At 48.8% G+C, this 143,253-nt stretch overlaps 2 protein-coding genes across 6 annotated transcripts; one reads left to right on the top strand and one right to left on the bottom strand.

Annotated features, from left to right (window-relative positions):
- Positions 1 to 25,715: 25,715 nt before the first annotated feature.
- SLCO2B1 (solute carrier organic anion transporter family member 2B1) lies at positions 25,716 to 80,794 on the bottom strand. 5 transcript variants are annotated; one of them, XM_058305953.1, is made up of 15 exons: positions 80,653 to 80,794; positions 76,189 to 79,799; positions 62,991 to 63,121; positions 61,749 to 61,886; positions 60,119 to 60,281; positions 56,468 to 56,695; positions 56,137 to 56,235; positions 53,728 to 53,918; positions 43,050 to 43,155; positions 36,784 to 37,141; positions 34,322 to 34,487; positions 30,209 to 30,372; positions 28,926 to 28,990; positions 28,496 to 28,616; positions 25,716 to 27,597 (listed from the first exon to the last, which is right to left on the bottom strand). In XM_058305953.1, exons 2-15 carry the CDS (start codon positions 76,202 to 76,204, stop codon positions 27,417 to 27,419), a joined length of 2,127 nt encoding a protein of 708 aa, XP_058161936.1. In that variant the 5' UTR covers positions 76,205 to 79,799; positions 80,653 to 80,794; the 3' UTR covers positions 25,716 to 27,416. The 5 variants fall into 5 exon arrangements, with proteins under 5 accessions (XP_058161936.1, XP_071074368.1, XP_071074370.1 ...); XM_071218267.1 differs by lacking the exon at positions 80,653 to 80,794 and adding an exon at positions 74,369 to 74,493 and having other exon boundaries at positions 34,322 to 34,490; positions 76,189 to 76,442; XM_071218269.1 differs by lacking the exon at positions 80,653 to 80,794 and adding an exon at positions 74,369 to 74,493 and having other exon boundaries at positions 76,189 to 76,442.
- An 11,960-nt stretch (positions 80,795 to 92,754) lies between these two features.
- On the top strand, positions 92,755 to 93,726 carry LOC101446590 (olfactory receptor 2AT4-like). The gene has a single exon (XM_023585817.1). It carries the CDS (start codon positions 92,755 to 92,757, stop codon positions 93,724 to 93,726), a length of 972 nt encoding a protein of 323 aa, XP_023441585.1.
- The last annotated feature ends 49,527 nt before the right edge of the window (positions 93,727 to 143,253 follow it).

Here is a 143,253-nt window from a genome sequence, read left to right as displayed (position 1 = left end):
AGGATGGTGTGTCAATAGAAGCTCAGACTCACTGAGCCATTAGCCTGGACCAGGGAATCCTGGGAGATGGGCCCAGTGACCATGAGCTGTCTGGAGCCTCAGAGCCTGCCCCAAGTCTCAAGAGAGTGGTTTCTGGCACCCCCACTGCTTTTCAGTCTATCAGCCACGAGTCTCCTGCTTTCTTGCATCTGAGTCACCCCCAAACAGAGCATGAATCAAATTCTCCCCCTCTCCCCCATTTAGGCTGAAAATAACTCTGTAATGAAAACTTAAGGCCCTAGGGAGGTAAAGCAGGAAAGGAAATATTGGACTTCTATTTATTGGACAATAAACACTGATGTAATTTGTCATTATAGTCAAGGAAAGCTTTGTTGTGTGATACACAGAGAAGCACATAGACTCAGAAATAGAGACAAATGGTTACCAAGATGGGCTCCCAGAGTTCCCAATAGGCAGAGAGAAACAGGCCCATAGTCACAGAGACCCACAGACACACATGCACTTAGTCTCACAAGGATTCTCCAGACCAACCCTTTTCCCAACCAAGATGCAAGCCACCTAGCCATCTTATTCCAAAGGAAAACTTGGTTCCTCGGGCACTGAAGGTACTGAGGAACGAGAAGTGATGGTGAGAGGGGTCTCAGAGCTCAGTAGCCAACCAGAGAAGGAGGCAGTCTGACCGTCTTACCTGGACTGAAGGCACACCTGTGCACTGCAGCCTGCCCCTGCCAGACGTCCCAGGCTCTGTGGCTGAAGGTGACCAGAGGGGCGGGGCTTGGGTCGGAGGGGATGTATCCTCCAGGATCTCTCTCCCCAGGGACCCAAGGACACACCTGGAAGCCATTAGCAGAGGGGCTCTCAAGCAGCAGGCTGTGGCTCCAGGTGAGAAGGCGTGATGAGAACATGTGGCAGCCTCCCGCCCGCTGGAGCTGGAGCACGGAGGACACCTTGGCGCTGAGTTCCAGCATCGGTCCCTCAGCAACCCCCGAAATGCAGAGCCGCACCACAGCGCAGGCCCTGGCGCTCACGGTCATTGGCGATGCCACTCATTTACCTCCCACACCTTTGACAGCAGGTTTCTGACCTTTAACGTGGCACTGCTCCTCCAGGGAGCTTTCCTGACGACGCTTCTGGCCCCCGTAGTCTCTCTCTTTCTCTGCTTCTGCTCAGAGCTCCTCCGTGACACCACCCTGACCTGCCTAGCCTGTCCTGCCTAGCCTTCCCATTGGGTTGCACTTCTTGGCAAGGAGCTGCCCTCCCGGGCTTCGGCCACTCCGGCCCTCCTCTCTGCCCAGCTGGCTCAGACAAACGTTTGGGTAGCACCTCGGGTGCAGCCCCCTTTGGTACTAAGCCTTAGCGCTTGGGGTAGTGACTGACTTTTTGTTTGGTGGTGCTCCCACCTCATGCTGCAGCCCCGCAGAGAGCCCTGCTCTTTGCAGACACGCCATCTGTTGCCTCCGGCCTGGGCTTCAGGAACTGGAGGGTCCCTGCCTCTCCCTTCTGAGTCCCCCAAGGGGGCTCCAGATCTCCGGATTTCCCCAGCTGTGTCTGAAAATGGTAGCGAAAGTATTCAGCCCCGGGTGGGGCTCGGATGTGCCTCCCCGTGCCCGTGAGGGCGCGGCATCCCCGGGGGTCTCCACGAGCACATCGCCTCCGACTGGCCCTGGCTTCAGGCAGCCCTCCAAGGCTGCTGGGGACATTGCTTATTGGCTGCTCCATGTACTCTGGGACTGAGGAGATGGACAGCAGGCCGAGTAGCCAAGAAACACGGACAGCTCTCAACACCGGGCTAGCACAGGGCCTGTGCCTTGCTCTGCCAGTGTGTCCCCACCCCTGCCCTGTGGAAGGAAAAAAAGAAGCCAGTGGGAAGTTCAGAAAAGGAAAGGCTAAAAAGGAGCCCACAATCGGCCCTAATTAGCCACTGGGAGAGAGGAAAAGGAGGTCAGAGGACCGAGTTACTTGGGAAAGAGAGCACCTGGCAGGCGGAGCCGTGCGTAGGTCCTCTCCCCCACGCTGCCGGCATGGGGTGGACCCCCATCTGACACTGGCTTTCAGGCCCCAGATGTGGGCAGCACCCCCATCTATCTGTGGACCCTGCCACGGCCCTCTCCTCTGGAAGAGGCAGTTGGCTACGGTGAAAGAGAGAAGGAGGAAGGAAAGAAAGAAGAAGGCAGGGAAGTGAGGAGACAGACTTAAGTACCCCCTGTAGACAGCGTGCTGAGCTGAGAGCTTTATGTGATTGCATTCCATTCCCGCAGTGGCCCCCAAATGGAGGGTCTTAGGCTCTAATTTTTATTTTTATTTTTCAATTGGTTCTCCCTTTTAGATAAAGACGTGGGCACTCAGGTTAAGTAGTTGACCCAAGCGCACACAGCGTGAAAGGGACCCCGTGGAGAATCCAGCTCAGGCCTGTGTGCTCCAGAGCCTGTGGCCCTGGGACTGTAAAATGAGCTCTTGGAGGGCAGAATCCGTGCCTGGGCATCCCTGTGCCCCCAGCGCGCAGCCCGTGGCGGGGCTGATGACCTGAATGGGCAGGAGGGACCGAGCCGGGGAAGGACATTGCGGAAGCAGCCGACGGAGGGATGGTGGGGGCATTGCGGAGACAGGGTGGTAGATTGCTCCCACTCCCCAGGACCCTGAAGGGGCTTTCCTGGGGCCGAAGGCAATGCCCGACTGAGTGCGGCCTTGTGCCCACCCAGGGGGTAGGAGGGGAGGAAGAAGTGTGGGAACAGTGCCCTGCATTGGCTCCCCCCATCCCCCCACCCCAGGTGGTGAGGCTGAAGCAGAAAATGAAATGGAGAACCTCTAGCCCCTGCTGGAGCCATGCCACGCCGCTGTAGCCTGCGCAGACCACCAGCAGACCAGCTGGGGAGGGCCAGGCTGTGGTCCCGGGTGGTGGCAGGGGTGGGGGTTGTCGAGGAGCAGAGGGCACGCCAGGCCTCAGGGCAGGGCTGCTGTGGGCACAATTCCCCTCCACCCAGCCTGGGTCCTCTGGCAGGGACAGGGTATCCCTAACAAAGGACAGAGGCAGCAGGCCAGGGAGGAGCAAGGGAGCCCCCTTTGGCCCTGCCTGTGAACATCCCAGTAACAAACAGGAGGAGAGGTACAGTGGGTCAGGCATGCATCACAGACCAGCTGATTCAGTCCTCACAGCCACCACCCCATCAATTGGAAGTGGTTCTCAGCTCTGATTTTAAAGATAAGGCAACTAATGGAGGCGCAGAGTGGCTAAGTAATGTGCCTAAGGTCACACAGCACGTAGGAGGAGGGCTGGAATTCCACCCTGCCTGTTTAGGTCCAGGCTCAGCTCTTAATCATTACAATCTCCTGAGAGGAACAGCAAGAAGCTTACCTGTCTGCACCCACCAGCAATTAGGGACCGCTCCCTATTGTGAAAAATGCTGGTGGAATGAGCCTGATTAAGGCTCATCAAGGCCCAGCATGGGACACATGTATTTTAGAGATGGATCACCATTCTCTTTGGCTGAAGAATTGCGTGGAGTTTTCTAATTACAAATTATTCCTGCTGGATTTTATTGCATTCTCTCTTGTACTGGCTTTTTGTGTTCTCAATAGTCTCACAAAACTCTGTAAAATTATGGTTGCCAAACTTATTTTCTAGGTCGTAAAATATACAGTCAAGCTTTTATATATATATATATATATATATATATATATATATATATATAAAATATACACACACACACTTTATTTTAGGAGGTACCAGGGATTTAACTTGAGACCTCATACAAATTAAACAGGCATTCATCCACTTAGCTACACCTGCTCCCCTATATTTTTAAAGTAAACATTTGACTCAAAATTGTAAGAAGACAATTTTTTTAACAAATCAACTTTATTGATACATATTAATAAAGCATAAACCCATCTGAAGTGTATAATCAGTGGTATCTGATATAATCACATAGTTGTGCATTCATCATGTCAATCATTATTAGAGCATTTCATTATTCCAATAATAATAATAAAAACCAAAGAAACAAAATTCATCACCTCTCATCTTTCTATGCTTCCCCTGCCGTACACAGCTGCTAGTCTGTTTCCATCTCTCTACTTTATTTGTATTTATATTTTGTAAAAACAGTCTTATATATGCAATATTCCCCATGTTTCATATTTCACATGAGGTTTCAGTATGCTATATGGGCCCATGTTACATTTTTTTGCTTTCCTTTTAGTAGTATACATGACCATAGACTTTCCTTTTCAACCACTGTCAAAGCCGTAATAACAGCTCTGTTTATTACAAATACTATAATGTTGCTTTCACTGTTTCTATTCATTTCCAAATATTTACAAACAACCTTTTTACCAGTTCAGACAGAATATTTTTTAATTTTACCATTTCACACTTACAATGAGTTAGAAGAGCAGGATGAAATTTTACCTTCCTATAGAAAACTTCTATTCTTCAGAAAGCAAACATCAGGTGATAAAGGGAGGTTCTCCTGCAAGTGTTTTAAATTGTTTGCAGCCAACTGTTTCAAACAATAACCCCATCATTTGTGAGCAAGTACAGTAGCAAAAAGAGTGGTTTATATCATTAAATAAAAGGATAAATTGTAGTGATCACCTGATCTAGCATAGGTTTACTTAAAAGAAGTCAGTCCCATGCATGCCTAAGACAAGACACAGGAGCCAAAAGGACCAGGGAGGCCCCTATGTTTTGGCCTTAAGCTACTCCCTAAACTCATTGTATGGATAAGCTCTGAAGCAGAGCACTAACACAGCTCCATCTACAAAGACAGTTTTCTTTTTTCCCTTCTATTTCTATTAGCTCCTGATGTTCAAGGAAAGCTCTGTCAACACTAGATGGATACAATCCTAAGTAAAAGATGCCTCAGAATCTAAATTCCAGCCCTAACACATTAAATTACCAAAACGTCCAGGTTTCAACAAAAGATCATAAAACATACAAAGAGAGAGGAAGCAATGGCCCAGGCAAAGGAGATTTAGAAACCATCATGAGGAGGGTCCAGACTTGGAACATACTAGACAGACTTTTAAAAAAATAGTCCTACATATGCTCAAAGAGTTCAAAGGAGACATGGACAAAGAATAAGAGGAAATCAGGAAAACAGTAGATGAACACAAAGAGAATATCAATAGAGAGATGGAAATGATGAAAAGGAAACAAACAGAGCCGAGGACCACAGTAACAGAAATTAAAAATTCCCTGGAGGAGTTCTACTGAAGATTGGAGCAGGCAGAAGAAAGACTCAATAATTTGAAGATAAAACAATAAATCATCCAGGCTGAGGGGCAGAAGGAAGAAAGAATGAAGAAAAGTGAACATAGCCTGAGGAACCTGTGGGGTACAATCAGGTGTATCAATATATACCTTGTGGGAATCCCAGAAGGAGAAGAAAGAAAGGACCAGAGAGAAGATGAAGAAATTATGGCAGAAAACATCCCAAATTTAATGAAAGACATGTACATTCATGTACATGTACATCCAAGATGCTAAATGAACTCCAAACAGGATAAACCCAAATAGACCCACACCACACCATGTTATAATTAAACTGTCAAATGCCAAAGAAAAAGAGAGAATTCTGAAAGCTGCATGACAGAAGCAACATGTCATATACAAGGGAGTCCTAATAAGATTAAGAATTGATTTCTCATTGGAAATTGTGGAGGCAAGAAGGCTGTGGGAAGACATATTCAAAGTGCTGAAAGCAAAACTGCCAACCAAGAATTCTATATTTGGCAAAACTGTCTTTCAAAATCAGGGAGGGATTAAGACATTTCCAGATTAACAAAAGCCGAGGGTGTTTGTCACCACTAGACTGGCCCTACAAGGGATGCTAAAAGGAGTTATGCAGGTTGAAACGACACTAGAGATAGACTGAAGCTGCATGAAGAAATCCAGATCTCTGATGAGGATAATGACAGGAATAAATATAAGTGCCAGTACTATTGTATTTTGGTTTGTAACTCCACTTTGTATTTCCTATAGAACTGAAAAGGCAAATGCATAAAATTTAATGAGAAATCACTGTTTTAGACTTACAATGTATAAATACGTAATTCGTGAGAACTACGTAAAGTTGGGGGGTGCAGAGTGGCCCAGGAACATAGTTCACATGTGCTCGTGAGGTTAGGTTGGTATTAAGGTAAGCAGGATTGTTATAGCTCTTGGGTTTTAAATTTAAGCCCTGTGGTAACCACAAAGAAAATATCAGAGAATATGCACATTCATAGAGTACTCATGAAATACAGGTTACCAGGGGTGGGGGGCAGAGGCAATGGGGAGTCAATGTAAAATGGGTGTCGACTTTCTGTTTGGGGTGCAAGGAAAGTTCTGGTAATGGATGGTGGTGAGGGTACTGCACCATTGTGAATGTGATTAATTCCACTGAATGGTATGCTTGGGAGGGGTTGGAATGGGAAGGTTTATGTTGTGTTATATGTTTCTGCAATTTAAAAAAGAGAAACTAAAGAGATGATAACAATTAAATGCAATACATGAATATGGGAAGCGTTTAAGAATCAAGGAGAAAAGGCTCAAAATGACATTGGGACATAGGAAAAAATTGGAATATAGAATGTTAGCTTTAAGTCAATGTTAAATTTCTTGAATTTGATAAGTACACTTAAGGTGAATATCCTTGTTTGTAGGAAATGTACATGGAAGTATTATGTGTTCAAGGATTATGATGTGTGCAACCTGCTCTCACATGTTCAGAAGATAGATAGATAGATAAATAGATAGAATGATATGGCAAAAGTGGCAAAATGCTAAAATTGATGGACCTGGTTACCTGGGGGTGGGTGGGGTATGCTGGAGTTTTCTGTATAGGGCTTAGTATGATTTTTACAACTGCCCATGTGTTTGAAATTATTTCAAAATAAAAAGTTAGAAAAAAAAAGGCCAATCTCCTTCCTCTCTCCCATTGGGAGGATATTTCTGGGGTCTGCTGGAGTCTTATGAATCTTGATTTCAAAAAAGCATTTGGAAAATGTCCCAGGGTATTCTAATGGCAAGACAGGATGGGGGTCGGAGAGTGGACCATTAGGGGGTTCCTGGCTGCCCGGACAACTGGTGCAAGAGGACTGATGAGTGGCCCAGTGGCAGCGGGAGGAAGGCCAGTGTCCTGCTCTGGGCGCTGTCCGCCATGCTGACCTGCTCAGTCTGATGTATTTTGGAAGGCCTTGGGTGAGGTCAAACAAAACACGCTTTCCAAGTCCGACCAAGAAGTTGTAAGTTCATGGCGGTAAATGCCAAGACCCCATCTGGGTCCAGGCTTGGGGTGGGGGAGAGGGGAAGGAATGACTGAGCACACGCTGGATGCCACAGCTCTTTAGGTAAGGTATCTCACTTATTAGAATGTTCTCATTTTAGAGGACAAAAAACAGAGGGCGAAATGAACAATTAGCTTCTAGGTCAGCCAGCCAGGAAGAGGTGGAGCTGAGATGAAAACTGAAGCTCTTCTCACAAAGAGTTCAGGACCAGGCGAGGGAGCTTAAACCGCAGTTGACGCAAAAAGACACCTTTGTGTGACATTAGTCCCGAATTCAAATGCTAAGCCATTCTGAGCCTCTCCTCCGGGACCACGTGTGAGCCATGCTTGGGGTGCAGGCAGGAAAACACACAGCCCTCGCAGGAGCAGAGCTTCCGGCCTGGGGAGGAGCACGGCACGGAGACAGGCTCCTCTGACAGTGCTGGGGCACACAGAACGCAGCCCGCGCGGGAGCAGAGGGACCCTCCCTCCTCACGGAGTTTAAGGCACAGAGGTGGCGTCGCCCGGCCTGAGGCTGGATGGTGGGTGGCTTGTCTGGCATCCCAGGGAGGGTGTGGGTGGCGGGTCGAGGCAGAGTGGAGCCAGCCTGGGCACCCCCGCCCTGTCCCTCAGCCCTGGGCCCCACGCTGAGGCCCGGGAAGGGGCAGTGCTGAGGAAGGGAGGTTTACCAAACTTCTGCTCACTCCCAGTCCCCAGCCCAGAAACGGAGGAGGAGAGCAGGAGGGGCGGGGGAGCTCGGGGGGCACCTTGGAATGGGAGCCCGAGTTAGGCACGTGCCTCTGGGACCACTGGGAGGTTCTGGGACCTTGGACCCACAACATGCTCACTACTTTGTAACTTGCTGGCTGTGTCCCACGGCTGTTCCTACGAAGGGGAAGGGCTGCAGGGACAGTGAGCATGGGAAGTACAGGTGTCCTGGGATTAACTTGGAAGAGGAAAGGTCCTCCTGCTCAAGGGGGAGACTGCGAATAACAAGTACCAAGGTCTCTAAGGGAGGGTGGGTTGGGTGGCAGGGAGTGGCCAGGTGGGCAGAAGGCCAGAGGTCAAGAGATGCTGAGAGGCAAGGGTTGCTAGGATACAACTCGTGCAGGGAGCAAAGGCCAGGCACACTGGGCCTGAGGGCCGGGGTGAGGACTTCAACCTTCATCCCAAAGGCAAGGGAAGCCACCGAAGGCTTTTAAGCAGAGAAGTGACATGCTTTTATTTGCATTTTGGAAAGGGCGCTCTCACCGCGTGCTTGAAGGGGGCCTAGTGTGAGAAGACAAATGAGGAACACAGGTGGACGATGATGGTGGCTTGGGCTGAGTGGGGGCACAGAGCTGGGGATGAGGGGGCGGGTTTGAGACACACGGGGCCTGGTTAGAGGGTGAGGAGGAGGGAGGAGTCCTGGGTTTCTGGCCTGAGGTTGGTGGGACCATTCGCTGGGAGAGGGAAGACCAGGCATGGGCTGGGCAGCCTTGGACCTGGTGAGTTAGAGACACACCAGCTGAGATGTTGAATCGACTGGAATTCAGGAGCTGGAGATGCAAAGCTGGGAGTTGGTGACATTTAGGTGGTAACTGAAGCTGTGGGACTGTGTTAGTCAGCCAAAGGGGTGCTGATATGTTGGCTTTTATAAAGGGTGTTTATTTGGGGTAAAAGCTTACAGTCACAAGGACGTAAAGCATAAGTTACTTCTCTAACCAAAGTCTGTTGCCACATGTTGGAGCAAGATGGCTGCTGGTCTCTGCGAGGGTTCAGCCTTCCTCTTCCTCCTAAGGCTCCGTGGCCCCAGCTCCTTTGTTCTCAGCTGTAGGCTGGCATAAGGCTTTATTTCTCTTCCCTGGGCTTGATGCTTTCCAGGCTCAGCTGCTCTGGTCTCTCCACAAGGTCAGCTGCAGCCTATTAGGCTTTCTCTTCCCGGGGCCTCTGTCATGTCCATAGAGCCAGCTCTGTTCCTCTGTCTTCTTCTTCTGTATGTTTCCTTCCCAGGGCTCTGGCATCAAAACTCCAACTCTCCTCTGTCATGTTGTTTTCTCTGTTTTCCCAGCTACTGACATGGCTGTGTCAAAGCCTTGATCATAATTTAATCAAGTGAAAGTGAAACCTCTGAATGAAATGCAATGCAATATGCCCAGAGGAACAGACCAGTTTACAAACGTAATCCAGTATCTATCTTGGAATTCATAAATAATACCAAACTGCTACAGGAACCATAGCAGCTGCTTAGCACTCAGGACCCTCCTTGGTTCATCGCCTGCTCTTTTCCTTTCCTGACCTCTGCCCCACCCTGAGGCTGGCTCAGGGTGCCTCTGGGCTCCCACAGCCCCACGCTTCCCCGTTCCAGTGTGTGACCAGCTTCTGCCTCCCCACTTAGATGGTGCGCTCCTTGAGGGCAGGGAACACGGTCATCTCTGTATCCCCAGAGCCCAGCACACAGAGGAGGCATCAGTGAAGGTCCGATAATTCATGCATGAACAAACTCGGAGTTCCCTAGAAGGGAATGAGATTCCTGCCACAGCGCAGATTCCTATATCCACAGATGTCCTCTGGGGGCCCTTTCAGTCCTGGATTCTAGCGCCTCCCCTAGGGAGGAAGAAGTGTCATTTCCACCCATCCCTGAGTCCAGAGTTTGGGCTTGGACTCTGTAGCCTCCTCCTCCTCTGCCTCCTCTGGAGAGGTTTCTGGAAGAGGTGCTGACCTCAGCAGACAACCACCCTTCCCCCACGAGTCTCTCCAGACCAGGTGTCGATGCCTTGCTAGAGTTGGCTGCCTGCCCTGACCAGCCTCCTCAACCTTGGCCTTGGTCTAGGTCCTCGGTTCCTAGCTGCCTCCAGTCTACTCCACTGCATCTCCTACTGCAGCAGCTTGGCTATAGGAGCTAAAGTGGGACTGCTAAAGTGGGAATGCTTCTTCTGGGAATGCTGGTAGGCTGGCAGGAAGGAGGAAGCGACTGTACCTTGGATGAGGAGAGGCGAGGGAGTGGGCCCAGGAAAGAAGCTGGGAAGGAAGGGAGAAGTAGAGGGGTCTGAGAAGGGGCTAAAGAAGCAGAGTGTCACCCCTGGGTTGGATGGCCTTAGAGATTCTCCAGCTCCCTAGCTTTGTCCACAATAAAACCAGAGATGGGGCGTGACTGCCAGGGGATGCATATGGCACCAAGAAATCTCCTTGCATTTGAGGGGAAGGAGAAGGGAAACAGAGGCCCTTGGTCATGCCAGTGACTCTTCCCACGTGGAGAAGAGAGTGGGGAGGGCTGGGAAGCACCTGGCCCATGTTGGGAGTCAAGGTTTGGCTGAGACTGATTCCTTCCTGCATGAACCGGCTACCCTCAGCTGCCTTGTCTCCCCACCACACTGGCTCTTCCAGCAGATTGGAAAACCCCTAGGGGCAGGGAATCCTTTCTATTAGCCCAGAGTCTCCCTAGTTCTGGAGGACTGGCTGCTCCCCCAGACTTGGGTCAGGACAGGACCCAATCTCCATCCTCTGTCCGTCCATGCCATGCTCAGTGCAGAGGCAGTGCAGGTGGGAAGGGCACTGGGGGCTGGTAGCGCTGCAAGAGCTGTGCAGAAGGCAGCTCAGTGGGGCCTGCTGACAGGCTGGTGATTGAGCAACCCTGCCCCATTCACAGAGGAGCTGGGAAAAATCCAGCAGAGAGGATTCCAGCCACAGGAGCACACTGTGCGCTGCCAAGGGGACTGGCGACCCTGACAACAGACACACTGTTACGAGAGTTGGGGACACAGGGCTATTCTGGTTCAGAGCGTTCGGGCTGAGATAACCGTGGTAACTGTGATTTGATGCCAGCTGAAACTGTCAGGGACTCCAGGCTGCCCCAGAAAACTCAGAACTCACTTTGCTTCCAAACCGCTATGGGAACTCAAAAAGACCAAGATGCTTCTGTACCATCTCTTAGTGAGGCTTGGTTTTAAAATAGAAATTCTTTTACTCCCCCCCCCCCCCCCCAAGATGGTTGTACTATAGGAAATTGGAAAGACAGAATTGAAATAAAATAAAATAAACTCACCCATAATCCCACCATCCATTGACAACCACGGTTGGCCTTTTTGATGAGTGTCCTTCCAGCCTTTTTTCTATGCATGTTTTCTTCATACTTGTGATAACATTGCTATAACCTTTAAAACTATTTTTATTTTTTATGAGCATGAAAGTAAAGCATGTTCTTTGTTTAAAAAGTCCAGAAAATATTTTAAAAGCAGGAAAAATTACTATAATCTTACTATTCTACTATCCCATCAGCCACTATGGAGAATTGGTATATTTACTTTTAGTCATTTTTCTAAGCCCCATACTTTTTTTTTTTAAACATAGCAGGACTCATATGTACAAATACTTTTTATTGATTTATTAACAAAAATCAACAATTGTATTTAACTCCTGACTCCATCACTCATTAGCTGAGTGACCTTAGAAAAGTTACTTAACCTCTATAGACCTCTGTCTCCTCAGTTATACTATAAAGCAGGATCAATCATTTTCTAGCTTGTAGAATTGCTTTGAAGATTTATGTGTATAAAATTCCTGGAAATGCATCTAATGCTTAGTGGGTACTCAGTAAAGGTGTGCAGGAAGCGGACTTGGCCCAATGGTTAGGGCGTCTGCCTACCACACGGGAGGTCCACGGTTCAAACCCTGGGCCTCCTTGACCCGTGTGGAGCTGGCCCACGTGCAGTGCTGATGTGCGCAAGGAGTGCCCTGCCATGCAGGGGTGTCCCCCGCATAGGGGAGCCCCACACGCAAGGAGTGCACCCCGTAAGGAGAGCCACCCAGAGCGAAAGAAAGTTCAGCCTGCCCAGGAATGGCGCCACACACACGGAGAACTGACACAGCAAGATGACACAACAAAAAGAAACAGATTCCCATGCCGCTGACAACAACAGAAGCGGACAAAGAAGAACACGCAGCAAATAGACACAAAGAACAGACAACTGGGTTGGGGGGTAGAGAAATTTAATAAATAAATCTAAGTCAAAGGTGACTGGACATTCTCCCACCTCCAGTCCTTGGCTGTTTGGCCAGTTGGATGCCTGGTTCAGGACTTGGATTTGAGAATTAGTGAGGCCAGGAGGAAGATTTGTTAGAATTCACTTATGCTCATGTACTTATGCTCATGTCCTACAGCATTGCCCCATCTGGGTGCACTGGGAAAGTGGGGGTGCTCAGAGGCTGAGGCAGTCCTAGTGGAGGTGCTGGAACCAGCTGTTCCTGTGGTATGACCTTGGTCTTGAATCCAGCCACCCAGGCATTTGTTTCTCTAGCCTTCTCATCCACTCTGAGCCGCCTGGCAGATCAGTCGATATTTTTTTCTGTTTTACTTAGCTTGCGTCAGTTTCTGTTGCTTGCAACCACAAAGGTTCCACAATGTTGGCCTTTTGGAAGAAGAACCTCAGATCCGTGCCTCCCTTCTTGGTCCAGAGACCTACTGGAAAGAGGAGCTACTCAGTTAGGGCTGCTGAAGGAAAGAAAGAAGGAAGAGGAGAGGGAGGGAGGGAGAGAAGCACTTCTGCATGGTGAAGTCTCCTGCTGGTGGCTTCTGCGTGGCCCACCTGAGTTTGTAAGGCTCCTGAGGCCTCCACCTGACGATTACTTTGATTTGAGCCACAGGAAACAGTTGCGACTCATCTTCTTCATCTCCCAATCTCACCCCCTCCTGGGTTTCCCATATCAGAGGATGGCACCACCCACACCAAAAACCTGGGTGCCATCCAAGACTTTCCTCACTCTCCTTTTCCAGGCACCCAATCAGTCCTGTTGAATCCACCTCCTCAACGCCTCTCAGTCTGCCTTGAGCCCATTCCCAGGAACCCAGCTTCACCTGTCCTTGTTGACTCCTTTGGTCACCACAGGACTGGTCCCCAGGAGGACAGCTCAGTGTGAGGAGGGGGCCTCCCAACGTCAGCTCACCTTTGTCCATTTCACCTTTGCCGAAGGACTGAGGAACTCTTTGCCTGGGCATTTCTCTCCTTGGGCAAAGGGGCTGCAGACAGGCCCTGTCCACAAGTGGAACATCAGAAACACCCAGGAGACAGACCCCCTTGGAGTCAAGCTGGGCCTTCTAGAAGTCCTAGAGGTGAAGGCGGGAGCCTGATTCAGCTCTGTTTCCCCCACCCCTGCCCCACCCCAGTTCCAGCACAGGGCCTGGCGGGCCATCGGTGTTCAGGGGTTGATCAGAGATCCTGCGATCATTGCTGCAGTCCCTTCTTGGCATGCCATCAACAGGCGAGACCTGATCCCAGCTACCTCTGCAGCCTCATCTCCCCGAGGCATGCTGCATGCTCTAGGCTCCCTCCACATGAACTGTCTGCAGTTCCCTGAGTTTGCCAAACTGTCTCACATGCCATCCCTTTGTACATGCTGTTCTCTCCACCCAAAGGCCCTCCCTCAACCCGTCAGCCTGGTGAACTCCTCCTAATCCATCCTTCCTTTAAGGCTCAGTGAGTGCTAGTACTGCCTTCTCTGGGAAGCAGCCCTCATTTATGCCCCCTCTGTGCCCTGCCCATGCAGGCCTCTATCATACCACCTGGCATGGACAGTTGCCCATATATGTCTCCACTCCCCTGCTAGGCAGCACTCCTTCAGGCATGGGTCTGTTTCTCTCTGCACCTCTAGTGCCTAGCTAGGACCTGGCACAGGGGGATAACAGAGCATGCATTTCCTCTCAACTACTCCTACCCCTTGGAAGATGCAGCTGGAGAGGTTGCAGGGCCTGGCTAAGGAGAGTGGCTTGGCCAGATTTGCATTGTTGAATGATCCCGGTGACTGGGACACCCATATTTGGGGACAGGATAGTACTTTTTCAATTTGGCGCTTGCCCAGCCCAGAGAATGGGTGAGGGGTTTTACTTCCCAGCAGGAAGATGGAAGATGGGCCTCTGCCTGGGGTCGCTGTTGCCCCCTCCCCTATACTCCCTTTCCCCTTCTGCATTCACTCCAAGATCCCCTCCAAAGGCTGGGGTCTGGACCTGCCCCACTACCGGAGGGCCAAGTTCAAACCTCAATCCCCGGTTATGTAAGTGAATTATCTGCTGTCCCCAACCAGCGCCAGCCAGATCTCCTCCTCTTAATTGATTTAATCTTTTCCTAACAGAGAGCTGGGCTGGAGTTGGGGAGATGGCGTTGATCAGAAGCCAACACGTCAGTGATGTGGGCTCATTAATTACAGGGAATCTAGGTCATGGATTGGCTTTGAGTGGCTCTGACCCTCCCCCTCCCCAGCCATCTGGGTCTCTGAGAAGTCAATTTCGGCTTCTCCTTGTTCCTCAAACTCCAGCCCTACATCTAGATAAAGTTGTGGGTTGCATGAGACCTTCCCTATCGTCCCTCAAAGGCCTGTCATCCTCCCCTGCTCCCTACCACCCCCACCACCCCCTTCTCAGCATCAAACTCTCAGCTCTGGGCACAAATTCCTTGCATTCCAATCTGAGCACAGGGCTGTGTGAACAATAGTTAAACCTAATTTGTTGAGGAATGAGATGAATGGAAACCTTAGAGTTGCCTCTATTTACTTTCCACTCAAGCAGATCTCTACTTTGCAACTTCCCTGAAAGAAGCTGTCCAGACCCTACTTGTGTCTCCTTAGGGATGGAGAGCTCCTGCTTCTCATATAGCCCTTCCCTGGTGGGATGGCTTCACTTGAGAGAAACCCCTTTCTCCCATAAAGCTGTGACAGCAGACTTGTGATTTTTCTGGGGACGAGTTCTCCCCAGGAGCCATAGGGCATGTCCCAGGAGAGCTAGCCAGATCTTAGGAGACGGTGATTGTTACCTCTAAATTTGTTCTTGTCCAGGCTGAACTCCTCTGGTTCTTTCATCAGCCTCTAGTTTGGTGGACTTTACCGATTACTCCCCACTGTATCTCTTGATACAGATAAGCCTTGTATGCCATCATTCCTCCAGATGCACAAAGGAAACCACAGACTCCAGAGTAGTGTAAACCACTTAGATCAGGGCAAGACTATCACCTCTCTTGGTCTTGATATTAGACTTTCATTGACACTGTCTGAAATTGCCTGAGATCTTTGGGGACCTTGACACATTTTTAACTCAGCTTGAGCACAGAGTCAGCTAAGCCTCATACTTATTTTTCCGGCATTAGCAATGGAAAGTCTCCATGAAAAAGACCTTCGTAATACTAGGAACATCTCTATGTATTCTTTCCTATAATTCTTCTCTCCACCTACCCTGATATTTATCTTTCCATACACTCATGCAGTTACCCATCTAATGATTCACTCATACAGCTATCCAACTATATATTCATACATCCATTCACCAGCTCCACTATCCACCTACACACCCTTTCATTCTTTTGTCCATCTATCACCCATGCATTTATTGACCTGTTCATCCATCCATTCATCTCTCTCATGACCCATTTACTCATTTATCCAGTTTTCTACCCACCTATCCAATCATACATTTACCTATCTACTATCCATCTATTCACCCACCTATCTACCCATACACCAACTCACCCATCTATACACCCATCCCTTAATCCCTTTCTCCCTGTCACCCAAACATCTATTTTCATCATCCATGCACCCAACCATCCATTCATCCATCCAATACTTACAAAGATTCTATTGCATATGAAATTTTGTGTTGAATATTCTGAGGAATTCAAAAGTGAATAGAATACAGCTTTCTCTCATTATCCCTGTCTCAGTATCTCCCATGAACTTAACTCTTCTTAGGGGAGGGATGGGAGCAGAAAGGGAAGATGGTGCCATAAAATAGTACCAAAAAAAAAAAAAAAAAAAAAAAAGCAGGAACAAAGAAAGTGCTTTGGAAATTCAGAGGAGGAAGAAGTGGCATTTAGATGGGGTCTTGGATACTTTCATGGCAGGGGGCAGATTTGAGTTGGGCCTTGATGGAGTAACAGTATCTGGACATACATAAATGTGTGGGAAATCATTCCAAGTAGAGAAACATTGAATCAAAAGTATGGTGACTGCAGAGCAGGATCCATGTCTTATTCTTTATACCCCTGCCAGTACAGAGCTGAGAACATGTTAGAAACCTAATACATAATTTCTGATTGATTTGTCCCTTCTCCTCTTCTCTAACAGGGGTATACCCAGGAGTGGATCAGAATAAGACTTTACTCTTTCTCTTTAAGGGGACTTTACAATCACCTTGCTGGATAACCTTAGGAAAGTCATACAAACTTCTGGCCTTCCCTGAGCTTGGGTTTGGATTTTTGTCTACCAGGTGGTTCTTTTCCCCTAATTTTGATTATTTCTGATATAGTTCCTGCTCCCCACAGAGAAATCATCATTTCCACATATCTTAAATTTTACTTCTTTTGTTGGCACTAATCAACCCAATCCCTCCTGCTTTCAACTTCCTCAGTCTTAACTGTAGGAAAGAAAGTCTCTGATGTGGATCAAGTGGGAAGTCCTATGCAGAGGAAATAACACTGGGATAGAAGCCAGGAACTATGATTCCAAATCTGGCTTTGTCATGAGCTTGCTGGATGATCTGGACAAGTGTTTTCCCCTATAGAGTCTTAGCACCTAGCACATCATTTGATATTGTCTAATCCAACCTCCTCATCTTACAAATGGAAAAATAGGCCCAGAAGTGGCATATGACTTGCTCCAGTTCACATTTAGATTAGTGGCAAAGCCAGGACTAAACGCCAAATTTCCTGACTTATAGTTTAGGGTTTTCTTTACTCAACCATCATATTTCAGGATCCAGTCACAGCCCCTGTGTAGCTCATGGAGAGCTTCCTCTCCCATCTCCATTCCCCAGGAAGTATCGTGTGAGTTCCAAGTATTCTGGCTGTGTGGGGCTGGGCAGACGGCATTTAAGAACAAGAATTCCCAGCCTGACGGAGTTAATTATGTTCATCAGGAAAGGAGAAGAGAAAGGAACAAGGCGCTCTGGTTATCTACTGGGCTTTAATCAAATTGAGAAACGAGGAAATCCATCACCCGGAGGCAGAGGGAGTTGGAGAGCTCGGCTTCCGCTGGCTGCGAGGCCTTTAATGGCTTGGGCGCTGTCCAAGGTGCTGACATCTTCACTTACGGCTCCGAGTTGCTGGGAGGAGCCTGGAGAGGCGCACTTTGGTCAGACCGGCACAGGCTTTACCGGATGTTCCGGGGTTGAGCAAGGGTGGGCTTCGGAGGAGGGTTGGAGTTCCTACTCGGCCTCCTGAATCTCCCTTTACCCGTTTATCTGTCTGTCTGCTCTAGGGAAAATATCCCCTCTTACGGCCAGAGTCCTGGGCCAGGCTACAGTAATATGCACAGAGGCAAGAGCCCTAGATCCCTTGCTCTCAGGGAAGGGGTCCCCAGATAGATGGTGGAGGCACAGACTCTGATGTTGGGCAGTTCTCTGTCTTAGGGAAAGATTTGGCTTCTACGTTTATGAAATCCTTAGTTCAATGTGGAGACATGAACTTGCCTTTGGGAATTCATTGATTGGTGGCAAAATATCACTCTACCTCTACCTCTAACTCAAGTATGATATAGAGGAGGCATGGCCCAGGTCTATATGGAACCTCGAGTCTTATAGGGAAGACATAATTTTCCTTTAGAAAACTCTCAGCCTAATTGAGGAGTTAGGGTTCTGATCTAGGCAGACCTCGCATACAATAAGAAGGTAGGATGGAAAGACTTGTTACAAATGTATACAATAACCAAAGAGCGCAGATCTTCACAGTTGTGACTGAGGTCATTGGTTCTAGATATTTAGTGTAAATCAAGGAAGGCTTCCTGGTAGAGGTGAGTTTGAGTTGAACTTAAAAGAAAGCAAAGTACATAGGTCCCTAGACCACAGACCCCTTGAGGGTCATGGCCATGTTTTCTCATTCCACTATGTCCCTTTGGAATTAACCCAAGCCTGGGCACAGAGAAGGGTTTGGTTTAATGAACAACCTCAATGAATATAGAATAAATGTATACATTGGGAGGGTTGGGAGAAAGAAGAGTGGGGAAGGGGTAGGAATGAAAAGCCTGAGGCTAAGGGGAGGATGGAGATGGAGGTGAGCAGGGTAAGCAGAGGGAGTGGCCTAATATGCGCCCAGGCCACTAAAGCACAGCATTTGGAGCAACTCCTTCATCTCTTCTGGAGCTGGTGAGAGGCACTTTATTGAAATTTGGATTGTTAAAGTCAGAGGCTATTAAATTACAAAACCATAAACCATTCAGCTTCCAGAGCCACACAATCAGAAAATCAGAGAATCTTAGTAAGGCAGAATCCCAGGATATTGAAATTATAGAATTCTAGTATATTAGATCCATAGAGAAAAAAAAAAAAACTATATTATCAAATCTTAGAATCCAAGAATCTCAGAGTCAAAAAGGGAAAAAAACACCAGTTTGTTGATCCCCTCTATTTGTACTGGTTCTGTTGTTGCTGGAAGTAGTCTCACATATTACCCAGTTTATTTCCTACCACAAATCGCAGGCTGCTCCATCAGTTCCTTGCCTACTCAATGCAGTACTTCTGGGAAAGGTTTATCAAACACAGGCTTGCATAACCTTTACGATAGGGCAGTCAGTACCTCTGTGCATAGCTCAACCCCTGCCAAAAGGCAGCTAGAAAGTTCTCCCTTATATGGGTTGCACTCCCTGTAGTGTCCCCACACTGGTCCAGTTTATGTCCTCTGAGCTACACTGAGTAAGTCTAATCTCCTCCTCACATGACAGCTTTTCAGATGGCTAAAGACAGTTCTTATTTCTTTCTTCTTCAGGCTAAGCTGGTCTGTTCATCATGTAGCTAGAAATGGGACAGCAAATCAAAGAATGTCTGAGCTGGAAAGGCCCTTAGAGGTCACCTTGACAAAGGCTTTGTTTTACCACCAGGCAATATAGCATATGATCAGGAGGGAGCCCAGGCCTTGGAGAGAGACAAGACAAGCCTGAGTTTAGAATCCAGAAATCCAGTGCTAACTTGCTGTGTAACCTTGGGCAAATTATTTAGTGTCTCTGTGCCTTAGTCTCCTTATCCACAAAATAAAGTGAATATTAATATTCACCTAGCAGACTTGATGTGAGGATTGAACAAGATAATGCAAGGGAAGCTCTTAGCAGAGTCTTTGGCCCCCAGTGAGCCATCAATAAATATTAGCTGTCATTATTGGAGGCCCAGCGATGGCAGTGATTTGCTCAAGATCACATAGGAACTCAGGCAGAGCTGGACTCAGGATGCCTGCCTCTCAGCCCAGGGCCCTTTCTCATTCCCTTCGTCCACTCTACCTGCCTTGGGAAAAAGGAAATATTAATAATCTCAGAGGGAACCAGTGTACTTTGCTCACTGAATCAGTTAAGATGCCACTAAGAGAAAACCTGGCCAAATGGCATAAACTTTTAGGACATTTATTACTTCCTTGACAAGAAGGCCAGAGGAAGGTGGTCCCAGGGTTGGTCTGGTGATTCAGCAGTGTCTCTTCTTATACGGGCCTTCCCTTCTAAGCCTTGTGGGAGACTCCCGTCAAGATAGTAAGGTGACTAAGGCAGCATTCAGCACGATGTCCTTCCAGGCAGGAGCAGACATGTAAGCAAAAAGTATCTCCTCCTCTCATGCCTCTCCCTTATCCAAGAGGGAAACTTTTCCAGCAGATATCCCCTTACATGTCATTGACCAACATGAGGTCAAATGCTCACTCTTAGACCACTCGCTGGCAAAGGAGAGGCATGTCCATGACTGGTTTAGATCATTCCTTTGCAGGACATCTTGCTGTGGAACCAAGAAGAGGGGATTGGCTGTGGGAAGGCAACCAGTGCTGAGCATTGCCCAATTCAAGCTTCATTCTGCTTTGCCAACTCTCATCTTTTTATGTCCTAATCTCACCTTCCCAGCCAGGCTGTGAGCAGTGGGAGAATAACAGCAGCTCCTAGTGAATAAGTACCTACCATGTGCAAGGCCCTGTCCTGCGCACTTGTATAGCCAGCTTCCATGGGGTCCCCCAGTGGTCCCTGACCCCTGGTTTCCCCCTCCCACATGGTACCAGTCTGTGTGACCAATAGAATATGGCAGACGTGATGGCATGCCACTTCCAAGATTAGGCTGTCAGACGCTGCGACTTCCATCTTGGTTGCACTCCTTCTCCCTCTTGGGTCATTCATTCTAGGGGCGGCCAGTTGCCATGTCCTGAGCAGTCTTATGGAGAGGCCCATGTGGAAACAGCCAGCAAGGAGTGGAGCCCTGCTAATAACCCCGGGAGTCCCCAGGGGAGCAGTTCCTCCAGCCCCACCAGAGCCTTCTGATGACCACAGCTGTCACTGACACTGAGCAGAACCACACAGTTAAGCCACTTCTGGGTTCTTGACCCTCAGAAATTGTATGAGATAATAAATATTTGCTGTTTTAAGATGCTAAATTTGGGGGTAATTTGTTAGAGAGCAATAATGAATATAGTGCTATGTTAATATTATCCCATTACATCCTCACAATAACCCTTAAAGAGTGGCTTTTATTTCCCCCATTTTATAGATGATAAAACCAAGGCTTCGATGAGTACAGTGATTTCCCACAGCTGACAAGTGGTAGGATTTGCCCTCACGTCTGTTTGATTCCAAAGCAGAGCAAATGTGGTTCTGTTTTCTCAGTTGGAATATCTCCAGCTCCTGTGTGAAAGCTCAGGAATTAGGGACATGAGAAGGAAGTCTCTTTCTCCAATGTGTTTTCTCTTCCTTCTTTCATCCTAAAAAGTACACAAGGCACTAGGATTCAGGGACAAGTAGGTTTATTAGAAAAAACATGGAGTTTGAGAGGGTGACACCTGGATTCTTGAGTGGCCTTAGGCAAGTTCTTGTATTTTTCTTGGCCTCCATTTCTTTACCCACTAAATGGGATTAATATAAACTTGCTCTGCCTTCCTTGCCAGAAAACCATACAAATCAAGAGTGAAGAAACTTGTAAAGTGCTATGACCACAGAAAGGTTTGCTTTGAGTAAGGACTGCCCCTGGCCTGGGGCTCTTGCACTGGCAGGGGAGGCAGCCTCCACAGCCCCTCTGTACAGGTGGTAAAAGCTTCTTTCTCCTCTCCTTCTTGGACTAGGTTCAGGAGATGGAGATACTGAGTGGCAGTGGTCAGAAGGCTCTGGTGGGGCTGGAGGAACTGCTCCCCTGGGGACTCCCGGGGTTGTTAGCAGGGCTCTGCTCCTTGCTGGCTGTTGGTCAAAAGCCCCAGTTCCTTTCCACATGGGCCTCTCCATAAGACTGCTCAGGACATGGCAACTGGCTGCCCCTATGAGTGACCCAAGAGGGAGAAGTTATGCAAACAAGATGGAAGTCGCAGCGTCTGACAGCCTAATCTCGGAAGTGGCATGCCATCACTGCTGCCATATTCTATTGGTCACACAGACTGGTACCATGTGGGAGGGGGAAACCAGGGGTCAGGGACCACTGGGGGACCCCATGGAAGCTGGCTATACAAGTGTGCAGGACAGGGCCTTGCACATGGTAGGTACTTATTCACTAGGAGCTGCTGTTATTCTCCCACTGCTCACAGCCTGGCTGGGAAGGTGAGATTAGGACATAAAAAGATGAGAGTTGGCAAAGCAATTGGGCAATGCTCATGGTTGCCTTCCCACAGCCAATCCCCTCTTCTTTTCCTCTCATGCTTCTCCTTTATCCAAGAGGGAAACTTTTCTGGCAGACATCCCATTACGTGTTATCGAGCACAATGAGATCACATGCTCACTCTTAGACCACTCACTGGCAAAGAAAGAGACATTTCCATGACTGGCTTAGATCATCCTTTGCTGGGCATCTTGCTGTGGAACCAAGAAGAAGAGGCCCGACCCACTTCTTCAGCCTCACCCCTCACCATGACTTCTCTCTTAGGCCATACTGCAGCCTTGCTGAACTAGTGGAAATTTACCAAGCTTGCCAGGAGCGTTCTGTATGCTGAGACTTTATCTGTGCAGCTTCTTCTGCATGGATACCCTCCCCAACTTCTCCATCTGGCACATTCCACTCATCCTATAAGACTCAGTTTAGATGCCACTCATGACCTGGTTCAAGTCCTCCTACCTCTCCTCTTGACTGCTGGACCAGCCTCCTGCCTGAGCTCCTGGCCTCCAGCCTCCCCTTTCCCCTCCAAATCCCCATGGAGCAGCCAGCCGTCCTTCTAAAACACAAATCTTGTCATGTCATTCTCTGCCTAAAATAGCCCATCAATGGAATAATCCATCAGTCAATGCTTCAAGGGCTCCTCCTTGCCCTCAGGAAGACATTCAAAGCTTTCTGCCTGGAACTCAAGGCTTGGTCTCTGCTGATCTCTCCAGCCTCATCTCTCTTCTCTCTCTCCTGACCGCTTTGCACTCGCATTTCACTCCAGCTCTATTGCTCTGTCACCCTATCTCAGACAAACCTTGCTCTCTCTTGCCTTCCTATCTTTGCTCTTCCTATTGTTTCTCACGGCCTTTCTCATCTTATCTACCCGGGGAGTTCCTGCCTGCTCTTTAAGACCAACTCTGATTTAACCTCCTCTAGGAGGCTTTCCCTGATGGCCCCAGGAGAAGTCTCTGGCTTCCTCTTTTTCCCTCAGGCATTTATTGATGCTGTTTGTCAACTTGTCTGCTTACGCTAGGAGTTTCCTGGGACCAAAGCCTGGGTCATGGCATGGCTGTGTCCTCAGCATTAGCACAGTGGCACAGAGTAGACATGGAAGATATGTTAGTTGGTTGGATGGTTGAATGAATGAATGAATGAATGAATGAATGAATGAATGGATCCATCCTTGGCCAGTGCCAGAACAGCTGCTTCCCAGGAATTTTTTTTTTTTTTTTGAGCTTCCTGGGGCCAGGGAATGAACCTGGGACCTCTTATGTGGGAAGCTGGTGCTCAACCGCTTGAGCCAAAAAACGCTCCCTAGAAAAGCCCATTTTGTAGCAAAAGGGGAAGCAGAAGGAAGGGGGACTGCTCTGGAAGGGAGAAAGAAAATCAATAAAAATGTAAATCTGGTTGAAAAAAACTGTCCCAGGCTGGCTGTGGGGAGAGATAAGACTAGGCTAGTTGAGCCCCGGCTGACAGTGTAAGAGAGATTAGGGGACAAGTGGAGCTGCGGCCAAAGCAGGGTGAAGCGAGTGTGTCTCCCGGCAGTAGAGCCTCCTGCCTCTGCCTTCCCCACCCATCCCCTGCCCACGTGCTTTTTGTGCTCCTTAACTTCTTCCAGGGACTAGAGAAGGGGAAGGAAACTTAGAATTGTTGATCCTCAGGTGCTATGCCTGTGAGTAGCATATTATCTTACTTGATCTTCCTAACTTTTGCAAGCTAGGAGATAGGTATGAGCAACCTCACTTTACAGGTAAAGAAACAAGATGCAGAGAAGTTAAATCATTTATTCAGGGTCACACCATGAATATATGACAATCAGGATTTGAATCCAGACCTGACTGATGCTAAAACTCTTCTTTCACTAAGGCTCTCTGACTTGGAATCCTCCAGGAGGCCCACAGCAGGGCTTCAGCTGGTCCTCTGCCTCTGAAATTGTACACACAGTTGTGCAAGTGCTTGTGTGCATTTTTTTTGGAAAGTCTATATTTTGTCAGGTTCCCAAAGGTAGTTGTCACCTCCCCCTCATTGCCTATACCATGCTTCTCCCTGGAAGTGGTGGCATTTGACCTGGGCCTGGAAAATTTGGTAGGACTTCATGAAGTGGGGATGGAGAGAAAAGCAACGGGGAGGAAAGAAGAAGGAAATATGGCTAGAGGGAATAGCACAAGCCAAAGCATGGTACTGGGAAGGAATCCAACATGCCCGGGGAATGGTGAGGGTGCTGTGGGTTCTCATTCCTCATTCTTTGGGGTCCAGTCATGGCTACGGACTCCCAGCTCCTGAGGGGCATCTGCCCACTTCCCACATCGACTAGAGGCAGGAGGAGCTTAGACTTTGGTGTCAGGGTTTGGTTCTAGTCCAGCACTGTAACCGAACCTTGTGGGATCTGGATTTTACCATCTGGAGAATCTAGCAGGTAGACTATGCCTTCTCTTCCAATTCCTTTGTATAGGGTGAGACTAAAAGGAGCTGAGATACACAAGCTCGTGGTCACTGACCAGGCCTATAATCAGGAGAAGGGGCTGCTTCCTGGACCTTCTTAGGGCCTGGGAACCCCTCTGGCTCTTACCTGTTGGACCCCTTAGCTCTTGGTCCCATGTCTCTCTTGTGGTGACTCTTGGAATCTCCTCACCCCAACCAGCCTGGGGGATTTTAACACAAGGACCCTATCTTCCTCAAATTTCAGCTCAGTTCAGAGGTGGATTCCCCATGCAGCTCATGCTGCTTGAGCATCAGGGCCCTTCTCCAGGACCAGGGAAGGGCCCCATTAATATATTCATATGGTGGTATTTTTTGGTGAAATTTGCAAAGGCAAGATACTTTAACCACAATCAGGAAAGACTGCCGTTACTTTCCACTCTTCCTCAAAATTCAGCTCAGTTCAGAGGTGGATTCCCCATGCAGCTCATGCTGCTTGAGCATCAGGGCCCTTCTCCAGGACCAGGGAAGGGCCCCATTAATATATTCATATGGTGGTATTTTTTGGTGAAATTTGCAAAGGCAAGATACTTTAACCACAATCAGGAAAGACTGCCGTTACTTTCCACTCAGTCTTCCCTAGTGTGACAGATTCCCTCTATTGAGGTAGCTGGAGTGGCCACAGGCATTTCTGAGATCTGTCTAAGGAGGTGTCAAACTGGGGGTAGATTTAACTTGGGTTCATCAGAACGTATTTATGTGGTTCTCAGTGTCTGTGTACAGGTAAATCATTGCTAGCCATCCCTGTGTAGGGATTGGCTTCCAGGAATGTTTCTACCCACACTCTGACTCACTGGCACTGTGACATTAAGGGGTCACATCCAGAGGTCATATCGTGACATGATTGGGTTTTATCCAGCCTGGACCCGGAGGCATATGGAAAGTGGGGGAGAAACAGGAGAAACGAGGTTAGAAATGTTCAGAGCCACAAGTAGTCTGTGGGAAATTCTTCTAGTCATCAGGGAACGAAAGTGTTTTCTAGGTGTCTAAGGCCGTTAATTAATAAACAATATTATGCTATTTTTCTGGATTGTGTTGTATTTGTTTTTTAAAATTTCTTTTCTCTTTCAAAGTAAATATTATTTTATTGCTTAATTTTATGCTCCTAATTTTGTACTTTTTTTCCTTAAAGAGTTCTCTCTAAATTGTATAAGCTTCAGTTCCCACAAAATCTGGATCTATTCCTGGCTCCACCGTCATTTTCTGTGTGATCTTGTGCAAGTCGTTCCTCTGTCCTGAACCCATTCCCTCTCGTGTAAAATGGGGGTGACTATCTGGACAGTGGAGGCCTCGGAAAGCCTTGTGGTCTTAATGCAGTTCTGAAACCATTACTGGAGGAAGTTGCCCCGCCAGAGGAAAATTAGAGCGGAACAGAAAGACAGGCAAAGCCGTAAGAGACAAGAAATAACGGCGAGCAATGAACCCACTAAAACTTAAATCTACATAACCAGAAATAATGCAGTTGTTGCAAACTCTAATATCATTTGTGAAAAAGGGTTTTTGTAATAGAAGAGACATTATGCAAGAGCAAATGTAATAATACGCAGTCTCTATAATTCCAGATTATTTCTGTGAAGCCTGGGAAACTGGAGGAAGGCCTCTTCCTTTGGAAAAGCATCGAAATTCCTGGCATTGATAAGGACAGGCTCAGATACAGGCTAAACATTTAAAGGCATCAATCAGTAGAAAAGAAAGGGTAGTAGAACTTCCCTGTACACCCCTCTTCTTTCAGCCTCAAACCCCCGCTCAGAGCAAGCGCCGGGCCTGCCGCCCTCCCCACCCAGCTCCCGATGGGCATCTGCTTCTCCCCCGCCCCCAGCCCAGGGCTCTGGAGGTCGTCGCCGATGGCCCTGTCTCCTGAACGGCAGGGCCTGGCCAGGTGGGGTACCTGCCAGGTGGGGTGTGGGGTGGCAACAGAATGTCCTGGGAACAGATCAGGAAATTCTCTTCCCCTCCCAGGGAAATAACGAGGCTGGATAGGGTGGGGTGTAAAATAAGACAAGGTCTGATGGACGTAGAAAACGATGGTGCTGCTCAGAATCCAGTGGTACCCAGACGTGCTCACTGCGCAGAGCTGAGCATCGCCGCGCCGGGAATTACAGGCCCCAGCCAGCCCTTACACCAGCCCAGAGCACCGGATGTCACCGATCCAGACACGACCTGGGCGACACAGACTCAGCCACAGGAAGTGACTGGGGACGTTAGGATGCTGTCCACAAAAGAGGTTGCAGTGACTTTGCTGGCACTCAGTCAGATGCGTGAAATCGTGGCAAGGCGTAGGTGCCGGCGAGTGCGTGCTGATGTGCAGTGGGTCTCTGAAGCTAGAAAATGACATGTGCGTGGGGGCTGGTCTCCCTCCTCAGGCCAGGACCCCTAAAGGCAGGGATGAGGCCTCCGCCCCACAGCATGGCTCCCTGAGAGCAGGGGCTGGACGGCCCGAGCCCAGAGACTGGGTCTCCCCGCTCAGTCAAGTCTCCTGGTGGGCAGGGCCGCTTGAGGACGGGCTGGAGCGCCAAGAGCTGGGCGTCCTGCGGCTCAGGCCACTTGGCGGCCCCCAGCGGGCAACCCGCGGAATCCAGTTCAGGGCTCTGCCTCCAGGGGGCGCCCGAGGGACACTTCTCGACAGAGGCTGCCTGGGAGTGGGGTTGGGAGGGAGTGTGGGTTCGTCCTGACCACACCGATGGCCACAGTGGGAACAATCCTGAATGCTGGGATGTCCATTGCCACCTTACGGAAGAGGTGGCCGAGGCTCAGAGAGGGTGAGCTAGGTCAGCGGCCGAGCCAGCCTGGGGCCTTTGTGGAGGGACAGCCTGGCCCACCACGGTCCACTGCCCTATCCCAGGGCCCCGGGGAGAGATGTGCAGCCCTTCCTGCTCAGGAAATCCTGGTCCCCAGTCAGCCTGTCCGGGTGGAGAAGTTATGGGGGAGACCCTCTTCCTCGGAACTGGTCAACACAGCAAGTCCCCAAATAATGCCGTGGTTCTGATGAGCAAATGAAAGCCCAGAGAGGGTCAACGACTTGCCTCAAGTCACACAGCAGGTTCGTGGAGGAGCCATAGTTGGAACACAGGGGCTCTTGACACCTTGTCTGGGGGAGGAGCCTAGAGGGGGTCTGTGCTGTGGCTGTCAGTCTTGGTCAGGGTGGGCCCTAGGACAGCTCACACTTTGGACTCCTTGGGCTTTTTCTCTGGCCCTGACACTAACTGCTGCTGCTCTTGGCCAAGGCTGGGTGGTGGTGTCTTGGTCCCTGCCTCTTTGTCCTGCTGCCTCAGGATGGCCAAAACCAAGGCGAAGCAGGCCAGGGAGCCCGTCTTGAAGAAGAACTGGATGCCGAGGAACCTGGGGGAAAGAGCAAAAGAACCTTGTGCACCTGCCAGGGCAGGGCTCAGGCGGGGAGGGGCCAGCAGCCATGGCCGTGGTGCATGTGGAGACTTGACGCCTTGGGGTAGGAAGCCTCCAGCCCCGGGGTAGAGGATGCTGTCCCCGTGGCTGTGGCTGGGAAGACAGGTGGACCCCTGGAGTGGACCCTCGTGGGAGCCCTTAGTTGGGACGAGAGCCAAGATGCTGCAGAAGGAGCCGGGCAGGGGGGCAGAGGCCTGTCCACCCCCTGCCTGTCGTCCCACCATGCCCTGCCTCTCCCTGGATGCTTTCCAAGGACTCCCAGGGCCTGGTGATCAGTCTTGGCTCTCCCCAAAGATTCCCTCTCCCCTATTTTTTTACCTCATCAAGGCTCTCGTGTGACTTTGCCTCCATTGAGAAGCTGTCTGCCCCCGGGAGCCTCCTTGGAGTTGGAAGTGACCAGCCCCGGCTGACAAACCTCCCCGCACCAGCGGCCTCTCTGCCCTCGGGTTCCTTTGAGCTCCCCATTGTACAGAGGGAAAGACTGAGCCCAGAGACGGGGCGAGGGTGGGCGGCAGGGCCAGGACTGGGATCCCGGAAGGGGCTTTGCGCTACGCCCCGGATTCTCCCCCAGACCCAACTGTGAACAACACGTGGTTCCAGAACAGACTCTGTTCAGACAGGGAGGCCCAGTTCGCCAGTGAGCTGTGACCTTGGCTGCGACTTTACCTCTCGCCCCCGCAGCTGTAAAGGCAGGAGGCGGCGTCTCCTGCCAGCCCGGGAGCGCGTCCGTCACGCAGCAGGTGGACGGAAACGACCCCCCCTCCCCTGTGGGCCGGGCTCCGGGCGCCTCTCCGGGCCCCTCCCCACAGCCCCCCCAGCCCCGCCCGGGCCTCACCGCTTCCGGAGCAGGTCGTGGTCATAGTAGCGGCACACCGCGCGCTGCCCGCAGCTCTGCGCCCAGTGCACGCACGTGGTGTCGATGGCGCTGCCGTGGACCACGGGGCTGGGCATCCAGGCTGGGGGGCGACACGGAGCATTGCCACCCCCACCCCCAGCACCAGGAGACCCGGCAGGGACGGGACCGCTCAGGACGTCGTCGACCCTCCAGCCCACCCCTCACCCCGGTGCCAGGTGCGGCCTCCCCCGCGGGGCTGCCTGGCCTCTGCTTGCCCCGGTACCTGCACCAGGTCCATCACCCCACGGGCCCGTGAGCCCTGAGGGCAGGGCCTGGGTCCTGCTCATCCCTGCGCCCCCTGGGCCTGGCCCACAGTGGGTGTCTGGACCGCCCCAAAACAACCACCAGCGGTCCCCCGCAGGCTTTTTACCCAGAACTCTCAGGATCATGAATTGGATTCCCACTGCCAAAGCCTTGTCTTCTTTCTTCACTCCCCTGACAAGCAAGGACATTGGCCACATGAGGTTGGAGAAGGTTCCAACCCCTGAGGAGCAGCAATCAAAGTTCCCTTTCGACCTGAAGGCCCGGCCTGGGGGCTCAGGCCTTGCCCCCCATCTTCCTTCAGCCTGCAGCGCCTGGTCCCCGGGTGCCAGGGACCAGTGACCACCAGGGTGCTGTTGTGCCCACGCTGTGGCCCCGGTCCCTCTCTCCCCTTAGCTGCTGGCCCTGCCACGCTCTCCCCCGCCTCCTAAGCGAGGCAGGCCCTGGAGCCAGGACTGCCAGACACTCCTTCCCGCTCGCCCAGCCCTGCCATGCCTCAGCCTGGGGTGCCCGCAATGGCTGGCCTTCACGGAGCGTGCCTGTGGCTCGGCCATCCTCCGTCACAGCCCTCGTGCCACCCCTGGGAGGCAGGGATGCCATTAGCCCCCTTCACGGATGAGGAGGCTGAGGCTCAGACCGGTCGAGGGAGGTAGCCAAGGCCCCGCGGCCAGCAGCGGGCAGGGCCAGGATTCGGGGCCAGACCCGCGTCCTCGCCCTTCTTAACCGGGCTGCCCCCTGCGGCTTCTGATTCCTGCACTTCCTCTCTGGGGCCAGCCTGCTTTATGCAGCCGCGTGTCCGCTGATATTTGCGAGGGACTCCATCCCCTTCTAATTCTCCTGAAAGGAGGTAGGGAATAAAACTATCCCAGTATAATGAAAACCTGAAATTCTCTTGCTCTGAGGTCCCCTTATCCTTTGGCCTCAGGCGACAGTTTCTTGGGCCCAGCAGGCATCATCCTCAGGACAAGGACCAGAAATGGCCGAGAGTGAGTGACCCAGCGTGCTTGCTGACTTGATGGGGCGTTTTAGGGAGGCACTGCCTCACCAGGTGAAGTCCTCTCGCTGTGACAGGGAGGCCAGGGCCGGCCCTCCAGGTGTAGCCTCCTCTCCCCCGGGGCAGGCAGGGGCCTGGGCTCTGAGCTGGGTGTCAGTACCATCCCACTCAACACCTGCTGTGTGACCGGGGGCCAGCTCCTGAATTCTCAGAGCCTCACTTTGCTGCCAGCTCAGCAGGAGCATGGACACAGGCCTGGGAGGGCCTGGCCTCTTGCGGGGGCCCAGGACGCCTGAGTGGCCCCCTCCGCAGATTCCCCGCTCAGTATTCCTCGTCCTGCCCGTGGACAAGGACCTCCGGCTGTCACCCACCCTGGCCTGCCTGGGCTGAGCGCTCACCGTAGGATGAGCATGAAGGAGGGCGTGTGGGTGACACTGGCCAGTGCCGCTGCCAGGCTGACCAGCACCACGAAGGGCAGCACCAGGTGGCTGCAGGCTGAGTCACAGGAGCCCGCCGGCACGGGGCCGCCCCCCGCCACGCAGCTGCAGTTGGTGTAGAAGACCTGGAGGGGGACGGGGAGGGAGAAGAGTTTTCAGGAACCTCCAAGGGCAAGCAGCTGGCCAAGGGCCTGAGGCCCGGGCAGGCTGGGACAGGCCCAAGGGCCCCCAGCCAGCTGGGGCAGAGCCAGCGGGACTCCTGGCCTTCTGACCCCACGGCGCGTTCGCACGGCTTAAGGAATCCAGCAGGGGCCTGGATACAGGCTGTGTGGGCCCAAATTGCGCTGAGCGTGGGCTGGGACTGTGGGAGTCTGGAAGAGTATCTCACACACACACACATACACACACACACGCAAGTTCCTGACTGTCCGAGAAACCAAAGCAACAAGGAATGCTTTGGGGAAAGGAACTCAGAGGTTTTCCAGACCCTTCCCACTTTACTGAGATCTTCAAGCATGCTGGACTCTGGAGAGGACATATAAACACATGATGGAGAGATGCAGAGAGAGTCAAAGAAGGCTTCAGCAAAAAAGGGTGTTGGATTTGGGTTTTAAGGTATGAATAGGAGTTTGCCAAGAGGAAAAATGGGAGGAGCAGAGGCAGGGTGGTAGGCAAGGCACAGTGGCGTGAAAGAACCCAGCTTAGTTGTCCTTCTACATGGAGCAGAGGGCTTGCAAGAAAGAGAGAGGGAAGGGGGGTGGAGAGATGTGCTGTGGCTAGATTGTGAAGAGCCTTGACGCTAAAGAGGAACATGGATTGCTGTTTCCAGAAGCAGGGTGGGCCAGATGCCCTGCCAATCATCCTGCTGACAGCAGCTTAAAATGCAGGGTAAAGGATTGAAAACACTGTCCTGAATGCAGCCCTGAAGGTAAAAATACTCAGGTCTAGCACTGAGTGAGGCAGGAATCCAAGGGAGTGAGTAAAGTTGTGAAACAAGTTTTTGCCTCGAGGACATTTGCAGAACCTGGTATAACTGGAGTGTAGTTTTGGATTTAGGGGTGGGTGGGTGGAGGGCTACAGGGCCAGAGAACAATCCTAACTCCTTCCCACGGGGAAAAAGTCTACTAGGAGCCCGCAGACATCTGAACTACGAATGTAAGGCTCCCCTAGGGATAAATGGCAGCCCCCTTTCCAAACTGCAAGGAAACCACCGCCCCCTCCCCTGGGCCGGGCCCGGCTGGGCTGTGGGTGTGCTGGACGGCCCTGAGTGCATGCCCCAGGCGGCCTCAAAGCCTCAGCCCCGGAGATTTTCAGAAGTGGGCTGGACTAGCAGGGCGCTCTGGTGCCTGCCAGGAGCACAGCTGAGCAGGAAGCCTGGGCTGTCCTCCCTGCCGAGCAGCTCCTCCACCAGCGAGGCCTTCCTGCTGCCCGGGGTTGGGGGCTGGGGCAGGGTCAGATCCCATCAGCTCTCCAGAGGCTGGGGAGCCCCGAGGTGGATGCAGAGAGCCCTGGAAGGATCTTAGGTGTTGAGAATTTAAAAAAAGAAAAAGAGAACCATACTGTGGTAAAATATATGAACATCAAATTTGTCATTTTACCTATTTTTCAGTGTACAATTCAGTGGCATTAATTGAATTCACCATTTTGTGCAAAGATCACCTCTATTTCCAAAACTTTTTCATCACCCCCCATCAGAAGCTCTGGACCCCTGCAGCAATAACTCCCCATTCCTCCCCTCATCCAGGCCCCTGGCAACGGCTTGTCTACACTCCGCCTCTGTGAATTTGTTCTAGATATTCCATGTAAGTGGAATCATACAACATTTGTCCTTTGGCGTCTGGCTTCTTTGACTTAGCATAATGTCTTCAAGGTCCCTCCATTGTTGCAGCAGCTATCGGAACTTCATTCCTTTTTACGGCTGAATGGTATTCATTATATAGAAATACCACATTTAATTTATCCCTCTGCGGAAGGACTTTCAGCTTGGGAGAGGCAAGAGCTGATATTGCAAAGGCCACTGTAGCGGCTGTGGGGGGGGAGGGGCTGGCTGGGGAGGGGCCAGCAGGGAGAGGGGGCGGGGCGGGGGCGGGGTTGGAGAAAGGGGTTCTGATTTGAGAGAGGTTTCCAAGGTGGAATTGGGGAAAGGCAGGAGAGAGAGGCAGTGGCAACGTCTAGGAGTCAAGCCTGCACCCCTGGGTGCTTGCCCTGCCAAGCTGCTGCGTGTGCCCGGCCGCCCCCACACCCCCCTGGTACGGCAGGAGCAGGACCTTGGGCTGCCCTCTGCTGTCTGAGCACCCCCCTGGGCTGGAGACACAGTGGAGGGGCAGGTGAGGGGAGAAATGTGACCGGGCAAGGTCCTGCTTTTCTGAGAGGTAGAAGGTGGCTGGGATGGACGGAAAGGCCGGAGACCGTGGGGAGGCAGGGGGTGAGTGGCACTGCGCTGGGTGCCGATGGGACCCGTCCCCACGCCAAGCTCACAGCCAGCCAGGGGGCAGACACGGGTGGTGGTTTGAAGCTGTGTGCACCCAGAAGCACGTGCTCTTAACGCCAGGCCACTCCTGTGGCCATGAACCCGTGGTAAGTAGGAGCTTTCGAGGAGGCCGCTGCCTGCACCGGGACCCACGGCAATCAGGGTGGGTCTTAATCCTGCTCCTGGATTTAAGGATGGGGAAACCGAGGCAGAGGAGTTCACTAATTTTCCAAAGGAAAGGCAGAAGGGGGATTGGAAGGACCTCAGCCCTCAGGGGCCCTCTCGGGAGTCACTGACTCCGCAGGGATCCTGCCCCACCCGCCGGGCCTTTGGAAGGGCTCTGGAGAGTTCCAGCGCAGGGGCAGTGAGCAGTAGGGGGCTGAAGGGGGGGACTGCAGCTATTCCACGTGCAGACAGTGTACACAGCCAGCGCCTGGGTGGCGCCTGGGGCACATCCTCAGGCAGCTCAGCAGGTCAGCCGGTGATTGGCTCTGAGGAGCCCCTGGGCTCAGATGCTCACTCCCCACACACCTGGTCACAGGTGACAGGGCGGAGAGGGAGGCGCTGGCCTCACACCCGACACCTGCGCACACACACTTTACTACAGCTTTCGGGCTTAAGAAAGGTGGGTGTGGCCTCCCTTTCCATTTAGGGAGGAGAAAGGGGAGGGGAGCCAGATGCTCTTGGCCGCCTTTCCTAGGAGTCATGGGTTAAACTGCACTCCTTTCCCTCCCGGGAGCTCCCTGAGGGTGGGCCCAGGGCTCTGTCTTCAGGCCCCAGCCCAGGCCTGGCCAGGGGAGGGGCTCAGTGGGTTTGTTGACTGCCTGCCTGACCTACTTGTCTCCTGTCCTGCCCTCTGCTCACCTGCTGTATGCACACACTAGGACCTCAAGCACAGGTGAACACAGGTCCAACCCCGTCAGTCCTCTTCGCAAGACCTGTCCATGGCTCCCCGTCGATCTCGGATAAAGTCGCCGCTCTTGGCCTGGCATTCAGTGCCTTTCCTTATCTGGGCCTCGCTTTCCTCCATGAGCCCTTAGGCGTCTGCCCCAATAAGTTCCTTGCAGTTTCGTGAAACCCCATGTTTTCTGTGCCTCCAGCTCTCTGCTTACGCTGCTGCGCCTGCCTGCACGGCCCGCCGTCCCCGTCCTAGCTTACCTACTCACCCGCGAAGATCCACTCAAGTGCCACCTCCCCGGGAAGCCTTCTGGGAGCCCCCTGGTGGGATCTATCTCCTCCCATCCTTGTGTGTAAGTCACAGGGACCACGTCTCACGCCTGTCAGCACCCTTGGACTTGCTGTGAGTCACCGCCTTTTGTGTCTTCCCTGCATGGACAGCTGGGGGCCCGGATCTGCCTCAGGCCTAGCCCCTGGGCCCTGGCACGTGGCTGGGCTCACGCTGGCAGTGAAAGCTTACAGACAGAGTGCTTTCCATCTGCCGACAGAAGGGGAGACAGACAGACAGGAGGAGGGCGGAGACAGGGCGGGGACTCCGGAGGCAGAGGGAGTGCCAGGCGGAGACAGAGGGCAGAGCCCTCCAGAGGTGGAGGGCATGCCAGGCAGTACAGACAGGGGAGGCAGAGGCTGGCAGAGGCCGGACTCACCAGGCTGCTGTCCGGAGCCTCCCGGACCACCCGGCCAGTGCAGCCGGCGTGGCAGGGCGTGACGTACTCCACATGGGTGCTAGGGTCGCAGACGGGGTTAAAGCCATCCGATGAGCAGGAGCAGGGCTCCATGCAGCCTGGAAACAGCCCGGGCCCAGGCAGGCCGCTGCTGGGAGAGAAGGCTGGTGGGCGCTTGGCCTGGCTTTCCCGCCCTCAGTCCTCCAGCCCGCTGCCCTCCCGCCAGAGCCAGGGCCTGCCATTTCAGCCCTGCCTCCCTTCCTGGTGTGTGGTGAGCTCCTTGCAGAGCGGGTGCGTGAGCAGATGCAAGGGCCCGAGGCTGCGGGGAAGCCTCCATGGGAGGAGCGGGGAGGGAGTTGGCCAGAAACTGCCAAGACCCCTCCAAGTCCCAAGATTCTAGAGTCCTGGAACTTCTGCAAAAATCTCTTCTCCTCGTGATGCATACAACATATTCCCAAATAGTTAGAAAATCCATAAATAAGAAGATAGATTGATGCATAGACAGAATGAGATAGCCACTGTGGCAAGATGTTGAAATTGGTGGATCTGGGTATGGGGGAGGCATATGATGAGATTCTCTGTATAGGTTTTGTCACTGTCCTCTAAGTGAAATTATTTCAAAATGAAAAGTTGAAAGAAAAAAAACCTCTGCTCCTCAATGATCCTTCCATAAGGAACATCCCAGAATTTAGTGTCAGATGAAACGTGACTTTCTTGGAGGAGCTGAAGTGCCTCCTTTTCTCAGAAAATTAGAGCTCTGAGTGCGGGATCCATCAGGAGCCCTGCCTGGCCGTGAGATCTCTGCGCATTCCTGCCTCTCTCCGGGCCTCAGTTTCCCCATCAGCTCAGTGGGGCTCCCCTCCTGCAGCCTCATGACCGCTGTTCTCACTCCTGCTACTCCGCTCCCTGGGCCCAGGGCAGGTTAGCCCCACCTGCCTCCCACCTGAGGCTTGCCCCCAGCTCCCATGGGCACCCCTGCTCTGGGCTGCCACTTGTTCCTGCCAGGGCAGGGAGTGGGGGCAGAAGGCCAGAAGGGGCAGGCCACCTGGGAGGGGACCAGCAGGAGCGCCCTTGGACTTGCAGCTAGGAGGGAGCACAGCAAGCCTCCCAGGGGGCAGAGGCCGGAGAGGCGGATGCTCTCTCGGGGTGACCAGGTGGCCAGGCTGCAGGGGGGGCCGGAGGGCAGAGCTGAGAGTGGTCTGGGCTCGAGGTCAGTGCGGGGCAGAGGCCCAGGCCAAGCGGGGAGCTGGGCAAGGCAAGCGACATCTCAGTTCCCTGGAGCAGGCAGCAGGGGCCAGGGAAGCTGTGGGTGGGCCGAGTGGAGACGGCCAGAGTTGGGGGTGGGGGGACTCCGGGCCAAGGTGCACCCCACTGCCTGCCTGCCTCAGGTGGGGCTGTGTGTCGGGGTGGGGAGGAGGATCGTTGGCCAGCACGGTCCTCTCCTTCTCCCCGCCCAGCAGGGCCCGTGTGTCCGGCACTGTCTTGGCGCCTCTCTGGAGGGAGCGAGAGCAGGCCGGCCCTGCCTGAGCTGAGGGCCTATCGGGAGGTCGGGTGGGGGGGCTGTGCCCAAAGCTGGCACCTGGGCGGAGGGCGGAGGTGCCAAGGGAGAGTCGGGGGCAGAGGAAGTTGGGGAATTCTAGCTAAGTGTTGGGCCAGTCTAAGCCTGGAGCAGTTCCCAGGGAAAATGAAATCATTCTGGAAAAGAGGCATGACTGTACCTTCCAACATCTTCTCCAAGACATCCTAGCTAGCTCCTGGGGGTGGGGTAGGGGGCGAGGGAGGCCCTGGGAGGGGGCGAGGCAGGAGGGCGAGGCTAGTGCTGCAGCAGACTTGAGCAGAGCATTCTGGAGTCTTAGGATCACCAAACAGCAGAGTTTTAACTCCTCAACTCTAGGAACCAAGAACCTCGGGGGCCTTCAGTCCAGCCGCTTCCCGTGGGCAAGCCGCCTCTGCCGCCTGCCACACAGGGGCCATCCCATCTCCCCCCACCTGCACATCACCCCCCAGAATGGAGAGCTTCCTTTTCTCTGCCTGGGAGCAAAATCCATCCTCAGGCTAAGCTAAGCCTCTTGCGGTGCACCCTCTGCCCACTTTGGCGGGGCCCACAGAGCTAGGCCACCCTGGTGAGGGTGCCATCACGGAGAGGGGTGGCTGCCCTGTCGCCGCCTCCAGCCTCTCCCCAGATCTGAGCCTCCCTGCACCCAGTTCCATCCCTGGCCCTGTTAGGGGTGCACTGGTGCCCTCACTGGGGCCTCCAAGAACGTCCCACTGCCTGCCCTTGGGCCAAGGGAGCCACTCTTGTACGAGGGCCTGGGAGGGGGCAGCGCTGAGGGGTGCGGCGAGGTATTGGTGGGGGTCCATCGACTCGGCCTCTGTCTGGGTCACTTCCTTCTCCTGGCCTGCCCTCCCCAGGCTCACACGCCCACGCTCGAGCACACACTCACCCAGGCTGGGGGCCGATGCCAGCGATCCGAGGGCTAGAGCAGCCGATGAAGAAGAGGGGCAGGCTGAGAAGCAGGCAGGACAGCGAGCCCAGCAGGCAGAGGGCGCTGCAGCGCCTGGAGCCCAGGCGGAGGCGCTTGACCAGCACGCCCCCCACCACGATGCCCACGATGGCCAGCGGGATGGTGAGGCAGCCGATGAGCAGGTTGGCGAAGGAGGCCGTGACGGAAAACTGGCGCTCCAGGAACTTGGGCAGGAAGGTGGCCGTGCCCGCCGCCATGGACGACAGGCACACCTGGGCCAGCACCACCAGCAGGAAGATGGGGTGGCGCAGGGTCCGCAGCAGCACCCTGGGGAACACTGACGGGGCGAGAGGGCAGGAGGGTGGAGAGGGCTGGCTGGGTGGGCAGGCCGGCCTCGCGGCGCAGTTTGGGTCCCATCCTCTCCCATTCAATCTGTTTCTTCTCAGTCAGGTCTATTGCGCTGCATTCCAGGCCTTTTCCTTTAATTCTGCTGGATTCCTTTCCATCCCACCGGACCCCACCCCACCCCACCCCATCCTATCCCATCCCATTTAATTCTATTGCATTCAATTCAATACCTTTATACTTGGCTCCATTCAATTCTATACCATTTTTGAAATTCTATTTCTTACCATTCCATTGACTTCTGATCCTTTTCACTCAGTCCTACTCCATGCCATCTTATTTCATTCTATTTCACTTATCCCACATCATTTCATTTCTTCCATTCCCTTCATCCATCCCGTTTTTGTTTTCAGGCAGCCCATTCTATCCCGTCCTGCTACAGCCCTTTCCAAGCCCTTTTTCTTCTCTTCTGTGTCCTCGGCGCAGGCCCAGGCGTGGAACTGGATAGATGAGAGCTTGTCGTGCTCTCGCTCCCCTCCTCCCTGCTCCTCATTTTGCTCCTGGTGGGGTGGCCAGCAGCCTGGGCAGTGCTCCCCGTGCTCCAGGCTGATCACTTCCCACCAACCCCTTCAAGGTTTGGCTCAATCTTCTCTCCTCCAGAAAGCTTCTCTGATGGCTCCGGTCTTACCAGACGCCCTCCTGCCTTACTTACTTGGCCCTCAAGCAGGCAGTGTCCCCCTTGCTGGGCAACCGCCCCTGGGGTGTGTTCTCCCTCTTCCCACCCCAGGCTACGGGGCACAACTTTTGTAGGTACAAGTCCTTGTTGAGTGCCCCAGGTGAACGGAGCCCGTTGTCCTCTAATCCGTTTGCTTGGGCTGAGCAGTGAGGGGGGAGTGTGGGCTGGCCACTGCCCCCTCGTTCTTCACATATCTATCTAGCACACACACCTGGGTGCCTAGTCTGTGCCAGCCCTGAACTGGGTACCTTGGTCACAGGAATGAGTCCCTCTAGGTCCCATTCCTCAGAGCTCACGTACTGATGGTGGAACCAGATCTGGAGACGCCCACGTTACAGCACGAGGATAAAGACCATGACCATAAACTGTAAAGCTGACCCTGACACTCTCCTGCTCAAAACATTCCATAGCTCCCTGATGACCAGGCTCAGTCCCCTTGGCCTGGCCTTCAAGCCTCTGTCTGCTCTAGCCCCTTCCCTCACTGAAGCCTCGTTCGTGTGCCTTTTCCTTTGCTCTGGACACTCTGAGTTCCTTGAATGACCCAGGACTTCCAGCCAAAGATCTTTGTACATGATGTTCCCTCTGCCCAGTGACACTTCCCTTCTCGCCTTCTTCCACTTTTGACTCATCCTTCAGAGTTCAGCTTAAATGTCACTTCTCTAGGAAGCCTGCCCCCCCCCCACTGCCCCCTCCACTTGCCTCTTCTAACACATGCCGCGTGTGAGATGGCCTGCTCAGAACTGGGCTTCTCCACTGGCCTGTGCATTCTGGGAGGGCAGGCAATGTGGCTCTCCTGTTCCCTGTTCTATCCCAGCTCCTATCTTACTGCCTGGCACGTGGTAGGTATTCAGTCAAATTCTCTGGGATGGATTGACAGAATTGAGCGACAGCACAGTAAATCCAGAGGGCTGTGGGTCAGAGGAGGCGCTCACCCTGTCTGGAGGGCCAGGGAGCTCCCTAGAGGACAGGATACTCGAGCCTTAGAGCACAGGACAGTCTGGCAGCTAAAGCAGGCGAGCAAAGAGATCGGGAGGAGAGTGCCGCTTTGGAGTCAGGGAGAGCTGGATTTTGAAGCCTTTCTCTGCCACTTACTAGGGGTGTGGCCTCGGGCAGTTTGTTCCCTGTCTCTGACCTTCTCTTTCATCCTGTTTTGTAGAATGAGAGAGGCTCTCCACCCTCACATGGCCACGGGGACTAACTGCGTTAACCCGTGCATAGCTTAGCGCAGTGCCCAGTGTACAGCACAGAGGCCTGGACGACCACCAGGCACCCAAGGAACTGAAAGTAATCACGCCGCGCTTGCGTGTGGAAGAGGGAGAGCAAGACTGAGGGGTCAGCAGGAACCAGGGCATGATGGGCTCAGACGCCCAGGGAACCAGGAGAGGGTTTTAAGCAGGGGCCAGGTAACTTTGCCAGATTTGCCAACCAAGGAGACGCTGGCTCGTGTTGTCCAAGTGCTCCCAGGAAAGGCTCCCCATCTCATGTTGAATGAAAGCCAAAGTCACCACCATGACACACAAAGCCCTGCTCGGCCTCCGTGTGGCCTCAGACCACTCTGATCTCCCGGCTCATTCAGCTTCCACCACAATCCTACCACACAACTACTGCCTCAGGGCCTTTGCACTTCCTTGCTATAACCTTTGCCTGGGAAGCTCTTCCTCCAGATAGCCACAGGGTCACTCTTCAAGTCTTTACTCAAATGTCACCTCCTCAGGGGGCCATTCCTGAGAGTCACGTGGCCTCCCGTGACCTCCCTGTCCTGTTATGTTTCTCCGTAGCACTTTAGGTAACATACTGTGCATTTTACTCATTTAGCCTAAATGAACGTAAACTTCATTTAGGGCAAGGATTTTTGTCTGTTTTGCTCACTGCTGTCTCTCCAGAGCCTGGGACATAGTGGGCACTCATTACATATTTGTGGAATGAATGAATGAATGGACGTACAGACTACTATGTGATCGACAAGAAAATGTCTAGGGCAAAATTTAAGGTTCCAGAGAGGCTTAGCACCAGAGGTTTCCTGGCGGAGGTAGGACTGACCTGGGACCTGCAGACTGGAAGGCTCTAGAGAAGTGGCGAGCAGAGGCAAAGATTTTTAGCAGGGGCAGAGGCGTGGAGACAGGGATAGGTGTGGCTGCTGTGGTGCTGATGACCCCTTGGGTCCCCTGCTGTGGCGCTGATGACCCCTCCGGGCCCCTGCGAGCTCCTAAGCCCCTGCCCCACCCGCAGGCTGCCCTCACCGGGACTCTGTTAAACTAAAGGGTGCAGCGCATCGGGTAAGTCCCTGTCCCTCTGGGCTTTAGTGCTCTTGTTGGTAAGGACAGCCAGAGTGAAGTCCAAGGATGCTTTCTGCTCCAATGTGGGCGTCTCTCTCTCCACTAACAACAAAAGAGGAAGAGATGTGGTTTTGCTTGCAGTAGCAAGATTGAAGTCCGACAGAAGGTGTGGGCGGAGCGGGAGGCCTTTCTAAGAAGGCCTTTATCAGAGCAGGAAGCCACCCTCCAGGCGGGGCTGGCAGCGAGAGATGGCCACAGGGCCTGCTGGGCAGGGGGTGGGTGGCCCCTTCCAGTCCCGCTGCAGCAGGACCAGAGCCTCTGTCATGGGAGAAGATTTCTGTCTGTCCTCAGAGCGTGGCCAAGCCATCTGGTTCCCCAAAACCCCCCAGCTGGGCCAGGAGCTGTTTCCCTGGGAGCCAGAAAATAAAAACAAACAGTCCAGGCAGGAGGTGGGGGCTGGGACTGGAAGTCCCCCTCCTTTCCCTCCCGGGCCTGCCTCCTGGCCACGCAGGCAGGGCATCCAGCCAGCATTGGGGTGGGGAAGTAGAACGCCCGGCCCTCGCCCAGGTAGCTGCTCTGGCCTCTGCCTCCCGATGAGCTGCCCTGGCAGAGCATCTGATGTCCTCTATGAGCTACAGGATTTTAACCTGGAGTTGGCTCCAGTTACACAGGCACAGTCCAGAGATGGGCAGGACTGGCCCAAGGTCATCCAAGCCAGAGAGGCCAGGGGAGGGCCAGGATCTGCCCAGGGTCTCCTGACAGGGGCCATTTCCTCTGCTCTCCCTCATCCCCATTCCTATGCCTCTCTGGCCACCTGACTCCAGAAGATTCCATCTTACTAACTGGTCCCCTCTTCTAGCTATTCTCCGATGCTAATCTCTGCAGTGTGTTTTATACCCGTCCTCCATCTCTCCTTAGCACCCAGAGCCTGTCTCCAGAACAGATGGAAAATTCCTGGAAGGCAGGGACAATGCTTTTCACTTAGACAGAGACAGCGGAAGGGGACCTCCAGGGTTCCCCTTAGACGGGAGCCTCCCTTATCTCGGGCACAGTATCTCCTCCATCAGACAGGTCAGGTCCTCCTTCACCTCGGAGCCTGTGTCTCCCCCATCAGACAGGGCCTTCCTCCAGCTCAGAGGCCAGGTATCTTCCCCCAGTTAGGACAGGTCCTCCCTCAGTTTAGAGACCATGCTTTGTTTTTGTTTTTTCCCCCCATTAGTCAAGGGCCTCTCTTAGCTCAGGGACAATGTCACCTTCCCCAGATGGACACCTCCTCCAGTTCAGGGACTGTTCTCCACTGGACCAGGCAGGCTCTCCCTCCATTCAGAGACTCTGCCTCTGCAGCTCAGGGACTGTTTCCCCCATTAGACAGATGCCTCCTGAGCTCAGGGGTCTAGGCTCCTCCAGCTGCAGGACCACAGCTCCTCCTCCCTCTGCCACCCTCTGCCCCATGGTTACAGGCATCAGGGCCAAGCCTCAGGGTCAGACCAGACCCTCTGGAGTGCAGCAGAATCCCAGAAGCCATTGGACTATGAGCCACAGGGCCTGCCTCAGTCTCCTATGTGCTCTTGTAGCTAAAACCACCAGAGACTATTTGGCCCAGGACACCTACTCCAGGATCCAGTTTCAGCAACTGGCCCCAGCTTCCCCCTGGGCAGGAGCCAAAGCAGTGATTAATAATCTCCTCCATGGTGCAGCGTGCCGAGGCCTTCCAGCAGCTGGGGGGCCTGAGGTCAGGGAACCCAAACCCCTGTCTCCAGGCCCAGCTCCACAGAGTCCAGGCCCTCCGTTTCCCTGGGGATGCTGGAGAGCCCGAGGTTGAATTACTGGGATCCCAACACCACATCTTGGAAAGCTCTTCCTAAGAACGGGGCCTGATTCCTTTGTTGCACAAGTCCTTGGTGAGAAGTTGAGCAAACCCTGTGATTATCACCCTCTTAAACCACAGGCAGCTCAATTTACTGTCCTGGGAATGGTTAGAATAATAACGGTAGGGTAGGAGTGATAATTGAAATAATAATTGTACCTTATGTAAGTACAGATTTTTTAATAAATGGAAAGGGTTTTCCATTTATCATCCCTTTTGACTCTTACAATTGTCCTTGAGAGAGGCAGAGCAAGAATTATTGATCCAATCTATCAGATGAGGATATGCAGGTTAAGGAAGAAAAGTAATGTCTCAAAGATTGTATATTGGTCAGTGTTAGGGGCAGGGTTCAAGTCCAGGTCTTCTGACTTGCTGTCCAGTGCCTGATGGCAGGCCCTCAAGCAGTGTTGGCCAGACGAGAATCTTTAGAAAGGATGGCTTAATCACATCATGTACCCAGGTTACTGACTGAGCGTTCATAGTCTCAGGATCAGAGCTGCAGGGACCTTAGATCACGGGCCCACCCCTCACTGTACAGATGGGAAGACCCTGGAGCAAAGACCCAAGACTAAGGCCCAGGTCTCTGGACTTCAGCCTAGAGCTTCCTCCATCAATGCCACAGGCAGGGAACTTAACCAAGACTTACTGAGGGCCTCCTGTTGGCAGGAGGGTGGGAAGAGAAGAGGAGTCGCAGATGAGCCAGCAGAGGCCCTGACCTCTAGGAAGTCAGGCAAGTACAAAGCACAGACAGGAGTTGATACAGAGGCCCAGAAGAGGGAGGGAAGTAGCCTTGGAAGAAGGAGTGGCACTTGAGCTTGACCTAGAGGGACAGGAAAGATTTTGATAGATAGCAACAAAAAATGTTCCAGGAGGAGCAAAGACTCACAAAGAATGTACAGGTGCTGATGAGGAGGGTGTCGGTGTGGAAGACGAATCAAGAAAGGCAGGGAGCAGTTGGATCCTGCCTAGCTTCAAAAGCCTCCTGGCCTGTCTGCCCTAGCACGGCCTGGAGCTCACTCACCTTTGATGAACTGGATCACACTCAGGTCAGGTGCAATCTGGGCTAGTCCATCCCGCTTCTCTGCGGACCCCAGAGCAGGGTTCTTCTCAGAGGGGGTGTCCTCACCCTGGGAAGACATACACCCAGGCGGTAGGTTGAATGCCAAAGATCCTGCTCAGAGAAGGCTGTGAACTAGGGAGGGAGCCCTAGGAGGGGAGAAGGTGGGGGCTGTCACTTCATTAGGAGTAATGGTGACCAGCAGTGATCTAGTCAGGAAGTTCCTGGCCTTTAGGAGCTCAACAGAGTTTTTGGTAAAAAAAAAAAAAAAAAAAAGAATGAAATTCCAGTAGCTGAATAGTGACACAACCATCACCAGAGTACACCGCTGATGATCGTCACCATCATTAGTGTCATAATAATCACCAACGTTACCCTATAAATGACCACCATAACCACTACCATCATCGTTATCACTATTCCCATCCCTTTAAACATCAAGTCCATTAACATCACCAGCTCATTATCAATAGGGCCATCAGTATCCCTGAATACCGCGATGACCAATATTGTCATTACCATTATCATCACCTCTGTCACGGTCACCACCACCAGGACCATCACTAGCATAATCATTATCATCACAGTCACCTGAAACTTCAGGATCGCCAAGGTCATCATGACTGTCAGCATCATAAAGATCATCTCACTGTCTCTATTACCACTGTTATCGCTACCATTGCCTCCACCAACATCAGCGTCACCATTATCTCCATCATCATCATCATCATCAATGCCATCACCACCACTACCATCAATTCACCAGGTCCATCATCACCACCACCACTGCCACCTACATTATCTCCACTACCAAGGAGGTCATTATCAATGATGTCACCTTCACCACCACTGCCCATGCCACCTATCCAAATGACCACCATCACTCAGTGTTACTCTCACCATCATTAAAATCTTCACCACAACCACTGTGATAAAGCAACGCAGTCATGAACACACTGCTATCTTCAGGCACCAGTGGCTGTTATCACCTCGAGAGTCATCGTGAGCAGGAGGCCTCCAGTGATTGGTGTCTGACATGAGGTTGGGGTGATTTGAGCCTACAGCTCATCCTGTTCTACACTATCTACTGTGGCAGGAGGGGAGTGGGGAAGAAAAGAGACAACAGTCCCCTCTCCTCCCCTTGGAGGAGTCAGGCCACAGCCAGAAGATGTGTTCAGCTCTGGGACCCACACTGAGAGGAAGGCGTGGACAACCTGGAGTGGGTGCAGATGCCCTACGTGCATCCTGAAGGAGAGGTCTTTTTTCTTGGGGAAGAGAAGACTTGGGAGGGGGGTGGGAGAATGACGTAATCTTGATCTTCTGATGGTCCAAAAGAAGAAGGAAATAATGATCCATAATGGTTAGTGTATACTAAACACTTCCTACATGGTAGGCAAGGTTCAAGGACTTTGGTGCATTAAATCACAGTTGAAACCTCGGAACCTTCTGAAGTTGTGTGATGGTTAGGCTAATGCGTCAACTCAGTCAGGTAATTGTGCCCAGTTCTTTGGTCAAGCAAGCACTGGGCTAACTGTAATACAAGGGCATTTATGGACTTTGTTACCATTGACTTTACTGCAGTGGTAAATCATAGATAGCTGGTTATAATTACATCAATCAGGGAGATTGCCATCAGCAATGAGTGACGATTTATCCAATCAGTTGAATACCTTAAAAGGGGAAGTGATTCCAGCATTGAGTGAGAATTTCCCAGCTTGTCTTTGGACAGCCAATATCTACCAGAACTCATCAAGAACCTTCACTGGACCTTCAGTGGAGCCCCTGGTTGCAGCCTGCCTGCAGAACCTGGACTTGTGCATCCCCACGGCCACGTGAGACTCTGATAAAATCTCTTACTATGTACAGGTTATCTCTTGTTGATTCTGTTTCCCTAGAGAACCCTGACTAATACAAGTAGGTACCATTAAAATCTCTATTTTTCCTATGATAAAACTGAGACACAGAAGGCACTAAAAAAATAACTTGCTCCAGGTGACACAACCAGTAAGTGGTCCTGCTAGGATCTGCACCCAGACGACGTGACTGCAGAGTCAGTGCACCTAGCTGGTGTACCCTGCGGTGAGGAGGGGCCCAAGGCAGGCTGAGTACCCGGGGTATTCTACCTGCACTGCCTCTAATACAAAAACCCTCGGAGACAGGTACTATTACCGTGCACATTTTTTAGATGAGAAACTGGAAACTAAGTCTTGAAGAAGTTGCTACTTGCATGGAGTCATTTGTATATAAGAGATGAAGTGGAATCTGATTAATACATTTTCTATGCAACCCAAGATCAGAATTAGGAGCAACAAGTTCCAGGGAGGAAGACTTAAGACCAGTGTAAAGAGCAATTTGGTAGAGGCTGTCCTGGGAAGAAGTGAGTTCCCCAAAACTAGGAGCATGCAAGCAGAGGTTGGCCCTTCTGGTCAGAGATGCTATATGCCCTGGTGGAGGGAAGGTTAGGCTGCAGAGTTCATCTGGGGTGCTCTGGTCCTGCCTCTTCCCTAGGGGTCTGACACTTCTTTCCTCTCATTTTCATAGGGAGTCTCATGAGGGAAATGCTGGGTTTTCCCACAACTCAGAGCCTCCAGGCCCGCCCCCACCTAGGGGGAGTCTGACATCCTGTTCCAAGCTCCCCTGCCCTCACTCCCTGTGGTGGCTGCCCAACACTGGCCTCACCGCAGCAGGAAAATTCATTCGAATATTAATTTGCGTGTGTCTGTTCCCTTGGGGGTTTTCCTTTCTCTCTTCTTTCATTCTAGGAGGAAGCAGGCTCTGGGTTTTGTGGCCTCAGGTTCGTGCAGAAAGCAGGGTTCAGCTGCAAGATTTTCCTTCCTAACTTTTGTTTCCAAAGCCCGAGTGCACTGGGAAGATGAAGCTGAGTGTCGTGAGGAGCGAGGGCAGCCTCCAAGGATGACGGAAGAGAAGGGGCTCCCACCTACAACTAACACTTCAAAATGGAGCGGGGCAGGGACCGAGAAGTCTGTGGCTTCCACGAGCAGCAGGGGGCCACATACAAGGCAGCAGTGGCCCTCCGAGGGGCAGGCTGCAGGCTGACTTGGGAGGCTGGGCCCACGCTGCCAGCCACAACAGGACCCCTGTGCCCCAAGCATGATAGGGGGACCACGTGGCCCCCACGGTGGCCAGGGTTTGCTGGCGCTGACGCCTCCTGGCAGGGCTGGGACTTCCCTGGTACCTGGGCACCAGGCAAGACCTCAGGGCCTTTGCCTCATCTTGGTGGGGCGAGCCTGGAAAAGGCTGGGGTTGAATTTCTTGCTGATCTGGCAGGAGGGGCATTCAGAGTAGAAGTTAAACTGACTTGTTAAGAAAATGAAAAAACATCTACTTTATGCCCACTTAGGTCCCAGTCAAGCTTCGTGTAATGCCCGTCTCCCCTGCTGGACTCTGAGCTCTGGAAGAGCACAGATGGTGCTTTATCCTCGCTCTGAAACCCCCTGGCATGTGGTGGGTACCCAATAAATATCTATGAAAAGAGTGAGTCCAAGAGATGGCTCCAACAGGCAGCGCTGCAGGCAACGCCAGGCTCTTGGAAGACAAATGAGTACATTTAAGGGAGGTGCTATTGTGCTAATGGTTCAGAAAGAGGCAGAGGGTCTGTACTGGATACTCTGGGGTCTAGCGGAACTGAGATTCCAGGACCTGCCAGGCCATTGGTATGTCGCCTGCACATCCACGACCGTGCTCCATCCCCCTTGGGACCTGCCAAGGAAGAAGTCTCATGCTCTTTTTCACACGAGGACACACGCTCTAGGATTAGGTAACTTGTCCAACATTATTCATCTAGAGATTTGCGCTCAACTGCCTGAGTAGAAAACTCACGCTTTATCCACTAAACCCTGTAAGCCCAGAAGCCCTGGGGCAGGGCCTACAGAATTAAAGGCAACTTTGTGGTATGCTCATCCAGGGACCAGAAATCCCCCCTTTTAAGCCTTGTTTCTTTGGGTGAGGCAGATTGGGTCTATTATTCATTTAAACTATATAACTTCATCGTCTCACATGGTAGCCACCAGCCACATGTGGCCACTGAGCACTTGCAATATGGCTGGTCTCATTTGATATGTCAGCATAAGATACATGCCACATTTCAAAGCCTTTGTTTGGGGACAGCAGATAAAATATCTCATTATTTTTTCTATTTATTATATGTTAAAGTGAGAATATTCTGGATATATCGGGTTAAATAAAATATATGATTAAAGTTAATTTCTTTTTACTTTTTAACGTGGTTTCTAGAACATATAGAATTCCAAATGTGGCTCACATTATCTCTCTTCTGGGCCGTCCTCCCTTGAAGAGAATTAGTAGACTTCCTTGCATCTTTCTCAGTCCTAGCCAAGCAATGGGGAGAGTGGTCTGGGAGGGACATTAGAGCATGGTGGGAGGGTCCTGGATAGCTGGGGGTGGTGGTGCTAGGAGTGGGGTGCTGCCTCAGGAAGGGAAGTAGGACAGGCTGGGGATAGACGGACAGCATCCCAGGGACAGGGGCAGACGCGGTCTTTGGAGACGGGCAGAATCTGTGCTTGCCCGGGGATCCTCGTCCTCTTGGGAGGAGTAAAATCAGCCAAGCCAATTCCATCTGCTCTCACATGTACAACCCGGTAAAGTCGACACTGCACTTTCACATCCACCACATCATTTAATCCCCACCACAGACTGGCTCAGGGATTATTACTGCACAGCTTTACAGAAGAGGAAACTGAGGTCAAGAAAGGGAAGTGCCTCCCCCGGAGTTTTCAGCAGAGCCAGCTCTCGAACTCAGGTCCTTTAGCGCCCCTGTGTCAGTCCTGTCTGTCTGAAAAGGGCATGGGATTTGGAGACAGGAGAGGAGGGACTGGTCTCCAGGGACCCGAGCAGTCAATTTGAGACTTTGGATAGACAGGAAGGGGGCAGCTGTGGGACACAGAGGCAGAGTATGAGCAAGAGTAGGTGGTGAGGACTCTGTCATATGGGGGAGTCGGGGAGACCCCAACCTGGCTACAGCCACTAGGCTCATGGGGGCAGGAGATGACTGGAGCTAGAACTGGGCAGTTGTGAAGGCCAGGCTCGGGGGTGTGGGCTTTATCCTGGGGGTGCCGGGAGCACTGCCTCTCCCTGGTCCCTCATGTTTTCCACAGGTTTCTGCCTCTCTCTTCCCTAATCTGTTTTGGGGACTCCTGACTAATTGTGGACTCCAGAAACAGGAAACATCATGCCACTGCTCAGAGCAGGGCTTAGGGCATGACCCAGCTGGGCTGCGGTTTGCCCAGATCAGCAGGCAACTGGTTATTGGGAACTGGTTAGTTTCCCTTCCAGGGCCAGTGCTGACTGCTGCAAGCCTGCAGGGCCACGCAGAGCCCCGAGGTCCAGGGCATGGAAGGCCCTGCTGTCTGCTGAGCCCCCCAGGGATCCAGGAGCTCTCCTCAGAGGAAACTGGTTCCCAGCGGGCTCTGTCCCAAGGCTGTGACTGCACAAGCTGACTCTGAGTGAGCGCTGTGGAACTCTCTGCAGCCCTCAGCTTCCATCACGTCACCACCGGAAGCAGCCCCAGGATGCAGTGATCTGTTACACATCTGTCCCTCCCGGAGCGAGGGGTTTCTAGCAGGATGCCTGGAGATTTGAGCTTCTTGGAGAACAAGACTTTCCTGTAATGAGATGCATGCAACTAGCCATACCTCTCGTTTCCCTTTGCCTACTGGAAATCTCAGAACCTCAGATGAGGCTCAACTGTATCACCCGAATCGATCTTTATGGTCTGTGAATCTGTTTTTCTCTTAGATTCTGTTAGCCTTTTGTGTGTATCTATGTTTTCTCCCTACTCCCTATTCTTCAATTATTTATTTATTTATTTTAGCAGAGGTTCCAGGAATGGGTCTTGCTGGATTTGAATCCCAGCTGTACCATTTCCTAGCCCTGTGACCCTGTCCAGGTTATTGGATCTCTCTGTGACTCAGTTTCCTAGGTTGTAAACATGGCAGTAATGACTGTCCCTACTTCTTAGGTGGCTTACGAGGGTTAACTGAAATTATCGACCCGAAGGGCTTAGAACAGGGCGGGGAACAGAGCCCTGGATTGCCGAGAATGGGGGAGGACACTGGAGGGCTCCCAGCTGGCTGGGAGGGGCTAGAGGCAGGCCTGCAAGGGAGAGGCACTGGGCGCAAGGAAGCCTGCGTCACCTCAGAACTCGCAGAGGCTGCAGAGAGGGACACGAAGGCCCAGGGAACGGGCAGCCTCCCAGCGGGCAGAGCTCAGAGGCCAGCCCCACGTCTTCCCACTCTTCCCGCCCCATCCCTGACTATTCTCCCAAAGTACGTTAAGGTCAACAACTGGGAGACAATGGATTTTATTGACTCACAGTCCCTTCGGCCAAAAGTGTAGCCATTTAGAAACATGAATTTGGAGAATTACAGACCACTTGAGGCTTAGAATCTTAGAATAATAGAACTCAAGAATCGAGATCCTCCAACTATTAGAGGCATCGAGCTTTAAAACCACACAATCTAGAACCCCAGTTTCACAGAGATATCCTAGAAATAACAGGTACATATAATTCTGGAAAACATGAACCAGAGGGAAGATCACAGAGTGCAATGGTGCTCAGAGGCTGGGCAGGGACAGGGGTTCTTGGTAGAGGAGAACTGTGTGCCAGGAAGTAGCTAGCTGGGCCTCTCCCTGCCGCTGGCCCAGGGCCAAGGACAGGTCCTCAGAACCATCTGAGAGCCCTGGAGGGCACAGGTGGGCTGCTGGCTGAACGGGGTCTCCCCCACCACACATGGGCCAGGTAACCTGCCAGGAAGCTCCCAAGAGACCACCTTTACTCCATGGGCTCTGCATGACCATCTGCCAGGAGTCTGGGACCTGACGGTACCTTTGAGACAGGTCCATTGTACAGATGGAGAGACTGAGACCTAGAGAGAGGCGAGGACCTGCCTGGGGTCACTGCTAGGCCTGGCCCCAAGATCCCAGGCAGAGACCTCATAGTCACGCCATGGGAGAAAGCGGAGTTGTCGGTCATCCCCTGCCTCTGGGCACCTGGCCTTCCTTCACCACCTCGGAGCTCCTTGAGGCTGGGGCTGTGGGGTTTGCCCCTTTGTTCTCCTGGGAAAATGCTCACGTACTATTCCAGAGACAGGGAACCCTCTAGAGCAGACAACATGGAATCTAGCAGAGCTGGCAGATCTTGTCTGGTCTAGTGCCCATCGTATAGGCAGGGAAACTGAGGCCAGAGATTAGATTATGCACCATCCCCTCCTGGGTAACTTTAAACATTGCGTTTACTTCTAGGAGGCTATGTGGGGGGACTGGGGAGCAGAGCACTGACCCTGGGATGGGATGCTTGAAGAGGTTTCAAAGAAATAGCTCAGCTTTCCTTTCTCCCCCTGCTCATTCCCTCTCCCACGTGCGCTTTCTGGACGCCGGTTTCCCCTGAGCAGGCCCTTCTCCCCGGCCCGCCCACCTTCCCGTCAGCCGTGGCTTTCGGCTGCCTCCAGGAGGCGGAGGAGCAATTCCTCCCACATCAATATTTATTGCCTGAGAGAGGCTGGAAGCAGATCGTCATGTTCTCAGCTTTCGGTTCTTTTTTAAGAACCTCTCACCCCTTCCCTCCTCGCTCCCCATCCCCAATATGCTGACAGAATGAATCTAAACAGCCAGACAGGTTCACAGCCAGGAAGCCAGGGTTTCAAGGCACCACAGAGGCATGGCCCTTAAATCAGAACCTCAGAATCAGCAGCTTCGGCCCAAGGAATGAGGCCTTCTCAGAATCCAAAGTGCACAGATTATAGCTCAGCATCTTACACGACAGACCAGAATGGGGAAGTGGCTTGCCCATGGTCACACAGCTGATGTGTGGCAAGACTCCCGCCCCCAAAGCTCTTGCTTCTTTCATCTATTCAAAAGTCAAGATTACCCTAATGCTCAATGGACTGTTCTCTCATCAAATTTAGGACCCAACTCGGAGATTTTCAGTAACCAGTAGGCCCTTCCTCTACGATCACCTCTATTTCCAAGAACTCTTCCCCAAGTTCAAGGAATTCTATACCATCCAAATTTTGTCCTGAGCTAGGCAGACCTGCGAAGGGTCATCTGTGGTTCCGAACTTGGTCTTCCCTGAAAGTGGTCCCTCCCAAGCAGGTGTTTTCCCAGGCCTCTGAGCCAGCTACGCCCAATCCCAGCAACCGCCCAGCCCTCCACTGTCTCTCGGGCGTCCCAAGGCAGAGCAGCACCCAAGACCGCACAGTCCACCTAAGGGCAGCTTCGGGACCCGTTCCTGTCCCCAGTGCACTGGTGCAGCTGCTGACAGCTCCTGTCCAGACGAACGCAATAACTGCTTCATCTTCCCTTACACCCCGCCTCAGCCTCCACACCCCGCCTCAGCCTCCACACACCGCCTCGGCCTCCACACACCACCTCGGCCTCCACACCCCGCCTCGGCCTCCACACACCGCCTCGGCCTCCACACCCCGCCTCGGCCTCCACACACCGCCTCGGCCTCCACACCCCGCCTCGGCCTCCACACACCGCCTCGGCCTCCACACACCGCCTCGGCCTCCACACCCCGCCTCGGCCTCCACACACTACCTCGGCCTCCACACCCCACCTCGGCCTCCACACACCGCCTCGGCCTCCATACACCGCCTCGGCCTCCACACACCGCCTCGGCCTCCACACACCACCTCGGCCTCCACACATCACCTCGGCCTCCACACCCCACCTCGGCCTCCATACACCACCTCGGCCTCCACACACCACCTCGGCCTCCACACACTACCTCAGCCTCCACACATCACCTCAGCCTCTCTTCACACAATGCCTTTCTCCCCTGCAATCCTTTCTCTGCCCAGCATTGGGTAAGTGAGCCAAGGCCTTCCCTATTCTGCCCTTGCTGGCTCCTCTAACATAATTTTTCTTTGGCACCTGCCATGGACACGCCGTTTGCTCCAGCCCACCAGCAGAGGGGGCCGAGGTTCAGGAGGGCACAGGTCTGGGAGTCAGACTTGGGCTTAAATCCCAGCTTTTCTAGGCAGAGCCGTTTTTAGCTCTTGTTAGGCCCAAACTCTCTTCCTCTAAGAAGGAGGCCGTATTTCACAGGACAGCAAACATACTCAAATGCACCAACCTGCCACATTAAGTCAAATTCTTCTTACTGCAAAATATTTGATGGATTTTATAGATTGTCCCTTTGGAATTGAAATAGCTTGGCAACAAGTAGCATAATTTATGTTTGTCTGTGATTTCTCAACCATCATCATTCATATTTGAGAAAAGAGAAGATATCTAATCTGCAGATTTCCAAACTGTAATGAAATGTGTATGCTTGTTAAATAAAAATTAATGAAGTTGACCTTAATGGTATGTGATTAAACTTTTAAAAGTGCTTCTAAGTGGATTGTACAATCATGGGACTGTATGACACAGGGAATCCAGTGGTAGAAGATGGACTGTGGTTAACAGAACAAATCTGAGAATGCTCTCTCATGAATTATAACAAATACACAGGGTGTTAATAATCGGGTGGGTTTGGGGAAAATACACCAAACGGGCTATAGTTAGTCAATAATATTTTGACAATGCTCTTTCATAGTTTATAACAAATGTTTCATAACAATGCAAGGTGTTGGTGGTGGGGTGATATATGGGAGCCCTGTATGATGATATGCACATTTGTTTTATAAGTTCATGGCTTTTACTATACACTTATCATTTATGTATGTTCATGCATGAAAATTAAATTTCAATAAAATTTTATTTAAAAAACTCTTTCACTTTGTCATTTGGAATCACCTATCCTGCCCAATGACTCCTGTGGCTCTGCCCTCTCCTACTTGACCTTGGGCAAACTCCTCCACCTGGTCGGGCCTCTTCTGAGGAAAGGTCCACCTGCCCCAAGAGGTGAGCAGGGGGATTCAATGAGACATTCCCGGGAGCATCACACCAGGTGGTTGGTTCTGGTCCATGAGTCATCGTCCTCCTGGACTGTGCCCCTTTAAGGGCCGAGACCATGTACTGATTTTCAAATGGCCAGCGTCCAGCCTGGCCTAGAGAAGGATCTCAATTAGAGCTTGTCCCCTTCACTGTCCCCAAAAAGGCCGGGTCATTTATTTGCCCCAAATCCTTTGCCCACGCTATTTCCGAGCCTAGGATGTCCCTCCTTCTCCTTGCTGGCCCTCCACACATCCTTCAAAATCCAGCTCAATGAATCCTCTCCAGGGAAGTCTTCCCGGACCCTTCCACTCATCTACTGCACCAACCGATGCCCCAAGTTCTTAACATTCCTATAGCACTTTCAGAATTTACCACAAACTTTAAGCAACAAGCAGAGAGGCAGTTAAGTATAGTGGTTAGAGCAAGGATATGGACTTAGACAGGTTTGGGCTGTCATCCCAGCTCTGCCCTTTCCTGGCTGCGTGATCTTGAATAAGTCACTTCAATTCTCCTGCCCTCGATCTCCTCAATCGTAAACAGGAGTAACGCTCATGGCGCAGGGCTGTTGGGAGGATGCAATGCATTCCAAACAGGGATGAGCTTGGTGAGCTGGGAAGTGCAGTGCCCAGGAGAGCTGGCATTCAATGTGACAAAGGAGGAGGGTGGGTGGGGGCTGGAGCTTGGGCTGGGGCAGGAGACGCGCTGAGCGGGGGATGCTTACTTTGCCGGCAGGTGAGGCAGAAACCGCCGAGCCCCTTCGCAGGAAGCAAAGCTCATACTTCTCCTTGGGCATCTCCCTGGGGAAGAAGAAGTAGGGGATGGCAGCCAGGGCCACCGTGCCAGCGGAGATGAGGAAGCCCAGCCACCAGGCGCCCACCCAGCGGGGGTCCTTCGAGGTCAAGCTGATGCCACCTGGAAAAGAAGACCATGGTGATGTTAGGCTCAGGGTGGGCCACTGCCACGATGCCACGACCCTGGGATGACCTTTGAGACAGGAGGCAGCCTGGAGCAGCAGAGCCTGGGCTGGGAGTTGTGGCTCTGCCCGCTACGGCCTATGTGACCTCACGCACGTCCCCAACACTGGCAGGGATCTGGCTTCTTTGCTAAGGTGATGTGGTGCAGTGGTCAAGGTCATGGACCATGGAAATGGTCTCTTGAGCCTGAACTCCATTGCTAGCTTAATGGGCAATTTACTTAACCTGTTTGCACCTTGTTCTCTATGAAATACAGACACTAATGGTACCTACATCACAGGGCCGTTGTGAGAATTATAGGAATGCATGCATGGAAAGCACTTAGAATAGGGCCTGGCACATAGTATGTCTTTGCTCTTCTAATTTTTATTATTACTATTATGGTTATTATTATTATTAAATATATGGTTAGGATTACTCTTTTGTTTCTCAGATCTGCATGATGATTAAAATCAACAGAGGTGATGTCAAAAATACATGGCCTTCCCCAAGGCCTACTTGGCTTTACTGCAGGATGGGGTGGAAAGGTGACCAAAAAAGCCTGCAGCTTTAACAAGGTCTCCCGGTGCTTTTGATCCCCACCTCCCTGGCAGGTTTAGTTGGGACTAGATTTGTCCTGGGTGTACCTACTGGCTGGCGCACAGAACTCTGTCATCAAACCTCTCAGACCCTAAGGCTGCGTTGGGCACATCTTTCTACCATCTCCATAGAACCTGCAAATACTTTATAAAAATACAAATACATGATAACCCCAATGTCACTGTGGGCCGAAGCCCCAGGCGTTTGATCCTGTGCAGGGCCCGAGTGCACAGTCAAGAGTCAGCAAATGCATCTGGACCCTAGGAATGGATTTGGCTCCTCTGCTGATTTTAACCCCTGTCTCTGTGCTGGGCTGGTGAGAGCTCACCTGTGCAGATACCCAACTCTTCTGCATCTCACATCCTGGTCTGTGCCCGTAGATGTGACCCCCCCCCCCCCATGAAATCCCCCATAAAGAAAGAAGGCCTAGGGAGGTGGGATGTCCGTCACAGATGCCACATCTGCCGGGATCACATCGACATGGTCAGAAAGCAGCAGGGTCATGTGCTGGGGAACCTGGAGAACCCCTGATTCCCAGGACCTTTCCTTCAGAGGAGAGGGGAGCTGCAGCCAGGGCCCAGACCTGGCTCCCAGGCCCAGCTTTCTAGAAGAAAGGGAGCTGGGGTCAGACTGTCCCTAGTGACTCTTGTGCAGACCTCTCCTGACTGGGGTCATCCTTGGGCAAAAGCCAGAGGACAAGAAGCGACATCTGCAGATCTATCCAGCCATACACGTGTCACCTGAGGCTTCTAGAGCCTGTCAGAAACTCCCCAGGTGAGGGATAGTACTTCTGAGTAGCAGGAGCCAGAAGGCAACCTGAGAGCCCAGAGTTGCTCGGTGTGACCAGCAGGCAGCTGAGATGCCACAGTGATGCCCTAGCAGGAATGTTCGAACAGGAATCCCCTTCCCGCCCCCCAGCAGGGCTTCAGGTCTAAAGCCCCTAACCCTCCTCTCCCTGGCTGCCTTCAGACCAAGCTCCAGTCCCTCTCCTTGACCTACTACCTGAACTTAAGGCCCCTGGACTCCAAATGGTGCTCCTGGCACAATTTCCCAGAATCTGAGATGCCGTGAACTAGAAGGGCTCTTAGCTTCTAGTTCCCATCTGAGAGAGGCCCAAGGTAGCACACTGAATCCCTGAGTCCTGCTCAGAAAGTTCTCTCCTATGTGCCATAGTCTTTGAGTCTAAAGCTGGGAGCTCCCACAGGCCAGGAGAGTGTGCTCATCCCCCACAGCGTATCTGAGCACGGGCCTGGGGTCGGGGGGAGCTTGGGTGTGGAATAAGGCAAAGACGGATAGTGGCCGTGGAGGGATGACAACCACCACACTTCATCTGGTGGCTCTTTACAGTTCATCTCTATCATCTCGTTGGCTCCTGACTGCAGCTTTGATTGACAGGGCAGAGATCACTGTCATTATCTCAAAGGCTCAGAGAGGTTAAGAGACTTGTCCCAAGTCAGCGGTGTTGCTGGAATTGAACCCAGGTGCCCCGGCTCAGTGTCCCCTCTGGGACCAGGGGTTGGTCTGCGCTAGCCCTGAGGACAGTCGTGTGCTGTGGGCGGACAGGAGACGAGGCTCACCTTCTGGCATTCGGTCAATGTCCACATAGAGGCGCAGCATGAGGCCGCCCAGCCCGTAGGCCACTCCTGGGCCCATCATGGTCACCGCAAACAGGATCCCTGCAACACGAGGCCCGGTTAGCGCCCGCTGGCCCCGCCTCCGTCAGCAGCCTCCGGACGGGCAAGGGCCACCCGCCTGCCCCCGGCAGGGCCAGGAAACCCTGCAGGCCTTCTCCAGACCTGCACTGGGCAGCTGGAGCAGAGCCAGGGGCTCCGCGCCCAGCCCCACCCCGGGCTTCTCTTCCCTCCCCCTGAGCCTGGCCTTCAGAACGGGGGCCGGGGCGGGTCTCACCGAGGTAGAGGGGCGAGTTGCTGTTGTGCGCAAAGTCGTCGATGAAGGAGATGCCGAAGGGCTGGATGGGCACGCTGCCCACCCCGAGCAGCGTCTGCGCTGCGAACATCAGCCCCACCACGGCCCGATGCTGGGCCCGCGTGTGGCTCCCGCAGCTGTCGTTGGAGGCGGCAGGTGCCGCGGTTGTGGGCAGGCACAGAGAAGCCCTGAAGTCCTGTGACAGATCCTCTGAGAGATGATAAAAAACACGATCACAGGAGCTAATCCTTGCACAGCACAGCCGGATGCCAGGTGCTGTTCTAACTGCTGTTTATTTAACCCCTTGGAGATAGCTGCTCTCGCTACCCCTAATCCCAGATGCTCCAACAGCAACGAGGAAGAGGCAGAGCCAGTGGGGAGCCCGGGCAGTCTGGCTTCCACGTCCACACTCTTAATCCACGCTCTACAACCTTGCTGAGCAGAAGCATGCAAGGGCCCCACGGCAATCGTGCTCCTTGGGCCTGGTGGGTGGTTACTGGAAGTTTGAGCTGGGTCCGGAAGAACAAACAAGATTTTCCGGACCGAGAAGGCAGTGGGTGTGTTCCAGGGAGAGGCACAGTTTGTGCAAACAAACCCAAGGGCTTGAAAGAGCGCGGTGCTGGGAGGGTGAGAGGCTGAGGACCCTGGCTCACACGGTGAAGGGCAAGGCCAGGGCCGAAGGCAGGGGCAGGCAGGGGAGGGAAGCTGGGCCGGGCTCGTGGAGGGCTCCGGTGCCCTCTGTGTTTGTTTTTGGGGAGGGTTTGGTGTCAGCTCAGGACACAGCCGCTGAGTGCAGTAAAAGTGGAGTTCTTAATTTATTACCAGACATTTGTTCCCTGCAGCTCACCAATATTTGGTGAGCAAACATGAGGGGACTCTCAGGCTATGATTATCCCAAGTGCGGCTGCAGAAGTGGCCTCCTCTCTGAGGAAGGGCCGGGGCGCCGAGCTGTGCCACCCAGCCCGGAGAGCCACTCCCCCAGCCTGGAAGGGGCAGCTGAACCAAGGCCAAGGACCTGTGCTTTGACCCCCAACCAAGGCTGTCCAGGCTTCGGTGTGACTTCGGCAGAGGCCTCTTAACCCCCTGGGCCTCAGTTTCCTCATCTCTCAAATGACTCTCTTAGAATGGCAGATCTACAGGGAAGGAATTCAGAAAGGAACTCAGCAGCTCGGAGCAGAGGCGCTAGGGCCGGGCGGCCTGGGTGGGCCAGAGTTGTACCTCCAACCAGCTGTGGCCTTGGGAAAGTTCCTGCCCTCTCTGAGCCTCGGTTTCCTCACATCGACGAGGACCGTGGCCATGAAGCGGGCGGCGCGGGGCACCGTGCACAGCCCCTGCTGGACGTTAGACAGGCTGATCTCGGGACAAATCTGCCTTTTCTCCTCCCACGTCTGCGGGGCCTCACAGAGGGCCTGGCACATGGCAGGGCTCAATGGAGGGTGGGTGAAGAGTGAATGGACGCAACAGCCGGGACTGTCAGCGCAGGCTGGTGCCTGGACATCCCCGGGGCGTGCACAGGGGCTGTGTGGAGGCTGCAGCCCGGGCGGGAGAAGGGCTTTCCTCGGGTTTCTTTCTGCCCACGGCAGAGTGGGGTCACGTGCAGGAGGGTGGAAGAAGAATGGGCGTGACCCTGCACAGAAAAAGCTGCACAGAAAGTGTACATTCTGCACAATTGAAGATGAGGAAGTGTTTTTTCAACGTTCTGACTAGTCCCCTTGACAACTTTCCACTCGGTCCTAAATAAACTACTCTGCCTTCCCCACGCACACCCTGTACTGCCCCACTGCCCGGCCCTTGTGGCTCCCTTCCTCTGAAATGCCCGCCTTCTTTCTTTCTTTTTAATACAATAAATTTTGTTTTTAAAGAGAATTTAGGTTACAGAAAAGTTACATCAAAAGTATAAGTGATTCCATATCTCCCTCTCCTCCTCCCACATTCTCCCATCCATAACTTCCTACAATTGTGTGCTACATTTGTTACAATTGATGAACGAACACTGAAGCATTACTACAAACCCAGGTCTATAGTTTTACACTGTGGGCTTACATTTAATTCCAATGTCCTAAAAATGCCTGTGTTCCACCTATTATTCCTTCCGCCTCCACTCAGAAGCCCTGGAAACCACTATCTTTATAACAATGCTACATGTTACTACAATATTAGTGGTAACAACATTACTACAATATTAGCACGTACATTTTGTCCACGGTTGCATTCCCCATTTATGTTTGCTCACTTTTCAACCTTGAGGATTTGGGGATAGTGACCACCACTCTGTCTCAGAGATTGAGAGGGGCCTTAGATGTTATGGGGCCAAGGGAAGGAACGATTTTGCTCGCAGTTGTATGTCCCTTGTTTCTTCAGATAAGGGGTGTCCATTACCATCACCCTGTTAGTTTTCCTGGGTGAGTCCAATGATCTGGAGAGTAGGTGTTTGCCCTCAGTGGGGAGGACGCTTGCGGCTTTCTAAACCACAGCTCAAGTGCTACCCTCTCCAGCTGCCCCCGCTGTCAGCGTCATCCCCCACTCAGGGCTCCGATGGCTCTTCTGGCCATCTCCTAAGGAGCTGGACTCTTTCTGCCTTGCAGCAGAGTTGCCCATGCTCGTGCCAACCCCGTACTCCACAGGGAGCTCCTCCAGGCTGGTCATATCTACTTCATCCCTCCACTGCTGGTCCTGGCACAGAGTGGGAGCTCCAGAGGGGTGAGCTGGTTGGAGGGGCAAGGGAAAAGGGTGCTCTCTGACAGCACTGCTCCTCTGGGAAGCCTTCCCTGATGGCAGGCTGGGGTGTGGGCTCCTTCAGCCCCTGTGCTTTCCTCCTCACACAATTGCACTGGGGAGTTATTGCTTGTTTCTATCTCCTCCCCAGACTGGGAGCTTCATAGAGGCAAGTACTGAGTCCCCTGAGAGGGTCTGGCACAAAGTAGGCATCACTAAGGGTTTGTTGGGTGGACCACTGGATGGATGGTTGGATGGATGGATGGATGGATGGGTGTATGGGTGTATGGGTGGATGGATGAATGGGTTGATGGGTGGGTAGATGGATGGATGGATGGATGGGTGTATGGGTGTATGGATGGATGGGTTGATGGGTGAGTGGATGGATGGATTGATGGATAGATGTGAGAGAGAGAAGGAATAAAGTGAATGCTCAGGGTGCTTGGGTCATTCCCTAAGGGGAGGCATCCATCTGTCAAGTAGGCCCTTAACAAAACCCTACTAGACTCAACAGGATCTAACTGTTGATGTCTAAAATTCCTTCCTTCCTTCCTCCCTCCCTCCCTCCCTTCCCAATGTCTTATCTTCTTGTGGGGATTGAATGCGTTAATACACACGAGTGCTTAGAGCCCTGCCTGGTGCGTGGTAAGCAGTGTAAGTACTGTACTGCTGTTATTAAGCCACAAACATTTCCTGAGGACCAATTACGTTAGGACCTATGAGGCTTTGTTGGAAATTCACCCCGCTTCAAAGAAAAGCACAGGGACATGTAAACAGCACCTTACCCTCTCTCCTGGGTCAGCCCTATGCCCCAGGACTGCTGGAGAGAACCATCTGGGCTGGGACTCAGGGAGGCAGCGGGGGTGGGGGAGGACTAGCAGTGTCCCGGGAGGGCCTGTGGACTCCCCAGTGTCTTACCAGGGCTGGCGTGGTCGTAGCGGTACGGCTCCGAGATGAAGTGTGGGAGGCTCATGAGCAGGCCTGCCAGGGCCACAAGGACTGCCCCACAGCCGATCAGCCGGGGCCGGTGGACCCGGCTGCCAAAATAGCTCACAAACACGATCAGAGCTGTGTTCCCCACCTGCAACGGGACGGGAGGATCTAGCAAAGGGGGCAGAGCCCAGTGGGAGAGGCCCCGTCTCCATTCCAGCCTCAGCTTTCCCATGTGTATGATGGACTTGCCAGTTGGGTAAGAATCCTTTGGGTCTCTCTTATCAACACAGTTTCTAGATCCTCCCAGGAAAGGCCCTACTGCCCCAATTAGATGGAGAAAATGAGAACAGAGAGGACAACACCAGAATCTCAATTTTGTTTTGGAACATGGGTGGGACCCCATGTTATACTATGGAGGAGGGAGGGAATCAAGGAAAAGGATTTGGAGTTTCTGGAAAGTCATGAAGGAGGGAAGCAAATTTTAAAGTATCTAAAGCTAGATGACTAAGGCTTGGGATTTTAAGCCTCAGGATGAAAATACCAGGATGCGAGCAGTGGAGGGGATCTGAGAGCCTGCAGGGGAGGGGCAGGCTCTGCAGTCGGCAGCTGGGGTGTGAACCCAGGTCCCTGGGCCACTGGCTGGGGACTGTGGGTTGGTGGAGGATTGACATTAGGAAGAACAACCGCTTGATAGTTGGGAACATAAGCCCCGGGGGTGGGGAGTTGGGGGGGTGGCCCAAGGTCCCAGGGCAAGGCAATGACTTTCACGTCCCAGACCTGAGATCTGAAGGTGGGGACAAACATCTGGGGACAATGCTGTGCGGCTGGCAAGCCTTGGGTTGGGAGGAACGTGACACATCACCCTCCGGGAGAGAATTCCACAGAACACTGCTGGGGGCCGGGAAGAGAGCGTTCTCTGGACAGCTGCCTTCTCCAAGGGTGAGGGAGAACATCTGGTAGGGAGGAAACTGGGGCACAGCTGGACCCTGACCTCCAAATCCACCCGAAGTAGCCTGGAGCCCAGCTTGTCCACTCCTAGCGGCTCGACTGCTGGCCCCAGAGGCAGTGGCCCGTGCATCCCAGGGCAAATCTGAGGACAACACCCCACGCCATGGTGTCACTCCTTCCTGCCACCACGCAAGGTCGGAAAGTTCTGCCTCTGATCTAATTTAAGGTTTCTCGCTACTGCTGAACTGACTTGCTCTGCGTCCTCCCTGGGACAGCCACCAGCGAGTTGCCTGGAAAAGGAAGGGAATCCAAGGGAGAGAGAGTAGACGTGGGGACCCCAGCCAGCTCTAAAGGGTCCCACGTCCCTCCCTGAAGTGCTCCAAGGGAAGGGTGGCCAGGTCTTTGGAAGACCGCCGCAGGTGCGCTGGCGTTACAGGGAGGCGTGTCTCCTCGGGTCTCCTTCCTGAGAACAGGGCTGGTCAGTTTCGGGGCCAGGAAACTTTGGAAGAGGTAGGCTGTGCAAGCTTGGGGGAGGGGGCTGTGATGGGACCCCCTGAGGGCACTGGGTGGGGTGGTGAGGGAGGAGGCAGCGGGAGGAGGGGAGTGCAAGCCTCCTCCGCTCTCCCTCCGCTCCTCCTGGCGCCCCTGCGGCTCCCAGGGGCCGTACCTCATTGAAGGCAGCCAGCAGCCCCGAGGTCTGGCTGGAGAGGCCGAAGCGCTTTTCCACTGTGGAGATGGAGCTCTTGAGGTAGCCGGAGATCATGAGCTGCGCCAGCTGCAGCAGGCTGTGGCACAGGACGAAGAACTGCGGAGGGGCCGCGTGACAGCAGCAGGCAGGGGGACAGAGAAACAGATGCAGCCAGAGCCCGGGCAGAGGCCGTGGCAGGAGGCAGAGTGGGAGGGGTGGGGAAAGGCAAGGGGAGCGAGCGGGAGGTGAGCAGGAATACAGGTGGGGCAGGGGAGTCAGCGAAGACAGAGGGGAGGGCGGGTCAAGAACGAGAGGAGAGAGACCAGAGGGACAGACAGGAGGGACAAGGCATTATTGGCATAGTCCAAGTCCTCTCACATAGGCCTAAAAACTAGAAGAGCCATCCTGGGTACACTCGGGGAGTCTGGGGGCCGCCCAAGACCCACGTGGCTGAGAGTAGGGCCTTCCTGGGGCCAGATTAGTGGGAGCCCTGTCTGACCCTCAGAGTCGCCACCTGAGCTGGGCCGGACCTTCCACCCTGCGCCCACCACTCTGCCCCTTTCTCCAGGAAGCCCTCCCGGATTCACCAAGCGCTGTCTCCACCACACCCTCACCTAGGTCTTCCCTGGAGTTTCCCGGTGAGACCCCTGCACAGATACACATCCCTCAGCTGCTCCACCCCAACCCACTCCACCTCAAACATCCCCGCCTGCCTCTGACCTGCCTCCTGAAATGCTGGCAGAAGTCCTAAGAGAAGAAAAATCTGTTTCAAAGAATTGAAAAAATAGAGTGTTCGTGCCAGAGCTGAGCAACATTCCCTCTGTTCTTCCGAGTCTCGGCTTCCCCATCTCTCTGGTGACTACAACGTCCCTCCTTCCAGGGTCGCTGTGAGCGCTAACTAAGGGCCCTCCCGGGCAAGTGCTCGGGGGATGTTTTAGAAGGTCCTTCGCTATTCCTTGAGGGTAATGGGAGGCTGGGGGCTCAGCCCCACTGCCCTCAGAACAGGCCTGCTTTCCTCCCCGGGGCAGTGGGGAACACTTGCAGGGCACAGACCCAGCCGAGGGCTTTGGTACATCACCCCTCCCAGCCCCACGGCCTCCCGTTCTCCAGGTGAGGACGTGGAGGCCCTGAGGAAGCCACCAGCTCCCCGGGGGTACACAGCCAGGGGGCGGCGGAGCCCACTGTGCTGGGCAGGGGCGCCCTGCCCGAGCCAGGAGCTACCTTGATGCTGTGGAACACGCTCGGCCGCAGGTCCCGAGGGCCGGGGTTGGCTTTGCCTCCAGGGGGGCCTTTGGTGGCCATGGCATCCTCGGTGTCCTTGTCTGGTCCCTGTGGCCCCTCACCTGCTGGCCCTGTGGGACAGACAGCCGAGGAGTGAAAGCGGAAACAGAGTCCCAGAGAAGGGCCCCGCCCAGGGAGCCCCACACCCCAGGGCCCCGGTGTTCCAGGGAAGGGCCTTGCAGCCGCTGAGCTCCCCAGGGGAAGCCCCCCGGCCCCCCCGCCCCCAACGCCCGGTCTCGGTGATGGAGGCGGCCTTCTTAGGTGGTGTGTCCCGTGCAGGGCGAGGCCAGGTCCCTCCTGGGGGCCACCTGTTTCACTCTGTTCCCCGCGTAACCTTCCTTCTAGGTAGAACCCGCGGCCCGGCAGCAGGGACGGGCTGCGCACATTCTCGCAGCATGCTGGGGCCTGTGGTCCAGAGGCCACCCGGGCTCTTGGGAGCTTTGGGAGCTGAGTCTGGCCCTGGCTCTGCAGCTGGTTTTCTGCCTGGCTGGATTTAGGATCAAGGGTCTGGGGTCAGGTGCAGGGCCGGGGCTCTGTGCACAGTCAGGGAATAAACGTATTTCCCGGGGGGCAGTTCGGAACAGACGCCAGTTTCCCCAAGACACCACCCTGCGCAGAATCACCGAGCTAAACCAGCCCGACCCCAAGACCATGTTTTCAGATCATGTTGCCGATCGGGCCAGAAAGGGCCTGGCGAGCTCGTCCTCATTTTACCCTTCCCTGAACAAACTGAGGTCCCCAAAGCGGGGTGGTGACTCAGGAGGCAGAGCTGGGGTCAGAACCGCGCCTCGGCCCCGTGACGCACGTGGTTTTCTCCCACGCTGACCGTGTCACCGTGCCAGTGTCCCCCTCGCTGAGAGGAGAGGAAAGCTGAGGCCGTCGGAGGCGCCCGCAGGGTCTCCTGCGGCTTCATCTTGGTGGGGAGCCCGGAAGCCTGGCTCTGGGAGGCTCCACCCTTCCCTGTAGATGGAAGCCACCTGCCTCCTCAGGCAGCCCGGGCCTCTTCCGCCTTCCTCTCTCCTGAGGCCCCGCTTCCTGCCGGAAACCTCCTGCATTGTTTCACATTCCCCGCAACTCGGGCAGGAGTTTCCCCTCATTCAACAAGCTCCTTTGGGAGCCTGAAAACTGATCTGGGGACGCCTCTGACCCTAGGGGTTTATCCTTAGCTCCTAACTCCCTCCCTCCATCACCAGACCTGGAAGGCAAGTTTAAGGAGGGGGCTACAGGACCCTGAACCTCTGCAAACAAAGGTTTTATACTCTTCATGCAGGGACCATGGAAGCCTGAATAATTTTTAAAGCTGAGATATAATTCACATACCAAAGCCTTTAAAAATGTACAGTTTATTTTAAAGTGTACAACTCAGTGGATTTTCGTATATTCAACAAGTTGTACAATGATTGCCACTATGAAATTCCAGAACATTTGTATCACCCCAAAAAGAAAACCCATGCTTATCAGCAGTCACTCCCCATTTTCCCCATCCTCCAGCCTTTGACAAGCACTAATCTACTTTCTGTTTTTATGGATTTCCTATTCCGGGACATTTCACATAAATACAATCATACAATACAAGATCTTTTGTGTCTGGCTTCTTTCACTTTGCTTAATGTCTTCAAGGTCCTTTCCTGTAACGGCATGTACCACAACTGCATTCCTTTTTATGGCCGAATGATAGTCCCTTGTAGAGGTACACCACATTTAGTTTATCCATTCATCGGTTGATGGACATTGAGTTGTTTCCACTTTTGGTTACTATCAATAATGCTGTTATGAACATTTGTGTACAAGTTTTTGTTTAAATGCCCACTTTTAATTCTCTTGTATATGTATCTAGGAGTAGAATTGCTGGATCATATGGTAACTCTATATTTAACTTTTTGAGAATTGGCAAACTGTGTTCCATAGTAGTTGCACTACTTTATATTCCCTCCAGCAAAGTAGGAGTGTTCCGATTTCTCTACAACCTTACCAACACTTGTTACTGGCCATCTTTTTAAAAAAAATTTACTTGTTTATTCTTGGCTGTCTTTTTCACTCTAGCCATCCTAGTGATTGTGAAGTGTTATTGTGGTTCTGATTTGCATTTCCCTGATGACTAATGATATTGAGCATGTTTTCACTCGCTGATTGACCATCGGGTATATCTCCTTTGAAGTAATGTCTATTCAAATAGCCTGAGTAATTTGACTGAGGAAATGAAAGTGTGAGGCTGCAGGGCATAAACATTCAAAAGGGACAAGGAGATATGAAACACAATGACATCTGACAGAGAGAAACTAAGAGTCTGACCCAGTGAGAAGGAGGAGGGGACTGGAGGAGAAGGGTGAGGAGTATTTCTGAGCCTCAGTTCCTCTCGCTCAGCAGACACTGGCATGCACTCTAGCCCAGGGCCTGTGCCTCACATGCACTGCTTGCTAGCCCTCTCCACAACTCTGTCCCTCTGGTGCTTTGATTACCTCTATGTTTCTGGTGATACCAAGGCTCAGCAGTAACTAGCTCTGCTGGTTAAGTCTGGTCAGGCACTCAAGTCCAGGTGTTAATCTCAACACCACTTGATGCTCCTTGCAGAAGGTGATGAAGAAAAAAACACAATCCTCTTCTCTGTCTGGGCCCAACCAGACCTGGCCAGGCTACCTCAAAGGCAGCAGTGCCCACACCCCCAGGGGCCAGACCAGCAGATGCGAGGCCTGATGCTGAGGCTGAGCGGGTAGAAGTCACAACCTGGAGCCCCAGCTCTGGGAGAAACCCAGGGAATGGATGGGGCAGGAGAGAGAAGGTCAGTGGATCATCCCAGAACCTTCCCCTACCCATGGCCTAGTGCCTGCTGAGAGAAAAATCCAACCCGAGCCCCCAGATCCTAGACCCGTGGGTTGGCTTCCTAGACCCATGTGGGGACAGCCTCCCTGTGCCCAAGCCATTTAGCCCCAGCTCTAGCCCCCCGCCCACTCACCTGCTCACTCCCTGAAACTGCGCGCCCACCTCAGTGCAGGCCCCTCTCCAGCTGCACCTCTGGCCCTCTCTGAAGCTTCTATCTCAACCGCCTCCTCTGCAAGAGCTCAAAGTCTTACCGGAGATTGTTTCATCCTTCAAAGATAAGGCTGTTTCCAGGGGCTAGAGTCCACAGCCCGGGCTGGGGTGTGGGAAAGGGTGTGCGGGGGGAGCACTGACTACACGGTCTGCATTCTGAGACAGGGGCCAGTCAGCTGGTTGGTGGTCAGTTGGCCACTGAATGGGACTGGTCAGGCAGGTTGTCCGTCCACTCCGAGCCGCTCCTGTGGGCTGAGGCCTCTACTGAGGGGCTGGCAGAACTCTGACTCCCTGACTGAGGACAGAGCTGCACTTGGAAGGAGGGTCCTGAGGCCAGGGCTGTGCGTAAGGGGCACTGAAGCCCTTCCCTGTCCTGGGCAGCCTCTGTCAGGGTCAGCCCTGAAAGGAAGAGGGGGCAGCTGTGAAGTGGATCTCCACCGGGGAGGGCCAGAGCTGAGCCTGGAATGGGGGTGGGGAGGGAACAGGGAGCCAGGGAAAAAATCCTAGTCCCTTTCTCTCCCACATGCGCCAACAGGTTTTGGAGCCCATGACCCAGGAGTCAGCTGGCAGGAGCCTGTGTGCTTGTCGGTCAGCCTTCGCTCGGTTACGCGGCTGGACATTCATACGGGCACGCCCACGTCCATCGGGTGGTCGTCGGTGTCTTTCAGGTGACTTGTCTGGTTGGGTTGTCTGTCAGTCAACCAGTAGCTGGCCGGACAGGGGCCCTGCAATTCTGTCAGTCAGTCAGAGACTTTGCTCGCAGGGTGGCTGACTGGTCAGAGACTCTGACAGTAGGTCAGAGGGTCTGCCTGTCCGCCTGTCAGCCAGCAGCCTCCAGCCACGCCTCCACGGGCGGCCCCCAGTGTTCTCCACAGCCCCCAGGCCAGGGGTGAGGAGAGGCGAGTTTTCAGAGAGTAGCCTGACAGACACCGACCTTTCCCTGCCTGTTCTTTGCTGGAAAGGTGTAGGATCCTGCCTCCTTCAGCCATTCCCCAGCTGTGAACGGCAGATCCCAGGGAGACGGGGGCTGACTGTGGAGCCCTCCCACCTGGGTTCTACTCCCAGCTCTGCCACCAGCCCACTCTGTGAGCCTAGAATGTCTCTTGAACTTTCGGAGCCTCAGTTTCCTCACTTGTAAAGTGAGGATAAGAGTACCTACGTCAAGGAGATAAGCATCTAGGGCCCCTGGCCAGTGCCTGGCACACAGCACGCACCCACGATGGGCCATTTGCCACCCTTTCCCTAGTAAGTCTCCAAGCACCTCCAAGGCGAGAAGGGCGGTTGAATCTATTCACTTCCCACACGCATCTGGTCCAGCTCCAAGTTTTCGCCTCCATTCTGACATCAACATCCACCTCTCCCCCAGCAGAATTACCTCTGAATGATCTCTTTGTCTCTCACCCAAGTCCCAACCACAAGACCTGGCCCCGAGCGAGGAACTGGATCCCTTCTCTCCACGCACACACACTAGTTGTGGCTCTCCCCAGAGGTTTACACAGCACACGTGGCCTTGTACCAGGGGCCCTTGAATTTCTCCTCTGCAGTGAAGAAACCATGATCTGTACTTCCCAGGGCAGAGAGTGACCACTGAGAACCCAAACCAGCCACCCCACCTTCGGCCTGGGCACTGCAAACCTCACTGCATATGCCCTTGCTATTCTGTTGCCATCGTTGGCATTTATTACTCTTCTCAGAATGTCCTGCACAAGCAAATGGTTTGACTGTTCACGACAGAAACTCCTGAGAGACGATGAGCTCTTCAGTGGGAAGCACCAGCCGACGGCCCGCAGCCCCCAGCCTCTTTGAATCTCTCCCTTCGAAGCCCTCATTTGCTGTTCCTACCAGTCCTGCTCTGGTGTAGGCTGACCCTTACCCAATGCTAGTCACGCCTCTCTCCCCTCACCCCCCGCTGAAAGACCGGCCTTAAACCACATTTCCGATTCTCAGTAAATCACGACCTCACCTTCCCTGCTCTGAGATGCTGCCAAAGCTTTGAGAGGAAGTGCTATCCTGATGGCGGTAAGCAGTCAGCTTTGTCTTAGCAGCAGGTGGGGGTGCTGATATCTGGGGAGCCAGCACCGACCCCACACGTAATAGGTGCTCAGTGAACACTGTTTTCCTCCCTGTTGGGCAGCCAGCCTTTCCCGCAGCTGGCTGCCCTCCTGCCACAGACATCCGCCTGAGTCCACGCTTGCCCTGAGGAACAAGCATTGCCCCATCTAGAACCAGAGCATCTGGTGAGAGTTCAGCAGCAGCCGAGGGCGGCGGGGGTGGGGAGCCCACGACTGCCACGGCTGGGAGACGGGGCACTCGGCTAGCCCTCACCCCTAAAGGAAGTGGTCAGGCCTGAGGAGCAGGCCCAGACCCCAGAGGGCAGATGGGCCTCTTGACCTGAGGGGTCCGGGGCTACGCAGATGGCGTGGTACCTTGTGCAGGGCCAGGCTCCTGGGGCAGCTCGCCGATCCTCCCGGCAACTCCTTGAGAGAGTAGCTGCGAATCCCATGATTCAGATGAGGAAACGGAGGCACAGAGAAGGGAAGTGACCTAACCAGGGTCCCAGGGCTGGTAAAAGGCCAAGTCTGCAAGCAAGGCTCGCGGCCCCCGTGCGGCCGGTTCTTCTCTCAGCCCGGCTTCCTTCCTGCGCCTTGCCAAAGGCGCTTCTTGTATGGGAACACTCTGGCGTTCTACCAGCCCGTTGTGTAGCCGGCCAGTCTGTCAGTCACCCCCTCGTCAGTCAACGTCCTCTCCTGACGGGCCCAGGGAGCGCCGTGGGTGGACGGGCTGGGAAAGAGAGATGTGGGAGAAGGACACGTGCTCCCGGCCCAGGGGACCTGAGAAGGGAGGGAGTTCAGGACACACAACCAGGGCCCAGATCTGAACCTTCAGGGGAGATGTGCCGACGGCGCTGAGAGATGCCGAGGCAGAACCTGGGGGAGCAAGGGGCTTTCCCCAAAACCGATCCAGCTCAGCCACGGGGAAGAGGGCTGGGACCACGGAGGGGCAAGGCGAGCCTTTTTCTCTCCAGGGCACCGCAGCCTGTCCCTCCGCAGAGAGAGCGAGACCTTGGAACACTCAGGTGTGTGCCCTTGGACCAGAAAACAGGCCTCTCTGAGCCTCTGTAAAATAGGAATAACAAGCCCCACTTTTGGCCGTCTTGAGGTCTGCACAGGTTAAACACCCTTTGTCAGCTCCAAAGGGCCTCCCCAGTGCCTTTTGCTCAGCCTCTGCCCTGGACTCACCAGGGAGTCTATTTCCAGGTTTGGCCACTGGGCCCTAAAATAACGTATTCTCCTTCCTGTGGGAGCCTCAGCCCAGCATCTGTCTCCTCTCCTTCTGATCCGTGAAGCTGCGCAGATGCTCTGCCGCCCCCATCCCCACCAGTTGCACCCCCCTGCCCTCTTTGTGTTTCTCTAATAACTTCCCTGTGCCAGGGAAGGAAAGGCCTCTCCCCGCACCCACCGCCACGCACACTTTGCCAGGGCCATCGAAGAAACAGGCAGAGATGGCCTGTAAGGCAGAGGCTACACCTGGAGGCCCTGGCCCCAGGCCCCACTGCAGGCGAGCAGGCTGTGCACCACGGCGTGAGCGGTGCCCCGGGAGCTGTGCAGGGCGTGGCGGGCCGCCCTGGGGACGTTCCGCCCGTAGCCGTGCTGGCCCACCGAGTATTTTCAGGTTGTCGCCAGGGTTTAAAAATCAGGACATTTCACCTATATTCCTTCTTTAGCCATCCCCCAGCTGCGAACAGCAAATCCCAGGTTTTCGTTTTTTTTTAAAAGTTCGGATCTGTTGGCACTGGCCCACATTCCTACATGGCAGCACTCAGCTGCTCCGCGGTGCTGGGCCTGCTCGGGTCGCCGTGCCCTGCGGGGGCCTCACTGGGGGTGACGCGCCACCTGCTATGACTGTCCCTGAATGTGGCCCCTGAGCAGCGCTGGTCCTCCCTGCCTTGGCCGGGCTTGGGGAGGCCACTTGCCAGGGGCGCTCTCCTCATCTGGGCCCAACCCTCAGGGAGGGAGGAGGGGGAGATGCCCGGAGGGGGAGATGCCAGAGCTAGGTGGACCACCTTGAGGTGTGAAGAAATGGGACCAGGGCGGGCCGTGGCTTGCCCCGGGTCCCTGTGACAGGGACGGAGCTTGTGCTCTGCTGGTCCTAGGAGCAGCATGGACAACCCTCCAAGTCAGGCTACTAGGGACCGCGTGGCAGCAGCTCCAGTGCCTGCCCTTGGGGACCTCCCGGGGTGAGTGTGTGCGCGGTGGGGCTGGGGGTGGGGGCAGCAGAGGTCTAACACAGAATCAAATGAGCTGTGCTCGGTGCTGGGACACAGGGAGACTCAACACTGCAAACCCAGAAGAGAGGCCCTAGCCTAGAATGGGGAGGTCTGGAAGGCTTCCTGGAGGAAGCAACAGAAGAAACGTCTGTGGAAAGGGGAGAAGTATGAGAGTGCAAAGATAGCTCAGGGAACAAAGAGTCTGTCAAGGCTGAAGACCAAGATCAAGACGGGGAGTTGAGGCTGAAGTTGGAGGGCCCTTGAGAGCCAGGCTGAAGGGGCAGGCTTTGCTCTCCAGGCATGAGGAGAGCAGATGCACCCTCCTGGGAAGATCTCCGTGGCTGTGGGTGGAGAATGGAGGGGCCAGGCTGGAGGCAGGGAGGCAGATGAGGGGGCCAGAGTAGGGTCCGGGCAAAAGAGGGATAGTGGGGTCGGCGCCCGGTAGTGGCAGCCAGGATGGGAAGTAAAGAGCAGATACCACCACGGCGAGCGGGTGGGAGCCACAGGGGTGGGGCTTAATCAGCCTGGAGGCTGAGGACACCTTGAGGCTGGGTGGAGAGGCTGGGTGGGCCATCACTGGGGGCTGGGGTTGGAGGGTGCTGGCAAGTTCGGCATTGAATATGGGGAGTGTGGGGTGTCAGGGGGCACCCTGATGGTGCTGTAGGAGGTGTGGGCTCCAGGAGAGAGGACCTGGGCTGGACACAGAGCTCTGGGGGTCTGGGAGGCACATGTGGATAGAACGTAGCATAGGCCATGGGTGGTCACCCCTGCCCAGCAAGAGTGTGGAAAACAGAGCAAAAGGAGGAGGCCGCCCTGGAACTGTGTTCCTGGGCAGGCAGTGTCGTGCAGAAGGCCAGGTGTTCTGGAAAAAGCCACCGCCTTCTGTGCTAGCACAGCCACAGCAGCAGGCGTTGGGCAACCATCCCTCACAGTGGTGGCAGACACCTCTCTCCGGGGATAGGGGCTCCCGGGGGGAGTGGGAGAGGCCACCCCCTCTTCGAGCCCCTCCCACCCCCTAGATCGCCCTGTGGCGATCTAGGTTGGCCTACTGCCTACCCTGCCTGGCTCCTGCAGCCCAGGCTCACTCCCCTCTTATCTACAGACTGGGCAATGAACTACCTGCCGGCAGAGGCTGCCTTACTTCCTCTCCTGCTGGATCATGTTAGCTCCTTACAGGAACCCTCTGGCTTAGAAAACTTTGGATTCAAATATTTGCTTTGCCATATCGCAGCTGACTGGCCCTGCGCAGCTTGCCTCAGGTTCTTTCTCTGTGAAGTGGGACAATAGTGCCTCCCTTGGGCGTTCTGGGTAGGGTTAAAGGCCCATGCCCCAGGCCTAGCACTCTGTAGTGCTCAGCAAATGTTGGTCCCCCCTCCTGGGGGCATCAGCAGCGAGATGAGTGCAGACTTCTCAGCCCAAGGAGGCCAAGGCTCCTGGGAGCCCCTCCCACCCCATCTACCCACCCCTCGTCAACCGCGTTCTCCAGCCCTAGTTGATCCTTCCATTCCCCAAACTCCTCATGTTCCTGGGGTCTGCCAAACCTTTGCACATGCTGCATTCTCAGCCCGGGGGCCTTTCCTCCCAGCATACCTGCCTCAGCCTTCAAAGCCTGGCCCAGCTTAAAAATACTGCTGCTGAGTTGAGTTGAATGGAGAGAGACGGGTAGGCTGGAGCGTGGGCACAGAGGTGGGGGCTGCAGTGGGGCCGGGTGGAGCCCCATGGGCTCCAGGTCCCAGTTCGGCCAGGTGGGGCGTAATCTAGATGGGGAAACTCAAAGGCACGAAGGGGGTTCCCTGGGTGTTGAGCTTGGCTGCTGTCCTCTGGAAATTCCTCCTAGCAGGACTCGCAGGTGGGCCGCCGGGAGGACAGCAGTGTGTTGGGGGTCCAGCTCTTGTGCCTTCCAGCTGTTGCCTCTTGAGGGCGATCTGGGCAGGGTGGGGGAGAGGGACAGGCACTTTCTGGGGGTTTCCAGGCTGGGTCAGGGACCCTGTGCCGGGACTTTCTGTTCCTGCTTCTGGCCCTGGCTGTCCCATGATGACCCTAAAACTACTGAGTAGGGCCCGGGGGATGGGTGAGCCCTGAGCTCACAAGGGACTCAGGCCAGGCTCCTTAGGCCTAAAACAAAGAGCTTGAGGCACAGAGACAGGCGGCCATTGGCCAAGGCCACACAGCTTCCCCCCAAATGAGGCCCCAGCTCATCTCTCTCGGGGCTTAAATTTGCTCCCTAAGGGGTCCCATTTGATCCCGCCTCACTCCGCACTAGAAGTCCCAGTCCCCCATAAGGCTTTGGCATCCAAACACAAGGTTATCCAAATAATTGTCTCAAAGCTGTTTGGGCTCCAGAGACCCCCGGGGGCCTGGAGGGGGATGCAGGTGGACCCCTTGGGCCTGTGTTCAGCAGGTCGTGGCCCAGGGCTGGGCACGTGGGAGCCTTCAGTACAGACTGGTCAAGAAAGAGAAGGGGAAGGCCAGCACGGTAGGACAGAAAAGGCCCTGAGCCCCGGGCCGGTTTGAGCTTCAGCTCTGCCACTTGCTAGCTGTGTGGCCTCGAGCAGCGAGTGGGCCCCTCTCAGCTTTAGTTTCCTCTTTCATTAAATAGGCATGAGAGAGTTCCATAGTCCTAAAGCGCTGCCCACACATGTGAGGTTATTACGAATATCTCTGGGACACAGATTCTCCAGGCCACTAAAGTGTGGCCACTCTCCTCCTCAGATACTTCCCAGAGCTCCCAGTTACCTCCCAGGTAAAGTCCAGATGCCCTAACCTTTCTTGGAGACTCCCTGAGGTCTGGCCCATTAATCTCTTTGGCTTAGTTTCCCGAGAAACTTGCCTTCCCTCCAACTGCCCTGGGCAGCTTGGCGTTTGCACGAGCAGGCCGGGTCCCGTTGCTTCTCTAGTATCTGCAAATGCCTTCTCCCCACAATGCTCCTGCTGTCGACGTCCCCCCACCCCCCCAGCCTGGGTGGTTTGCCCGTTCCTCTGTGCCGGCCCGTTTCTGCCACGTACAACACTTTTCCAGCTTTGCTTTATGCACGCAATTTGTGTCTGCGACTCTCAGGTCCACTGGGAGCTCCTGAGGGTGGGGACCCTGCCTCACTTCATTCTGGGTCTTCTGTATCAGCCCAGAGCCTGGCACGTAGTAGGCTTTCAGTCAGGGTTGGAGGGAGGGAAGGTCTGTTGGGGTCATGGCGAGGAAGTAGGGAAGTCTATGTACCAAACCTTTCCCGAGATGTCACCTCTGCCCAGCCCTGAGCTGGGTTCTGGGGCCTTGGGCACGGCCGGGGCAGGCCACCGCGGTGGGGCGGGGGTGCCCCAGCACTTTGAGCATCTGGGCTGTAGTGGGAAGGGCGGCAAAGACCAAGTTTCCTTTTTCTCCACCCCCCGGGTACAAGGGGGCGGAGGCTGGCCCCCATGGACAGGTCAGTGCCCCACTGCTCCCTCTGGAGGGGAGCCCGAGCTCATCGCCCAAGAAGGGACCCGAGTGACTGCCTCAGCCGACCCCGCTGCTGCACAGGTGGAGAATGTGCGTCCCAGAAAGGGACCCCATTGTGGGTCACTTGCAGTCTTGCCACCTGGTTCATGACTCCTGCGAAGCTGCTGCCTGAGACAGGGCCCACCTGACAAGGCCCAGCCAGGGAGGAAGAAATGCTCCACCCCTGCCCACTCCCCAGTCACTAGCCCCCAAGAAAGCTTTGCTTTGTCTGATGCCAATGGTTAAGTGCCCAAGATGGGTGAAGGCTCATCAGTGTGGGGTGAAAGAGCTGTGACAGCAGGCAGACTTGAGTTCTGTGCTCCTGCTATGCCACTTACTTGCCGGGTGGCCTTGGGCAAGTGATTGCAACCTCTGAGCATCTGTTTTGTCACCTATTAAAAAGGGGGACAGCATTTCACCACATTCTCAAATGAGTGCAGAGCTGGGATGTGAACCTAGGCCTGCTGGCTCTTTCCCTTTGCCCCCCCACCTGCCCTGGAATGGTTCACATTCAAACAGATGCACTGGAGGGAGTGACTGAAAGCATACCAGGAACAGGAGTGGTGAACCATCAAGAGAGGATCAAGCCGCACTTGGGAGGTAACAGGGAAAGGTCACTTCCCAGCTGGACAGTCAGTCAGGAAGGCTTCCTGGAGGCGTTGGCATTTGAAGCTCTTGGAAAATAGGGCAAAATTCAGCAGAATGGGCAGGGAAAGGTGGGCAAAAGTGCAAGGGTGAGGAAGTGGGGAATCTCGGAATCAGAGTGGAAAGGGCCTGCGGGAGTAACTCCCCCCCCCCCCATAAGGAAGCTCTGCCCGCTGCTGTGGGCCCGTGGGGAGCTGGGGGGACTCGCTGGGAGCGGGCTGGCCCTGACTCTTCTGTGTGTGGTGTTTTGCTGGCTGGGCCGGGGCCCTCTTCCTTGGCTGAGCTGAGAGGGGCGATGGCTCTTCCCAGGCTCCAGGCTCTGTATCCTGCCCCACCTAACTCCCACATCCTTGAGTGGCCACAGACCAGAAAGAGTGCTGGGGAAGGCTTGTCAGCCCGGCCACAGCGCTGCCTGGGCCTCAGGAGGCCAGGCCAGGGGGGCTCTGGTGGCGCAGTGGGCAGATCCTGGGGTCTGCCTCCTGCTGGATGTGGGGGTGGTGGCAGTGCTAGAGGATATTCCAGAGCCGGGCTCTGCCTGGGTGAGAACAGCAGCCTTATGAGCAGGGTGCTGGCGGACAGAGACTAGTTTCTTCCTGCACCCATAGACCCCCAATTCTCCCATCCCGCACCCACCAAGGCTGAGGGGGAAGTTGGTTTATCTGTGTCCCATTCCCCCGCTCTGCTGCAAACCGACGCGCCAAAACCTGCCGTCATTCTCCCCTCTCCAGAGAGGCCCCCTGCGAGGAAGCACCCGCCCCACCCTTCCTGCCGGGCCACAGCCCCCATGGGGCTGCTGTGACCTGCTGGAGGCCCTCCACTCTCATCCCAGCCTCTGAGGCCCTCCATTTAACACGGCCCTGCCTGGGCAGGGGTGGGGCGAACACAGCGGGAGGGTGGCCAGGGGGGCAGCCAGAGCTGATAGCTGCAGGGCACCCACCGCGCAACTCCTGCTCACGGGCTTGGCTGGGTGGACTGACAGACTGGCCGCAGGTCAGCCGTTCCCAGAGGGTGCTGTCGGCCACTCCCCAGCCCTCCCCAGGCTCCTCCAGGCCTCAGGGCGCTTCCCATCCAGGTCCGCCCCCCCCCCCCAAGCTACTAGGGCCCTGCAAGTTCCCTCTGAACCCTGGCCTTGCCTGCGCCCACCTTTCCCATTCCCTGTCTCTGATGCCCACCCCCTCCCCCCACCCTCCCTCCCTCTCTCTCCTGCTTCTCTTGATTTCTCCCAGTCTCTTCCCCAGCCCAGGCCTCTCCCGGGCCATCTCTCTCCCTTTCCCTGCATTCTCCTGCAGACACCCGTTTAGCCTTCCTTCCATCTCTGCCTCTGCATCTCTGGACTCGCTCTGTCTCTCTGACTGCGTTTCTCTCTATCTTTGTGTTTTTGTTTTTTTATGTTGTTGCTGCGTCTGTCCCTCTGTCTCCTTTAGCGAGGGAGGACAGGGCTCAGCAGGGCATCAGGAGTTTTGTCTTCCTGTGCTGTGCGCTGCCTCGTGAGAGAGGTCTGCCTGGGCTCAGCCTCCAGCTGAGGAAACAGCTGGACAGAAGCCCTTCCTACCGCTCTCAGCTTTCCCTCACTCATTCAGCTCTCCTGCACTGGGCAACGGCCCTGGGTAAGGAGCTGAGAGCCCCCGTCCCACATCCCAGCATGCCTTTTTTGGGTGCCACAGCCTCGCAATGTGACCCCAGCCTCCTGCCCAATGCCTGTTCCCCCCCTCGCCCAGACTTACCCATCCTGGGTCCCATGAGCTGGGGTGAGGTGTGCAGTGTGTTCCGGCCCCCAATTCAATCTCAGGACCCAGAGCTTGGCGGGGGAGGGGAGTGCAACAGTGCGACCTTCTCAGAGCTGAAGACAGCAGGAGTGAGCCGGGCAGGGGGCTGCAAGTGGCGCTCCCGGCACCAGGCACACCAGACGGTGGCCGCCTCCCCCTGGCCCGCCTCTGGCCCCCGCCTCCGGCCCCCGCCTCCTGTCCGGCTCTCCCTCTCTGAATCTCTCTCAGTGCCTGGCTGGGCTGCCCAGGGCCGGGCTGTGCAGGGGGCTGGGTTTGTTTGCAGTCCAGCCCCTGCACTGGGAGGAGGCAGATGTCTCACCCGGTAGCTCCTACCGGTGGCCCGCAGGCCTGATCCTTCCCAGCCTCTTCCTCTGGCATTCCCCCCACAGACTCCCACCTGCTCCGTTACAGTGGAGAGGGGGGGCAGAGGGAGCCCCCCGCGCCTCTCACCCCCGGGGCACACCCAGGGCCCCTCACTGCATTCCCGCTTCCAAACTGAGCACTTTCCCCCACCCAGCTCCTGCCCCTCCCAGAGAACCCTGTGGGCCTCAGGGAGCCCTCTCGAGAGCCCCGGCCCCCGGAGCCCTGCCCCCTTCACTGGTCCCTGGCCCCCTGAAATCCTCACCCCCTCTCGCAGAGCCCCTCGCAGAGCCCCCCTCGGAACCCCTCTCACTGCGCTCTGAGGATCCAGAGCAAGGGGGGCTCTGTTCCCGGGAAGCCCAGTGGCCAGGGCCCCTGGGAGGAACTCAGGGTGGAAGCTCCGCGAATCCTAGACATCTTGGGGGAGGGAGCGGGGCAGAGGGAAAACATGAAACTCCCAGGGCTGGCTGGCTTGAGGCTGAAGGGCCAGATGGACCCGAGCCCAGTCTCCATCCTGTCATTTGCTGGCTGAGTGACCTTAGGTAAGTCCCTGGGTCTCTGAGCATCAGTTTCCACATCTGCAGGGAAGGAGCAATACTCCTCCCCTGGCAGGGCTGTTGTGAAAGTTCAGGGAGAGAGGAAGAAGCCGGCGGCCGGAGGCTTGGAGCTCAGAGGAGAAGGGAGTGGCGGAGGCAGGGCTCCGGCCAGGGCCGCGGGGAGGACGGAGGACACCGTGCCTTGCCCTCTCCAACTTGCAGGGCACTTTCACCACTGGGCCCCGCGGGGCTCTGCCACCACCCTGCAGGCAGCTCTTACTTCCTCTGTTTTACAGATGAGGTAGGAGGGGGTGGTGCTTTGTGCCTTTGCTGCTGGAACTCTACCAGGTGGCCTTCTCTGAGAAGGGCCGCCGGGGTTCCCCAAATCCAAGGTACAGGCGTGAACCTGAACCAGTTCCAGGAAGAGGTTTGTGACCTGGAATGGGGAGGGGACTCTCAGGGTGGAATGGCAGAGAAAAAGACATCAGCCCCGCTGGCCTCCTGGTGAGAGCACGAGGGTGTGAGCGGGAAGTGGGCGATATTTGAAGGAAAAGCACAGACCCGCTTGGCCCCGAGTAGGCAGTCGATAGTGACTTGTGTGAATGAATGAGTCTTTGAGAAACCAGAAAGGTGAGGCAAGACTGCTGTACTGGGAAAGATCAATAACTGACTTGGATTGAAAGACCAGGCACTGATCCTGCTAGAGGAAACCAAAGGAGGTCTGCCTCTAAATCCTTCAGACCAAGTCAGTCCTCACAGAGAGGCTGGCAGAGCTGTGACCTTCCGGAATCCAAACTGCAGGCGCGCCGTTGAGGAAAGGAAGGTCCTTTAGATGTTCTGGGGGCTCCGTTGCCCCCCACCTTGGCCCGAGAGGCTGCAGAAGCTCTGGAGAGCGATTGTCGGATTAGAGGCTGGGTCCTGCTCAGCTGGCCAGGTTCACTTCATCCACCTGTGGGCCAAACAATGCACAGCACCCCACAGGGCCCGGTACCCACGGCCTGCTCAGGTATGACTGGTCTTCACTGAGTGCACCCACGCCACGCCCCAGGTTGACACAGCCTGGCCCAAGAACATTCCTGAACTCAGAACTGAGGAGCTGGGGCATGGAATGGGGCAGTACCCAGAAGCCTCTGGGAGTCAGGCCAACAGGCCCTCAGGCCCATTCTTGGGCTAGTTCTGCATTGAGATCCTACTGTGTAAGTAATCCAGGCTTGAGATCTGACCAAACTGGTTTGCACCCCAGCATTGCCACTTCCTGGCGCGGTATCTGCTGAGCCCTGGCATTTAGAGGTTCCCACGATGTGTGTGGATCTCAGCACCATCTGCAGATTCCCACAGTTTGCAAAACTTGGTGCCTTTTTTTAGAGTCCTGTGCTGTTGGCAAAACCTGGCATGGTTTGCCGAACTCGGCGGCTTCTAGGGCCCCATGTTCACACAGCCCTCTGCCTCCCTGGTGTGTGTGTAAAACGCCGGTCTGTTTGCAGAAACCAAGTCCTTCCCCTTTTTAAGTCAATCCAGGTATGGAAATGCCATTGTCTAAACCAGGCAAAACAGGAGACTCTTGGCTTTATAGAAATATCTGGCTTTAGGTCCAAGGGAAGAGTCCTGGACTTCAGACGAGAGATGCCCCCTCTTGTGCTCAGATGAGAGTGACCCCAGCTCTGTCACTAACCTGTGGAACCTTGGCAAGTCTTTGTCCTCTCTGGGTCTCGGTCTTTTCATCTCTTAGATGGAGACCATGATGTCAAGCCACCCACCTTCAGCGCTGCCCTGAGGAGCTCTGTGAAGTGCCCAGAAGAGGGGGGAGAGCCCAGAGCGGGTAGAGAGGGATAGTGTGGGCTTGGGGGTGGACGGAGAAACTGGAGGCTCCTTCCTGTACAAGGCTTCAAAAGGCTGCTGCCTCAGCACCTTCGCTTGCACTTCCCATCCGGCCTGGCGGCTGAGGTGCCGATAGCTATAAATGAGCCCTTGGCCAGGGCAGGCAAGGGGGGCCTCAGCTACCCCCCTGCCCCATGCTGCTGCCTTGGGGTCGGACCCCAAGCCGTGTACACATGCTCATATGCACGGCTCATTAAATCTGCCCAGGCAAGGCAATGCAACTCTTCTTTCACCCACGAGGTTGCTGACACGCTGGGGAGGTGAAGGGGCTTGCTCAAGGCTATACCTCGAGCAGGAGCTGGAATCTGAGTCAAGGACAACAGTGATAGTCACACTGGGCACTCAGGAGAGAACATGGGCTGTGCCAGAGACTCTTCAGTTCTCCTTGAAAGTGGCAGCCCCGAGCCCCAGAAAGAGTGCAAGCTTGGGAAGCAGTCAGTTCAATCTCGACTCAGCAAGTGGCTCTCTGACTCAGTTTCCTCATAAGTGAAACAGGGATGATGCTAAGCCTCCCGGCAGGAAGGCACTAAAGCAATGCCCCCTCTTCTTCTTGGTGTGCTTGCATAGCTTATCTCTCCCAGGAAACGATAAACTCCACCAGGTTCTAGCTGGGTGACCTTGGGCTGGTCACTTGCCCTCTCTGATCCTCAGCGTCCTTGTCTGTGAAATGCCTTCCTGGGGCTGTCAGAAGACTGAGTTGCTGATGGATGAATTAGTCCTTGCTAAATTCTGAGAGCTGCGCAGACATAGCCATCTTTAATATGGTGATAATGGTGATGGTGATGACTCGTAATTCTGGAAGCAGAGGATGAGGAAGAAGTAAATTAAGACAGGTTCGTATCTGGGCAGTGTGCCCTGACTGATCACCTGACAGGAGTAAATCACCAGAAAGGCCCCCTGAGATGGGAGGAAACTCAAGGGTGAAATTGGGGCCCAGCAGGCAGGCTGGGTGACTGCTGCTGTTCACAGCTGTTGTGTGTGGGTGCTGCAGGTCTGCACCCCTCCTGCAGGCTGCAGACTGGGCACTGGCCTGTGACCCCCGGCCCCGCTCTGTCATCGCGCTTCCATTGGGCAGGTTCCAATCCCTGCCCAGTTCTCAGTTTCCTTATCATGCAATGTGGGGGGGCATTCTCTTTTGGAACAACCCCATGAGCTAACGGATCTACAACTGCTTTTGCAAAGTGTCAGGCATGGCGCCTGAGGAGTTATGGCGATCAACAAGGGGGCTCCTTGGAGAGAGGGCGCGGGGTGGGGTGGTGCAGCGGGCAGGCTGGGTGGTGGGCGCGGGAGGCGAGGGGGAAAGCAGGCACACGCCCTCTGAGCAAGGGCCCGGCTCCCCGAGGACTTTGCAACACCGCCCCCTGGGGGCGAGAGAGGGGGTCTGCGCCCCTGGCTGTTTGTCCCGCTCTTGTGAAGGAGGAGGGCGCAGGGGACTGGAAAAGCAACCCAGAAGGAGCCCGGAGCGGAGCGGGGACCCCCGTTCCTGCCTCTCCCCGGCTCCGCACCCGTGTTCCGCCTCCGGATCCTCTCAGACCTGCCCGCTCCTCGCCGCCTGCTCTCGCCGTCCTGCGCCGTGGCGCAGCCCCCTCCGCCCGTCCGGCCTCGCCCCGCTGTCCGTCCACCTGCCCGCCAGAGGGAAGCCGCCAACCTTGCCCCCGAGCGCGCCCTCTGCTGGTGCAGCACCGCCCCCGCCGGGCCTCGGGGAGGCTCAGAGCGGCGCCCCTCCCGGCGCAGCCCCGCGGCCGCAGGTGGAGAAGGGACGCGGCGTGCGCGCGGGCGAGGCCGGGCTCGGGGCGGCTCCGCTGCGCTGTGGCGTCCAGCCCCCCTCGGCAGGCGGCGCGCCCCGGGCCCCGCTCCGGAAGTCCTCACGCCTGTGCTTTCTCGTCTGCCCGCGGGGGCTCCTACACGGACAGATGTCACTTCTTCTGGGGAAACTGCTCTGAAAAAAATGAGGGCAGCAGCACCACGTGGAGGTTAGCGGGAGGAAACCCAGGCCCGGGACGGCCCAGGAGGATTTTCTTTTTTAAGTTTAAAATTTTTAAAATTACAAACGTAACTTTTTTTTGCATTGCGCCTTCCTTTCCTCACGGTGAGATCTGTTCTCTTTTATGGGGGCCGGCAGAGGTTCTGAGAGCTGCCGGGGAAGCACGCTTCACCTAGGAAGACGAGCCCCTGCCTCTGCTCAGGGGTTGGGAGGCTGGAGACCCGCAGGCAGGCAGCAGCGGGGCAGGCGGGCACCCGCTCCTCCGCGGGGCCTCCCCCGGGGCTCTGCTGGGAGCTGCACAGGGGGACCCCTTAGCCTGGCTCAGCTCGCACTCCAGGAGGGGCCGGGACAGGCCGCCTTTTACAATCCCTGCTGCTCATTCGGAGCACCGTCAGCTTGCATTTTGCTTGATTTTCTTCCTCTCATGCCATACTTCACGTGCACATAACACCCCTTTCCTAGATCCACTCACCCCGACGCTTCCTGGCACTCATGTCTAAAAGCCTCTGGGGCCCCAAGTGTCGCTGTCCTTGTTTAGACGCCTGCCCTGTTCTTTCTTTCTTTTGTTTGATTGGGGTTTGGGGGGAACGTAGTGTGTCTCTCTGGGGGAGGGGAGAGGCGAGGCTCGTGCCTCTTAGAGGAGGGCAGGGAAGAGGAGGGGGTGAGTCTCTCCAGCAAATGGGCTTAACGGTGGGGCCAGCTGAAGCGGGGCCCAGGCAGCCTGCCTAGGGGCTGCAGAATCTTCTCCCGAGGGGTCTCGGGCCGGGGCTCCAGGCCCTGGAGTTAAAGACGTCAACATCCTCCAGAAAGAGTCAGCGAGGGGAGGCAGGTTAGCAGAAGCAAACAAATTCAGTCTTTGGTGTCGCTGAGGCTGAGCTCGGCCAACGACTAGCTGTGCGACTTTGGGCAGTTATTTCATTTTTAAAGCCTCAGTTTCCTCGACTATGAACTGGATGACTAATAGATTATTAAATACTAAGCACTGGTCTAAGTCCTTTCCCAGGATTACTCAATTAACATTCCCAACAACCTCTTATTATCATTATCCCCAATATATAAATGAGGAGGCTGAGGCACAGAGAGGTTAAGGGACGTGCCCAAGGCTACACAGCTGGTAAGTGACAGAACAGGACTTGAACCTAGACAGAGTCTATGGCCATGTCCTTAACCGCAGACTGAATCATCCCAACGGCTACTTTGAGGACTCAGCGACCTGTCCACCATTCCCTGGCCTGGGGCTGAAGGCCGCATGGAGCACTGAGACGAGCAGCTCTGGACTGCTCACGGACGACCTTCTGAATGACCTTGGGCATGTCACTTTCCTGGTCAACTCCCAGGTTTCCCACACACAGCGGGAAGGACTTGACCCCAGCTGGGAGCCCTAAATCCCTGCTCCAGCCCACACTCCCTCCTGAGCCCCTCGTGTCCATCTCTTCCTGAGGATCCCCGAGGCCCCTCCAGCTAAACAGGGAGCCCAACATTCTCTCGGAAACCAGCCCCCGTAGGTCCCGCTCTGAGCCCGAGCCTCCTTGGTGTGCTGGTGGAGTCAGGCCCACCCGCCTTCCCCCCATAGTGTGCGGCGACTCCCCTCCTTCACGTTCATATCCCCCACTCCCCTTAACTCACTCTAAGCCTCAGCCTTCCTTTGAATCTCGGGCCCTGGTGGCAGCCGCCTTCCTCTTCCGAGATCCCGCTTTCCTTCTTAACCCATCCTCTGCATTCCACCCAAGTCATCTTTCTAAGCCCAGATCTCATCATGCCAAGTCCCATGCCCCAGAATAAACTGTCATTGCTCAGTCTAACATTTGATGCTTCCTGACCACATGCCTACAACCTGCAGCCCCTCTCCACCTACCCCAGTGCCTCCAGAGCATACCAGGCACACGCACGTCCTGGAGCTGGGGGACGTGCAGGTCCCTCCAGTCGGAACGCCCTTCTTCTCTTTGTCCACCTGATACACACGTCCAGGACCACTTCAAAGTCACCTTTGCCTTCAAAGTATATCCTGACTCTTCCAGAAAGAAAATGGATGTACTCGGAATATCTTCGTTTTTCACATGTCCTTGGTCCATGAGTGTTAATCAGGCTGGCCACTCCGTCAGGGACATCAGCCAGTTCCTCTTTCCCACCCTTGTCTCCCTTTCGTTCACCTGGGTTCCTTTGATGAGTACAGTGATCTGATATTTCTTCCTATGCTGAAAGACTGGGCTAAGAATTGGGGCAACCACGTGTAACATGCCACAGGGCAGGCACAAGCCCCCAGAGAAACAGACTGGAAGGACCTCAGCTTTTCAAGGGTACAAAGCGCCAGAGGTGAGGACATCCAAGGGGTGGCTTCTGTGCCTGTGATCACGGCAATAGAAAATTTCTTCACAGCACTTAACAGTTTGCAAAGTGTTCCCCCAAAAAATATCTCACATGGCTTTACTCAAGCCAACATAGCTGGCACTGTTTATTCCATTCACAAAGGGGAAGCAGAGAAGTGAAGTCACTTGTCCAAGGGTGCACAGCTGGAAAGCCGTGGAGCTGGGCCTGGGCCACGGCCTCCCGGAGGTGGCAAGGACGGTGAAGGTGCTGAGAAGGTTGGAGGCCCCAGCACTGGGCCCTGGTTCTGGATTCTCCTCGCCAGAGCTCTGCAGCCTCCTGCCCACGGCTGGGAAGGCAGCCTAGGCTCTCCCCACGCATATTTTTAACTTCCTTTCCTTCCTTGGCACTTTCCTTTTCAAGCCTCTCGCGTCTATCGGAGCCTCGCGCCCCACCAAGGGTGAGGAAGAGTGGGGGCGAGACAGAGAGACAGGGCGTCATTGAGGAGTGTTTCCAGGGCAGAGCGGCGCTGGAGCAGGGCGCAGGTGGCTGACCTCCGCTCCGAGATGGGAACTTCAGAGGGCTGGGTTGTTTTTTGTAATTCTTAGCTTTGACATGCTCCTGGGATACACGGGCTCCTCTTGGAGACATTTCTGGACTCTGAGGAAGGAGAGACGGTGGACTGTGAGTGCCATGGCACTGCCCCAGGAGAGAGTCACAGTGGGCTGTGCAATCTGAGTGGAAAATGGGCGTGACATCTGTTTGCATTCTTTACCCCTTTTCAGCCTGCACCACGCCGGCACAGAGCTTGCACCCCATAAACACTTACTGAATGAACAAATCCCCATTTGACAGAAAAGGAAACAACTTCTCAGAGAGCGAAGGGTCAGGTTTGAGTCCAAATCAGTTTGAGCATTTATCCACGATACTTCTCCCAGTCCCACTGGATGACAAACTCCTACAATCTAAGCATCTTCAAAACTTCTCCCACCACTATCGTCTTAATGAGACTTACCCCTCCCCACCCATCCCACAAAATCTGCAAACTTGTCTCTATCTCACTCTTTCTTCCTTTCCTTTATTCTTTCTTTCTTTTTTTTCTCTCCCTTTCCCCTGCTGTTTTGCTGTCTGTGTCCATTTGCTGTGTGATCATCTGAGTCTGGTTTTTTCCTTCTTTTCTCGCTTTCTCCTCTAGGGCTTTACCAGGATTCGATTCCAGGAAACTCTGATGTGGGAGAGAGGTTACCTATAGCTTGCACCACCTCGGTTCCTCGTTTCTGTTGCTCCCTTGCATCTCTTTTTGTTCCATCATCATCTTGCTGTGTCGCTTGCTGCACGTGCCTGGCTTGCTGTGCGGGCCTAGCACACCTTTACCAGGAGGCCCTGGGGATCAAACCCAGGTCCTCCCATTTGTTAGACGGAAGCCCCATCGCTTGAGCCACATCTGCTTCCCTCTTTCTTTTTCTTTCTTTCTTTTTCTTTCTCTCTCTTTCTCTTTCTTCCCTTCCCTTCCCTCCTTCCTTCCTTTCCCCTCCCTCCCTCCCTTCCTTCCTCTCTTTTTTCTTTCTCTCTCTCTCTCCCTCCCCCCTCCCTTCCTTCCTTCTTCTTTCTTTCTTCCTGTCTTCTTTTCTTTCTTCTTCCCTCCTTCCTTCCTTCCTCCCTCCCTCCATCTCTTTCTCTTTCTCTCCCTTTCTTTCTCTCCCTCTCTACCTCCCTCCCTCTCCTTCCTCCATCTCTTCCTTCTTCCCTCCCTTCCTCCTTCCTCCCTTCCTCCCTTCCTCCCTTCCTCCCTTCCTCCCTTCCTCCCTTCCTTCCTTCCTTCCTTCCTTCCTTCCTTCCTGCCTTCCTGCCTTCCTGCCTTCCTGCCTTCCTGCCTTCCTGCCTTCCTGCCTTCCTGCCTTCCTTCTTTCCTCTCTCACCTAACTACCATGAGCCCAGATCCTGGGCCCAGAAGCACTTCTTCCCCTCTGTTGACCATCATCTTCCTCTCCCATTCCTACATCCTTTCCCTCTCTACTGGCTCCTTCCCATCAACAAATGGTGGGAAATATGCTCAAATCACCCCAGTTTTAAAAATACAACAAAATCCTCCTTGACCCTTCATCGCCCTCCAACCATCCACTTCTATTCACAGCCAAACACCTTGTAAATGTTTTGTGCTTTCTCTCCACTTACTTCCCAATCTCCTCCACATCCGTTTTTTCTAGGGTCCACTGTGACTTCATTGCTGAACCTCATGGACACGTCACATCTCCTCTTTCTGGTCCTATCATTAGCATTTGATGCTGCTGACCCTGTCTGCCCTTTGGAGCCCCTCTGGAGTATATACCCTCCTGATTTTGCTTCATCCTCTCTGGCCATTTTTGTTTCAGTATCTTTTGCAGGCAACACTTGTTTTGCCTCAACTTAATATTGGTTTCCCCCAAAGTTCTGTTCTTCTCATGTTATATTCTCCCCCTTAGGTGATTTCATTCACTGCCATAAGCTTATTTCTCCCAAATCTCTGTCTCCAGCTCAGCTCTTTCCCCTGATCTCCAGATGCAGTCTGCCAAATATCTCTTGGACATCTCCACTTGGATGTCCCAAAAGCTCCTCAAATGGTGCATGTCGAAAAAAGAACTCGCTGTCTTCTCCATAACCTTCTTTCCACTGCATTGCCCACTGCCCACTACCATGTTCTCCATCTCAGTCAACACCAAGCACCAACTGCCTTGTTACCCAGAAAGAATCCTGAGCATCATTTATCATTTTAGATTCTTCCATAAGAAGTTAAATTCTGACTAGTCTATCTCCTGAAGATTTCACTAATCCTTGATGAGTCAGAGGTATGGGCTTTGGAATGGACTGGACTCTCAAAACAACTCACTGTTGGCTTTAGGCAAGCTAGTTAACCTTAAAGGGGTTACTTAAGGGATAATAAAAACAATGGTTCAGGTGAAATGAAATGATGTGAGCACCTTTGCACAGTCTGTAGCACACCTAAGCACTCAATAAAGGGCAGACTTCTTCAGTCATCATAATCATTCTTACTTTTCCTTATTCCTCCCTCACCATTCAGTTCCTTGTTTGATCTTCTCCCTCTAGCCTCTTCCCCTCTATTCCATTCCCTATGCAGCAGTGGGTGTGATATTTCTGAAACATGTAGCCTAAAGGCTGGCCCTGACTCGCCAGTTCCCTCATGCTGAGGTCTATTCCTTGGCCTCGAATTTGAGACCCTTCTCCCTCTGGCCTCTGTGTACCTTTCCAGCCTCATCTTTTGAGCCTCCCAGTCTTTCCTACTATACTGCAGCCCAAAACAAACTTCACTCTGTCCCTCTAACATATCTGCTTTTTCACCTCTTCCTGATATTGTCCATGCCTCATCTCCCTGGAGAACATTCCTCACCTGCTTATAACTCATGACTTGCATAGAAGGTGTCTTCCATGAGGCAAGCCTGCTCTCGTCGCTCTGCTGGGTCCTGTTAACTCTATAGTAGCAGAGATCACATAGGATGTGATGGTCAGATTTTTGACTGACTACCCCATTCAGCTGTCAGTTCACTGTGAGCAGGCACATAGCACAAACCAGCTTCATTCAATGTGAGATGAATGATGAGCCTCAGTTATCCTAATCTTTAAAATGGTCAGCACAGACAACCTGGTTAGTGCAGAGGATAGAAAGAGCGCTGGGGTTGGAGGAAGATGAATTCACTGAAGGCTCCCTGGAGAACGTCGGACTTAGAACGATAAGGTATGTAAGGAAGAGCAAGAGTGTGCATGAGAGAAAAAGAAAAAGAAAGGGGCAAGCAATGATTTGGGAAACTAAGGGCTCCATGCTCTCTCACACTTCTTCCTCTAGCTCCAAAATACTCAGTGTATCCCCACACACCAATAAACAAGCACTTTACATAGAGTTTTCACAACTTTTTCTCATTTGTGTGGTTGGTATGTGCAGAGACTGGACTGAATTTTAGCAGATTGGAGAGTTCAGATCCTGCCTTGTTCTTGGGCTGCTGTGCAACTTGGATAATCTCTTTCACCTTTTTGAGCTTCAGTTTCCTCATCTGTGACGTGGGCATACCAATCATTGCTCATTACGTGGGACAGATCTATAGACTGTAAAGTTCTGTGCCCCAGTGAAGACTATTAATCTTGTTTTTCTAATTATCAGCAAAGCCCAATGGCAGCTGCTAACCAGCCACTCGGGAGTCCCCAGAAAATTGTTACTCCAGGTCCCAGTAGAATGGGACCCCTGGGAGCATGACCCCAACAGACCAGGGAGGGGCAGGGCCTGGGGATTTAATGGACCCAGCTAAACCCTAAACTGGTGCTTCCCATTTAGGGAGCACCAACTTGCAGAGAGGAAGCTGGCACCTGGAGTGGCCAGGGCTGGGCTGGTGAGCTGGACCACCCTGAGAGCTCTTGGGCGTGAAGTGAAATACCCAAAGCCAGTCGTCGCCCAGGGAAGGGCCAGGCTCTGGGAGGGCAGGGTCTAAGGAGTTAGCGCCCCTCATTCCACTGTGAGAGGTGCTTAAGAGAAGAGAGCTGGGCTGAAGTCTTTCTGCCCCCAAATATAACGTCCTAGTCTGGATCTGATGCTGATTTTCTCACCGTGCGACTTTGGCAGGTCCTGGCGCCTCTCTGGGCCTCCCCCTCCCCATCAGCACAATAGAGAAGCGGTATTAGCTGCTCCTGGAGTCCCTCCTGCTCCGGTGTTGTCTGATTCCACAGCAATGCTGGCAAGAGGGTGCTGAAGAAGTCAGGACAGCCATGCTCCAGGCTCTGTCTGGGGAAACACCAGGAATCAAGGCCCTGGGCCCCATCAAGGTGTTGGTTTTGTAGAAGGGGACTCAGACCCAATACCTGACTCCTGGGAAACCTCAGGTCGGTGAGGGAAACAGACGTGCACAGAGTTGATGCACTCTGAATTATCTGGGCTGCTAGAGAGGGAAGCTGGGGGTATGTACCCACAGGGAGGAATTCGAGCTGAGCCTTCAAGAAAGAGCAATATGACTGGAAACCTCTAGTGCTTCTCCCATGGTGGAGCCCTGGGCAGGGAGCCAGGAGCCTGGCTTCTAGTCTAGGCCAGCCACCAGCTCTCTCTGTTGGAGCTTTTAAAATTTGAAACATGGGGAGAAGTAAGGGTTGGAAGGCATTGGTTTGCTTTTCAGGACTTTTCTGGCTCTGATGCTCTGAGACTGCTCAGCAAAATTTGCATATCCAGCCTTATATGCAGGGACCAGCCTCTTGGAGTTGGAGCAACTTTCAGGTTTGCATTCCTTTAGATGCTAATATAAAAATTAAAATAAAACAAATTTCTGCTGACTGGTCCATTATGAAAAAGGGTACAGTTTAACTCAGGTTAACACTTTCATTAATTTATTCAACAATTTTTTGAATAATATTTTTTAAAAATGAATTAAAAAATTTAAAAAAATTTATTCAACAGATATTTATTGAGAGTTTATTATGAGACAGGTTTTGCAAGGTGCCAATTATATAACATTTATGCCATGACGTTTTTCAGGCAGATCAGCCCAGTATTTCTTTTTATAAGATTTATTTTATTTATTTCTCTCCCCTTCAACTACCCCCCCCCCCCCACCATTGTCTGCTCTCTGTGTCCATTCACTGTGTGTTCTTCTGCGTCTGCTTGCATTATCCGGCAGCACTGGGAAACTGCATCTCTTTTTTGTTGCATCATCTTGCTGCATCAGCTCTCCATGTATGCAGTGCCACTCCTGGGCAGGCTGAGCTTTTTTCAGGTGGTGTGGTTCTCCCTGTGGGGCACCCCTATGCAGGGGCGCCCCTGCATGGCCCAGCACTTCTTGCACTCATGGCAGCACTGCGCATGGGCCAACTCACTGCACAGGTCAGGAGGCCCTGGGAATCGAACCCTGGACCCTCCATATGGTATAGATGGACACTCTATAAGTTGAGCCACGTCCGCTTCCCTAGGTCATTTCTTAAAAACAGCATTTCCTTAACCTCAGAGCCTCCATTTAGTTACCAGTGTGTCTGAAGCTGTTTGAAGGCATTCTCAGAACGAAACAGAATTTTTTTTTTTTGAAATTTTGATGTCTCTGATATCAGCTTCCAAATTCTCCAAGTGGCCTGGCTTGGTGGAAAGAGCCTAAGCCCAGAGCTAGGAGCCCTGGCTTCCAGGACAGATTCTGACCCTGACCCTCTGTTGACCTGGGCTGATCCCTGCCCAAACCCGGCCTGATTTCCTCGTTTGTGAAGAAAGGAACAGAGACTCCAGGATCAGCGGGGCCATTTCCACTCTACTTATTCTGTGACAGAGAGGCTTCTTTTTTTTTTGTCAGAAGAGGGAGAAGCTGGAGTTGGTTTGGGGAAAAACAACTGGGGTGGAAGAGGCTTGAAGTGAATGCCAACGGGACCTGTCCCTGGATGACCTAGTTAGAGTGACTAGACCCAAGGAGAGGGAAACAGCATTTTCCCTCAGCCCATTTCTGTGTCTTGAAAACACTTACTTAGGACGTCCTGTGGCTGCTATGGATGCAGGTAACCTTCAACAGCCTCTCGGGTGGGGTGGGGTTAGTCTATTCAGATCTCTTGGTCTTCTCTCATGAGCCGATGCTCAAGACATTTAAATCTTCTGTGGGATCTTCTGAACTGGGGCTATGGAAGGAAGATCCAGGGTAGTGGGTACGAAATGGCTAAATGGTAACACCTGCTGAGCTGCAGTCACCAGGAGGAGGGAAGATGTACAGGGTGACACCAGAAGGACCCTGGGGACCGGTGGGTGAAGAGACCATTTGCAGCTTGGATTCCACTCAGGAAATGACCCTTTCTGCTGAAGACATATCCAACGCCTCTGCCTTCTTGGGGTGACCAGCAGTCCCAGTTCGCCCAGGACTGGTTTCCTGGGAAATGGGAATTTCAGTGCTGAAATGAGGACAGTCCTGGGCAAATTGGGATACTTGGTCACTGTATGATATGGAGAAGAGAAAGGATACAAAGACAAGCTAGAGGGCACCCAGGTTAGAAAGAGACAGAGAAAGCTCCAACACCAAGCATACGGCCATGGAAACCATTCTTGAGTTAAGCAGGCATTTGTAGCCCTGTGTGGAGGAAGCAGCTCTCTGTCAGTGTCACTATAAAGATATCACAGAAAGGGAATCCTCAAGCTCATGGAAATGTAGAAGCAAAGACAAAGACCACTGATTGAGGAGACAGAACATTCAAGTAAAAAGACTGAGTGAGATGAGAATAGGGTGGGACGGAGGAAAGGAGGAATTAAATCCACAGCAGAACGCAAATATTTATTTCACCCATTCCCAAGTAGGGTTCCAGGCAGTTCCTTAGAGCTCATGTCTGAAGTCTTTGTCAGAGGTTATTGACAGTCCTCTATGCTCAAGTGTCCATAATCAGAATCAAGGGGTACCTTAGAGTAAACCATATTGTATTTTCACTCCAGGGTTTATATTCACTCACTCTCAATCAATGATTCTGTTGTCTTCACAAAGTCTCAAGTTAAAAAACAAAACAAAACAATATTTAGGGATTTCCACCTAGAGATATCTGGACTGGATGGGCTTGTATCAGATGACTGAAGTCAAGATTCTGGTGCTGAAAGTGGGCAAAATTTGGTAAGTGGTTCACCAATATTACCATCCCTAGAATGTTCCTTCATCGGACAGAGTAGGAACTAGGCTAAAAAATTAGACATCCTTAAAGGAGCTACTTGAACTAATAAAGGAGACACTTGTTTTGTAATTGGTATTGGAGCTATATGAATGCCTCTCAAGACTTTTTCTCTTGGATTGATTAAATTTGTCCTCCTACCTCGAAATCTTGTTGATGTGGTTCATTTATGTTTTTTTCTTAAACCAATGCATCTAGGTTTTCAGGTTGCTTAAAGGTTTTAAATCTATTTTTTTTTAAAGAGTTATTTATTTATTTATTTATTTAATTTATTTCTCTCTCCTTCCCCCCCACCCTGGTTGTCTGTTCTCTGTGTCTATTTGCTGCATTTTCTTTGTCCGTTTCTGTTTTTGGGAGCGGCATGGGAATCTGTGTTTCTTTTTGCTGTGTCATCTTGTGTCATTTCTCCGTGTGTGCGGCGTCATTCCTGGGCAGGCTGCACTTTCTTTCGCGCTGGGCGGCTCTCCTTACAGGGTGCACTCCTTGCACGTGGGGCTCTCTACGCGGGGATACCCCTGCATGGCACGGCACTCCTTGCGCGCATCAGCACTGCGCATGGGCCAGCTCCACATGGGTCAAGGAGGCCCAGGGTTTGAACCGCAGACCTCCCATGTGGTAGATGGACGCCCTAACCGCTGGGCCAAGTCCGCTTCCCTAAATCTATTTTGTATCTAAACATTAGATCCTCTTTGTAAGATTCCAGCCAAAAGGAGCCCAGCCTTGCATGCCTCTAGGTACAAGGAATTCACTGGTTTTCAAGCCAGCCTTTTGCATTGTAGGATAATTCAGATTCTAAGGAAGTTATTCCATATGTGGGGCTGAACTCTGGATCCCTGAAGCTAATATTTTGTAAGAGTTATCCCTTCCCTTTGACAGTATTTCAGGTGTATGTGTCCCTTCCTCTATCCTATTTTCTTCTCCTTCAGTCTAAACATGTCCAGTTCTTTTTAAATTTATTTTTTATTAGAGCAGTTGTAGGTTTACAGAAAAATCACGCAGAAGTACAGAGTTCCCATATACGCCACCACACAATTTCCTCTATTATAATACTTTGCATGTTGTAGCATGAATCAGAACTTCATTCCTTTTTATGGTTGCATATTCATCTGTATGTATATACCACATTTTGTTTGTTCATTCAACTGTTGATGGACTCTTTTGGCAATTGTGAATAATGCTGTTATAGATATTAGTGTACAAATATCTGTTCAAGTCCCAGCTTTTAATTCTTTAGGGTATATGCCTAGTAGTGGGATTGCTGGATAACATAGTAATTCTATACTTAACTTTCTGAGGAACCACCAGTTTTCCACAGCCGTGGCACTAATTTACATTCCTCCTACAATATATAAGGGTTCCTGGGCCAGCTCTCTTTTTTTTATCCCCTCCTCCCTTGTGGTTTTTTGCTTGCTGTCTGCTCTCTTTGTCCTTTCCCTGTGCATTCTTCTGTGTCTGTATCTATTTTTAATTAGCCCCCTCCCCCTTGCAGCTTGCTTGCTGTCTGCTCTCTGTGTCCATTCGCTGTGCACTCTTCTGTGTTTTTGCTTGTTTCCCTTTTTGTTACATCACCTTGCTGAGTCGGCTCTCCATGGAGCTGGTGTGGGCCCAGCTCCTTTAATCGTTGCTCACCATTTGTGGCATTTAATTGGGCCATGAAATTACTGGCATAAAGAAAATAGTCCTAACAAGGGTTGAAATCCATGGCAGGGAAGAAAAGGATGCAGGTGCTAATTCATGTTTCCCTGATTGCTTTGGTTTTCAGATGTGCCCTGATGTTCCCAGTGTCTCTCTGCAGACAACCAGCTCTGGCCTCCTATGGAAGCCACAACCTGTAATGGATCAGAGGACCCCTCCCCTGTCTTCTACCTGGTGGGCATCCCCTCTCTGCAAGAGTTCCTCTTCCCCCCTGTCTTCTTGGTTTTCCTCCTAGTCTACCTGCTCATCCTGGTGGGTAACACCCTGATCCTGGTGGCTGTGGTGGCTGAGCCCAGCCTCCACAAGCCCATGTATTTCTTCCTGATCAACCTCTCAGCCCTGGACATCCTCTCCACTACAACCACTGTCCCCAAGATGCTGTCCCTCCTCTTGCTGGGAGACCACTTCCTCAGCTTCCCTGCCTGCTTCCTGCAGATGTACCTCTTCCATGGCCTCAACTGCTCGGAAGCCTTCATCCTGGTGGTCATGGCCTACGACCGCTATGTGGCTATCTGTCGCCCACTGCACTACTCTGTCCACATGACCCCACAGACCAATGCTGTGCTGGCAGCCAGCGCCTGGCTCACTGCCCTCCTCCTGCCCATCCCAGCAGTGCTGCAGACCTCTCAGATGGCATTTGGTTCTGTAGCCCAGGTCTACCATTGCTTCTGCGACCACCTGGCTGTGGTCCAAGCCTCCTGCTCTGACACCACTCCCCAGACCTTCCTGGGCTTCTGCATCGCCATGGTGGTGTCCTTCCTGCCCCTTCTCCTTGTGCTCCTCTCCTATGCCCACATCCTGGCCTCGGTGCTTCGCATCCGCTCCAGAGAAGGCCGCTCAAAAGCTTTCTCCACCTGCAGCTCCCACCTGCTGGTGGTCGGCACCTACTACTCATCCATTGCCATAGCCTATGTGGCCTACAGGGCTGACCTGCCCCTCGACTTCCACATCATGGGCAACGTGGTATTCGCCATCCTCACACCTGTTCTCAACCCCCTCATCTACACCCTGAGGAACAAGGACGTCAAGGCGGCCATCACCAAAATGGCATGTCCCCGGGACCCAGGGCATTCCAGGGCCCTTGATCCTTAAATTTAGCTAATTCTGTTCCCAAGATACCAATGACTGTGCCTATTGATACCAGGGACTCAATAAATAATTTTGAATGAATCAAGGAGTTACAGAAGCCTAAATTGGCATCCTTCAGTTTGGCAGACAGTTACAACATGGTTCTCAAATATTGGACCAAGATGGCATTGGATGTCAGTGGCAAGTACTCATTTATCAGCCATATAGTGGGCTTGAGGTGACTGCAAAGGAAAACCACTAGCTGTTCCAGTCATGGACCGTATGGTGTCCATGTCTCTGCCCAATGTGAGGGATTCATTTTCAGCTTGGATGCCCATCAAAAAGTAATGGTCCCTGCCAAAGGAGTTTAAACCTCCATTCTCCTCATATATCACACTAAGGGGTCAGATCAGAGCAGAGATGGGAAGAACTGCAGTGTCCCCCAATCGACAGAAAGGGAAGTGAAGGAGAGAATGGAGGGAATGGAGAATGGAGGAAGTGGAGAGAGAGCAAAAGAGAGAATGAATATTATAGGGAAATAAATTTTCCTTTGCAACTTGCAGTAAAGGCTTAGCACTTAAATGGAATCCTGGATAAGTGAATAAACAGAAAGAGAATTTTTCACAAATAATATTTCCTTTGAGGAAATGACAAAGTTGCAGACCCATGTGGGACAAGAGTATGGGATCTGTAGAACTTGAATATGTGAGAAGATAGGAATACAGCCTAGTTAGATAAGAGACAGTCTTCTTAGAACTAAGGATGCTCAGCAGTTGTTCTTTTGTTTGTTTGTTTTAGGAGGTAGTGGGAACTGAACCCAGGACTGGTGCATGGGAAGCAGGTGTTCAACCACTGAGCCACATCTGCTCCCCCTCAGTAGTTCTTAGTAAGACTAAATTGCAATTTGTATTCCCTTTAGCTTTTGTGCCATAGTTTTGTGCTTAGGTTAGCGGTATGGTAAACTGATACAGTTAAATTGATCTCAAGCTAAACTTCAAATTATTTTTATAAAGTATCAGTTGTAGGGTTCATTAAGTTATCATAGACATATTTCTGCATTGGGTATAAACCATCTGGCCCTTGTCATCAGTATTTTGATGCCCAAAATAGGACAGACAAATAAACAGCTTCTTTGTTCCCTTACAGAATATTCTCTTAGCCAAAATTATATCTGCTAGGATGTACTATATGCCATGTTAGCAATGAGGAAAAAGAATAAATAAATATTCGTGGAAAAGCCAAGTAGGCTTAGATAAAATGTTCTCTTTTCAGTGATGTATGTTCTTTATTGTAATTTTATATAGCTCATATATCATAAGGTCATGTACATAAAGGGAACTTGTGCCTTAGGAGAATGATGGAGTGAACTGTGTCAGAATTTCATTGTGTTCACAGGGAATGCCGTGGCTTTCACTCTTGCCATAGCCTGGACACATTTGAGAATCTCTTGGCTAGAATACAGAGTCCTAGAATACCAGAGCTATAAGAAACACCATAGATCATTTGATTCTATCTTGCCTGTTTTATGATTATTGAAAATTGAGGCTCACAGGAGTGACGAACTTGCCTAAAAGCACAAAGCAAGCCAATGCTATAGCCAAGATACAAGCACTGTTCTCCTGTTCCCTAAAATAGTAGTCCTTCTGGCACATTTCAAAGCCAAGGGCTAGACTTAGGCAAAGTATAATCTTTGGTCTAATGAAAGACTGTCTCCAATTCCAAACCTGTCTCTGTCTAGCTTGATAAGAGCATTACACTTCCTTTGCCATGTTCTCTATTATGACCAAGAGGTACACATTGAAAATCCAAATACTTGATCATTATAGGTGTGTGTGTCCACACATAGGTATATATGTCCATTCCCTGGACCCAAACACAACCAGTTGAAAATTTAGCTTTTTCTTCCAAGCTGTTTATTTGGGGAACAAAAGAAAACATTTGTTATGTATACCTATGTTGAATCTGTCCGTGTGTCAACAATGAGTGCTTCCAGTAAGAGATAATTTGAAAAGTGAAACCCTTCAGTCAACCAACCAGACATATTATCTTCCCTATCTTAGAAACAACTCATTGAAAGAATTAAACTGACCCCTGAACACTGAGATCAGCCAGATACAAAAGTAAGCCCTTAGTCAGCCAACATATTATTGCATATCCCCCTATACAAGTCCTGAATGGCTCAAGAAGAAATAGTGCTGAGATGATTTTTCCTGATGTTTTCTTCCATGTTGAGGGAGTTCAAGTCATGGAATGCTTTGACCTCTTTCTACCCCATTATTTACTCCTCCTTGTGGGGTGTGGGATGATATCTGATTGATGTTTGGGAAGACTAATCAGGAAAATCTTAGCACAGCTCCTCTCTTCACATTCCCTTCCCCTCCCTCCCACCCTTGTATTCTCCACTCTTCCTCCATACGTACATTCTATAGAGGCCTGTTCTCACGTAGGGGTATCTGAGGTGGCCCAACAATGCCTGAGTGAGAATCTCTCTCATTAGTCACTTGCCCTCAGATATATGCTGTGTCCTTCAATCTTGCGATAGTTGCGTTCCCTGTACCGATATCTTTGCTCAGATCCGCAATTGGTTCAGGGCTAGGTGGGGAAAAGAGGTATCATTATTGTGCATACTCAGTGACCCTGAACAGTCAATTTTCCAAATAGTCACCCATCACGCTAGATTCCAGAAACATGCATCCTGCCTGATTTGAAGTTTTCACTGGATAAGGTAGAAAATGTACCAGCTGTCTTGGTCTTGGGTTACCAAACCTAGGAACCAAGGCTTTGATAAACTGAGACCATATGCTGATTGTACCAGGTATTAAGGCTTGCAACTAGTTACCAAGCTAGAGAAGGTCATCATTTGAACCTTTGAGTCCTCAAAACCATAATCCATAAAGCTAATATGAGTTTATACTACCCATCTCTAGTTATATAATTTGGTGAGGGGATGTTTGGACTAAAGGAAGAACGACTGCCAACTTTTCAGAGCTACACTAGCAATGGAGAAGGGGGCAATTCCCCAAGATTTCTTTTCCTTTGCCCCAACTCCCCTAAGTACATGTTGCTCCTTCCGTATCTCTTATCTTTTTCTTAATGTCTGAACCTCAGACCTTGGTGAAGAATAGATTAATGTGGGAGGGCGGGTGATGGAGAGTAGATCTCTGTCTCTCCTAATACGACACTGCATATTGCTACCTTGACCCTACATGCTGGCATTCCAACATTAGATACTGTGCTGGCTTCATAATTAAAGATATTGTCACCTGTGACAATTTGAAGCTGGGTGGACCCTAGAAGATCTAGTCCTTAGAGCTAATTCATTCCTGTGCATGTAAACGTATTGTAGTAGGAACTTTTGATAAAATTACTTCAGTTAAAGGCCTTTGATAAGATTGCATGACCCAGGGTGGATCTTAATCCTCTTACCAGAGTCCTTTATAAATGGAAGAAACATGCAGAAACACAGAGAAAAACTCCTAGAAGCTAAGAGAGAAAACCCTGGATGTCTGCAGCTAAAATCAACTGAATCTGGGAAAGAAAAAGAGTAGAGAGAAAATCAGAGGCAACCAAAAGTTGAAAGCAATGAAACCTGAAGGAGAAAGCAGAGACTGGCAGACACTGCCATTGTGCCCTGCCTGATTGCCCACAGCAGAAGTTTGGGGAGAAGGCATCTCCTGATGAGGCCTCAGACATGTTAGCTTATAAGTTAAATCCCCATTGTAAAAACCAACCCATTTCTGGTATGTTGCCCTGGCAGCCTTTAGCAAACGAAAACATCAACTTTATCAAGTGGGAGAATGTGGAGAGTAGAGAAGGATGAGTTTCAGAGGATCCTGGAGAGTCAATCATCCTCAATGACTTTGGCTTTTCCTATGTTTCCAGAAACCCACTCTTTCCCAATCAAAGCATTAATATTGGCTATGAAACAGACCGCATTTGGGTATTCAGTTGAGCTGTGGTTTTTACAGTGCATGAAGAGAGCTTCTACACTGGGCCTTAGCAATCTTCCTGTTATAGGTTTACATGGTAGCTGCATGTTTTCTTATTTATCTCTAGCTGTACTACCTGACTTTCTAAATATACTTCATTTAAGGCTGTAGAAAGTATACCAACTCAGTTCTAAAGTTCCTTATTCACTTAAAATTGTTGATTCTGATGCATAATAATAGATTAGGTTATTCAGATCAAATTTCTTATTGAAATGAACTAAAAATTCTAGATAAAGTATCAAATTTTCTTAAAGACATTAAAGAGTTGACAAGATACTATGGAACATCTCGGGCCAAATACCTAGGAAAACAGAGGCAAAGGAAAAGAGAAGCAGACTTTCACCTGAGGGTATTTTATAGTCTTGGAAAATGTGGACTTACACTGGATTGCCTCATAGTCGGGGTTGGGGGACAGGAACCAAAGGTCAAGGATGCAGAAGGTGGAGAGTTTAACAAGAGATGCTCCCCATAACAATCTTGAGCGACAAAGGTCTCCACCCTTTTGTAAGGGTGAACTGAAAGTAAACCAGGTTTTCTGATTTCTATCTGAGGATCGTATCTCCTGGGTTCTCCAGTGAATCCTTACTTTAAAAAAGTGGTCTTCGACTGTCCCCAAGAACCTGACAACACAAACATAAATTTTCTCTGGAGGAAATTTGAGTCATCCTAGATTCAAATTATTTTCAGAAACAATTTTTCCAGTACGGTTGCCAGTACACAAGAAGAATTGGGCCTGTAAGGAAATAAGGTACCAAGAGTGAGATCGAGAACAAGAAGATAAACAGGTACTAGAATAAACAGTCACATTAAAAACCATTCTTATTAACTTTAAATACATAAATAAAAATATTTAAAATATTTTCAGAAAACAAGAAAATATAAAAATGACAGTTTTTCTTGTACTTTTTAAACTTTTTCTTCTCATTTTTAAAAATTAGGTTGTAGGTTCACAGAAAAATCATACAGAGAGCAGAATGCCCACACCACTCCCCACAGTTTTCCCTAACATTATTTTGCATCAGTGTGGTGCATTGGTTACAATTTATGAAGCAATATTATTGTAATTATACTGTTAACTACAGTCCATAGTACATATTAGGGTATTAATATATACTCTTTGTGTTATACAGTTCTATGGTTTTCTAAAAAAAATTTTTCTGATAACATAAATGCCACTTAAAATTTCCCATTTTAACCATTTTCAGCTATTCGGTGATGTTAACTACCTTCAAAATGCTATGCTACCATCACCACCACCCACTACCAAAACTTTTCTATTACCTCAAAGAGAAACTCTATACTAATTAAACATTTACTCCCCTACCACCACCCTGGCCCTTCATAACCTGTACTCTAATTTCTGATCTAAGAATTTGCATATTCCAAATATTTCATATAAGTGAGATCATATAATATTTGTCCTTTTTTATGTGGCTTATTTCACTCTACATGAGATCTTCAAGGTCCATCCATGATGTAGAGTGCATCAAAACTTCATTTCCTTTTAGGGTGAAAAAATAATTCATTATATATATATATACCTCATTTTGCTTCTTCATTCATCTGTTGATGGCCACTTGGGTTGCTTCCACATTTTGGTCATTGTGAATAATGCTGGTTTGATCATCAGTGTGCAAATATAGGTTCAAGTCCATGCTTTCAATTCTTTAGGGTATATACCTAGAAATGGGATTGCCAGGTAATATGGTAACCCTATACTTAATGAGGAACTGCCAAACGGTTTTCCACTGTGGCTGCACAATTTTACATTCCCACTAACAGTGAACAAGTGTTCCTATTTCTCCATATCCTTTCCAATACTAGTTAGTATCCTTTTTTTTCTTTTTTCAATAGAAGCCATTCTAGTGGGTGTGAAATGGTATCTTATTGTAGTTTTAATTTGCATTTCCCTAATGGCTAATAATGTTGAGCATCTTTCATGCGCTTATTGGCAATTTGCATATCTTCTTGGAGAAATATCTGTTCAAGTCTTTTGCCCTTTTAAAAATTGGGTTGTTGGTCTTTTTGTTGTTAAGTTGTAGAGTTATTTATATATCCTGGATTTCAAACCATTGTAGGATATGTGGTTTTCAAATATTTTCTCTTACTCTGTAAGTTGTCTTTTATTATTTTTTTTACACAGCAAGAGTTTTTTTCTTTATTTTTAATTATTTTAAAAGATGATTTAGATTACATAAATGTTACATTGAAAATATAGGGAGTTCCCATATACCTCACCCCTCCCCCTCCCACATGTAACTTGTCTTTTTACTTTAGTCATAAAGCCTGATGCACAGAAGTTTTACTTCTACTAAAGTCCCATTTATATGTTTTTTCTTTTGTGGCTCATGTTTTGGATATTCGTTGCCTGACACAAGGTCCTGAAAGTGTTCCCTTTGTTTTCTTCCAGGAGTTATGTAGTTTTGGTTCTTATATTTTAAGTCTTCGATCCATTTTGAGTTAACTTTTGTGTTTGGAAATCCAGTTTTCCTGGCAGGATTTGTTGAAGATACTATCCTTTCCCCCTTGAGTGGACTTGGCATGCTTGTCAAAAATCAATTGGCCGTGGAGGTGAAGATTTATTTCTGAGCTCTCAATTTGATTCCATTGGTCTGTACATCTGCTCTTGTGCCAGTACCTTGCTGTTTCGATTACTGTTTTGGTTGTTATTTTGTAGTAAGTTTTATAATCAGAAGTGTGAGTCCTCCAACTTCATTCTTCTGTTCCTAGATGGGTTTGGCTATTCAGGGCTCTTTAACTTCCTGTGTTAATCAGCTGAAGGGGTGCTGATGCAAAGTAACAGAAATCTGTTGGGTTATATACAGGGTATTTATTTGGGGTAGAAGTTTACAGTCACAAGGCCATTGAGTAAGTTACTGCCCTCACCAAAGTCTGTTGCCACATGTTGGCTCAAGATGGCTGCCAAGGGTTCAGCCTCCATTTTCTCTTACAGCTCCATGGTCCCAGTTTGTTCCAGTATCAGCTGTAGGCTGGGATAAGTCTCATCTCTCTCCTGGGGCTCATTCCTCTCCCAGCTCAGCTGTTCTGGTCTCTCCACAAGGTCACCTATAGACTTTCAGGCTCCCTCTCTCTTCCTGGAGCCTCTGTCATGTCTATGGAGCTGTCTCTATTCCTCTGTGTTCTTCTCTTGTGTATTTACCTCCTGGGAACTCTGGATCAAAACTCCAACTCTCTTCTCTGACTTGTCATTTTCTCTGTGAGTTCCCATCCCCTACCTATATGGCCCAATTAAATCCTTAATCAAGTAAAAGTGAAACCTCTTAAATTTTAATACTATCTAATACACCCAGATGAACAGACCAGTTTACAAACACAATTCAATATCTATTCCTGGAATTCATAAATAATACCAAACTGCTACACTTCTGTATAAATTTGATGATTGGCTTTTCTATTTCTGCCAAGAAGACTGATAGAATTTTGGTTGGGATTGTGTTGAATTTGTAGGTTGCTTTGGGTAGAATTGATGCTTTAACAAATTGTTATCTTAACAAAACTTAGTTTTCCATCCATGAACATAAAGTATCTTTCCATTTATTTAGGTCTTTAATTTCTTTGAGCAATGCATTGCAGTTTTCTGTTTACAAGTCCTTTACGTCCTTTGCCAAATTTATTCCTAGATATTTGATTCTCTGTTTGCTCTTGTAATGGAATATTTTTCTTTTTCTTTTAAAGATTTATTTTTTATTTTATTTCTCTCCCCCCACCCCATTGTCTGCTCTATGTGTCCATTCATTGTGTGTTCTTCTGTGTCTGCCTGGATTCTTGTCAGTGGCACCAGGAACCTGTGTCTCTTTTTGTTGCATCATCTTGCTGCGTCAGTTCTCCATGTGTGAGGCACCACACCTGGGCAGGCTGCACTTTCTTTGTGTAGGGTGGCTCTCCTTACAGGGCACACTCCTTCCATAGGGCTCCCTTACGCAGGGGACACCCCTGCATGACGGGGCACTCCTTGCGCTCATCAGCACTGTGAGTGGGCCAGCTCACCACATGGGGCAGGAGGCCCTGGGTTTGAACCCTGGACCTTCCATGTGGTAGGCAGATGCTCTATCAGTTGAGCCAAATACCCTTCCCTGGAATATTTTTCTTGATTTCCTCTTCACATTGTTCATTACTAGCATATAGAAACACCACTGTTTTTTGCATGTTGATCTTGTACCCCATCACTTTGCTAAACTAATTTATTAGTTTTAGAAGTTTTATTGTGATTTTTTTTCAGGATTTTCTATTTATAGGATCATCCGCAAATACAGAAAGTTTTACTTCTTTCTTTCCAATTAGGATGATTTGATTTCTTTTTCTTGTCTAATTACTCTGACCACAGCTTCCAGAACAATGTTGATTAACAGTGATAACAGTGGGCACCCTTGTCTGTTCTTGATCTTGTAAGAAAGCTTTCAGTCTTTCACCATTGAGTAAGATATTATCTGTGGGTTTTTCATATATGCCTTACATCATGTTGAAAAGTTTCTTTCTATTCTTAGAAAAGGGTATTTTTTTAAAGAAAGGGTGCTGGATTTTGTGAAATTCCTTTTCTTCATCAATTGAGGTGATCATGTAGGTTTTTATTCCCATTGTTCTACTAATGTGGTATATTACACTAATTGATTTTCTTGTGTTAAACCACCCTTGCATACCTGGGATAAATCCCACTTGATCATGGTGTATAATTCTTTTAATGTGCTGTTGGATTTGGTTTGCTAGTATTTTGCTGAGGATTTTTGCATCTATATTCATAAGGGATATTGGTCTGTAATTTTCTTTCCTTGAGGTAACTTTTGCTCGTTTTGTTATTAGAGTGATGATGATAGAATGACCTAATAGAATGAGTTAGTAAGCATTCCCTCATCTTCAATTTTTTAGATGAGATTGAGCAAGATTGGTATTAATTGTTCTTGGTATGTTTGGTAAAATTCACCAGTGAAGACTTCTGGTCCTGGGCTTTCTTTGTTGGGAGGATTTTTGTTATTGATTCCATCTCTTTACTTGTTATTGGTCTGTTACGTTCTGTTTCTTCTTGAGTCAGTGTAGGTAGTTTGTGTGTTTCTAGAAATGTTTCCATTTCTGCAAGGTTATCTAATTTGTTGGCAAACAATTTTTCACAGCATCCTCTTCTAATCCTGTTTATTTTTGTGGGGTTGATAGTAATGTTCCTGCTTTCATTTCTGAATTTATTTGCATTCTCTCTATTTTTTTTCATTATCAGTCTAGCTAAAGATTTGTCACTTTTATTGATATTTTCAAAGAAGTAAAAGTTGGTTTCCTATATTGTTTTTTGTTGTTGTTGCTTTTTTGTTTTTAGGAGGTGCCAGGGAATGAATCTAGGACCTTGTACATGGGAGGCAGGCACTCAACCATTTGAGCTACATCTGCTCTGCCTATATATATATTTTTGTCTGTATTTTAAAAAAATTTATCCCCCCCTCCCCCTTGCAGTTTGCTTGTTGTCTGCGCTCTCTGTCCATTCACTGTGCGCTCTTCTGGGTTTTTTACTGGTCGCCCTTTTTGTTGCATCACCTTGCTGAGTTGGCTCTCCAAGGCTCTTGCAGGCTGGGTGGCACTCTGTGGTGCTTGTGGGCAAGCCTGCCTTCACAAGGAGGCCCCGGGACGTGAACCCAGGGCTGCCCAGATGGTAGACGGGAGCCCAACTGATTGAGCCAGAGCTGCTTCCCTCTGCCTATGTTGTTTTTAATTCTCTATTCCTTTATTTATTTGTTTGTTTGTTTGTTTGTTTTTTAGCTGGTGAATTTGGAAGGTTGCTTTACTGGGGAAATTCAATTTTGAGAAGATATTTTCAGCAGTTTGCTTGTAGACAATGCATTGTGTTCAGCTGTTATGGAAGTGGCCTTCTAGAGTAGATGACTGTGCAGATACATTATACTTTCTACAAAACTAATTTATTATAAGGAATTCCTCATTTATTCTTTTTAAACACTTTTTTATTTTTTAAATACTTTAGACTACATAAATGTTACATAAAAAATAGAGGGGATTCCCATCTTCCCCACCCCCTGCCTCTCCCACACTTTCCCACATTAACAACAGCCTTCATTAGTGTGGTACAAATGTTACAATTGATGAACACATATTGGAGCATTGCCATTAAGTGTAGATTATAGTTTTTGAGGTACCCGGCCCAAGGATTGAACCTGAGACCTCATATGTGGGAAGCCGGCGTTCACCACCAAGCCACATCGGCTTCTCTGAGATGGCTCCCTCGCGGTTTGCTTGTTTTGTTTTTTGTTAAGGAGTCACCGGGGATGGAATGAGGACCTCTCATGTGGGAAGCAGGCACTTAACTGCTTGAGCCACATCCGATCCCAAAATCTCTATTTCATTTATTGCTATTCTAATCTTTGTTATTTCCTTTATTCTGCTCACTTTTGATTGAGTTTGCTCTTTTTAATCTGTCTTTCCCAGGTGGAGTTTAGGTCTCTGGTTTGATATATTTCTTCTTTTTTAATGTAATCATTTAGAGCTATAAAATTCCTTCTCTCACTGCCTTTGCTGCAACCCATAAGTTTTGGTATGTTTGTTTCTACTTTCATTCACCTCTAAGTATTTCCCTTGTGATTTCTTCTTTCACTCCTTGCTTGGTTAAGGTTGTATTGTTTAATTTCCACTTTTTTGTGAATTTTCCAGTTTTCCCTCTGTTATTAATTTCCAGTTTCATTCCATTGTAGTTGGAGGTGATGCATTGCGTGATTTCAATATTTTTACACTTATTGAGACTTGTTTTGTTATCTAATGTATGGTCTGTCTTGGAAAATGGCCTATGTGCAATAAAAACAAACATGCATTCTGCTCTCATTTGGTGAAGTGTTCTATATATGTGTCTTAAGTCTAGGTGGTTTATAGCATCATTCAAGTCTTCTATTTCATTATTTATTTTCTGTCTAGCTGTTATATCCATTATTGAAAGTAGTGCATTGAATTTTCCTACTATTTATTAAAACCATCTATTTCTCCCTTCATATCTGTCAGTAATTGATTCATATATTTTGGGGTGCTGCTGTTAGGTGCCTATATATTTGTAATTGATATATATAGCAATTAGTATATAGTGGCCTTCTTTGTTCCTTGTGACAGTTTTTGACTTAAAGTATATTTTATCTGAAATTAATATAACTAATCCAGCTCTCTCTCTCTCTCTCTCTCTCTGTGTCTCTCTCTTTTTAGTTAGGCCAGTAATTTATTAAGGAATGGTGAGAAGAGAAAAGGGAGAATATAACAGATCTTGGGTCACAGGTCGAGAGGAAAGGGGCCGAAACGTGATAAAGAGGGCCAATTTACAGACTACAATTCCCCATTATAGGTTATAATGCCCAGGTTTTACCTGTGTGTTGTTCCAGGCAGAGGGAGGAAGTCCAGAACTGGAGCAGAAAGCAAGGACAGGAGAACAAAGGCAAGAGCAGGCTCAGCTCTCTTTTGGTTCCAATTTGCCTGGAATATTTTTTCCATCCTTTCACTTTCACCTTACTGTGTCTTTGAATGTAGGGTGAAGCCTTGCAAATAGCATATACTAGGGTTATGCTTTTTTCCATTCTGTCATTCTCTGTCTTTTGACAGGAGAGTTTAATCCAATTACATTTAAAATAACTACTGATGGGAAACGGATTTGGCCCAGTGGTGAGGGCGTCAGTCTACCACATGGGAGATCCGCGGTTCAAACCCGGGGCCTCCTTGACCCGTGTGGAGCTGGTCCATGGACGGTGTTGATGTGCACAGGGAGTGCCCTGCCACGAAGAGGTGTCCCCCGCGTAGGGGAGCCCCACGCGCGGGGAGTGCGCCCCGTAGGGAGAGCCGCCCAGCGCAAACGAGAGTGCAGCCTGCCCAGGAATGGTTCTGCCCACACTTCCCATGCATGCTGCTGATGACAACAGAAGTGGACAAAGAAACAAGACGCAGCAAATAGACACAGAGAACAGACAACTGGGGGAGGGGGGGAATTAAATAAATAAATAAAATATTTTTTTTAAAAAATTAGAAAAAAAAAAAACTACTGATAATGCAGGACTTTCTTCTGCCATTTTGTAACGTGGTCTTTGTAAGTCATACATTTTTTGTCCCGCAAGTCTTCCATTAATGCCTACTTTCATATTTGTGCAATTTTATTTAGTACACTATTTTGAGTTTCTCCTCATTCCCCTATGTAAGTATGCATGTATGTATATTTTACATACATAATTAGAGAAGTTGTGAGCTTTCAAAACAATCAATCATAAAATACAGCATTCCCAAGTACCATCCTGCCACCAACACCTTGCATTGGTGTGGAACATTTGTTACTATTGATGCTGGCACATTTTCTTGTAATTGTACTACTTTTTAAAAACAGCAGTTACCATTTTTACAATTGATGAAAGCTTTTTAAAATACTTCTATCTATCATCCATTCTTTACATTAGCTGTATTCCCTTGTACCTCCTTATTATTAATACCTTATATCAATATCACATTTGTTGTAATTCATGAGTGAATATTCTCATACTTGTACTATTAACTATAGTCCATCATCTACAGTAGGGTACCCTGTGTTGTACAGTTCCATGTTTTTTCTTTTAACCACATTCACCTATATAGTCCAGTGTTATTGATTACCCTCACAATAATGTGTTACCATCAGCACCATCCATTTCTGTGCGCTTGCTTATTAAAATTACTTTATAACAGTGAAGTCATACAATATTTGTCCTTCTGTGTCTGGTTTATTTAATTCAACATAATGTCCTCAAGATTCATCCATGTTGTAGCATATATGAGGATTCCTTTTTTTTTTATAGCTGAATAATATTCCATTGCATATTGTTTATCCCTTCACTAGTTTATGGACATTGAGGCAGCTTCCATATTTTGGCAATTCTATACTCAGCTTCCTGAGGAACTGTCAAACTGTTTTCCACAGCAGCTGCACTGTTTTACATTCCCACCAGAAATGAAAGAGAGTTCCTATTTCTCTAGATCCTTTCCAACCCTTGTAGTTTTCTGTTTTTTAATAGTGGCCATTCTAGTAGTAGTGAAATGAGATCTTATTATGGGGGCAGGGTGGGTTGGGAAGGCAAGAGAAATAAATTTTAAAAATTAAAAAAAAAAGAAACACTACTGATTTGTGTGCGTTGATCTTGTATCCCACCACTTTGTTGATCTTGTTTATTAGCTCTAGTAGTGTTGTTGTGGATCAGGGGTTCTTAATCTTTTTTGTCCCATGGACCCCTTTACCAGTTAGGCAAAGCCATGGACCCCTTCTTAGAATGTAGTGGTAGATAGTTTTATGACACTCAACTAGTGTCAGGTCTAACAACTACTGTAATTTCGAAGTATAGATGAACGTAAGCGATTTTTCGAGATATGTAACAGCTGTAATGTGATATGAAATGAATACTACTATAATTTATTGTATACATTCATAAATGAAGGAGATGCTGGATTTCAGTTAGAGGTCAGAGAAAATACAGATAATAAGCTGATTTTTTTCAGTTCAAGCTCACAGATCCCTCTTGTAAATGTTTCAAGATTTTCTATGTATAAGATCATTTCATCTGCAAATAGTGAAAGTTTTACTTCTTCCTTTGCAATTTGGATGCCTTTTATCTCTTTTTCTTTTCTAACTGCTCTACCTAGAACTTCTGCACAATATTGAAAAACAGTGGTAACAGTAGGCATCCTTGTCTTGTTCAAGATCTTAGAGAGAAAGCTCAGTCTTTCACCATTGTTTATGATGTCAGCTGTGGGTTGTTCATATATTCCTTTTGTCATAATGAGGGAATTTCTTTCTATTCCTATCTTTCTAAGAGTTTCTCATTTTTTTCTATGTCAGTCTATCTAGGGGTTTGTCAATTTTATTTATCTTCTCAAATACCAACTTTTTATGATTAGAAGACTTGTTTATTACCCTATAAATACTCAGCCAATAAATCTGAAAGAATTTGAAATAACAGGGCTAGATATGAGTAGAAATGAGGTACTTAGACGACATTTCTTTATTGTTGATCAGTTTGGCAATTAACAATATTAAATAGATTCTGGGAGAAAAATATCAAGGAAAATTTTGAGATCATTCAGTTGCAGATCTGGAATAAATGACATAGTGTTCAAAGAACCAACTTTTGGTTTTGTTAATTTTCTCTAATTTTTAATTCTCAATTTCATTTATTTCTGCTCTACTCTGTTATTTCTTTTCTTCTGCTTGCTTTGCAATTCATTTTTTCCCCCTTTTCTAGTTCCTCCAGGTGTGCAGTTAGGTCTTTGATTTTACGTCTTTGTTCTTTTTCAATGTAAGCATTTAGGGCTATAAATTTCCCTTTCAGCACTGCCTTTGCTATATCCCATAAGGTTTTTTTCCTATCTGGTTTTATCATCGTCTTTTTTTGGTGTATTGCTTTGCCGTGCAGGGGCCTGCACCTATCACTGCGCCAAGTGGGGACCTCCCCGTGAAGGTCTGGGATGCCTTTTCTCTTTCTTTCTTTTTTTTTTTTTTACCAGAAGGTTCTGGGGATCGAAATGGTAAATGGGAGCTCAATTTCTTGAGCCACAGCCAATTTCCTACCCTATAAGTTTTAATATGTTGTATTCTCATTTTCATTCATATCAAGATATCTGTTGATTCTGCTTGCAATTTCTTCTTTGACTTATTAAGAGTGTGTTGTTTAACTTCCATATATCTATAAATTTCCCTACCTGTTACTGATTTCCAGCTTCATTCCATTATAGTCAGGGAAAGTGCTTTGTATGATTTCAATCTTTTTTAATTTCTAAAGACTTGTTTTGGGGAAACAGACTTGGCCCAGTGGTTACGGCGTCCGCCTACCACATGGGAGGTCCGCGGTTCAAACCCCGGGCCTCCTTGACCCGTGTGGAGCTGGCCCATGCGCAGTGCTGATGCGCGCAAGGAGTGCCATGCCACGCAGGGGTGTCCCCTGCGTAGGGGAGTCCCACGTGCAAGGAGTGTGCCCGTGAGGAGAGCCGCCCAGCGTGAAAGAAAGTGCAGCCTGCCCAGGAATGGCGTGGCCCACACTTCCCGTGCCACTGACGACAACAGAAGCAGACAAAGAAACAAGACGCAGCAAATAGACACAGAGAACAGACAACCGGGGGTGGGGGGATTAAATAAATAAATAAATCTTTAAAAAAAAAAAAGACTTGTTTTGGAAACCAACATGTGATTTATTCTGGAGAATGATCCATACACACTTGAGAAGAATGTATATTCTGCTGTTTGGTGGTCCAGTGGCCTGCGTGTGTCTGGTAGGTCTAGTTCATTTATCACATTCCTCAACTCTCTGTTTGCTTATTGATCCTCTGTCTAGATGTTCTATTTATTGATGAAAGTGATATATTGAATTCTCCACCTATTATTATAGAGACATCTATTTCTCCCTTCAGTTTTGCCTGTGTTTTCCCCATGTATTTTGGGGCACCATGGTTAGGTGTATAAATATTTATCACTTATTTCTTTTTGGTGGGTTGCCCCTTTTATTAATATATAATGTCCTTCTTTGTCTTTTGTAAGAGTTTTATATTTAAATACTATTTTGTCTGATATTAGTATAGCTACCCCAGCTCTTTTTTCAGTTACTATTTATGTGAAATATCTCGTTCTTACCTTTCACTTTCAACCTATTTGTATCTTATTTCCAATAAGGCCTTAGAAGGAAGTGATGAAACTATTATTGGAAAATGGAGGAAAGGCTATTCGTGTTTTAAAGTTGCACAAAAATGAGCAAGATTGACTCCTGATGTTATAGAGAAGAGAGAATTTGAAAATTACGAGCTTGGACATTTAGCCAAGATTTCCAAACTAAAAGGAAAATGCAGACTGGCTTCTCCTTGCAACTTATAGCAAAATGTTAAAGAGATACACTGAGAACTGAATTTTTGGTCACAAAGAAACCAGAAACTGATTCCAGAAATTCCACATCTCTGGAAATCAAGCCTCCAAATGACAGAGCCCTATTTGAGGAATTAACTAAACTTGGAACATGCAAGTCAGGATTGAAAATGCAATTATCCAGGGAAGTGGACGTAGCTCAACTGATAGAGCATCCGCCTACCATAGGGGGGTCCAGGGTTCAATCCCCAGGGTCTCCTGGCCCATGTGGTGAGCTGGCCCATGCACAGTGCTGCCTCATGCAAGGAGTGCCATGCCATGCAGGGGCATCCCCGTATAGGAGAGTGGATCCTGCAAAAAGAGCTGCCCTGCATGAAAAAAGCACAATCTACCCAGGAGTGGCGCCACACACACACAGAGCTGACACAGCAAGATGATGCAACAAAAAAGAGATGCAGTTTCCCAGTGCCGCCTGATAATGCAAGCAGATGCAAAAGAACACACAGTGAGGGAAGCGGACTTGGCCCAATAGATAGGGTGTCCGTCTACCACATGGGAGGTCCAAGGTTCAAACCCCGGACCTCATTGACTCGTGTGGAGCTGGCCCATGCACAGTGCTGATGTGCGCAAGGAGTGCTGTGCCATGCAGGGGTGCCCCCCACATGGAGGACCCCCACGCACAAGGAGTGCACCCCGTAAGGAGAAGAACACACAGCAAAATGGACACAGAGAACAGACAACTGGGGGTGAGGGGAAAGGGAAGAGAAATAAATCTTAAAAAAAAAAAAAAAAGAACACACAGTGAATGGACAGAGAGAGCAGACAACGGGGGGTGGGGGGTGGGGGACGGGGAGGGAAATAAATAAAAATAAATCTTTTAAAAAATGCAATTATCCAGGAAAGATTTGTAGGAAGTCTTACTGTCTGTTGGCTTGGACCCCTGCTTCCTGCATGTTAAATCAACAAGGTTTTTTTGAGATCTATATGAATAAAACCACTGTCAGCCTGAACTAAAAGAGACAGAGAGGGAAGGAATGGAAGGTAAAACAGCTTTAAGAGGAAAACCATGGAAGCTGAGGTCTGGAATTAAGACATCTTGGGCCAAGAGAGGAGCTCCCCACATGTGTACAGAGGGTGAATTTGCCTCAGCATTTGAAGAGGGTGGATGTTCCAGCCTCAGGGAAGGTTTTGCTACCCCAGGCTACAGAGAGGGTGAAGCACATTCCCCAAGGGTTGGGGAGAGTGAGGTCACCACCCCAGTGCTCTAAGAGGGGCGGGCCTGTTCCCAATGGGTTGAGGAGAGTGAGGTCAATGCCCCATTGCTCTGAGAGGAGTAAGCCTCTACCCCATGGATTAGGGGAGACCATGTCACCAACTCACTGTTCTGGGAGGGTTAGGCCTGTATGCCAGAGATGAGGAAGAATGTTGCTACCACCTCACTGTACTAAGGGGGCTGAGACTTTACCCCAGAGATTGGGTAAATTGTGGCCATCACCTGAATATTCTTCAAGGATGAGGTCTGGAGCTTGGTTTCCAGCCAGATGCTTGATGAGGATGGAACCAAGAAAATGGCCATTGGAAAAGCCTGTGGAAATGGTGGGTCCCCATAAGGCCCCAAGAAGAAATCATCATCTTTAGAATGACTCTCAGACTTTGAAAGCTAATGGAGTATGCCCTGCAGGTTTTCAGAACTGCTGGGGACCTGTGATTCATGTTTCCCTCCCAAATTCTCATTATGGAAATGCAAATGTTCATGCTATGTCTGTCCCTTTGAGTTTTGGAAGCAGATAAATTTTTCTGTAAGTTTCACAGTTTGTCCCAAGACAAACTGTGTTTCAATAATTGTTATATGATTTTTGTGCTTAGCGTTGCTACTCAAGAGGATTTATGTTTGTTTTGTGGGTTTGTTCCTTTTTAACATTGTAATGTCTTTTTTTTGGGATTTGGAGGGTGGAGTGTGGCAGTTTGAGATTATTTATGAACCCCCCAAAAGAGGATTACGTTCGTAAATTGGTCTGTTCCTCTGGGTGTGATACTCTTCGATTGTATTAAATTCAAAGGTTTTAAGTACTTGACTAAATCAATTCAAGACCTTTGATTTGACCACATCAGTAAGGCATGACTCAGGTTAAGTCCCCACCCCCTTGGTGGACTGATATAAATGGGCACTTCACTCAAGAAAACACAAAAAGAAGAGAGAAAACTGTCAGTTTTGATCCTGTAGCCTCAGGGAAAGATAAGCCATTCACCCGATAGTTTGCAGCTGAGCAGCTGAGAAAGCCTGAAAAGAAGCAAGCCTTATGCCAGACAGATGTAGAAAGTCCTGAGAGATGAGCCCTATGTCAGCCTACAGACGAGATCAGAAGAATCTGGGCCCATGGAGCTTTAAGATGAAGAAGGAAGGAGAGACCGGACTGATTTTCTACATCTTACTTCAACTCATGGCAGTTGACTTTGGTGAGAAAGTACCTCTTATGGTACCCTGAGTTTGACTCTTTAGGGCCTTGTAATTGTAAGCTTTTACCCAAAATAAATACCCTTTATAAAGCCAACAGATTTCTGGTACTTTGCATCAGCACCCCTTTCGGACTGACTAATATAGTGTCTAAGGTGAGCCTTTTGTAAACAGTGTATATTTGGATTATATTTTTTAAATCCCTTCTGCCAATCTTTTGATTGGGGAGTTTAATTCATTAACATTCAATGTTATTTTTGTAAAGACAGTACTTACTTCAGCCACTTTATCCTTTGGTTTTTATATGCCATCTCTCTCTCTCTCTCTCTCCCCCCACCCTTTTCCTCTCTTCCTCTCTCCCACTCCCTCCCTCTCTCCCTCTCCCTCCCTCTCTCTTTCTTTTTAATTAACCTTACTGATAATCTTTGTTTATACACTCTACTCCAAGCCCCTCTCTCCTGTCAGCCTGCAAAACTCCCTTTAGTAATTCTTGTAGGGCAAGTCTCTTGTTGATAAACTCTCTCAGTTTCTCAGTTTCTGGTTTTATGTGAATATTTGAAATATCCCCTCATTTTTGAAGGACAGTTTTGCTGGCTAAAGAATTCTTGACTCGCAGTTTTTCTCTTTCAGTATCTTAAATATATCATCATTTTCTTCTCTCCTCCATGGTTTCTGACAAGAAATCTGCACTTGGTTTTATTGTGGTTCCCTTGTATGTGATGAATCACTTTTCTCTTGCTGCTTTCAGGATTCTCTCTTCCTCTTTTTTTTTTTTTTAAGTTATTTATTTCTCCCCACCCCCTCATTGTTTCATTTACCATGTCTGTTCGCCTTCCTTTTTTCTTTAGGAGGCACTGGAAACCAAACCCAGGACCTCCAATGTGGAAGGGTGGTGCCCAATTGCCTGAGCCAGGCTCCACTCTTTGCTTTGTTGTGTCTCTCATTATGTTTGTCTTCTTGTGTTTCTTGTTCCATCATCTTGGTGTCAGCTTACCATGCCTGCCTGTTTCACCAGCTCACTGTCTTCTTCAGGAGACACTGGGAACTGAACCAGGGACCTCCACGTGGTAGGTGGGAGCCCAATTATTTGAGCCACATCCGCTTCCCAGGATTCTTTCTCTATCTTTGGCATTTGACATTCTGACTGGTATGTGTCTTGGAGTATGCTTACTAGGATTTATTCTGTTTGGAGTATGTTGCACTTCTTGGAAATTTATAGTTATATCTCTCCTAAGAGTTGGGAAATTTTTGGCCATTATTCCTCTAAATATTCTTTCTGCCCGTTTTCCTTTCTCTTCTCCTTCTGATGTATATGTTTGTATGCTTTATGCTGTCATTCAAATCCTTAAGTCACTGCTGATTTTTTCCCCATTCTTTTGTTTATTTGTTCCTCTGTAAGATTTAGATTGCCCTGTCTTTTACATTGTTGACTCTTTCTTCTGCCTGTTCAAATCTGCTGTTGTATGTCTCTAGTGTATTTTAATGACTTCTATTGGGTCTTTCACTCACATAATTTTGGTTATATTTCTTTTTATACTTTGAAATTCAGTTTTATGCACACACAGTGTTTTCTTAATATCCTTTATCTACTGAGCAATATTTTCCTTCATCTCCGTGAATTGATTAGGAAATTTGTTTGAACATCAACTGCTTGAGCCACATCTGCTTCTCCTCTATAGTTTAGTTTGGCTTTTTTTTTTTTAAAACACTCTTTTCCTTGTCTCTAGCTGCTTTTCCCCAGAGGGAAAGTTCTGGGAAGAGGGTCACTCCATAAAGGACTTTCCCAAGTCAGTATTTCCCAGCCAAAACTGGGCCTGGGACCCATGACCCCTGGGAAGGGGTTCAGGAAGGATGCTAAAAGCCTCTTTGATGCTCCCCTAGCTGTACTTTCCTGGCCTGCCCAGCAGATGGTACCTTTCAAAACTCTTCCCTACAGTCCTAAGGAGGCACTGCATCTTTAAATCTCCACTGCCTCGGGAAGCAGACTTGGTTTAGCAGATAGAACATCTCCCTACCACATGGGAGACCCATGGTTCAAACCCAGGACCTCCTTGACCCATGTAGAGCTGGCCTACATGCAGTGCTGATGCCCCTGTCATTCTTCAGGAAAAGGATTTTTATGTTCCTTCTCTCAGCAGCAGCTAGCCAGGGATTGGATCCCAAGGTAACCCACTGTGAGAGTGGGGGATGGATACCAGCAGCCACTACCAGAGAGAGCTACTCTTAACACTTTATCTCAATTTATCATCCTTTCCCTCCCACTCTTCTTTGATGCTGTACAGTGTTCTTCTGGCCTCCAGAGCCTCAAAACAATTGTTTTAGACAGTTTCTGCCTGTTTACCAGTGTTTTGGAGAAAGGACGAGTCTTGGAGGTCCCTACTCTGCCATCTTCCCCAGAGGTTTTTAGATATTTTTGATATTTTCTTTGTGGTTAAATTTGGACTTCAATTTAATACTTATAATCTATAAGAATCACATATGATTTGATACCAACTTAAATAGCATATGTAAACATGCCTCCTATACATCCCATTTTCCCATCTTTTTGTTGCACTTGTTATAACTTATGTATTTATACATTGTGTGTCCAAACCAGAGATTTATCATTAATTTTTTTTTTTAATTTTTTTATTTTTTATCGACTTTGTAATAATATTACATTAAAAATATATATGTGAGGTCCCATTCAACCCCACCCCCCCACCCCCCCTCTCCCCCCCCAACAACACTCGTTCCCATCATCATGACACATCCATTGGATTTGGTAAGTACATCTTTGGGCACCTCTGCACCTCATATACATTGGTTCACATCATGGCCCATACTCTCCTCTATTCCATCATGTAGGCCCTGTGAGGATTTACAATGTCCGGTGATTACCTCTGAAGCACCATCCAGGGCAGCTCCATGTCCCGAAGACGCCTCCACCTCTCATCTCTTCCTGCCTTTCCCCATACCCTTTGTCCATTATGTCCACTTTTCCCAATCCAATGCCACCTCTTCTATGTGGACACTGGATTGGTTGTGTCCATTGCACCTTTATGTCAAGAGGAGGCTCAGATTCCACCTGGATGCTGGATGCAATCCTCCCATTTTCAGTTGTAATCACTCTAGGCTCCATGGTGTGGTGGTTGTCCTTCTTCACCTCCATCTTAGCTGAGTGTGGTAAGTCCAATAAATCAGATTGTAGGTGCTGGAGTCTGTTGAGGCTCAGGATCTGGCTATCACATTGTCAGTCCAGAGATTCAAATCCCCTAAATATATCTTAAACCCCAACATTAACTGCACCTCCAGCACATTAGCATGAAAGTCTTATGAAGGGAGATCCCATCTGAGTCCAGATTCATCACACATAAACACCATTTCCAAAGAGGGGCCATCTTTATCATTAATTTTTATGCATTTTTATTTTAGAATCTGTAAGAAGTAAAATGTGATGTTACACACCAAATGTACAATAGTATGAGCATTTATAATTACCCATATGTTTACCTTTACTGAATTTCTTTAATTGTTTATGACACTTCTAGTCACTGACTAGTGTCCTTTTTTTCCAGTCCAAAGAACTCCCTTTAGCATTCCTTGTAGGGCAGATTTAGGGTTGAAAAATTCTCTCACCTTTTCTTGATCGGGGAATGTCTTAATCTCATTTTCAGTTTTGAAAGACAGTTTCACTTGATATAAAATTCTAGGTTGGCAAAAATTTTCTTTCAGCACTTTAAATATTTTGCCTCACTGCCTTCTTGCCTTCACAGTTTCTGGTAAGAAATAAGCACTTAATCTTATTGGTGCTCCCTTATACATAACATGCTGCTTTCCTCTTACAGCTTTCAGAATTCTCTGGGTGGCAATCAACAGTTTGACTGTTGATTTGGCATGGTCAAATCATAGATAGTCTGTTTGGGGTTGATTAAACTTCCTGAGTGTCCATATTCGTGTCTTTAAATTTGGAAAATTTTCTGCCATTAACTCCTGCCATTTTCTGCCATTAACTCCTTAAATATTCCTTCTGACACTTTCTCCCTGTCTTTCCCTTTTGGGAATCCCATAATGCATGTAATGGTACACATGATGGTGTCCCACAGTTCTTTTTTTTTTTTTTGCATTATTTTTCTTTCTGCTCCTTACATTGAATCATTTCAATGTCTTATCTTTGAGTTCACTTATTCTTTTTTTTTGCCAGCTCTAATCTGTTGTTGAAATCCTCTAGTGGATCTTTTATTTTAGTTATTGTCATCTTCAACTCTGGTATTTCTGTTTGGTTCCTTTTAAAAATTTCTACCTCTTTATTGATATTCTTATAGTTTTCATCCTTTAGTTCTTTCTCCATGTTTTCCTTTAGTTCTTTGACCATATCGAAGATAATTTTTTAAGTCTTCGGTGTGTTTTAAAGCGTGGTCTTCTTTGTTAATGGCTTCTGCTATTTACCTTACTCCTTTGGATCTGCCATTGTTTCCTATTTCTTTGTATGGCCTGTAGTCTTTTGTTGCACACTGTACATTTAATATTTTAATATGGTAACTCTGGAATTTAGGCCCTTGAGGTAACTGTTTCTTACATTTGTATTCAGCTAGTGATATGACACTTTCTTGAATGCAAGGACCTAATCAAAATAAAGAAACAAATGCAAAAAAAAAGTCACTTTCTTTGCAAATTGGCTCTTCTTTAGCTGGTGATCTCCTTGAGAGATTAGTCCTCCTATTAAGCAGATCAGTCTAAGATTTAGAAGAAGCATTGCATTCAGGTAAGGCAAGCCCATATCCAGAGATTACTTTGAATGCCAGGAGATAAAAAACAAATGCAAAAAACACCTTTGACAGCTTTTGCAAATTTTCTCTGTGCTGCCTGGTGTTTCCCTATAGAGTTTAGCCCTCCTACCAAGAAGCTCAGCCTGAGGTGAAAATGCAGGCTCCCCTCTGTCTTTGCTGAGCCTGCATCTTTTCCTGGGCATACACTCATCATGTGCTTAGTAATTCCTGTTTACTACAGGAATCCAAATGCCCCTTTACTCTATGAAATAGACTCATCCCCTCCTCACAGGAGCTTTTTTGCATATCTTGAAGCCAGTAATCATTTGTCCCAGGCACCCTTCATTTAATTGTTTCTTATACTGCTTTAGCTGTAGGCAAGTTGCTTCTGCTTGCAGGCAAGTCCTTGTTTATTCCTTCTTGCTGCTACTTAATATGTTGGCACTGACATACAGGCAGCCCAGTATGCACATTGGGGTTACTCTACTCCCTGAAGAGGACCAGGGACCCATAATGAGAGAGCAGGCTGATATCACACTGTGCTTGGGAGGGTGTGGGTGGGGGCAGCAAGTGCACTACAAGCTTCTCCTACCATTTTTTAAGTTGCATTTTTCTCAATTCAGCACTCACCCAGTTACTGAAACATTTTATTTTCCAGAGTTCTGAAGTAAATGGCTCTACTGGTTTTTGCTAGTTGTTCAATAATTCTGTGGGGCATTAGAACCCTGTAGCATCTTATGCTGCCATCTTAGTTAACCAAAAGTTCTACCCTGGAAGTTTTTTAAAAAGAACCAAATAGAGCTTCCAGAAATAACTAATTAAATAACAAATTAAAAACTCAATGAATAATTTTAACAGCAAGATTAGACACAACCAGAGAAAGAATTAGTGAACTGGAAGACCAGTCAGATAGATACTTGGAGAATCAGAGAAGAAAATAAATAAAGAAAAGAAAAATATAGAAGAGAGGGTGTATTAGTCAGAGCTTTCTAGGGAAACAGTACCAACAGTAAATATCTATAAATAATATGTGACTTTATAAAATTGTCTCACATGACCATGGGGATGCAAAAGTCTAAATTACATAGGGCAGGCTGCAAACTAGGGGCTCCAATGAAGGTCCTTAATGAGTTCTACTGAAAACACTGGCTGTCAGAAATAGAGATGGGAATTCTCTCTCTGAATGCTAAAATCAATTCCCGTCTTAAGGCCTTCAATTGATTAGATGATACATCACTCATTGTTGATGGGATCTCCTCAGTTGATTGTAGATGTAACTGGCCATCTCTGCAATCAACTCACTGATGATTAAAGTCCATGAAATGCCTTTTTATTACAATTAGCCCAGTGTTTGCTTGACCAAACAGCTGGGCACTATTACCTGGCCAAGTTGACACATTAGCATAACCATCACAGTCCATCCCTTGTCACCTGGGCAGCCATACACATCACCTTAAACCATACTTAGTCTCTAATAAAAATAATAACATATATATATATATATTTTTCCCCCACCTAACAATAATCAACAGTTCCATGTAAAACTGGAAATGCACTAAATCCTTCCATAATAGGGTGTAAGTCCTTAGGTACTATTCACACTTAAACTTGACATCCTTAAATACTACAATATGAAACTAAAACAGCTTATGTCATATGATAAGGGGAAAGGTTAAAGAAGAAAACAAAGCTGTTCATTTTATGTATATATACAAATATACTCATAACAAAACAAGGAAGAAATATTCATGACCATCACAGCCCTTGTTTCTGTAACTGGTCACCTGGCCCAAGTTTGTATTTGTCATTACTTTCTTCCACTATGAATTCCATGTTACTTTTACCCTCAACAAGCACCTCAGCTGGTCATGGGTCTTTGCCTGGTGGAGTGACCCAAACTTCCATTCCTGAAATTCTGAGCCATCGTTAATCTTGCTTGGATTGGGTTGTTGCAATTTTCATTGTTTTTAATTACATGGCATGGTGATACTAAGCGAGGCCCTCGGGAATATCCTAAATTCCAGGCAAACTTTTCTTTAACTCCATTGTGTAGGTACAGTCCTCTTTCCCCTTGATATCAGGATCAGTCACCCCAGCCAGTATAGTATTTCCCTTCCTTTGATAAAGCCTGTGCATAAATTCAAAATTGTTTCCAAGTGTACCTAGTACCTAAAAGTCCAAATAAGTAATATAGGTCCTACAGTCTTTGAATGTTCAGAAAGGATGTAAGACTGAAGGTGTATTCAAGGTTGCATCCAGATGGAATGTGGAAGATATGCTAAATCCAAGCTGGCTTGGAATGTGGGGAATATGCAACTCACCTGGAGGAAATAACCTATCTGATACTCAGATCAAACACTGAAGAAACTAACCAAAGGTCTGTTTGCATACCATCACCCTTTGTCTCCCTAATCTTAAACCTCTGTATAAAAGGGACCGAGTATTGCTATTTGGGGCTTGGTTATTATTAGGACAAGAGCCCGCCAAGTCCAGGTGGTCGAAATAAACCAACTTTCTTCTCAGAGTTCTCGTGTCCTGGCCTTCAATACCGCCACACCCCACATCTCTACAACACCTTCCCTGTTGATCTAGAAGCACGAGGACCCCAAAGTGGCCAGGTGGCCATCTTAACTTCCAGTTCAATGGAATCACTGCCGTGTTTTCTGTTGGAAGCACTCCTTCTTTTGGATCTAAGACCTGTGTACCAGCAGAGCTTAAGGCTGAAGGGATGGGAAACAAAATTTCCCCTAGTGGATCACTAGGCATAATAGTGAGTGGTGCCACTCCCATTTCCCCCTCTTTGATCCCTGGACCTGTGAATCCTGGCTATGGGAGAAAGAGCACCATAAAGTGGATACTGATTTAGAGCATACACAGTCTCTTGGAGAACATTGCCCAAGTCATGCAAGGTATTATCATCTGGTTGGCACCATAATTGAGTCTTCAGAAGGTCATTCTATTGTTCTATCAGTACAACTGCTTCAGGTTGCTGGGTAATGTGGTAAGACCAGTGAATTTTATGAGCATGTATCCATTCCTGCACATCATTTGTTGTGAAGTGGGTTCCTTGACCAGAAGCAATGCTGCATGGAATACCATGGAAGTGGCTAAGACATTTAGTAAATCCACAGATGGTAGTTTTGGAAGCAGCATAGGGAAGGCAAACCAATATCCAGAGATTGTGTCTATTCCAGTTACTACAAATCACTGTCTCTTCCATGATGGAAGTGGTCCAATATAATCCTTGCCACCAGGTAGCAGGCTGATCAGCTCGGGGAATGCTGCCATATTGGGGGCTGAGTGTGCGTCTCTGCTGCTGGCAGATTGGGCACTCAGCAGTGGCTGTAGCCAAGTCAGCTTTGGTGAGGGGAAGTCCATGTTCCTGAGCCTATGCATAACCCCCATCCCTACCACCACAGCCACTTTGTTCATGAGCTTGTTAGGCATTGACAGGAGTGGCTTGAGAAAGAGGCTGAATGCTAGTCACACAGTGAGTCATCTTATCCACTTGCTTATTAAAATATTCCTCTGCTGAAGCCACACTCTGGTAAGACTTCACATGGGACACAACTATTTTCATGTTTTTTTGCTCACTCAGAAAGGTCTATCCATACACCTCTTCCCCAGACCTCTTAGTCACCAATTTTCCAATCATTTCCTTCCAAGTCCCTGACCATCCAGCCAAACCATTGGCGACAGCCTAGGAATCAGTGTACGAATGCACTTCCAAGCATTTCTCCTTCCAAGCAAAATTAACCAGTAGGTGGACTGCTTGAAGTTCTGACCACTGGGAGGATTTCCCCTCATCACTGTCTTTCAGGGATGTCCAAAAAGGGTCTGCAGTGCTACAGGTGTCCACTTTTGGGTGGTACCTGCATGTCGTGCAGAACCATCTGTAAACCAGGCCTGAGTTTTCTCTTCCTCAGTCAACTGATTGTTAGGAACTCCCCAAGAGACCTTTCTTGTGGACTGTGAAAGAGCAGGTAATGTGGCAGGAGTGGTGACCATGGGCATTTTGTCCACTTCCTCATGTAACTTACTTGTGCCTTCAGGACCCACTCAAGCCTTATCCCTTATTTACCACTTCCACTTTATGATGGAGTGCTGCTGTGGGTCAGACAATACCCAGCTCATGATAGGCAACTCAGGTCTCATGGTAACTTGGTGGCCCATGGTTACGCATTCAGTCTCTACTAAAGCCTTAGCAGGCCAAAACCTGTTTCTCAAAAGGAAGGTAGTTATATGCAGAGGATGGCAGGGCTTTGCTCCAAAATCCTAAGGGTCCGCATTGTGATTTTCCTATATAGGCCTGTTAAAGTCTCCAGATGGCATCTCTATTTACAACTGAAACATCCGGCACCATTGGATCTGCTGGATCTTATGACCCAAGTGGCAGTGCAGCTTTCACAGCAGGCTGGACCTGTTGCAGAGCCTCTTCTTGTTCTAATCCCCACTCAGAACTAGTGGTTTTTCTGGTCCCTTGGTAATGGGCTGAAGTAATACACCCAAATGACAAATAAGTTGTCTCCAAAATCTGAAGAGGCCAACTAAGTGTTGTGCCCCTTTTTTTGGTCATAGGAGGGGCCAGATGCAGCAGCTTATCCTTCACTTTAGAAGGGATATCTCGACATGCCCCACACCACTGGACACCTAGAAATTTCATCGAGGTGGAAGGTCCCTGAATTTTTGTTGGATTTATCTCCCATCCTCTCTCTTACAAATGCCTTACCAATAAGTCTAGAGTCTTTGCTACTTCTTCCTTACTAGGTCCAATCAGCATGATATCATCAATATAACGGACCAGTGTGATATCTTGTGGGAGGGAGAGATGATCAAGTTCTCTGCCAACAATACTATGGCATAGGACTGGACAGTTGATGTACCCCCGAGGTAGGCTATTGCTGACCTTGCTAGCTGAAAGCAAACTGTTCCTGGTGGTCCTTACTAATGACAACTGAGAAAAAGCATTTGCCAGATGAATGGCTGCCATACTGGTTACCAGAGGATGTGTTGATTTACTCAAACAATGTTACCATATCTGGAATAGCAGCTGCATTGGACTCACCATCTGGTTAAGGTTATGATAATCTATGGTCAGCCTCCAAGTTCTGTGTTTTCTGCACAAGCCAAATAGGAGAGTTGAATGCAATGTGATGGGAATCACCACCCCTGCATCCTTCAAATGAGGATGGCATTGATCTCTGAAATCCCTTCAGGAATCTGGTATTGCTTTTTTTTTTTTTTAAGATTTGTTTATTTCCCTCCTTCCCTCCTCCCGCCCTGCTCTTTTTGCTGTCTGTGTTGTCTTCTCTTCTCATTTTCTCTCCTCTAGGATTCACCAGGATTCAATCCTGGAGACCTCTGATGGGGAGACAGCTTCCCTGTCTGCTCTGCCACTGCTGTTCCTGGTTTCTGTGGTGCTTCACCTTGACTCTCCCCTTGTCTCTCTTTTTGATGCATCATTATCTTGCTGCATGACTCACTTGTGCAGGGCACTGGCTCACTGCATGGGCACTTGCATGGGCACTGGCTTGCTGTGCAAGCATGCCTTCTCTTTTCCTTTTTCTTTTTCTTTTTCACCAGGAGGCCCCAGAGATTGAACCCAGGTCCTCCCATATGGTAGGTGGAAGCCCTGTCAGTAGAGCCACATCTGCTTTCTTGGTATTGCTTTTGATGAGCTATTTTGCTAGGTAGGGGCAGTTCTAGTGATTTCCATTTTGCCTTTCCTACCATAATAGCCCTCACTCCACAAGTCAGGTATCCAATGTGGGGATTCTGCCAGTTATTGAGTATGTCTATTCCAATTATGGATTCTGGAACTGGGGAAATAATTACAGAATGGGACCAGGGACCCACTGAACCCAATGTGAGACAGACCTAAGCTAAAACTCATTGATCACCTGACCTCCATAAGCCCCTACTCTGGTGGACCACAGTGACATTTTGGGTCTCTGGAATTTATGTCATTTCTGAGCCAGTGTTTAATAGTCCCTAAAATGTCTGATCATTTCCTTTTCCTAATGCACAGTTATTCTGGTAAAAGGCTGTAGGTCTTTTGGGGGAAAGCTGGGAGGAAGGTTAATAGTATAAATTTTTAGCAGTTTAAGTGGATCCTTTCCCAAGGAGACCTGGCCTTCCCCTCATTCAAGGGACTCTGGTCTGTAAACTGTTTTAAGTCTGAGTACTGATTAAGGGGCTGTGACTCTGTTTCTATAACTCAAGGTAGAGTTTTGTTCACTTGACCTAGAACTCTTCTGCTTATACAGATCAAGCAGGAATTTAGTAGACTGCCCAACTATTTTACTTCTAGGTTCCCCATGATCTATTAGCCAATGCTATAGATCTATGAGACTCAGACTCTTTTGGTTGCTGCTTTGAGTCTGCCTTTCATTGTAGTGGCTGTGCTCATCTTGTCTTTGGTGATTAAGTGCTACTACTTGACTTCTGCCAGCCCAGGATCTAATCATTCCCACAGTATTTAAAGATTTTAGCTCCATGACAGCGGTTCCCACAGTAATGTCTGGCCTACAGAGAAGGGCAATCACAGAACTATTCAGGGACAATGGAATTAGTCTCACAAATTTGTTCCTCATAGGACTTCCAGGAAGATGGCGGACTAGAAAGACACAGGACTCTCTTCTCCTCCAGAAAAATAGCAAGAGGACAGGCTAATATAGCCTAGAACAAGATCTTCTAGGGTTTAGGACACCAGGCAAAGGCTGGACACTGCTCAGAGGAAAGAAGGACAAAGGAGGGAAATCATGATAACAGAACGAACTGTGAGTTGAAACCAGCGGCTACTGCTGCCGGCACCACACCCACACTAAAGACACCTCAGAATCCTCAGGCTTCCAGGCCTGTGACTACAGACAAAGGGGGCTCCAGGGATCTGCTACCCCAGGAAAGGGGAGAAAGGGGACACAGCCTAAGGCTGACCCTGCTTCTGACCCACAGATTTGGTCTCCTGTGTCCCAGGAGCCCATCCAGGCTGGGTGGGACTGTGCCATTGTGCCTTGGGAGCCCCCTAGAGGCTAAAGATACACGACCCTCCCAATCTCCACCTCTCTAACAGGGGCTGATTGTTGAGGACTCGGAGGGGAGTGGAAATACTTCCAATCTGGGAAAGGGGAGGGGGCTGCCAGAGAAGGCTGGAGAACTATCTCAGAGAAAGTTTGAATTATAAGATTCCTAGTCTCTAGAAAGGAAGCCCTATCACATTGATCTGGTCTGTGTTGCAACAAATACACTCCAACAGGCATTGAACTGAGAGCTGCCAAAGAGCGCCACCTGCTGGCAGACCAAGGAAGTGTTCACAAGAAAATTAAAAATAAATAGGATAGGCATTTTCTGGCCTCTATAGTGCCCTTCCCCAAGGCCCTAGGAAGTGACTCTATAACCAATTACTGGGTCCAGTGCCCAGTTTTGAGCAACCAGCAGGACAATCCTAATAATCCATGTTGAGCCAAGAATTAAAGAGCAGTGGTAACACACAGCCTCCTGCCACTAAATCCCTACAAAAGAGAAAGAAATTGAGCATCTGAGTAAACCATATCCTAATCACATACCTATCTGCAAAAACTTATGAGCCATACTAAGAAAATAGAAGACATGGCCCAAGAAAAGAAACATATCAAAGGCCCAGAAGAGATGCAGAATTTGAGAGAACTAATCAGCAAGATGTGCACAAATTTCCAAAATCAAATTAATGAGTTGAAAGACAATATGGTTAAAGAGATAAATGACATCTAGAAGACATTGAGTGGGCACAAAGAAGAATTTGGAATGCTGAACAGAAAAGTAACAGAGATCATGGGAATGAAAAACACAATAGGTGAGATTAAAAAAAAACACATAGAGGCATACAACAGCAGACTCAAAATGATAGCAGAAAGAATAAGTGATACCAAAGAAAGAACAGCTAAAATTGAAGAAAGAAAAGAACAAAGAGAGAAAAGAATAGAAATATTTGAGCAGGGGCTCAGAGAGGTGAACGATGACACAAAATGCAACAATGTATGTGTCATGGGAGTTCCAGAAGGAGAAGAGAAGGATAAAGGGGCAGGAAGACTATTTGAGTAAATTATAGATGAAAATTTTCCAATTCTCACAAAAGAAATGAACTTACATATCTAAGAGGCACACCATACCCCTATCAGAATAAATCCAAATATATCTACTCCAAGACACATACTACTCAGAATGTCAAATATCAAAGAGAAAGAGAAAGTTCTCAGAGCAGCAAGGGAGATGCAAACCATCACATAAAGGGGCATCCAGTAAGACATAGTGCAGATTTCTCTTCAGAAACCATGGAGGTGAGAAGACAGTGATATAATACAATTAGGGTACTGAAAGAGAAAAACTGCCAGCTGAAAATTCTTTATCCAGCAAAATTGTCCTTCAAATATAAAGATGAGTGTAAAATATTAAAAAACAAACAGAAACTAAGAGTTTGCAAAAAAGCATCCACCTTTGCAGGAAACATTAAAGGAAGCCTTAGAATCTGAAAGAAAAAGACAGGAGAGACTGGTTTGGAGGAGGGTATAAAAGAAAGCATAGCAGAAAGGATAACCAAAAGAGTAAAAAGACAGGCAAAAATAAGATACGACATATGAAAACCAAATAATAAAAACAGAGGAAGTAAATAGTGAATTTACAGTAATATCATTGAATATGAATGAATTAAACTCCCCAATCAAAAGATACAGATACAGGCTGACAGAATGTATAAAAAATTTGAGCCACCCATATGCTGCTTACAAGGAACTCACCTTAGACCCAGGGATACAAACTGGCTGAAAATAAAAGGTTGGAAAAAGATACTCCATACAAATTAGTAACCAAGAAAGAGCAGGGGTAGCTATACTAATACCAGACAAAACACTTTAAATGCAAAAAAGTCATAAGAGATACAGAAGGACATTATATATTAATAAAAGGGACAAACCACCAGAAAGATACAACAGTCATAAATATCTATGCACCTAACCAGGGTGCCCCAAAATACATGAGACAAACTCTGGCAAAACTGAACGGAGAAATAAATATCCCTAAAATAATCATTGGAGACTTCACTACCCCACTCACATCATTAGATAGAACAACTAGACAGAAGATGAACAAGGAAAAAGAGAACTTGACAATAAACAAGTTAGACCTAACTGACATATACAGAACACTGCATCCAAACTCAGTGGGTTATACATTCTTCTCAAGTGCCCATGAATCTTTCTCTAGGATGGACCACATGTTAAGGAACAATACAGCTCTCAATAAATATAAAACGATTGAAATTATACAGAGCACCTTCTCAGATCATAATGGAATGAAACTGGAAATCTATAATAGACAGGAAAGAAGTAAATTCACAAGTGTGTGGAGGCTGAACAACACACTCCTAAGCCCAATCAGTAAGTCAAAGAAGAAATTGCAAGTGAAATCAATGAAAACATTGAGACAAATGAAAACAAGAACACAACTTATCAAAACTTATCAGATATGGCAAAGGTTGTCTTGCGAGGGAAATTTATAACCCTAAATGCCTATATTTAAAAAAAAAAAGAAAGGGCCAAACTCAAAGATTTAATTGAACAAGTAGAGAAACTGAAAAAGAATAGCAAACCAATCCCAAAGGAAGCAGAAGGAAAGAAATAGTAAAGATTAGAGCAGAAATAAATGAAACTGAGAACAAACAACAACAACAACAACAACAACAATGAAAAAAAATAATGAAGAAAATCAATAAAACCAAAAGCTGGTTCTTTGAGAAGATCAATAAAATTGACAACCCCCTAGCTAGACTAGCAAAGAAAAGAGAAAAGATGCAAATAAATACAATCAGAAATTAAAGGGGGGAATTTACAACTGACCCCACAGAATTAAAAAGAATCATGAGAGGATATTATGAGAAACTGTATGCCAACAAACTAGACAACCTAGATGAAATGGACAAATTCCTAGAAATGCACAACCAACTTACACTGATGCTACAAGAAATACAAGAACTTAAGAAACCGATCACATTTAAGGAGATTGAATCCATCATCAAAGATCTCCCAGCAAAGAAAAGTCCAGGGCCAGATGGCATCACAGGGGAGTTCTACCAACCATTTTGAAAAGAATTAACACCAATCCTGTTTAAACTCTTCCAAAAAATTGAAGAGAAGGGGGAAATACCCAACGCATTTTACCAAATTCCTTGGAAGAGAAAGTGCACCTGAGTATCCAAAAGCATTCCAAAAAAAGAAGAGCAATGTGGAAGGAATTTCTCTGCCTAACCTTGGAACATATTATAAAGCTACAGTGTCCAAAGCAGCATGGAACTGGCATAAAGATAGACACATTGATCAGTGGAATAGAATTGAGAACCCAGAAATAAACTCTCACCTGTACAGTCAACTGTTTTTGACAAACCTATGGAGTTAATGCTAATATGACAGTCTCTTCACTCCCTATACAAGAATCAACTCAAAATGGATGAAAGATCTAAATAAAAAAGCCAGGATCATAAAACTACTAGAAAAAAATGTAGGGAAACATCTTCAAGACCTTGCAGTAGGTGACGGTTTCTTGGACTTTACACCCAAAGTATGTGCAACAAAAGAAAAAATAGATAAATGGGACCTCCTCAAAATTAAACACTTTTGCACCTCACAGGACTTTTTCGAAAGAGTGAAAAGGCAATCAACTCAAGGGGAGAAAATACTTGGAAATCACATAACTGATAAGAGTTTAATATCCAGGATATATAAAAAGATGTTACAACTCAACAATAAAAAGACAAACAACTCAATTAAAAAATGGGCAAAAGACTTGAATAGACATTTTTCCAAAGAAGAAATACAAATGGCAAAACAAAACAAAACAAAACACACATGAAGAAATGCTCAACATCACTAATGATTAAGGAAATGCAAATCAAAACTACAATGAGATATCATTTCACACCTACTAGAATGGCCACTATTAAAAAACAGAGAACTACAAGTGTTGGAGAGGATGTGGAGAGACAGGAACACATATACATTGTTGGTGGGAATGCAGATGGTACAGCCACTGTGGAGGAATGTTTGGCACTGTCTAAAGAAGTTGAATATAGCCTTACCATGTGACCGTGCGTTACCACTACTGGTTATATACCTAGAAGAACTGAGAGCAGTGACACAAATAGACATCTGCACACTGATGTTCATAGCAGCATTATTCATGATTGCCAAAAGCTGGAAACAACCCAGGTGTCCATCAGCAAAAGAATGGATAAACAAACTGTGGTCTATTCACACAATGGAGTATTATGCAGCTGTAGGAAGAAATGAAGTTGTAAAACATATGACAACATGGATGATGTGGAGGACATTATGTTGAGCAAAGTAAGCCAGATACAAAAGGGCAAATACTGTAGGATTGTATTACTGTGAACCAAATATATTATGTAACATATTGTATGATTCATAAAAATTTATATGTATCCAGTACATTTAATTGAGAAATGTATGTTTTTATTCAACTGTATTTTTTTTTAGTTTTTGTTTATATTTTCAATTATTAAATACACAAAATAAAGTTTAAAAAAGTTATTCCTCACAGTTCTGGTAAAAGTTGTGTCTTCTGGATGTTCCTGGGGTGGGAGGGCAAGTCTTAAATGGTGAATCCATTCTAGCATTCCAACCTCCCTAAGCCTTTGGATCCTCTCATCTACAGTATACCAGTGTAAATCAAGCATCTCGACCTCAGACATTCTAGGCCAGGGGTTCTTAACGTTTTCCATTCTGTGGATCCCTTTGCCAGTCAGGTGAAAACTATGGATCCCTTCTCAGAATATAGCAGCAGATAGTTTTATAACACTCAACTAATGTTGGATCTAACAACTACCATAATTTCTAAGTATGGATGAGCGTATATGAGCTTTTGAGATATGCAACAACCATAATGTTATATGAGATGATTACTACTGTAATTTATTGCGTACATTCATAAGTGGAGAAAATGTTAGGTTTCAGTTAAAGGTCAGAGAAGATAAAGATAAGTTGTTTTTTTCAATTCAAGTTCACAGACCCCCTGAACTCTTTCTGCAGAGTTCTGTGAACCGTTGGCTTAAGAACTCCTGTTTTAGGCCATCTTTTGCTCCATGTTTCAGCCAGCCATCCAAACAAACTTTCAGAACCCTTTCTAACCCCTCAAACTACAACCCTGACTCCAGAATCTCTGCTTAGTGGACCCATATCAATAAATTCTGCCTGACCTAACTTTATATTCTTTCCCTAATTATCCCATAACCTTAATATCCATTCCCACAACAGCCCCTGATTTCTGTTCATATAAATTAGAAAACTCAGGTGGTTCTTTTAGAGCATTACATACTTCCTCATGGGTCACACTTTGAACTTAACTTTTGGGAGCTTGTTGAGATTTTAGTCTAGTTATAGGTCTGGAAGAGAAGAGAGGTGATGGGGTTGGGTAAGAAAAATTAGAAGTGTTTGTAAGCCAATTACCTCATGGCATTCCCTTTTATCTGGTGAGACAGGATTAATCTTTTCAGGTGGGGGATGGACGGCAGACATCTCAGAGCAGGGTGGAGGTTGGGTGACTCCTTGCAGCAGGCTGGAGATTGAATAGCTCAAGCTTGAGGTTGTGTGGTACCATCCTCAGGGCAGGAAGGAGGTCGGAACTCCTTGGGGTAGGCTGGAGGTTGGGTTATGCAAGGTTGACATTGGCTGGTTTCCTCAAGGCAGACCATTACAGGTAAATCTGGCAAAGTCTCAGCAAAATTTTGGGTTTCAATGTCCCCATCACTATCATCATCAGCCTATATGTCTTCATTCCAATCCTCAGGGTTCCATTTCTTTCCAGTCAATGCCCTTACTTGAACAGCAGACACCCTGCAAGGTTGGGATTTTAGTTTCCATTGTAACTCTGCTACTTTTGTATGATGAGACTCTGAGTCTGTTTTTCAGAGATTTCAAGCCTGCAGCTGCAGACTTGAAAGAAAACAAGATTTTCTTTCAGAGCAAACATAGAAACTTTCACATCATTCATGTGGCACTTAACTTGCAAATTTTAAGCTTTCAGCTCATCCCTAGAAAACCCTGTTAAGGTGGTAAAAATGCTCTTACCCAGATCCCTACCTCTTATAATCATGGAAGTACTAGTATCCAGTGGTAATATTTTGCATATCTCTATGGCCAACTCATGTCATGAACCATCACTGGCCTCTTGATTATTTGAAACAGTCTCATTAATGCCTTTGAATCCAATCTGAGTAGAGAGCTAATTGTAAAAATCCCAGAACCAATTCAGAAATCTTACTTTTAAGATTCTGTATCTCAAGAACCACTCCTGGTACCAAGCCATAATAGACAGAGTTCTCTAGGGAAACAGAACAAAAAGGAAGTATTTGTAAATAGTTTGAGATTTTATAAAACCACTTCATGTGACCATGGGGATGCAGAAGTCCAAATTCCATAGGGACAGGCTGCAAACCAGGGGCTCCAATGAAGGTCCTTAATGAGTTCTCCAGGAGACTCAGGCTGTCCGAAGTGGAGATGAGAATTCTCTCTCTGAATACTAAAATCACTTCCCCTCTTAAGGCCCTCAACCGATTAGATGACACATCACTCATTGTTGATGGCAATCTCCTCAGTTGATTGTAGATGTAACCAGCCATCTACGCAATCAACTCACTGATTATTAAAGTCTATGAAATGCCCTTGTATTGCAATTAGCCCAGTGCTTAATTGACTAAACAAATGGGCACCATTACCTGAAAAAATATTTTTAGATAAATAGATCACACAAAATGTTACATAAAAAACATAAGAGGTTCCCATACACTCCTTTCCCCCACACCCCCGACTCCTCCACATCAACATCCCCTTTCATCAGTAAGGCACATTCATTGGCTTGGTGAATACACCCTGGAGCACTGCCACACTACATGGACCATAGTTTACACTGTAGTTCATATTCTCCCCCAGCCCATCCAGTGGGTTATGGCAGGGTATACAATGCCCTGCATCTGTCCCTGCAATATCATTCAGGACAACTCCAACCCAAAAATGCCCCATATCACAACTCTTCCTCCCTCTCCCTGTGCTCAGCAACTCCCATGGACACCATCTCCACATCAATGATACAATTTATTCCATTGCTAAAGTCGCAGCAGTTCTATAGTAGAATACCAGCAAGTCCACTCCAATCCATATTATATTCCTCCATCCTGTGGACCCTGGGATGGTGTTGTTCACTCCACCTCTGAATCTAGAGGGGGCTTAGAACCCACATGGCTGATGGATGTTATTCTCCTGCTTGCAGATGTAGATACTCTTGGTTCCCTGGTGTGGTGGTTGACCATTCTCACCTCCCCATCAGCTGACCTCGGTAAGTCCAATGAACTGGAGAGTAGGCATTGCACATTTGCTGAGGCTCAGAGCCCAGCTGGCATATGGACTGTCCAGACAGTCAAGTCTTCTGAGTATAAACAAATCAGCACCAATCACAGGTTCAGTAAAAATGACAGAAGAGGCATGTGTAGAGAGGACACATCTGAGTCCAACTCCATCATAATCAGGAGCACAAATTCCAAAGTAGGGTCCACTGGCAAGGCAATGAACTCCAGAGCCATCTGCCATGGCTGTAGAACATGTATGTCTTTATAGCCATCAGGAGCACCAGTACCTGGGGTTGTATCTACTTTGGCTGTCTCTGGGATATTGCTGAGATGTGCGTAAGCGTGGCCCCTCTGATGACCTCCCAACTCATTTTGAAGTCTCTTAGCCATGTAAACTCTTTTGTTATTACCATTTCCCCCTTTTATTCAAGGTCATTTTCTAGTTGCATCACCAGCTAGTGATGCTAGTAACCCCTCGGTACCAGGGAAGCTCATCCTTGGGAGTCATGTCTCACACTGGGGGGAAGGTAATGCATTTACATGCTGAGTTTGGCTTAGAGAGTGGCCACATTTGAGCAATATGGAGGCTCTCAGGAGGTAACTCTTAGGCACCCTACAATTCTAGGCCTAGTTGAAATTTCAAGCACATAGGCTCATAAACATAGTCATCAGTATCAAGGGCCCATTATTGGACCATCCTTCTTCACTGGTCTCTGTCCTTGCACTTGGGGGATTATTGCTGTTCCACTGGGGAATGCAACAGAAGTCCCCAGGATAGAAACTCAGCACTCCCTCAGTTGTCATGTGTAACTCTATCCACTATGACAATACCAAACAAACATCTGAACATATCTATATGCCCTATATGGAGAACTCCCTCCCACCCATGCGTCACCCATCAATGACACCCCACACCAGTGCTCCTCCCCTTCCATAGTTGAACCCCTCTGTGATCCAAAACTTCTTAAAAAATGAAGCCTAATAATATTGCCAAATTCAATTAGTAGGGAAATGAAATAGTATTGAAAGGTTTAAAGATTAGAAATAGAATACATAATAATTTAGAAAAACTAAAATAAAGTAAAAAATAAATTGGGGTATTAAAAAATGAAAAATATCATAAAATTTGATTTTGACCTTTTGCCTTTCATCACTGTAATAGGTGTTGCCCTGCATGTACAGTGGCAAGGCAATCTCCTCCATTCCTTTCTCAATGTCTACATCCTTTTTTTTTTTCAATTTATCTTCTAAAATGTTTTAGATTCTGCCATAACCCACTGAAAGCATTGGGGGAGAGTGTAAACTACAATGTGAACTATAATCCATATGGTGCAGCAGTGTTCCAAAATGTATTCACCAAATGCAATGAATGTGCCACAATGATGAAAGAGGTTGTTGATGTGGGAGGAGTGGGTGTGTGGGTTGTGGGGTATATAGGAACGTCTTATATTTTTTAATGTAACATTTTTTGTGATCTATGTGTCTTCAAAAAAATAAAAATAAAAAAAGTTTTAGATCACAATAAAGTCACATATACAATATACGGGACTCCCATATACCCAACATCAAACCCTTTTCCCACTTTCCCAGTGTAGCAGTTTAACATTATTGATGAATTCCAAAAAGAAATATTGAATTATGTTTGTAAACTGGTCTTTTCCTCTGAGCATATGAGATTATACTAGATTCAGAGGCTTACTTGATTAAGTAATTGTGTCATCAGGGTGTTGACTCCCCGCGCTTTGGTGGGTGGGGACTCTCAGATACAAGGCATGGCAAAGGACAGAGTTAGGGGTTTTTGATGTTTGAGTTTTGAGGTTGGAGTTTGATGCTGAAGCCTTAAGCTGGAGTCCCGGGAAGAGAGGAACCCTAGGCCTGGAAAGAAGTGAGACCTGGGAAGAGAGGAACCCAGGAAGCCTGAACCCTCTCAGACATCGGCAGCCATCACATGGAAATAGACTTGGGTGAGGGAAGTAACTTATGCTTTATGGTTAGTGTCTGAAGGCTCATACCCCAAATAAATACTCTTTATCAAAACCACCCAATTTTTGGTATTTTGCATCAGCACCCCTATGGCTGACTAATACATCCAGCATGATCTTTTTACATAGGGATGTTGTATTTGCTACAGTTGATGTACAGATATTGAAACATAGCTACCAACCATGGTTCCATTCTGGCTTATGTTATGGTTTCTATTTTAGACTGTACACTTTTCTAAATTTTTGGTTACATTATGGTTTACATTTTAGACTGTACCCTTTTATAATATTTTGGTGAAATTTAACATGGCTTATATTGTTGCATGATCTTGTGGAACACTTCCACTGCCCCCCAGTTACCCCCACTTCCATCTATTCTATTCCTCTCTCCCCATCCCCTCAGGAACCACAGTGACAAACAAGCTTCATTGCTTGAAGGACAAGATTCATAGATACTTACAACAATGCTGAGGGCTTGACACTCTAGACTGTCCTCCTTCATTGGGAACCACCCATGCTCTTGAGAGACACCCTCTCCTCTGAGAGCATTAGTCTGCCCGAGGATGGGGTTACAACACTTTCCTGCTCATTGTATGTGTCTAAACCCACTGATATAACACAATATGACAAGATGAGGACTCACACACTCCCTAGAAGCCTGCCCCAGGTGCACCCTGTGCCAGATGCCCCCATCAACTACCTTAAATAAGCAAGTCTTCCTTCTTCTATTTTCTAAAGAGTTTTCTCAACATTATAGTTTCAACCACGTACCTGACAAGGAATCCTGTATTTTATACATGACTGTTCCTGTAAACCTACAACTTCTCTAATGAAGAAAGTTTTTAAAATTTAGGGGGAGGAGGTCCTTTCACAGTATGGCAGAGTAAATTCCTAACAAACTGGCTCACCCTAATATACCAACTATAAACTTTGGTCAAAATGTAAAAGGCAATATCTAAATGCTCTGAAAAGTTAAAAAGATAGGCAGATTTCAGACAGGAATTGAAACTTGGAAGAAGAGATTGGTACATTCTGAGTTCCTTTATTTTCAGATTTGGCCTGAGGGTAGACTACAGCCAGAGAGCAGCATGGGGAAGCTGAATCTCTGAAGAATCAGAAGACAGAGGCTGGGGTGGTGCCAGATTTTGAAAGTGAGACAGAATCACAGAAAAGAGAGAGCCAGAGAAAAAAATCCACAGGTTCTGTTTATAAAATAAGCCCTAGCCAGCAGAGAATCCCTGATGATTCATGCATGTGTGGATTAGACTCAGAGCAACTTGTACCTAAGAATGGAACTGAGATGTGAGCTGATGCCTATCACAGACAAGACAGAATTTGCAATTTGAGTCTAACCAAGCTAATAATCTGCTAAAACAAAAACATCAACATTCTGCAGAGTAATAAAAGTAATAAACATAAATAATATAAGTATGTATATATATAACATAAATCTATATAGATATGTATATATATGTATATATAAATACATTAAATATCCAGGAAAATATGACCCATTATGAAGGTAAAAGACAATCAATCAGAGGCTAATATATTAGTTTACTAATATATTAGGATTAGTATAATAGTAAAGAACTTAAAGGAGTTACTATAATTATGCTCAATGAGGTAAAATAAAATATGCTCATAATGAATGAAAAAATAGGAAGTAGGGAAATAGAAAATATAGAAATGTGAAATTAAATATCTAAAATTGAAAAAATAACTTATTGGCTGAGATTAATAGAAATGAAGATGACAGAGGAAAAAGTCAGTGAATTGAAAATAGCTCAATAGAAATTATCCATTCTAAAGAAAAATGAGAACAAGATTGGAGAAATGAGCAGGTATTTAGAGACCCGTGATATGATATCAAAATATCTAACATAAGTGTAATTGGAGTCTTGGAAAGAGAGGAGAGAGAATGGGGCAGAAAAAAAGTATGAGGGGGTGGCGTACTTGGCCCAGTGGTTAGGACGCAGGTCTACCACATGGGAGGTCTGCGGTTCAAACCCTGGGCCTCCTTGACCCATGTGGAGCTGGCCCATGTGCAGTGCTGATGCGCACAAGAGTGCCATGCCACGAAGGGGGGTCCCCCGCGTAGGGGAGACCCACGCACAAGGAGTGCACCCCGTAAGGAAAGCCACCCAGCAGGAAAGAAAGTGCAGCCTGCCCAGGAATGGTGCCGCACACCCAGAGAACTGACACAGCAGGATGACGCAACAAAAAGAAACAAATTCCTGTGCCGCTGATAACAACAGAAGCAGACAAAGAAAAAGACACAGCAAATAGACACAGAAAACAGACAACTGGGGTGGGGGGTGGAGGGCAGGGGGGAGAGGAGAGAAATAAATAAATAAATAAATCTTAAAAAAAAAGAAAAAGAAAAAAAGTATGAGGCCTGATTAACCCTAATATAAAAAACTGATAGATATTACAAAAAATGTACAGACAAATACCCCTCATGTATACAGGCATGAAAATCTTAACAAAATTAAGAAAACGTTATTGAATATAATTCAAAATATATAAAAGGATAAAACATCATGATCAAACAGGGTTTATCACAGTGTGCTGGTTAGAAAAAATTATTGATCCTCAGAGACTTCTGGGAAAATGGCATTGGAATAGGTAAGCAAGGCTCAACTTCCTCACAAATACAACAGAGGAAGGGCAAAAAACTATCAAAGGAAGCTGTTTTGAGGGATCTGCAGAACCAGAAGTGTGCTGCACATCCTCCAGGAGGACAAGGAGCAGAGAAATGAAGAAAACAAAATGAAAACTGTGAGTTACTAACCCCAGCAGCCAGGAATGCCACCCATCCCCTACCCTCAAGTTGAACAGCCTGGATAAAACCCATGGCTCACTGCAGCCAACTAAGAGGGGAACAGATACCTTTCTCTCTGGGAAGAGGGAGGGTGCAGCAGAGGGTGGAGAATGGTTTCTCTTCAGTGGATTTGGCCAGGAGAGCCCACTTTGAATTTCAGCTCTGAGCAGATCAGAATTATGGGCAAGTGGATGTTGAAAGAGATACACTGTGGAATGATTTGCTGATGAGTGTCATCTGCTAGCCAACTGAGACACTGCATGGGAAAACTGCTTTTAGGAGTCTTCTCAGTCCCTTTGGACTGGGTCTGAACCCCATTAGTTAGTCTCTTGCCCTATTTTGAAAACTGAAGCTGGTCAATTGTAAAGACTTAGAATAAATTGAACCAAAAATCAAAGAAGAGTGGTGAAACAAAACTACTAGGCAAAGAGAGAAATTGACCATCAGAGTAAATACATCAACATATTCAGATGCCTAGACATCAGAAAAAAATTACAAGCCACACTAGGAAACAGAAAGTATAGCCAAGCCAAAGGAACAAACTAAAAATCCTGATAAGACATAGGATTTAAGACAATTAATCAATGATAAGCACACAAATCTCCTAAAGGGGTTGAAGGGAAAATATGACTAAAGAGACAAAGAATATTAAGTAGACACTGTATGAACATGAAAAATTTGAAAACCTGCAAAGAAAAGTAACAGAGCTTACAGGAATGAAAGACACAATGGATGAGATTAAAAATACATTAGAGGGAGCAGACCTAAGATATTGACAGGGTAGGAAGTTCTAATGATCAGTTCATCCCACAGGGCAACTAGGATCTGTCTGGATCAACTGTTTGGGGGACTCTGGAGACCAGAAGAACACAGTGCACCATCCAGAGAAGAAGAGGAAGAGGAGACTGACAATCTGCAGTGAATATTCATGAGCAGATTCTTCCACATTGCAGAGGCAGTTGCCCATCACCCACTGGCAAGGTGAGCCACTTCTGGACCCACTCCCTGGCTAGAAGCAGGAGAACAGAAAGAGAAAAGAATGGAAAAGATGGAACAGGGTCTCAGGGAATTGAATGATAATGCAAAACACACAAACATATGCATTATTGGTGTCCCAGAAGGGTTGAAAGAATGGAAAAGGGGCAAAAAGATATTTGAGGAAATAATGACCAAAAAGTTCCAAACCCTTATGAAGACATAAATATCAATATCCAAGAAGGACAATGCACCCCAAATAGAATAAATCCAAATAAACCTACTCTGAGACACCTCTCTATCTCTGGTATTTGGAATGACAAATATCAGAGATAAAGAGAGGATTATGAAAGCAGTGAGAGGAAAATAATGCATTGCATAAAAGAGAACCTCAATAAGACTAAGTACTGATCTCTCATCATATACCATGGAGGTGAGAAGAAAGTGGTATGATGTATTTAAGGTACTGAAAGAGAAAAACTGCCAGTCAGGAATTCTTTATCTGACATAAAAGTCCTTCAAAATTGAGGGTGAGTTTAAAGCCTTCACAGACAAACAAAAACAGAGAATATCTTTCCAAGACACCAGATTTACAAGAGATACTAAAGGGAGTGCTACAGCCTGAAAGGAAAAGACAAGAGCAAGCACTCTGGATAAGTGTGTAGAAATGACAACTATTATTAGGGTAATTTAAAGGGTAAAAAAGACAGATAAAAAAAAAGTAGGATATGACAACAGAAAGCCAAAGGATAAAATAGATGAAATAACTAATGTCTTTACAGTAATAACATTGAATGTTAATTAATGAACTGAATTCCCCAATCAAAAGACATAGACCAACAGAATAGATAAAATATGAGCTATCTCTATTCTGTCTACAAGAGACTCACCTCAGACATATGGACACAATCAGATTGAAAGTTAAAGGTTGGAAGAGATATTCCACATAAATAGTAACCAAAAAAAGATCTAGAGTGGTGAAACAAATATCAGACAAAATAGATTTTAAATGCAAAACTGTTATAAGACATGAAGAAAGCCAGTATGTATTAATAAAAGGGGGCAATTCATCAATAACAAACAACTACTACAAATATTTATGTATCTAACCTAGATGCCCCAAGATACATGAGGCACACACCGCCAAAACTCAAGGGGGAAATAGACAGTTCTACAATAATAGTTGCAGATTTCAATACACCATTTTCAGCATTGGATAGAACATCTAAACAGAGGTTAAATAAGGAAACAGAGAACTTGAATAATGTGATAAATGAATTAGGCCTAACAGACATTTATAGAGCATTACACCCAAAACAGCAGAATATACATTCTTTTCAAGTGCTCAGAAATCCTTCTCCAAGATAGAGCATATGTTGGTTTACAGGACATGTCTCAATAAATTTTAAAAGATTAAAATTATACAAAGCACTTTCTCTGATCATAATGGAATGAAGCTGAAATCAATAACAGATGGAAAAAGGGAAAATTCACAAATATATTGAGATTAAGGAACACACTCTTAATCAATGGGTCAAAGAAGAAATTGCATGAGAAATCAGTAATTATCTTGAGATGAAGGAAAGCATGAACACAGTATATTAAAACCTATGGGACACTGCAAAGGCAGTGCTGAGAGGGAAATTTATAGCCCCCAATGCTTACATTAAAAAAGAAGTGGGGGGAAGCAGCTGTGGCTCAATCAGTTGGGCTCCCATTTACCATATGGGGGGCCCTGGGTTCATGTCCCAGGGCCTCCTTGTAAAAGCAGGCTCACACACATGCTGTGGAGAGTCACCAGCCCACAAGCGCTGTGGAGAGCCAACTCAGCAAAAAGTGATGCAACAGCAACAAAAAAGGGAGACAAGTAAAAAAAAAAACAGAAGAGTGCACAGCAAATGGACACAGAGAGCAGACAACAAGCAAGCCACAATGGGAAGGATAAATAAAAATAAATACAGACACACAGAAGAATGCACAGCAAATAGACACAGAGAGCAGACAGCAAGCAAGCCACAAGGGGGAGAGGAATTTTAAAAAAGGGAGGGGAGCAGATGTGGCTTAAGAGATTGGGAACTGATCTACCATATGGAAGGCCCTGAGTTCCATTCCCAGGGCTTCCTGGTGAAAGCAAGCTGGCCCACATTGCAGAGAGTTGGTGGCCCTTGTGCCACAGGGCCGGCACCATGGAGAGCTGGCACAGCAAGATGACACAACACAGGGAGATGCAGAGGAGAGACAGTGAGAGACACAGCAGACCAGGGAACTGAGGTGGCTCAAGCAATTGAGTGCCTCTCTCCCACACTGGAAGGTCCTGGGATTTGTTCTTGGCCCCTCCTAAAGAGAAAGATAAGAAAAAAGAAGCAGACACAGAAAGAACATACAGCGAATGGATACAGAGAGCAGACAGCAAGTGCAAACAACAACGAGGGGTGATGAATAAATTTAAATAAAGAGAAGGGAAATGGATGTGGCTCTAGCAATTATCCCTGGTTCTGGCCCTGATGCCTCCTGAGGAGGATGGGCAGACACACACAACCTGCCACAACAAGAGCTAGACACCACACCCTGCAGCAACACAGAGAGGCCTAAAGCTCAGATGCCACAAAGCCAGCAGATGCCCCAGCTTGTGGGGAGCAGATGTGGCTCAGGCTATTGGTCATTCACCTCCCATGTGGGAGGTCCCAGATTTGGTGGTACCTCCTGGAGAAGGCAAGCAAACAATGAGCAGATAGACAAGAGAACCATCTGGGGAAGGATAGAGGATAAAAATAAATAAATCTTAAAAAAAAAAATTAAATAAATCTTTAAAAAAATAAGAAGAAAGAGATAAAATTGAAGATCTAACTGCACACTTGGAGCAAACTAACCCCAAATCAAGCCAAAGGAAAAAAATAGTAAAGATCAGAGCAGAAAAAAATGAAATTGAGAACAATAACAAAAACAAAAAACAATAGGATTAACAAAATCAAGGTTTGGTTCTTTAAGAAGATCAACAAAATCAACAAACCCTTAGCGAGGCTGACAAAGAGAAAGGGACAGAAGACTCAAATAAAATCAGAAATGAGAGGGGGACAATACCACTAAACCTGCATAAATAAGGTGGATCATAAGAGGATACTATGAACAAGTGTATGCCAAAAAACCAAACAATGTAGAGGAGATGGACAAATTCCTAGAAACACACAAACCACCTACACTGACCTAAAAGAAATAGAAGACCTCACAACCCAATCACAAGGGAAGAGATTGAAATAGTCATCAAAAACTTCTCAAAGATGAAAAACCTGGGACCAGATGGCTTCACAGATGAATTTTACCAAACATTCCTGAGTGTGATGGAGTTGGACTCGGATGTGACTTTTCTACACATGCTGCTTCTGTCACTTTTACAGAACCTGTGGTTGGATCTGGGGTTGGTGTATACTCAGGAGAATTGAATCTCTGGACTGGCCATGTGCCAGCTGGGCCCTGAGCCTCAGCAGAGTTGCAACTCCTACTTTCCAGTTCATTGGACTTACCAAGGTCAGCTAATAGGGAGGTGAAATGGTCAACCACCACACCAGAGACCCGAGAGTGCCTACAAATGCAAGCAGGAAAATCACATCCATTAACCATGTGGGATATAAGTCACCTCTTGATTTAGAGGTGGAGTGGACAGTACCATCCCAAGGTCCACAGGATGGAGGAATAAAATATGGATTAGAGTGGACTTACTGGTATTCTACTATGGAACTATTGTGACTAGTAATGGAAGAAATTGTAGCATTGATGTGGAGAAAGTGGCCACAGTAGTTGCTGAGGGCAGGGAGAGGGAAGAAGAGATGTGATGTGGGGGCATTTTTGGGACTTGGATTCATCCTAAATGATATTGCAGGGACAGATGCTGGACATTATATAGCCTGCCATAACCCACTGAATATACTGGGGGAGAGTGTAAACTACCACGTAAACTATTATCTATGCGATGCAGCAGTGCTCCAAAATGTATTCACCAAATGCAATGAATGTGCCACAATGATTAAGGAGGTTGTTGATGAGGGAGGAGTGGGTGGGGTGGGGTGGGAGGTATATGGGAACCTCATATTTTTTTAATTTTTTTAAAAAAATTTATTGAATTATATCACATATACATAAACACAAATAATAAGTGTATAATAATAATTGTGAACTTACAAAACAAACATATAACATCATACGGGACTCTCATAACTCACCCTACCAGCAATAACTTTCATTGTTGTTAAACCTTTTTAACTAATGATTAAAGAGCATTGTCAAAATATTACTACCAAACAAAGTATTTTTCCCCCAGCCAATCCTATTATCTTTATATCATTTATATATGAACATACATACAAAATTAAGTGTATATTAAAAGTTGTGAACTTACAAAGCAAACATGCATGACATCATACAGGGGTCCCATACATCAACCCTCCACTAACAGCTTGCAGGGTCATGAGACATTTGTTACAAATTATGAAAGAATATTGTCAAAATCTTACTAGTAATCATAGTCCTTATCTTACATTTGGTGTGTTTTTCCCCCAACCCACCCTATTATTATTTTTTAAATATATTTTTTATGACAGAAGTTGTAAACTTATAAAACAATCATGCACATGTGCAGAATTCCCAAACAACACCTCTCCATTAACACACCACAATATGGTGTGTCATTTGCTACAGATAAAATAATATCATCTGATTGTTACCATGTCCATAGTGTACATTTGGCTCACATTTTCTATACTGCCTCAGTATCAGCACAGTACATATTTTGCATAGATGCAAGAATATTATATTATTACTACTAACCACAGCCCATAGGTCACTCCAGCTGTATTTTTTCCCATGCTTCTCCACATTCCCAACACCCTGCGGAAGTGATATGCATTTGCTCTAGCTAACGAAAGATACTCTTCCTTCCGTGCCATCAACCACAATTCTCATCCACCCCTTGGTTTACTGTGCTATTCAGTTCCTAGATTATTCTCTAGCATTCTGTCAATTGGCATTTACATAGCTGGATTACCATTTTCAGTCACATCTCCATTTATAAACTAGCTGCTACTCACTGTGTTACCATCAACTCTATACATTTCCACACTTTTACAATAAAGCTAATTAAACGTTCTACATACATTAAACATCAGTAGTCCACTCAGTCCTCTTATCTCTTTTAAGAATCCACCTCCTACCACACCAGGTCATGAAGGAATTTTCCAATAATTTCTTCTAGAAGTTTTATGGTTCTTGCTTTTATTTTTAGTTCTTTTGATCCATTTTGAGTTAATTTTTGGATAAGGTGTGAGATAGGGGTCCTCTTTCCTTCTTTCAGCTATGGATGTCCAATTTTTTTCAGCACCATTTGTTGAATGGATTGTTCTGCCCAAGCTGTGTGAATTTGACAGGCTAGCAAAAATCACTTGACCATACCTGTGAGGGTCTGTTTCTGAACCATAAATTTGGTTCCATTGATCTACTGTGTCTGTCTTTAGGCTAGTACCATGCTGTTTTTACCACTATAGGTAGGTATTATGATTTAAAGTCTGGAGATGAGGGTTCACTTTTACTTTTTATGATGTTTCTGTCTATTCAGGATTCCTTACACTTCCGAATAAATTTAATGATCATGTTTTCATTTTTTTTTCTTTAATGCTAGTGGAATATTTATTAGGATTGCATTAAATCTGTTTATCAGTTTGAGTAGAATTGACATCTTAATGTTATTTAGTCTTCCAATTCATGAGCATAAAATATTCTTTCAGTTATTTAGGGCTTTTAAAATTTGTTTTAACATTGAATTCCAGTTTTCTGAATACAAGTGCTTTACATCACTAGTTAAGTTTATTCCTGACTATTTGAGTTTTATCTGTCATATTTTATTTTCACCACTCTTTTGACATTTTAGTTACTTTTATTGATATAATATTCATTTCTATAATCTTCCAGGCCCCTCTCTCCTGTCTTTTCTTTTCAGGCTTTAGTTTTTTCCTGAAAATCTGGTCTCTTGCTTAGAAATTCTCTCAGTTTCTGTTTATCTGTGAATATTCTAATTTCGCCCTCATTTTTTTAAGACAATCTTGCTGGATATAAGATTCTTGGCTGGAAGATTTTCTCTTGTAGTATCTTAAATATACCACACCACTGTCTTCTTGCCTCCATGGTTTCCGGTGAGAAATCAGCAGCACTTAATTTTATTGGATATCCTTTATATGTTATGCTTTGCTTTTCTCTTGCTGCTCTCAGAATTTTCTCTTTGTCTTTGGCATTTGACATTCTGATGAGTATGTGTCTCGGAATTGGTCTATTTGGATTTTCTTTGGATGAGGGTACGT

Source organism: Dasypus novemcinctus, chromosome 10 (assembly GCF_030445035.2).
Source record: "Dasypus novemcinctus isolate mDasNov1 chromosome 10, mDasNov1.1.hap2, whole genome shotgun sequence".
NCBI lineage: Eukaryota > Metazoa > Chordata > Mammalia > Cingulata > Dasypodidae > Dasypus > Dasypus novemcinctus.
The sequence above is the reverse complement of the archived record's forward strand: the minus strand, read 5'-3'. Positions and strand labels throughout refer to the sequence as shown.

Excerpts from the sequence above, each read along its gene's own strand:
- SLCO2B1 (XM_058305953.1), bottom strand. Across the intron at positions 43,156-53,727 it reads CTGCCTCACCTGCCGGCAAA|GGTGAGGACACCCCCTCTGA; the intron begins GTAAGCATCCCC and ends ATGTCTTCCCAG. Across the intron at positions 28,617-28,925 it reads CATGATCCTGAGAGTTCTGG|CCTGGATGCCCAGCCCCGTG; the intron begins GTAAAAAGCCTG and ends GTCGCCCCCCAG.
- LOC101446590 (XM_023585817.1), top strand. The coding sequence starts at position 92,755 with ATGGAAGCCACAACCTGTAATGGATCAGAGGACCCCTCCCCTGTCTTC.